At 38.9% G+C, this 136372-nt stretch overlaps 2 protein-coding genes and 1 long non-coding RNA gene across 19 annotated transcripts; 1 reads left to right on the top strand and 2 right to left on the bottom strand.

Moving 5' to 3' along the window:
• Window positions 1-9327: 9327 nt before the first annotated feature.
• ISCA1 (iron-sulfur cluster assembly 1) lies at window positions 9328-22522 on the bottom strand. 4 transcript variants are annotated; one of them, XM_082401296.1, is made up of 5 exons: window positions 22301-22522; window positions 16754-16828; window positions 15391-15444; window positions 12536-12641; window positions 9328-11077 (listed from the first exon to the last, which is right to left on the bottom strand). In XM_082401296.1, exons 1-5 carry the CDS (start codon window positions 22379-22381, stop codon window positions 10929-10931), a joined length of 465 nt encoding a protein of 154 aa, XP_082257422.1. In that variant the 5' UTR covers window positions 22382-22522; the 3' UTR covers window positions 9328-10928. The 4 variants fall into 4 exon arrangements, with proteins under 4 accessions (XP_082257422.1, XP_082257425.1, XP_082257423.1 ...); XM_082401299.1 differs by lacking the exon at window positions 16754-16828 and adding an exon at window positions 18676-18780 and having other exon boundaries at window positions 22301-22515; XM_082401297.1 differs by lacking the exon at window positions 16754-16828 and having other exon boundaries at window positions 22301-22518.
• A 4331-nt stretch (window positions 22523-26853) lies between these two features.
• Window positions 26854-87250, bottom strand: TUT7 (terminal uridylyl transferase 7). Of its 10 annotated transcripts, none has more exons than XM_082401113.1 (29): window positions 87120-87250; window positions 85510-86060; window positions 81159-81340; window positions 80680-80796; window positions 80010-80187; window positions 77880-77968; window positions 75709-75760; window positions 74674-74743; window positions 73825-73951; window positions 71629-71748; window positions 65300-65452; window positions 62229-62409; window positions 59706-60805; window positions 59142-59292; window positions 57976-58062; window positions 57265-57365; window positions 55517-55574; window positions 50714-50817; window positions 49953-50042; window positions 48997-49110; window positions 48745-48822; window positions 47948-48125; window positions 44534-44581; window positions 44361-44452; window positions 42908-43023; window positions 41381-41706; window positions 39134-39210; window positions 38705-38768; window positions 26854-27879 (listed from the first exon to the last, which is right to left on the bottom strand). In XM_082401113.1, the coding sequence occupies exons 2-29, from the start codon at window positions 86027-86029 to the stop codon at window positions 27812-27814; spliced, it is 4641 nt and encodes a 1546-aa protein (XP_082257239.1). In that variant the 5' UTR covers window positions 86030-86060; window positions 87120-87250; the 3' UTR covers window positions 26854-27811. The 10 variants fall into 10 exon arrangements, with proteins under 10 accessions (XP_082257239.1, XP_082257237.1, XP_082257240.1 ...); XM_082401111.1 differs by lacking the exon at window positions 87120-87250 and adding an exon at window positions 86462-87113; XM_082401114.1 differs by lacking the exon at window positions 87120-87250 and adding an exon at window positions 86462-87113 and having other exon boundaries at window positions 57976-58038.
• Window positions 87251-88158: 908 nt separating this feature from the next.
• Window positions 88159-106764, top strand: LOC309633028. 5 transcript variants are annotated; one of them, XR_014247250.1, is made up of 4 exons: window positions 88159-88294; window positions 88632-88697; window positions 98431-98598; window positions 106512-106764. It is a non-coding gene; the product is annotated as an uncharacterized lncRNA (long non-coding RNA). The 5 variants fall into 5 exon arrangements; XR_014247251.1 differs by lacking the exon at window positions 106512-106764 and adding an exon at window positions 99610-106503; XR_014247252.1 differs by lacking the exon at window positions 106512-106764 and adding an exon at window positions 103426-106503 and having other exon boundaries at window positions 98431-99672.
• Window positions 106765-136372: the final 29608 nt, after the last annotated feature.

Genomic DNA, 136372 nt, shown 5'->3' with positions numbered 1-136372 from the left:
AGAGTTGCTTGTAGTAATCTCTCATGATCCTCTGTATTTCTGCAGTGTCAGTTGTTACTTCTCCTTTTTCATTTCTAATTCTATTGATTTGAGTCTTCTCCCTTTACTTCTTGATGAGTCTGGCTAATGGTTTATCAATTTTGTTTATCTTCTTAAAGAACCAGCTTTTAGTTTTATTGCTCTTTGCTTTCGTTTCCTTCATTTCTTTTTCATTTAATTCTGATCTGATCTTTATGATTTCTTTCCTTCTGCTAACTTTGGGGTTTTTTTTGTTCTTCTTTCTCTAATTGCTTTAGGTGTAAGGTTAGGTTGTTTATTTGAGATGTTTCTTCTTTCTTAAAGTAGGATTGTATTGCTATAAACTTCCCTCTTAGAACTGCTTTTGCTACATCCCATAGGTTTTGGGTCGTCGTGTTTTCATTGTCATTTTTTTCTAGTTATTTTTTGATTTCCTCTTTGATTTCTTCAGTGATCTCTTGGTTATTTAGTAACGTATTGTTTAGCCTCCATGTGTTTGTTTTTTAGGGTTTTTTCCCTGTAATTCATTTCTAATCTCATAGCGTTGTGGTCAGAAAAGATGCTTGATATGATTTCAATTTTCTTAAATTTACTGAGGCTTGATTTGTGACCCAAGGTGTGATCTATCCTGGAGAGTGTTCCGTGCGCACTTGAGAAGAAAGTGTAATCTGCTGTTTTTGGATGGAATGTCCTATAAATATCAATTAAGTCCATCTTGTTTAATGTACCATTTAAAGCTTGTGTTTCCTTATTTATTTTCATTTAGGATGATTTGTCCATTGGTGAAAGTGGGGTGTTAAAGTCCCCTACTATGATTATGTTACTGTCGATTTCCCCTTTTATGGCTGTTAGTATTTGCATTATGTATTGAGGTGCTCCTATGTTGGGTGCATAAATATTTACAATTGTTATATCTTCTTCTTTGATCGATCCCTTGATCATTATGTAGTGTCCTTCGTTGTCTCTTGTAATACTGCTTGTTTTAAAGTCTATTTTGTCTGATATGAGAATGCTACTCCAGCTTTCTTTTGATTTCCATTTGCATGGAATATTTTTTCCATCCCCTCACTTTCAGTCTGTATGTGTCCCTAGGTCTGAAGTGGGTCTCTTGTAGACAGCATATATACAGGTCTTGTTTTTGTATCCATTCAGCCAGTTTATGTCTTTTGGTTGGAGCATTTAATCCATTTACATTTAAAATAATTATTGATATGTATGTTCCTATTACCATTTTCTTAATTGTTTTGGGTTTATTATTGTAGGTCTTTTCCTTCTCTTGTGTTTCCTGCCTAGAGGAGTTCCTTTAGCATTTGTTGTAAAGCTGGTTTTAGTGGTGCTGAATTCTCTCAGCTTTTGCTTGTCTGTTAAGCTTTTAATTTCTCCATCAAATCTGAATGATATCCTTGCTGGGTAGTCTAATCTTGGTTGTAGGTTTTTCTCCTTCATCACTTTAAATATGTCCTGCCACCCACTTCTGGCTTGCAGAGTTTCTGCTGAAAGATCAGCTGTTAACCTTATGGGGATTCCCTTATGTGTTATTTGTTGTTTTTCCCTTGCTGCTTTTAATATTTGTTCTTTGTATTTAATTTTTGATAGTTTGATTAATATGTGTCTTGGTGTGTTTTTCCTTGGATTTATCCTGTATGGGACTCTCTGTGCTTCCTGGACTTGATTGACTATTTCCTTTCCCATATTAGGGAAGTTTTCAACTATAACCTCTTCAAATATTTTCTCAGTCCCTTTCTTTTTCTCTTCTTCTTCTGGGACCCCTATAATTCAATGTTGGTGCGTTTAATATTGTCCCAGAGGTCTCTGAGACTGTCCTCAATTCTTTTCATTCTTTTTTCTGTATTCTGCTCTCCAGTAGTTATTTCCACTATTTTATCTTCCGGGTCCCTTATCCGTTCTTCTGCCTCAGTTATTCTGCTATTGATCCCTTCTAGAGAATTTTAAATTTCATTTATTGTGTTGTTCATCACTGTTTGTTTGCTCTTTAGTTCTTCTAGGTCCTTGTTAAACGTTTCTTGTATTTTCTCCATTCTATATCCAAGATTTTGGATCATCTTTACTATCCTTATTCTGAATTATTTTTCAGGTAAACTGCCTATTCATTCTTCATTTGTTAGGTCTGGTGCGTTTTTGCCTTGCTCCTTCATCTGCTCTGTGTTTCTCTGTCTTCTCATTTTGCCTAACTTATTGTGTTTGGGGTCTCCTTTTCGCAGCCTGCAGGTTCATAGTTCCCGTTGTTTTTGGTGTCTGTCACCAGTGGCTAAAGTTGGTTTAGTGGGTTGTGTAGGCTTCCTGGTGGAGGGGACTGGTGCCTGTGTTCTGGTGGATGAGTTTGGATCTTGTCTTTCTCATGGGCAGGTCCACGTGTGGTGGTGTGTTTTGGGGTGTCTGTGGCCTTATTATGATTTCAGGCAGCTTCCGTGCTAATGGATGGGGTTGTGTTCCTGTCTTGCTAGTTGTTTGGCATAGGGTGTCCAACACTGTAGCTTGCTGGTCATTGAGTGGAGCTGGGTCTTGGCATTGAGATGGAGATCTTGGGGAGATTTTCACCGTTTGATATTACGTGGAGCTGGGAGGTCTCTTGTGGACCAGTGTCCTGAACTTGGCTCTCCCACCTCAGAGGCACAGCCCTGACACCTGGCTGGAGCACCAAGAGCGTGTCCTCCACAAGGCTCATAATAAAAGGGAGGAAAAAAAGAAAGAAAGAAAGAAGAAGATAAAATAAAGTAAAATAAAATAATTAAAATAAAAAATAAAAAATAATTATTAAGAAAAAACAATTTTTTTATGTAATAAAAGAAAAGAAAAAAAAATGGACAGACAAAACCCTAGGACAAATGGTAAAAGTAAAGCTATACAGATAACATCACACACAGACGCATACACACACACACTCACCAAAAGAGAAAAAGGGAAAAAAAAATACATATCGTTGTTCCCAAAGTCCACCTCCTCAATTTGGGATGATTTGTTGTCTATTCAGGTATTCCACAGATGCAGGGTACATCAGGTTGATTGTGGAGCTTTAATCCACTGCTCCTGAAGCTGCTGGGAGAAATTTCCCTTTCTCTTTTTTGTTCGCACAGCTCCCGGAGTTCAGCTTTGCATTTGGACCTGCCTCTGCGTGTAGGTCACCTGAGGGCGTCTGTTCTTCGCTCAGACAGGACGGGGTTAAAGGAGCAGCTGCTTCGGGGGCTCTGGCTCACTCAGGCCAGGGAGAGTGAGGGGTACACATGCAGGGCGAGCCTGTGGCAGCAGAGGCCAGCGTCACGTTGCACCAGCCTGAGGCGCACCATGTGTTCTCCCTGGGAAGTTGTCCCTGGATCACGGGACCCTGGCACTGGCAGGCTGCACAGGCTCCCGGGAGGGGAGGTGTGGATAGTGACCTCTGTTTGCACACAGGCTTCTTGGTGGCTGCAGCAGCCTTAGCGTCTCACGCCCGTCTCTGGGGTCCGCGCTGATAGCCGCGGCTCGCGCCCGTCTCTGGAGCTCCTTGAAGCGGTGCTCTGAATCCCCTCTCCTCGTGCACCAAGAAACAAAGAGGCAAGAAAAAGTCTCTTGCCTCTTCGGCAGCTCCAGACCTTTTCCCGGACTCCCTCCCGGCTAGCTGTGGCGCACTTACCCCTTCAGGCTGTGTTCACGCCACCAACCCCAGTCCTCTCCCTGAGATCCGACCGAAGCCCGAGCCTCAGCTCCCAGCCCCGCCCGCCCTGGCGGGCGAGTAGACAAGCCTCTCGGGCTGGTGAGTGCTGGGCGGCACCTATCCTCTGTGCGGGAATCTCTCCGCACCCCTGTGGCTGCGCTCTCCTCCGTGGCTCCGAAGCTTCCCCTTCAGCCACCCACAGTCTCCGCTCGAGAAGGGGTTTCCTAGTGTGTGGAAACCTTTCCTCCTTCACAGCTCCCTCCCACTGGTGCAGGTCCCGTCCCTATTGTTTTGTCTCTGCTTTTTCTTTTTTCTTTTGCCCTACCCAGGTACGTGGGGAGTTTCTTGCCTTTTGGGAGGTCTGAGGTCTTCTGGCAGCGTTCAGTAGGTGTTCTGTAGGAGTTGTTCCACATGTAGATGTATTTCTGATGTATTTGTGGGGAGGAAGGTGATATCCACCTCTTACACTTCTGCCATCTTGAAGCTTCTCCCAGACTTTCCTTACTTTTTGAGGCAGAACAATATTCCACTGTTACCCAACTCAGGTGTGGTTGAGTTCTGGGTACTGTCAGGGCAAACCAGGCTACAGGCTCAGCTTTACCTGTGGCTATTCAGGGGTGGCGTATTCGTAGTGTTAATAATGACCATGAGTGACAGCAGACAAGGTGCGGTGAGACAGGCGTGGTCTCTACAGTGCCTCAGGTGGATTTTATGTGCCTAAGCTTATTGATTTTTTGTAATACAGACTTGATATTGTGTTTGCTGTCTTCCTCTGAGAAGAGGAAAAATATCTGAATTTTTGTAGTGTATATTATATAGAGAGAAGTTTGCTATGTTGAGAGTAAAACATAATTTCCTACAGTAATCTGGGTTTTCTCCCCTGTAGATTGGCTTAATGCCAAATTGCTTTGTTTTAAATAAGTGCTATCTTTCTCTACCCTGAGGTTTATCTTTTAACATGGAATTTCAGAAGTACAGACTCTCAAATTTGTAGGCAGGGAGAACTCTAATGCCACCCTTTCATCATGTATAAACCTCTTCTGAAATATTGGAGAAGCCCATCCATCTCCACTTGAGTACCTGGGGTTGCCCCTCCCCCTGTGGCAGCCCCCCCAGTTGTTACAGCCTTCTTTGCCTGCCTGCTAGAGGGCACATACCATGTTTTACTCGTTTTTCCACAACACGTTTTACTTACTTTTAGTAAACTGTATGTGTAAGATCTGGCGAACATATAGGTTTTGTCAACTCTGGAATTCCCAGGGCCTCAAAAAGTCCTAGTATAGTGTAGGTATGGAATACGTTTTTGGTGTTTGATAGAATGAACAAATAAATGGATTGAATATTGGAAAATAAGGAACAAGAAAAGATCTGTTGCAGCATCAAATTAGTCTACTTGACTTAATTTCCTCACAAGAGTGAAGGAAGTCCTACAAATTTAACTTATTTTGTTAAATTTGATACGGTTTCTGCCCCAGAGTCCTCATGAAGAGTTTCAACTAGGTCAGTGGACTGTATAATCTTTTGATGCTTTTCTTAAAATGTCCCTAATTGTTCATAAATAACCATCAATAGACACACCATCGAAAGACAATTTCACAGCTGAATAAGATTTTATCATCGTGGCTTAAAGGACAACAGTAATAACTGGTCAGTATATTTAGGCCACATCTAATGCTGACAAAGAAGATTAAAAAACATCACCAGGCACAAAAGGACAAATTGATTCCACTTATACGAGGCACTTAGTCAAATTCATGGAGAGGAGGGTTGAAAAGTTATTGTTTCATGGGTACACAGTTTCCGTTGGGATAATGAAAAAGTTCTGGAGATGGATAGTAGTGATAGTTGCACAACAATGTGAACGTACTAAATGTCACTGCACTTTACACTTAAAAATGGTTAAAGTGGTAAATTTTATGTTATGTATATCTTACCACAAAACAAATCTCCTAAGAAAGGCACGGCCCTGGGATTTCCCTGGTGGTCCAGTGGTTAAGAGTCCATGCTTCCAATGCAGGTGGCCTGGGCTCGATCCCTGGTCAGGGAACTAGATCTCGCACTCCGCAACTAAAGATCCCAAGTGCTGCAGCTAAGACCCGGTACAGCCAAATTAAAAAAAAAAAAAAAAAAAAAAAGGCAATGTCCTGTGCCACCTTATATGGCCAAAGAAGAGCCATACTTTTCCCTTCTTTTTAGTCTTCCTGAGATGTCATATTTGGTCTTTGTATTTGAGAAGGTTCTGGGTCACGTGCATTAGGATAAAAATGACTTGTGGACCCTCCAGGTCACCTAGTTCTGCTGGTTAGGCAGTGGTGGCCGAGCTGGGGATGCCAGCTACCAAGGAAGCTACTAAGAAGAAATGAGGCTGGGGTCTCTGAGATAGTTTTAGAGTTTCAGAATACCTTAAGGAAATCATAGTCAGCACTTATAGAGTTAAAAGTGCCAGGTGAACTGTCCTAGCCTTTGAGTTCTGTCACCTCACGGGTATTTCATGCTAATTGGAAACCCTGAGCACTACGGTGGGTGTTTAGTAAAAACAAACATGGGCATGAATTATCACTTAATACACCAGGTTCTTCCAGAGATAATTAATTTTAAAACTTGACACTCAAAGGTGGTCTGCAGAGCAACAGCATGGGCTCCACTTGGGCCTTGCTTCGCTGGATGTTCAGAACCCCAGACCTTTGGAATCAGGACTGCATTCTGACAAGATTCCCAGGTGACTTACATACAATCCTAAAGCTTGAGAAGAATTGCTTCAAGACTGGACTCCACAAAGAACAATAAAAAGGTACTCTACGGTGAACAGTTTGGGAATTACTTGTTCATGGAAGTAAAACCATGAAGTAACTCACTAAGCTATCAAAAAAAGGAGAGTTTTAAGCTGGGGGACTATTGCCGGACAAAGCCCTTGCCTTCGGGAAGGTTGAGTTCCATGCGATTACCAAAGATTCTGCGGGAGTGACGGAGGATGTTGACATCCCACATTCCACAGAGATTTAACCCCCTACATGGGTTCCGCATCTTGAAAGAGGCGGAGGGTAGGGTGGGGACCTCCAGACCTGCTCTCCCTCTGAAGGCTGGTGTGGCCTACCCGGGCCCAGGGGGTTCAGCTGCTACTCCTCGATTAAGGCAGGTTGCTCTCTACACAGGAATTCTCTTTATAGCTAATCAGCTACTAAGAGAATACAATTTCTCTGTATGATCGCATTTTTAGTTCTTTTCAAACAAGCTACTGTGGTCATTTGAAAGAAATACAGCAAACTTCCCGCAGATTTTAATACGGGACGTTAACTCCCTAATGGCGTGGAAACTCTCATTTCTGTGAACTCTTGCTTTGACTGATAATCCGTGGGTCAAAGGGGCTAGAACTATAACGTACCGAGTGTGCACTCTAAGCTGGATGCTGTTTATATGCGGTTAGCTCTTCAACTTTCCCCAATTCTGAGCTTGTTCTACAGAAGAGAAAACAGGCTCAGAGAAGTTACCTAATCTGTGCCAGGTCTCAAGGCTACAAAACGACAGAACCCGTGATTCAATACAGGTGCACCTCACCCCCCTCTCCCTTCGCACACCAGCCTCCCACGAACGCACTAATGTCGGCATCGCATTTGTATTTACTCCACACTGAAGCTGTCTCCCTGGCCCGGGGCACGTCTGCCCTGAGGCACAAATGGGACATTGGTAGTTAAAGAGCTTTGCAGGCTGTGAAGGTCCTTACAGATGGTTAGATGGCAGCGGAATTACCAGGCGGCTTACCACCACAGGCTTTTGCATTTCCCTGATCTCTCAGCCGCCAAAACAAGGTAAGAAAAGCTGATTTGTAAAAGTATTTCCTGCTGAATGAAATCTAGGAAGTACTGGAAACCTAAGGGACATCTGATCTTCCAGGGGTTTTTCCAATCCCATTCCACCCTTTCCCCTTTGAGAAAAGAAATCGTTCTTGTGGGTGCGGAGACAGAGGGCAGGGAGGCGCACTGCGGCCACGCAGCACGGCACCCCCATGCCCTCGGCTCCCGGAATTCTCCAAGGGGTGTTTCAGTCACAGTGGCCTGAGCAGCCCCAGCTAGCATCCTGCTGTGGAAGAGCCGGCTTCTAAATGTGATCTTCTAATACATCATCAACCATCGGCTCTGCCTCTGCGTGAAGCTCCCTCCACAGCAGCTGACGGCCTACACGTCACACAGGGGCACTGCGAAGTGACCTCACAGGACGCCCGAGGTATGGAGCGGAGCTTGGATTTATAGGATGCAGAACGGACAGAACACCAAATGGCTGTAGGGGTTATATTGCCAAAAATAATTACCGTGTGCCTGGTGCTAAGTGAATATGAGAGAAAATGATAGTGCTCTTGTCTTCAAGAACCTTTCAATATTGTGCAAAAAACCAAACCAAAACCCAAACACCAGTACAAGCATTGCTAGTGTGACCAGCCAAGAGCCACAAAATAATGGCCTGTCGCGGTTGCTGTGTTGAGTCCCGCCCATTTCACCTAAGCCTGCCTCACACCGGCCCCTCCCTCAGGTCCTAACTGGGGTTTTTCAGTAGCCTCCTCCTGTCCGCCCTCCTCACGCAGCCTTCTCCCTCTCCACAGGGCAGCCAGGGTGACACTTCTAAGTGCAGTCGTTTTGATGACCCCCTCGTGAAAACCTTCAGCGGCTCTCGGTACCCACAGAACCTAGAGCAAGCCCCACATCCCATCCCTGCCTTGCCTTCCATCCTGTCTCCTGCCCCTGCCGTGCCTCACAGTCTTCTGAGTGCTTAGCTTCCTAGCGTGTTTCTAACCCTCTTCAGTTTTGTTCATTCTCTTCCCCAAAACTCTTCTAAGACTCGGCTCAGGTGCCATAACCTCTTAGATACCTTTTTAGAAGGGCACCTGCAATCTCGGTTCTTATCGTGACGTGCAGAGCAGCCTAACTGCGAGGGGCATGGGGCTGGAGCCAGATGGTGTGGGTTGTCATCCTGACTTGGCCACTTACCACGTTGCCTTAGGTCAACTATTTTGTCCACGCCATATTTCAGTTTCTCATCTACGAAAAAGACAGTCATCAGACCCACTTCACTGGGTTGTAGTGAAGACTGTTAATTAGAACAGTTCCTGGCATGTAGCAAATATGGAATAAATGCTATTAGCAACACTTACCCTATTCTTTTCATTGGTGTCTGTCTCATTTGTCAACGCTAAGATCTTTCAGAGATGGTCTCTGGTTATCTGTGAAGCCTAAGGGATGGCGGAGAGCAGGTGCTCACAAATATGCCTGAAGGTAACTACCGCAGGGAGATGAACATAAAGCTCAGACGACAGAGCTGGAAAAAGCATTCTCTACCGGGAATAACAACGTGTGAGAAAGTAAGGATGAAATTTGCGTGGGAGGCTGTAGAAGCAGCTTGGATGAGGTGAATGACCCTTAGAGTGAAAAAGGGAGAAAGACAATACAGAAGGAGAAAGGGAATGAGGACTCTGGAGCCCAGAGCAATCTGAAATGGTCTGTCAACGGGCTGCAAGGGGACCCCAACAACTAAAAGAGTGGATGCAACAGAATCGGGTGGGGAAAATCCTGGCGGCAGGGAGACTGGTTAGGAAAACAGAACATTACTTATTAGTAGCAACAATGGCTGCTATTCACAAACCCTGCTCTCTTAAAAGAAAAGGCAACTTTATGATCACAAAGAGGCTACTTTTTTTTTTTTATTGGCAACTCAATCTACATATATACAGTATTGCACAAATTATAAGTGGGTTGACAGTTATATTAACAATACAAATTCATGAGCATTTACATAAAGCTACTGCTCTTGGTTTTGGTGCATTTTGTGCCTGGTACTTCAGTAAATATGACAAACATAAAGGAACTCAGCCACTTCAATTCATAAGAATCGGCTTTCAAAAAAAGCAAATATGTCATCTCACAGAACACTTAATATGTCAAACCCAGGAAAATTAATAACTAAATGACAAAAGGAATACTGTTAAAGAAAAGTTGGTGATAAAATGTCAGGTTAAAATATTAGGCTTAAAAATTTTAGCAATTGGACTTAGGACCCAGAGTGTACACATCATATTGGGAATTATAAGAAAAGATCCCCATGTTCTGCTTCACAATTACTACCTTCCAAAAGAACAGTTCTGGGTGGCTACAATGTCTTCTTCCCTGCTAGTATAAACGACTGTTCCACAGTCCTGGTGAAACAAGATGGTAATTCACATAAATGGGTTTTAAAATAAGATTCTTCTCACCCCAAATAAAATAAAACTAAATATGCTCTCCAAATTACAAAGAAATCTTATCCAAATGTTCACCAGATAAAGAAGCCAGATCACCCGTTTACCTTCACTGACTGCCTCGGAGCGCAGGGCTGGCGTGTCACCTTCAAGAGGGGGAGATGTGGGTGGTCCCGGCTCTGCCCCTACCCAGCCTGCAGTGTGAGGGGGGACAAAAGCCCTTCAGCTTCCCTGGGGTTTTGTTTCCCCGGGTATAGAACTGAGGGGATGGGCTAGGTGGCTTTTAAGAGACCTTCTGACGAAAAGGATCTAAGTCCGCTTGAGATCCCATATCCGAGCAGACGCTTAGGGTGGGCAAAAGAAATGGACTTAAAAACAGGTGGGTGAAGTATTTACCTTTTGATCCCATCACTCAGAACTATTCTGCACTACAGTTCAAGGAAATCTTTGTCCAGTACTCTAATGGCTGGGGATGCTGCAGGGTAAGCAAATGAGGCATCTGACAATGAAGTTTTAGATAAAAATGTAGAAACGCTGTGTCCAGTTTGGGTAGAAAAACAATGCAGCACCACACCACACCAGCAGTCAAGACTTCCTGCCTCTGAATGTTAAACGCCATCCATCTTGTTGGGAGATGTACGTTCAATCCTTTCAAAAGATCTACCAATCTACACCTATTAAGAACATGTTTTCTGAAATCCCCCCAGGAAGGCAACTTCCATGAAACTAGTTCTAACAGAAAGGATGCAGGAAGGAGAAGTTAATTGCAGGGTAAAACTTTTTTTCTTTACAGATCAGAAAGACGACACAAAGAGAGCAATAGATTCTCATTTTCTGTCCCCTATAAAGAACACAAGTATCAATTCTTCTGGAATCTAACACACTGGCTTCATTTTCAAATGCATCAGTTTATTTTCCTTGTAAGGCAGCCATACATTACAAACCTTAAGCATGTGACAGTCCTATGACTTCTTCAATAAGCCCTAGAGCTTCCACAGCTCTCCTGGGGCCTACAGCCCGAGTAGTCCTGAGGAGTCAAATATTAAAGCTTTCTCCACAGCCACACGTTCCTTTGATGTTTGGGTTATTGAACACAAACTCACTGGATAATTTGTCTTCAACATAGTCCATTTCTGTTCCTAAAAGTGTTAGCTGTGCTTTCTTCTCGATGAACACTCTGACTCCTGGGGGAGAAGAAAACATGAGTCATATAAAGCCTGCCATCCCATGGAACCTGCTGATTCAAAGCACAACTGAACTTTAAATAGTATCCACTAACAAACGTCAAACAAGAGGCTTTGAATCTGTCTCAGTATTTCCTTTAAGGGATGCAGTGCTCAGTTTTCTGTCTCCTTTCCTACACAATAATCTATGTCAAAAATAACTGTATTAGGCTAGACAGTTGTATACAGCAAATTCCATGACAATTCTGTGTAAAACTAGAATTTGCCTTTCTTCGCTATACTTCAATTTGCTACATGAAGAAAATGTGTATATTCTCAGTAAGAGTTCTGTAAAGATGAAGTCAATAAGATTAATGAAAATCCCGAAATGACATTTGTACACACAACACACTGCCAAGCCTAGAGAAACACAAAGGACTATGATATAATGGGCTAGTTTAATAAGACTAAATCATAAATCAGTACAAGCAGTTCTGTTTTTCTGCTTATGGACCGGAAAACTGATAATAACATAACTCCCTAGTTATCTCTACCTACCTAGTTGGTAGAGGTGGGCACCTTCATAAATACTAATGGATTAAGAAAGCTTTCTTCCTTATAAAAAACTGCATCATTACTTAAATATGAACTATCTTTATTAGATCTCTTCTTTAAGATGAAAAGTTTCAGGTTTAAGATACTTTTACGTATTGATTTTAAAAATAATATACTAACAAATGTCTTTATTGATCAGTAACTTAAGTGCAATAAAAAGAATACACATCAAGAACCCATGAAAACTGGCTAATGGCGCACACAAAGCCAGTGCTGCAGAACCCATGCACACTGAAACTCCCCTGAGGTTGTGGCAGTACTTATTTTGTTTTAAATAGATTTTATCAGATTATTGGGGAGGGGCAGGGACTGGGGTGGGGGAGGGGCAAAATATAATTAAAGCACTGCAATTTTTAATACAATTTGGAAATAGACTCTTCTAAAGCAGGAGATGACATTACTTATTTGACACAGATGCTTCACACCAAAGTGGCTGGTTCATTATGAAGTTTTATCATCTTAAAATCTTTCTGCACACAATGATAACCTTTCATAACTGAAACAAATAAACAAGTTCATCCAATAATCTATCACTTAGTTACTAAGAGCACAGCCTCTGGAGTGAACTTGATTGGGTTCAAATGTTCATAAGGCCACTTATTGGCTATGTGACCTTAGGCAAACATATTTAATCTCTCAGTGCCTCAGTTTCTTCATCTGCAAAATGGGGACAATACAGTACCATTCTCATTTAGTTGCTGTGTATAAATCAGTTAATATATGAAAGCCTGTCAAACCGTGCCTCCCTCACAGTGAGCACTATATACACCATTCCTACTATTATCATCATTACTCTCCATGCTACACAAGGCTAAACATTTTAGGGAGAACAAAGTGTCCAGAAAAAGTTTGCTTAAAACTCACCATCTTGAACAACTTCTTCATCAGAGTCTCCTTTTGTCTTTGTATATTCCAGAGTGTAGGAAAGGCCATTACAACCCCTGGTTCGGACACCAACTTTCACACCAACCTGAAAAGGCATTGTAAAAATAAACTTAGTTTTAAAGTAGCACAGATTAAACAGTTATATTAATAAAAGCCCTATTTGATAATATTCATTTCCTCAAAAGCTAAGCAATAGGGAAGTATAAGCAGAATGGAAAAGGAAGTATAAGCAGAATGGGAAACTAGCATTTAAAAAATTTAGGACGTATAAGCAGAATGGGAAACTAGCATTTTAAAAATTTAACTACTGTACAAATATCATTACAACATTGGCAGGGATCCAAAAAGAATAAAAACCAATTATATACAAAGAAAGCAATATAGAGGGAACACTGCCCCCCAAAACTACAGTCACCAGTACCCTAAAAATGAGCTTGTATGTTTTTTCCTATTTTCTTTCAGTCTTTGTCTCATATATAATCTAAACATGGGTTTTTTTATTTTGTTTTTTTGGCCGTGCCATGTGGCTTGTGGTATCTTAGTTCCCTGACCAGGGATTGAACCCATGCCCTTGGCCGCGAAAGCTCAGAGTCCTAACCACTGGACTGACAGGGAATTCCCTAAACATAGTTTTTATTAGAGCAGAAATAAAAAATTTATTCTCTGCTTTGTTTTTTTCCCACTTAAGACATCATTTTCCCATGTAATTAGCTTTTGTAATTATCATTTGCAACTAATGCCTACGTAATATTCCACTACACCTAAAGCATGTTTATTACTTAACCATTACTATTAACCATTTTGTCTGGGAATAACATTTTTAAGGGAAGAGTTTTAATTCCAAAAATGAATAATCACCTTTTTTTTTTAAAAAAAAAAAAAAAGGAAAAAAATATCTGATGGCAGAGACGACTACCTAAGAAAACTGGACTTTCTCAAAAATGTTTTTGCTCCACCTCACCATGTGAGATGTTCCCAGGATACTTCCCTATGGTTAGGTTCACCAAGGTTCATAGGTCATCACCTGGCAATTGTATTGCCTCTATGTGACATGGGGCCTTAATTCTGTAAACACTCTCAAGTACCAGAAAGCAAAAGACTGCAGTCAACACAGACGTTAAGAAGTTTAAAAAGTGACCAAACAGCACTTTTAAAATACCAATGTCTACCTCAATGTAGTTTTCTAACAATATCTACCCAATTTCTATCTATTCTTGAGTCCTATCTGCTTTTTCGTATGCGTATACAGCATTATCATAAGAAGTATCATTTTAGCAAGCAGATCCTGATTCCCTGAAAAGCAGTAACATGTGCTTGCTCCAGGAAAGCAAACATAACGTGGGAAGACATCTGATGAAGAGCGTGAGTTAGATGTTAAGCTGTTTGGTGGTTTTGATGAGTTGAAGCATTCAGAGTATTCTCTTCTGTCTTCAAACAAGGAGACAGAACTATAGCTTTATTCACCTTCAGAGCGACAGCTTAGAGAATGTGTGAGGGAATTTCACATATTCAACATGGTAAATAATAAACTGCCTGGCTGAAATTCTGGAGCACACGTCATAAATACTTGTTTAACTTAGTTTTTATCTTTGCAAATAGGAAGACTCAAACAAGCAGGAAGTCCAACTATTAGGAATAGAGAGACACTTAAAGAGTATGTGAAAATACAGCTTTAGGTAACTGGAGTTTGGAAAAGGGATTGCTTATGCCACAAATGACACCTGATGAAGTGTTTGCTCAAGCCTTTTCATGTCAATATGAACAAACATCTCTCAACTCTACAAAAGTGAAATTGTGTCACCTGGTCAATTTATACTCTAGTCATTAGTCTACCCAAATTGAGTTGGAATTGAGTTGGAACACTGATATACTTAGATTTAATAATTCTTAGGGGGAAGATGATCGAATTCCTGTTACACTGTAATACAGGTTGTACAATGGAACTTAGAAACTACTCTGTAGTATAATTATTGAATATTAATAGTCTTGGAAGTCATTTACAGTATCCCTTAGGCAATGAACAATGTGCTAAGATTAAGATGGTACGCACACCCTTTGCCCAACGATTCTACATCTAAGAATACAGCTTATGTAGATGAAATAAGCTATGCCTACAGGTCTAGAACAATGGGCCTGGCACACTACAGATGCTAAATATTTGTTGAATAATGTTTGTGGAAGCACTGAATGAGAACAACCCAAAAGACCTTTAATACGAGAGCCTGGCTAAATAAACTTGTTCAACGAAATATACTAGTATATGCAGCCATGAGGAGAATAAGGATCTTTATGTAAGGATATGGAAAGATCTTCAAGCTATATTATTAGTGGCAAAGCAAAGTGCAACCACAGTGTGTGTGGTATGTTCTCACCTAAGTAGGAAAAGAGACACACACGCAAATGTAACAAGCAAAGTCTAGGCCAGTGGTTCCCCTCAGGGAATTAGTTTTGGTTGTCACAACTCTGGCAGAGGCCAGAGATTCTGCTAAACATCCTGCAATCCACTCCCAACAAGGACTATCCAGTCCAAAACATCAACAGTGCTGAGGCTGAGAAACCTTGGTCTAGGTAATAAAATGCACAGATGATCTGTGCAAGGACACGAAGAGGCTGCCTCCTGGAAGGGAGAATGAATGAAGAATGTGGGGTGAGAGAGTGACTTCCTTTTCATCATACCCTGTTGTGTTACTTGCGTTTAAAAATCATGAGCATTTTTTACTTTTTAAATAAAAACCCCTAAATAATGAAAGCACACTGTTTATCACAAGATAAATTCATTGTGAAAATACAACTTCAATTTTTTACTAAATATTTGTCTGATTGGTTTTACTTACGTGTTCAGGCTTATCTTTAAGAAGCTGTTTTATCTTGTTTACTGCTGAAGGTGTCTGAAAAAAGGGAAGGTTATTAAGTTGTTAGTTACAGACTGCATTCTTCAGCCTTATATTTCCTAGTATTTAAGACTACTCAAGTCTACCTTTAGCAAATTCACATGGTGAATTTATGTTCCATTCTCACCAGAGTACCTTGTGGATTTCATACACAAGCATATGAACTCTACTCAATTAAAAGCATTTTTTAAAATATCTACTAGCAACATCCTCTTCATCCCCTGCCCCCACCCCCCCAGTCAAGGTCAGCTCCCTGTCATAATCTCTATGGTACTATCTACTCACATCACAAATGTAATTTTTCTAGTCAGCATCTATTTCGAATTCCTACTTTACGCCCAGCAACAAGCACATTGCCTGACACACAGAAGGCACTCGACAGTCAATGAATGATATCAAGTACCACATTGGGAAAGCCAACCTTCAGGAATTTTTCCTATTGATCATTATTAACTCTATTGCTCATTCTGTTTACCCCAAATCTATTTCAGATCCATCAAAATGCACACCTAGAGGAAAAAGTGTTACTAGCATCAAATAACCCAGTGTGTGCCTCTCGTGCCAGGCACACCAAATGTTCACAGAGACTGATTAATTGATTGACTGATTTCGGCCACGTGGCACATGGGATCTTAGTTCCCCAACCAGGGATGGAACCTGCACCCCTTGCATTGGAAGCACAAAGTCTTGACCACTGGACCTCCAGGGAAGTCCCTATTCACAGAGATTATTACATCAGCATCTGAGCATCAAGATGACCAGAACTAAGTTAGTCAATAATAGAAACAAGAACATGGAAGAGTTTTCAGGAGAAATGCTGTTTAACCAAGCCCAGTTGTCCTCAAAAATAATAAAACGTCTCAATGTACTTCATGCGTAGATCAGCATTACAAACCCCAACTTCCTGAGGAGGCTGTTAGGGAGAAAGCCTGTCCCAGGGCATTCCTGGTCCACTTCCTAGCTGTGTCCCAGCCCATTACCTGGCTTAAACAGGGATAAAAATCCCTCCTCCTGAGGATTCTTGTGAGGATTAAATGAACGAATTCATGAAAAGCATTTAGAATAGTGCCAGGAACAACTCAACATAAGCCAGCTATTATTATAACAATGAGAATATCTTATCATGAAGAGATCATGTCCTTCCTACTTTTTGTTTTACTAGCTCCTCCAGCTGGCAATGCTGAGCTGGTCCTCCAGTTTTCTCTACAGGCATTTTCCTGGTTTGTGAAATCTCAGAGTGGACATTAGGACCTACAACTAGGTAGTAATCGTAACCAGAACTCAAGCCTGTGCTGGGGGTACAGACCTGATGGATGGCCCGAGTGTGCTCTTTCACCTTGTCTGGTGGGGGCTTGGCCAGATGAAGATGCTGAAGCAGAGTCTGGACCCAATTTAGAAAAGTCATGAAACCAACGTAGAAGGTTGAGACTATCATTAAAAAAACAAAAACAAAAACAAAAACAGGGACTTCCCTGATGGCGCAATGGTTAAGAATCCACCTGCCAACGCAGGGGACATGGGTTCGATCCCTGGTCCGGGAAGATCTCACATGCCACGGAGCAACTAAGCCCGCGTGCCACAACTCCTGAAGCCCGTGTGCCACAACTCCTGAAGCCCGCGCGCATAGAGCCTGTGCTTCGCAAGAGAAGCCACCGCGATGAGAAGCCCGCGCACTGCAACGAAGAGTAGCCCCTGCTCGCCGCAACCAGAGAAAAGCCCGTGCGCAGCAACGAAGACCCAACGCAGCCAAAAAACAAAAACAAAAATCACAGAATAGTGCACTGCACTTGATAAACAGTGAAACTTTGATTCAGTTATTAACATACGGTGTGTATGTGTTTCTTATTGTGTGTTACTTTAAAAAAAAAGTTAAATAAATCACTACCAGTGGGTGGTTTATAAAGGCCGTTTCCCACAGTTCTATCAGAACACGAGCCAAGGAGATCAATGACAGGGAACAGGATGGGGGGGTGGGGGAAGGAGGAAATTCTGCAGAGAATTACGGTTTTTTTTTTTTTTTTTTTTAAGATCACAGTATGTTAACCTCAAATAGAGAGATATTAATGGAAAAAAATTTTTTTAAATGCTTAGTTACCCTTCTAAGTGATTGCCAGTAAAAACCAGCTTTCCTGATTTTCATGGTGATATTTCCCATGTGAGTCCTGAAGAAATTAATCTAATTACTGTCAAATTACAATCAAAAGATTTCCGGTAAATTAAAAAAAAAAAAAAAGGCACAGCCATGGGAAAATACTGACTGGAAGTCCAACCTGATGCGGAGCCTTGGTTTATTGCCAGCAGATGGGAGGTGTAAGCTCAGGGCACACGTACTATGCTGCCCCAAGTGTTTCTTCTCATCCTGACCAGGGACTGAACCTGGGCCACGGCAGTGAAAGCGCCGAATCCTATCCACTGGACCAGCAGGGAACTCCCGAGTCCCATGTGACTTTCTAAATTATCTAATTTGCTTTTTACAAAAGCAATATATTTCCTTCTTTTCTCAACTCTTAATAGAAAACACTTAAACAGCAAACAAAAGCAATTCATGGAGAGTGGTCCACTTACCACAAAGTGGTTGATGTTCAACATTTCACACTGAAAGGGGCTTAAGAGAAAAATTGCCTGCGTGCCTGGGGACTGTCATTACAGGAATCAAAACATGTCTTAATTTTCTAGTGTCAGGCAATAATCAAATATACCCCACTGGGAGGAGTGTTACTGATGCTGTATAACCCTGCTGAGAGTCCATTTCGGGGTAAAGATATGGTTATTAGAACTTTCCAAGCAATGGATCTGAATTTCAGAACAAGTCAGAATGACTAAACAGGGGAACATTTGGGACTTAAGATCATTCTGGGAAATAGTATAAAAACTTCAACTAAACAACATGCTGGAAGCCTAGCGGCCCTCCAATTTCAACATACTCCCCCAAACAACTAAGTTACCCACACCCACCCAAGAAAGTTATGTATAATCAATGAGTCTAAGTCACCTGGGATTTGGCCAGTGAAATAAAATTCAAGAGGCCCTTGAAACGCAATAAAATATAATGATTTCTCTCATATGTGTATCACAGAACAAGACATTCTTTCAAGTGAAAGAGTATCTTTGAGTGAGATTATTTTGGTCTTAAAAAAAAAAAAGATTTCTAGTCTGTTTTTGTGGTTGAAATTATGGGAGAAGGCACTGTAGATAAACGAATTTTTTGACTACTTCATAGCAACATACTTTTACTTTATTCAATGCCATAGCGTTTCTATTCCTTGTAGCAGAAACTTTCCATCCTCAATACTGCATTTCCTTAGTCATTCCCCAGGCAATTTTCATTTTTTGCTGTTTAAGGAAACAAGATTAAAACCCAAAGTTAACTCCACGACTATGTATACTAAACATGAGCCAACAACTACAACCTACTTTCGTTCCACTGTAAATCTGGCATTTTAAGGTTTAAAAGATGGTAGATAAAGGGCAGCCAATGAATAAATTTCAGTATACGTTGTTTGACTCATTCTGTAACAGCTATGGCATTATGATGCTGCTTGCCTTTTGTCTTTGCCTATTCCTGTACATGCAGGTAATCATAGTGTACACCCACAATTTTGTGGCCTACTTTTGAAAGTTTAACATGCTACTCATTTGATACATAGTAACATACATATATTCACTGTTGCTTGAGTACTTTCTAGGCGCTTAATGGCTTATATGCACCATCTTTTTATTCTTTCAGTTCTGTGATTTAGGGATTAAAGATTAAATAATTTGCACAGGGCTAGTAAGTCAAAGAATTAAGTTATGACTCCCAAACCTTTAAAAAAAAATCATTACTTACAATGACTACATATCTCACCAACAAGATTTACTCTTACTTATCTAACTGGCCTTTCACTGTTAGACATTCAGGCTACTTCCAATTGTTTCCTGTGTAATGCCCCTTAAATTGCCTCCATATACCAATCTTACACCTTGGTCACTGTTCCGAAGGACTTCTGGGGCTATTCCTTCAATGAATAAACACCTCCTTGAGCTCCCATGTATTTAACATCATATTGTTTCCATACCCTTCTCAACCAGGAGCTGCTAGAAATTAAGCCCTAAGGCACCCACTGTATGTAATGAATTATCTTCTCTCCTATGCATCGAGAATGATGCTGGCTATGTACCATTAATCTTCATATCTTTGGTTGAGTTTTAGGCCAGTTGTGGGTATATCCCTAACCCTAATTAGGGCTGCGATGATTCTGCTTTGTACAATGGAAATAAAGGCCTCTGCCTGCCATATAGTGTTAAATCTTCAAGTTCTTCAGTCATATTTCACTCTGGCTCCTATACATACAATTCCATTCGCAATTCCTGGGCCTGCAGGGAAGTAGGGAAGGGGGATGTCATCCTCCTTGGATGAAGGGTACTGACTTTGATGTGGTGGGTTGAAACCTTAAAGTATTCTATCAAGGACCCACCCCTGGTTGCATAAAAGTGCCTGTGACCAGTCTTTGAAGTCTTTCTCTCCGGCAAACCACTAATCCTCTCCTGGATTAACATCAGTTAACACAGGTAATTTGGCTCTGAAAACATGGAATCATGCTTTTATTTCATCAATACCTTTTCCTAACCTCTCACTGACTAGACTGCACAGGTACAGCACTTCTCAAAGGTTGCAACATGTCGAATTCCTGATGTCAAAATTTATATACTTAGCTAACATTCATCATCTCTTCTTACCCGTTTCATTGAACTGTCTCATTTCATTTGCTCTCATCTGTCTTCACTCATTAGTCCTTTGATGATTTCACTGCTTTTGCACTTAAATGAACATGGCACTAAACGTTTGCAAAAACACTTAAAAATTAAGCACAGATATCAATACATGCATGCCAGTGTGTTAAAACTAGGAACACATGCCAGGATTAAAATAACTGCAAGCCTGCTACCACAGACCTTTGGTGGAAAGAAACAGGGATGTGCTTTGGCACCAGCTAAGATCACAGGGAAAGGGACTAAAGTCTGCTAGACAGTTAAGTAGGAAAAATTCAGACAATGGACTCCTGCATGCTAATTGGAAATGTTGATCAAAGGCAACACAGAGCCCTTGTGAACTGAGAACTGACATGACAAAGCAGTGCTGGTAGCAGAATTGGCCTGGTAAGCCGGGACAGGTAATGAAGCATAAAGGAGCAAATGCGGATTGAGAGCCCAGGTCTGAGAAAGTGGGCTGGGTTATTGTTCCCAGTAATTTCTAGAGGTGCCAAAGGCCAGGCCCATGACTGTGTTCCAAGAGGGTGGGAAATGTAGGTCTTAAATGTCTGATGACTAAGTAGGAATGGAGAGAAAGGGTATGACTCAATTTTTGAAGAAAAGGTATTGATACCACGCCAAATGGTGGAGAAAGAAAAGGCAAAAAAGTGTCTCCACACTTTCTGACTCTTCCTGGCTCTATCAGTACCAGTGGCAGAGTTCTTTTGATTTGTGAATAATTTTTACTCAGATCGAAAGGAGACACAAAGTATGAGTAGTGCCTTCTAGTTCTTATGATTTCAAGATCTTGGAGAATTCTAAGATTTGACAGTGTATCTTTCAGACAGGAAAATGGGCTTGATGGTACAGAAAAAGGGAATGTAGAATACAGTATCACATAAAAACAGGATAACCTCCTTGTGCACCTAAAACAGTGACCCATTATAAAAATATATTCTCCCACCTGATCATGACTTTCTCCTGTTTTGCTGAAACGAATTTTCCGGCAACAGGCCTTCTTATGGCATTAAATTGAACGGAATCCATGATTCAATTTAATCTGTTTTCCCCAGTCTTCAGGAATTGAGTGTTTGCACAAAGGCTTCTTTACCAAGAGTGGGGTGTGTGTGAGAAGAATGCTGAACTGATCATAAGATTTCCTATGAAATCAATCTTTCAAAATTGCAAATAGTGACTGCTTAATGGACAGGGGGTTTTCTTTTGGGGCCAGGTGTTTTGGAGCTACATAGAAGTGACAGTTGCACAATACTGTGCATGTACTAAATGCCACCGAATCGAACGCTTAGAAGTGGTTAATTTTATGTTAATTTAAAACTCAAAACAAAACTGTGCAGTACGTCGGGGATCCAGCATGCGCAGTAAATTCTGTAAGTATCTGCAGCAAGTTTCCTTTGAGTGTGTTTGACCTTTCACCCAGAGAACACTGTAAACTCACTCAGGGTGGACATTTATCCTTCTTTGTCCTTTGTTAGAGCCACCACGGCCTAGGACGGCTGGAGGCACAGAGTGCGTTTCAAAGCCTCTTCCACACCAGACACCAGGAAGTAACCCTTTGTGCACTGCAACCCTGATCTCCGCAAGGGGGTGGGCTTTGTTGTCTCCGCGCTCTCACCGGCGCTCCCGCATCACACTGTGGTCCTCCGGCCAGGCTCGGCTAGGCTCGGCTCTCCCCAAGCGCCTCAAGGGTAGGAACCCTGGTTCATTCACCCAGCTACGCCCGGCACCTGGCACTTCGACCTCTAAGTAACCCGCGACCTCAAGCACTGCTGCGCCGGCAAGACCCTCCGCGGCCCCAAGCTCCGGAAAAGCCGTGCCTGACCCCCAGGGGCCGCGCTCGCGCCGCCCCTCCCCCCTCCGCACGCGGCGGCGCGCAGCCTGCTGGGAAACGTAGTTCCCGGGCGCTCGGCTCTCGAGGAGCAGCCCCGCCCGCGCTTGTTTATCTCCCCAGCAGAGGGGAGTTGGGGGTGGGGATGATGCGGCGGCTGCGGAGCAGGTCAGGGGTCCCGCCGCCCGGCCGTGCTGTGCCCTGCCACCGTGACCCCCTCGCGGGGGCGAAGGTGAACCAATATAACGGGCCCGGTCGCGCGCCCCAGCCACTCACCAAGGTGAGGGCGGCCCGGGTGGGCTGCAGCTTCCTCTTGCTCACAGCCCGGACAGTGGCCCGGACTAACGAAGCCGACATCCTCGCCGTCCCGGCGCCCCGATGCCTCGGGCCGGAGCTCGGCCACCTCAGCCTCTCTCCATGGACACGGCGGACGCATTGACGCCACAAGCTCCGGCGCACGGCGGCCTAGGCCCCGCCCCTCGTGGGCCCGCCCGCGCCGTCGCCATTGGGCGGGCCGTATGAGTGACGGGCGGGGGGCGGGCCGTATGAGTGACAGGCGGAGAGCGTGGCGTGGCGCCCGGGCCGTGGTCATGTGACGTGGGGCACAGGGGTCGAGGGCAAGGTCGTCGCTCTGCGGCAGATCTCCGCGCGCTGACTCAAGCCGGACTGGGGCACATGGAATGAGCTCGGACTTGTGGACTCTGGAGGCGCGCCGTTCCACGCCCTGCCTTCTGGGCAAGGTGCTGCCCCGCCGCTTAAGAACTCAGAGGAGTCTACCGGCCGGGGAGGTGCCGTTCTCAAGGGCAGAATGGATTCGAGGCCCGGACAGCTACATACGTTTCCGTCTTCCTTTTTGGTCCAGCTAGGCAGTTCTTAAGACCGTAGAATTACCGCAGATTCTCAATAAATATCCTCCTTCTCTCCCCCGCCTTTCCCCAAGCTGCTTGGGATGTTGAAATATGGTACTAACACAATGTTCGCTTTAGGTTGGAATCCAGCTTTACTGTAAGATGTGACTGGGCAGCTCTGGGAATACCTTTATAGCGAGTACCAGTCGATAGCTTGATGGAATACCTGTTGCTTGTCAGATCTTGTGGCTGCTGAGGGACTTCTGTCCTTTAATTCGGCAAACATTCCTGAGCCCCAGGCTTGTGCAGCCAGCATTATACACAGGCATACACAGGAAGCCTGGTAAACGGAAGGTCCAAGGAAGAATTGGAGATCCTAGTAGGAGAGAAGTGCAGCAGGGCCAGCAGATGGGAGGAGAACATGAAGAAAGGCGGCATTTCGAAGTGCTAAAGGGAAAAAGGAGGGAGGCGGTTCTGTGGAGTCTCGCTGGGGAGGATGGATTCTTGCTCAGTATTTTGACGTGGGAAGAACTAATCAGTGAAGTGTTTTTAATTTTTATTTTAAAATGCTGGGCTGGGCTGGGCGAGGGCTCCCCCTCACCCCCCGCCACGCGCACCACCACGGGGCGGAGTGTGAAGTGTTTATTAGAACCCAGTTTATCTTTCATCCCCTGGAGCCTACAGGATTCGATAGTTCAGAATTCGTTAAGTAATTTTCTCTCTGCTACTGAGATGCAATCGCACTGACAGTAAGAGAACAGTTGTTTTCCAAGCCCCGCTGTGCACAGAAGAAACTGGGATTAGGCAACGGTAGTGTGGAATTGTCTCTTGGTTTCATCTTTAGGTGGGTGATTTGACTAGGTGGTGATCTGTGACTAGGTGGGTGATCACGTTCCTTCTCATGCCTTGTCTCCTAAAGATACGGTGAAGATTAAATGAAAAGCTCTTGGAAGACTGCACAGCACACAGCAGCGCTCCATAAAGGGTGCTAATTGGTAATAGATATTCAAAGATGCCATAAATTGTGAAAATACTCCATATGATACAATGTCATTATACATTTGTCCAAAGCCACGGAATGTGCTACACCAAGAATGAATCTTAACGTAAACAATGGACTCCAGGTGACAATGATGTGCCCATGTATGTCCCACTCCGGTACAGGATGTGGACAGTGGTGGAGGTTGGTGTGCTGCAGGGGCCATAAGGGAACTCTCTACTTTCTGCTCAATTTTGCTGTGAACCTAAACCTGCTCTAAAAAATAAAGTTTATTAATAAAAATGTAAAAAAAAGATGCCATGTATCATTTTAATCAATTATTGAAAAAATGTTATACAGTTGTGTAGCACTGTTCAGGTTTCAGAAGAACCCTTGAGCACATTATCTCATTGGAGCCTCACTACTTTGAGCCACACAGAGCAGGAGCGCTGGCATGGCTATTTTATAAGTGATGCTTAAACTCAAGCCCTTTAGTAAAGTGCCTTAGACACTATTTAAAAAATCTAGTCCTAAATTTTCTGATTGAGGATCCTGTGTATGACTAATAGCTTTCTTTCCTCTATTTAATACACACTACTCAGTTGTTAACTTGTTGGCTGTTTTGCATGTATGTGCTCAGCCACGTAATCTACTCGTCAGTGGATCAGGCATACCTAATGTTACTTGAAACTGGTGCAGATCCCTGAAAGAAATTGGCATGTCAGAAGAAAGTGTCTTCATGACTATATAAAAAAATGTGTGCTCCTTTATCTCAGAGCAGCAGCTGTTGTGTGGTGTTGAAGTTAGGTGGGTATGGGGACTGTTGAAGTGGTCACAAGCTGTAACCACTTCTAGATTTCCACTAATAAGTTAAAAACTTACAATAGGGAAATGTTCAGCACTGCACTTCAGGATTTAATTTCAGGGTTCTAGACATTAAAAAAAAAACGTGTTTTCTTAGTAAGACCGCACTTGATCCTCACTACTGTGGAAGGGCAGGTATGATTTCCATTTTACAGGCAAGGAAAATGAACTGCTAAGAGGTCAGGGGGATTTGCCACACTCTCAGCTGGAAAAATGGCAGAGCCAGAACCTAATTAAGCCTAGAATTCCACTCAGTGGAAAGTGTGCTAAATTCTTGACTGCTGCTGTCCAAACAAGCCTGCTTTCAAAGAAAAAAAAGTACCAAGCACATCTTTGCAGTTTTAGGGAAGTTTGTTAAATTCTGTTTGCTTTTCAACATTTTTTTTTGCCATAATACTGAACCCTGTTGACTTATCTACCCAGGATTTTTTCCACTAGGGGAATATATATATATATATATTTGAATAAATAAACTGAAGTTATCTGAGAACATTTAATAACATCTCGAAGTGTGCACATTGCTGCTACTATACACACTGAGCAAGAGACTAAAAAGTGTAGATTGGGGGTATAAAAAATGGATTTCATATTTTTGTTCGTTCCTGAGAAAAAGAGGAAGGCAGAACCCTGGTAGTGGGGCATTTTTGGAGCTTGCAAAGAGACAGACCAGCTGCATCTGCAAGATAGCCACGCCCTGGAAACTGGACTCAGCATGGAGCAGATGTTCCTGTCCCCCAGCTGGGGTGCTGAGAAGGGGCTGTGACCAGCGTCCAAGTAAAGGGAGTGAAGAGAACCAAGGGCGATACATTATCCAGGTCTGCTGGCAAACACTGGTCACTGTCCCACTGATGCAGAGTGACGAACTGAAAATCAAAAAGCTATCAAATATATTGGGCAGAATCTACTTTAGAAATCAGAATAAAATGTAGGAAACTTTCAACATTCTTAAAAGGATATATGAAAATATGGTTTCTATGAAAAGGAAGATAATAAGAACAAACTAAAAGAATGAGAGGAAAAGGAAGGTGGTGGGTTAGGTATAAGTTCAAGAAAGTTAAAAGTGCAATAACAAACTTCATGTTAGAAACAGCAAACAGCAGAATGACACTAAAAATCAAGCCAGTCACGTGGAGGTTAAACTTGACAAGCTTTCCTAACCAGAAAGGAAAGAGATGATAGGGAGAGGCACTTGAGAATAGACAAAAGTATTTTTGAGAACTAAAATTATGAATTTAGATATTCTCTCAAATTAAAAAAAAAAAACCTTAGGTGGGGAGAGACATTGGATTCACTTTTGTTTCAGACAAAAGTCACTGATACAGAAGTTACAGGGAGAAATAAACACAGAAGCATCCAAGCAGAAAAATAAAACCTATAAGGGAACAAAAATCAGGTTGGCCCCAATCTCATTACTATGCCAGAAGACAACAGAATGCCATCAACAGTCTTTCCAAAGAAAGTGACAAGAATTACGTGTCCAGTCGACTTTCACGCGCGAAGGCAAGAGAAGAAAAGAGGAGCAGCGGAGGAAAGTCAGGTAGAGCAGTTTTAGCCCAGGGTGCTTAATTCACTTGTTAATTCATGAGGTTCTGTTCATTCAAAACTGAGTAAGGAATAATCCCTAATTCTTTCTACCACCACTTCCCTACTCTAAAGTTAATTTTTTTTTTCTTTTTTTGGCTGCCCCGCGTGGCTTGCAGTATCTCAGTTCCCTGGCCAGGGACTGAACCTGGGCTACAGCAGTGAAAGCCCCGAATCCTAACCACTAAGCCAAAGGGGACTCCCCTCTAAAGTTAATTTTGATACGATTCTTTTTTAGCTGGAAAATGTCTCCAAGTAATTTGTTTAAAAGAAGGGCACACAAGGTGTGCTACTTTCTGAACCCTCTTCTATCTGGGAATGTTTGCCCAGCAAGCACCCCCTGCAGCCCTTCCTATGCATTCATCCACCTAAATCTGTGCCTCTTACTTGCACATTCCCAGGACTTGGCAGGCATTGGGTGTCAATAAACACCAGATCGAATGAGCACATGTAAAGGGAACATGGGATAAAGAGGAGCAGATCTGTACTGCCCTTAATCCTTGACCTAGTTTCCTCAGGAAATTTAGGACTCTCAGTGGAAAGTAATGTGGATAGAGTTACAGGTTGAAAATCTGAGTTTATTTCAAAATGATAAATAAACCGAGGCATAGTTTAGACCATGTACGACTTCTGAAGGGCTTGTGAATTAGAGAAACAGTTCCAGGAGGGCTCCAGTCAGACCAAAATGATACCAATCAAACTCATGATTGGCAGAGATAGCCTCTTTAATAATCAGGGATTTTAAAAGTCCTCCACCCTAATTTCTGAATATCATAAAAAGTAAAAATTACTTCTGTCATTTTTCCTTTGAAAATGTTTTTAGCAGCAAACAGGACTCTTGTTTTCCTTACTTCATTTTTATGACCATAGTAGTTATATGTTAACTTACTTAAAATTAGAGAGGCAAAAAAACTAAAAGCCCCTCAGTGGCACTGCTCATCCACGGAAGGCTCACATAAATAGGTACTCATGTTCACGTTATCACTTCTTCTACAAATATCAATAAAGTAAGGTTTGTAAATCGTAAATACAGTAGTGGCAGTTCACACATATTTGACACGTTTTCACACAAGGATTCAGTCAACAACAATAAATATAATTTCCCCTCTTCAAAACAAACAAACAAAAAGGATTTATAAGGGAAAAAAAGGATTAATTTACTTGGAGTTTATCAGCACACCATTTTTAGTGTGCTTTGAAAGAATTAAAAAGCATGAAATTGTATTCCTGAATACTGGCCCATAGTTACATTTTTTTTTTAAACCTGTCTTCAATACATACATCATGGCTTTCTATTAAAATCCTTCAATCTACAGGGATTTGTAGTAGGTAAGACTATATTAAAAATTTTTTTCCTCATTAACAATTTCATTAAGTTAAAAAAAAAATCTGACATTTCCCTTAAATGTTAAGTTGAAGCCTGATCTATGCTGCTGTGTCCTGTGAAATGAACCTAATTTTCAAAGTGAATAGGAACGCCTGAGTGGCCATTTAGAGTGCGGCATTTTCCTTCCCTCATGATTCCTGCTGGGTCCTCTTCGCTGAGGCTTTTCCCTGAGTCATATATTTACTGGAAAGGCTACCTAGAGGAGGGGAAAAAACAAAACCCAACATAAATGAAACAAGCCTCACTTTATCGTAAACGCCATACAATTACTTCTTATTGTTAATTATTCACAGAAACTTTTCATACTGGTCACTTGTTTTGAATCAAGTAATTTGGCTAGATATATTGTAAAAAGGTATATATAGAACATTATCTATTAAACATAAGCCTCGTCACAGTCTTTCTAAATGCAGACGAGTTGCTAGAGTGACATCATTCTAATACATTTGCATGCTCACTATTTACATATTGGTACAGAAGGCCAGGTGAACTTTTAAAGGCTCTGCTCTGCATCTGCAACCAAACAGAACAGATTGCAAAGAATACTTTGGTCAAAAATAAATATCTTGCATCATTACTCTGAAGACACGAAGCTGTGAATGGTGATATTGTAGCCATAACTCATTGATTTAAAAGAAAAAAAGGAAATTTATTATATTTACAGGTGAAGGACAGAAATGAAGACTGCTAATTAAATGCATACCACAGAACAGTTAATAAATTCTGTTCTGGAGTCTAAACAAATAGATCAACAAAGCAAGAAAATTGAGAAATTCTTAAGTGATTACTTGTAAGAAAGTAGTATATAACAAAGGTTATACACATTGATTATATACATTTCAAACCAATGGGGGAAAGTATGGATTGTTCAATAACTGGTATTGTGTCAAATAAGTAATTTTGGAAGAAAAGGGTTAGATAAGTTTCCTTCCTCACATCATACTTTTCCTCCCCACCTAATTCCAAATGAATTATAGAATTAAATATAAGAGAGTCAAAGTATAAGAACTAGTGAATATTTATACAATCTTGGGGTGGGAAAAGAGTTTCCTAAGTACATCACTTTATGTTTTATTTATGAAAAAGGTTTTCTATGCTTAGTACTAAAGAAGTTACAAATCAATAGAGAAAAGATGAACACCAATAGATAGCTGGTGAAAGAAAAAGCAATATATGAAAGAGAAAAAAACAGCACATAAGTATATAAAAAATATTCAATATCAATGGGTAATCAAAGAAATGCAAACAAGATACCAATTCCTAACCACCAAATTGTTTGAAGGAAGATGAGAAGGACAGGGAAGTGGGTAGAAATTTTGTAAAAGAATATTCATCCAAACCTTACAATAATTTAAGTATGCAAACAACTCAAGTGTCCAGAACTTGTGATATGACTAAGTATATCATGAACACAATAGGATTATTAGGTATGCAGAGAAGGATAATTAATAACATGAAAAAAAGCAGGTTATAAAACCACATGAATAATATTTTCATTAAAACTAAAAATTAAAAAACAAAAAAGGAAAAACCCTACCAATCAGATATTTGGTGCCTCATTTTCCTTATCTGTAAAATAAGGGCAATAACACCTACCCCCTTGGAGTTATTGTGACGATTAAATTAATTAATACATGTAAAGCAACTGAATAGTACCTGGCACATAGAAAGTACTCAATAAATGCTAACTATTATCATTACACTGATGTAAAAAGATGGGAAGATTTTACCTCTAAAACCTAAATAATAGTTAATGCTCTAGAACAGGACAAGTATAAATGGCTTTTATTTTCATTTTGCTTAAACTATACTTTCTAAAATGTCCAAAGCCAAAATATTAAGTATGCACATATAAACTTATGCCCCCCAAAAGCAAACTTTTCAAAGCAGGACATCTAGATAGTCAACTCACAGTGAAAAATGAGTGCTGTCAGGAAGATTCAAAGCACTCTACTTGTGTATAAATACCATATTTATACCACAGAGTGTCTACTGGTCAAAAATACACATCTTTGATATTCTGAACTGCACAAAGTATTGAGGACAGGCTTTTCACTTGAGGGACAAAAATTTAGATCACTATACCTCATATTCTATACACAATTCAGATGGATTAAAGATCTAAATAGGAAAAATAAGGTTTTAAAGCTATTAGAAAAAAATACAGATGTATATCTTTATAACCTCAGGCTAGGGAAGAATTTCTGAAAGATAACCCTAAAATCATGAATCACATGTCCATGAAAACTAATCAGGGAAAACCAATCATCTGATTATCTCAAAATTAAAAACTGAAGTGGCAATAGATACAAGGTGAAAGATAAGATATACTGGAGGAAGATATTAAGGAAGTATATAATAATAAATTCTCAGTATTCAGAATGAAGAACCCTTGTAAATTATTAAGGAAATGATAATGCAACAGGAAAATGGGCAAATGATCTGAACAGACAACTCATAGAAGAGGAACTCCAACTGGCCAGTAAACATAGAAAAAGGTGCTTAGCATCACCAGAGTCAAAAAAATACCCATTAGAACAACACCAAAGTATTTTTCACTCATCAGATTTGTAAGAATAAACACTGCTGATGGGAGTGACAATTGTTTCAACCAATAAGAGGGTATAGGAAAGTATCTAACTAAACTGAAAAGGCACATATGCACATATGAAAATGTGCTATGAACCAACAATTTGACTTCTAGGTACTCAAACCCTATAGAATCTCTAAAACATGCTCAAGAAGACTCACACAAGAATGTTCCCTACAACACTGTTTATAATAGGAAAAAATCAGAGGTAATCTAAATGTTCACGTACTAGGTAATGGCTACATAAAATATTCTGTATTCGTATGATGCAATACTGTAAAGAAAGAGGCTAAATCTATATACAATAACATATATAAATTTAAAAATAATTTCGTTAAATAGATATAAAAAAGCAGGTTGTAGAACTTTCTTATTATACAGTGTGATATGTCATTTAAATTTAAATATTCACCAAGGATACATATGTTAAAGGATACATATGTAAGGGCTTAAAAAGAACGGCTACCTGAAGTCATAATAATGGATCCTCTGGGATGGAGGGGGACATGACAGACAGAATGGGCCTGGGGTAGTCACCATCTTAACCTTTCATTAACAAATGATTGAAAAGAAAATGTGAAAAAATAACGCCAATTCTCCAGTAGATGGGTAGTTGTTATATTATTTGTATCTTTAAAAAAATTTTTCCCCAAAATGTTAAGAAACCATTCTTTTCTAAGAATAGTACTTATAGTTTTATTACTGCATCACTTAAACATGTAATCCCATATATATATATATAAAATCTCATCATACCTGAAGAAACTTCATATAAAAAATTCACATGTAAAAAGATAAAACTATGGGACTTCCCTGGCAGTCCAGTGGTTAAGTCTCCACACTTCCAGTGCAGGGGGCACATATTCGATCCCTGGTTGGGAACTAAGAACCCGCATACCGCATGGTGCGGCCAGAAAAAAAGATAAAACTGCTAGAAATAAAATATGAATTTGTATGTAATCTGAGGGAAGCACATGAAATTCTTAAAATTGTGTAAGCATGACTTGAAACTACCCTAAAGTTGGCTAGATCAAACTACTAAAACAAACAAAACAAATGTATGTATGGCAAAATAAATCATAAATGAGGCTGAAAGAATAATAAACTGGTGGTGGTGGCGAAGGCTACTGTAACACATTTGACAAAGCATGAATGAATTTCTAAGTAGAAAGAACTAAAGACAAAAATGAATCCTCAACGAAAATACAAAGATACAACATGAAGAAATACAAATGAAAATGTGGGAAATGTTAGTGTTCAATGGTAACAGTAGAACTTCAAGCAGACTGGCAAAATAGACTACCCTAATGAAGTGAGGGTATGGAAAGGTTGTGAATGACTCTCTGAGATTGTCAACAATCACAACGTGGCATTAATTGTATCTCTGTCGAAACATGCATACTTTTTTTTTTTTTTTAAAGGGCCGATGAGCCTTTTTTTTTTTTAATTTTTATTTATTTATTTTTATTTATTTATGGCTGTGTCGGGTCTTCGTTTCTGTGCGAGGGCTTTTTCTAGTTGCGGCAAGTGGGGGCCCCTCTTCATCGCGGTGCGCGGGCCTCTCATTATCGCCGCCTCTCTTGTTGCGGAGCACGGGCTCCAGACGCGCAGGCTCAGTAGTTGTGGCTCACGGGCCTAGTTGCTCCGCGGCATGTGGGATCCTCCCAGACCAGGGCTCGAACCCGTGTCCCCTGCATTGGCAGGCAGATTCTCAATCACTGCGCCACCAGGGAAGCCCCGAAACATGCATACTTTTAAACCTATTATCCTCCTAAGCGGGTATTTATCCTGAGGAAATAACTAGACAAACATGCAAATATACATTATAATGTTTAAACAGTGGTCTTCAACCTTGGGTACTTGTATTCCTGAATAGCTTAACAGGACAAGTGCTTAATGTATTCGTTGGGCAATCAGAGAGTTGACCACAGTGCTTCAATTTCTGAGTTCTCCCTGAGAATGCCTTTGTGGCCCGGGCTTTGGGCTGGTTCTCAGGAATCACACCACTTTTTCTTTCCCCTTTCACAAGACAGAGAGGCATACCTTCTAACCATCCACCTCTTAATGTGGTACGTTGCCCCAGGGTGAAAAAGAAAGCCTTGGGAGGCAGGGAGGCACACAAAATGCTGGTATCTGTGACAAAATGTGAATGCCTCTAATAAAAGCCCAAATTTTTAGCTTTCATGAAATTATACTGATAGCTGATGACCATCAAAATAATTTCTGATGATGCATTACTATGTGATTTTTGGTCATTTAATTAAAAAGGAATGAAAATAACTGAGTGGCACTGTTGTAATACATCTTCCCTTCCCAGACTCCTAAAGGTATTTCTTATTTTAATTTGCTATCATGAAGACTAATGAGGTTTCTCAATGTTTACCAAGTATAAAAACAAAAAGATTAGGAATAGAAATGATTCACTGTTTCATTCCTGCAATAAGTAGTACTGATCCAAAGATAAATGAATGCATGGGGAAAAAAATTCCATCTAATTAAAGGACAGTCATTTTCAGTAAGTAAACATAAAAAGCAATTTTTAATCAAAATTTGTAACATTTGTTTTGGTTAATTATATTATTCTTATAACTATAAAAATAATTTAGAAGAAATTTTTACACTTTGAGATTTAATAAAAAGCTTAAAAATTCAATTTATATAAAAAAATCCAATTTATATAAACACTTCTGTTGCAGATAAGTATGATAGGCTGGTCAATAAAATGCTTGAAATATATATGATAAAAAGGTATCATCTTAAGATAAAATTCCATGGAAGTGAAACAAGAATTCAAGGCGAAAAAAAAAAGATGTAAAATTTCTGCAATAATATTTATATTTCATTTGATACATTTAAGGCTGATGTAAAAGTTTTGTTTTTAAAATGCCAATATTTACAAAAAACCACCAGAATTTACATGTTTTGCAATTATGATGAAAAACTGAGATATAATCTTAAACACAGGGGCTTCCCTGGTGGCACAGTGGTTGAGAATCTGCCTGCCAATGCAGGGACATGGGTTCGAGCCCCCGTCTGGGAAGATCCCACATGCCGCGGAGCAACTAGGCCTGTGAGCCACAACTACTGAGCCTGCGCATCTGGAGCTTGTGCTCCGCAACAAGAGAGGCCGCGATAGTGAGAGGCCTGTGCACCGCGATGAAGAGTGGCCTCCGCTTGCCGCAACTAGAGAAAGCCCTTGCACAGAAACGAAGACCCAACAGAGCCAAAAGTAAATAAATAAATAAATAAAAAATAAAAATAAAGGACTTCCTTAAAAAAAAAAAACAAAACTTAAAACACATACAAGGAGATATATTGGTGGGTCAACATTTTGGGGGAGAGTATGCGAGCAAAAAAGTTTTGAAGACACTGACATAACAAATGTTTGAAAAGAGCTAGTTCATTAATAAGGAATGCTTAAATAAATAATGTATATTCATATACTGGAATATCAAGAAGGGTATGAAAAAGAATGATCTATATTCACTGATACTAAGATTTCCCCATATGGTTTTTAAAAAGTGCTTCTATTATTTTAAATTTACTATCATAAAGAGAACTGTGTTTTTGTTTTTAATAAGTAGGCTTTAACATTCTGGTCAAGGAAAAAAGTATACATCAGCATGAAGGAGAAAAGATATCCACCAATCTCTTATAGTATCTCCAATTCTTAAGATTTCAAATCCTGGGATTAAAATGGAATAAATGAAGAGACAGAGGTAGTTTCTTTTGAAAAGTAATTTTCTTTGCAAAAACGGTAGAGGATTAAGAAATAGAAAAATGTTAGTTTTTTGAGATTCTCATACCGAACAGTTTATGACTATGGTTCTCCAATCTCCACATGCTCCTGTTTTGTTAAAATATTTCCATTATATATTTGTCCTAGAAGTTAGAGAGAATTACATCCTGGTTGGAGACTTTCTGTTAACCACAGTAATAAGAGTAGTAATAATTTATTGAGTGATGTGTGCCAGATGCTGTGTTAAGGGCTTTACATATATGAAATTAATCCTTACAATTGCCCTGTGAGATATTAGCCCCAATTTATCCACAAGGAAACTGAGGCACTGAGAGGTTCGATAACTCGACAGAGGTAATGCAGCTAGTAAATGACTGAGCTGGATTTCAAACTCAAGTTAAGTCTGATTTTAACGCTCGTATTCTTGATCATTCTTCCAAACTTACTGAACATCTAAGGCACTGTGCTGGCTGTGTGTATGTGGGGGAGGGAGGAAACAATGAAGATCAAGGAAATTCATGGAATTTTCTATCTACTACTATCACATTTGAGAGTTAAGAACTATACATAGCCTAGTGGAAAGGAATGGAGGGAGGTATCAGGAGAGGAAAAGAGAACTTGGTTGAGTGCTTACTACTGAATGGGTGCTTTAATCTTCTCAGCACCCGATGACACAGGTGGTGCTACTGCCAATTTTATAAATGTGACATCTGGAGCTCAGAGAAGCTAATCTCTTCTAAGGTCAATATAGCTGATGTGTGAGAGCAGAGGCTGTCCACACCAGCAGGCTCTTGTTAGGAAACTACCCGTGCATCACAGATAAATAAGCCTGTGAAAAGGAAGAGCTTTTCGGAAACTTAATACTACTTACAGTTGAGACATATTTCATTCACATCTATAACAACATAGATAACTTGTATAAATTTATCATGGGTAAATTTGACAGTATTAACAGTTGTCAATAAATTAAACTTGAAGTTTAATTTATTGGAAAGGATAAATTTTAACCACCTATGTTTTCTTTTCTGGTATAAAGTAAACCTATTTATTGTAATAAACTTACTACAGAAAAAAAAAGTTAAGTTTTACAGTCATTCAAATGATTTATAAATATGTAATTCTTTTACTCAGAAGACAATTTATTGAAATCCTAACTTACTGTCAATTGGTAATGCCATTTCTAGGCATATGTCTAATATCTGTATTTCTCCCCCACTTAAAAAATTATACAATTATAATATAAAGTTTTACTCTCAAGATGTGCAAAGCCTTTAGCAGAAGCAATGCCGACAGACGCCCTGCGGGAATATCAACCCCATCAGTACCCCCCGTCCCCCCACCAACCTCCGCCCTCGCTGCATGCAGCTACCATTCTAAGTGCTTTTACAAGGGTTTCTCAACAGCCGTACCAGGCAAGTGATAGTAGTGCTATTATCCCCTTGTAACAGATGAGGAAACTGAAGGAAGTGGAGGATAAGATCACAAGCTAGAAATCACACCATGCAATCTGATGGCAAAGCCGATATTCAGAAACACCTTATCCTTGGCAAAACAAATATCTCAACTAAGCAAGGATCAGTATTTTCTTACGTAAAATGTTCTGGAAATGCCTGTTCAAGGCTGAAGCTTGTAAAAACAACACTCTTCTGCCTTGTTTACATCTGGTAACTATGTGATCCTCAAACTCTCAAGAGGATCTATGGGAAACAATCCCACAAACTGCAGTGGAGTCTGTTCCCCAAACACTTTCATCTGTTGAAGTAGCTTTCAGAGGCAGCCTGTCAATCTCCTCATCCATCTTTCATGCTGCCATTGTCAATCAAATCCTCTCACGATTGGCCCCATTCTCTTTTCACACAATTTCATTTTGAGGGTTTTCCCAGTAGAACCTTTCTTATTTTTAAGTCCATGCGTTCCACTGACAGCAATTACAAGACCTTCCCAGGAAAGAGCTGCTCTCGCCTGTTCTTACAGAGTCTCCTATGTCTTTACCTTTCATGGACACCATATTCCCCTTTTGGGTAAGGGTGGCAATTCTCTGAAGATTTCTGTTTCTCTTTGAGTTGTTCTACCTCACTCTGCATACCAATCTCAATACTCAGGCCTTTTAAATTTTGATTGTAAAGAGATGTGATGCCATTTCAAATGTTTTTCCCAATCATTAAAAAAAAAAAACCCAACTGTAAAATTAGCATATCATAAAAATAAATGCCTACTTCTATGTAGATCATTTTATATACTGGAGATAATTCATCGTGGTACTGACAGAAACGGAAGTACTTAAATAATTTAATAAGTCAATTAATTTTTCTCTTGTTAACATTCAAAGTAGAAACAACCAAATACTCTTCGCCTGGAGCTCTCAGCTTTCTCAGGGTGAGATCACTGTGCCCTGGCTTATTTCAGCCTGGTTTGGTGAAAGCTGGGAAGAGCTCTCTCTATGGTGGGACTCTTTAGGCTGCTGAGGCTCTGAGAGCGCTCTCTCTCAGAAACCGACACCTGATGGTAGATACAGATTAGCCTCTTCACACTCTGTAACTAACACAGGCACCTCTCCAATCTAAAAGCAAACATTCTTTGCACATTAGCAATAAGACACAATATGTAAAAGCTGAGCATAAAATATGTGGCTTGTTTTACATTATATATAAAAATGTCAGGTTATATCAATGAAGTTTTAAAATTTCAAAAACTTAACTTTTCTCATCAACAATACAATCGAGTTAAAAAGAGTACACAGGCTCTATTTGCTTATATAATATTCCTCCTTTAACTCTACTTTATTGAAGATTAGAGAGAGAGAAAGAAAGGGAAAGAGAAGGCCTTCACAGCCTCCCATTTCCCCCTCCCTTTTAGCATCTTTCCTTAGGCCTGGGGCCTGGGTGGGGACGGGGCACTAACCCCACCTGGCACTAACCCACAGCTGAAGTTAGGTAGCCTACAGTTCTTCCAGCACTTCTCACCACAACTCTCTACAATCAGGTTTTTCTGTCCTCCACTCCAAAGAAATGGCTCTTTTCAAAGTCACAGTGAGTGACTTCTGTGTTGCCAAATAAAATGCTGAATTCTCAGTCTTCGGTGCACAGACCTATGAGCAGCAATTCGCACGAAGTCAATTCTCCCTCTTTGAGGCACTTTCTCCATTTGGACTCCAGGACCCAACTTGCTGCTTCTCCTCCCCCATGAACCATTTTTCCTGTGTCTCCTTGGTTTATTTTGCCTGATCCTCTATATGCTTTTTCTCTTTTCTAAGTGATCGCAGTCAGACCCAGGGCTTAACTACCATCTATTATACACTGAGCATCCTCAAATTCGTATCTGCAGCCTGGATTTTGCTCTAAATGCCAGGCTCCTATATCTACTTGGCTACTCAACATCTCTACCCAATATCTAGCAGGTCTCTTAAAACTTTTACATGTCTAAAACCGAACTCTACTTCTCCCCATGATCTGTTCTTCCTGACGGTTCCCCAGCACAGGAAATTCAAACTCCATTCTTCTAGCTGCTCAGAGCAAACATCACAGTGTCAGCTCTGATTCTCAAAATCTCATGATTTTCTGTCATGCTTTATCATCTAACCCATCAACAGATCATGTTGGCGCTACCTTTAAAGTCTCCAGAACATTAGCAGTCCTCACTTCCTCCACCCCTTCTACCCACATCTAAGCCGTCCTCTGCTCTCCCCTGAACTATAGCAGGAGCCTCCCTGTTGGTTTGAATTTTCACCCTTGCCTCCTCACGGCATAATGAACCTTTTAAAACAATTCAGATAATACCACTCCTTTGCTCAAAACCCTCCAACAGTTGCCCATCTCATGTAGAGAAAAAAAATCCCATCCCTACCACTGCTGAAGGAGCTGCATGACCCACAGTTGTATACCCTTGACCTCACCTCCAACCAACCCTCCTTACCCTCATCCCACTTAGTGTCACCCACCCAGGACAAAACTGTTCTCAGCTCTGTTGTAAGAGTCTAACTCCAATTTCCTCTTGACTTGCCTCTTTCTTTCACTTGATTCTCTGCTTAAATGTTACTTTATCAGAGAGGCCTCCTCCCTCCCAACATTCTCTTTCCCTTTTCCTGCTTTATATTTCTTAGCATCTGTCCCACATGAAACATTTCTCTCTCTTCTGACAAGAATGCAGAGTAAATGAGAGAAGGGGCTTTGCTGGTTCACTGCTGTATCTTCAGTGTTTAGAACCACACCCTGAACTTAGAGGGGGTGGGTGGGTGGGAGGTGTGGCTTAATAAATATTTGTTGAAGGAATGAATAAATGACGCAGCTGAGAGAGAGAGTGTTCAGGTCATGATTACTTTCTTTCCTTACTTTGGTGCATGGTAAATAATCTCCATGAGGAGAATACACTGCTGACAAGACAGTGGCAATTTCAAAGCAGAAACAAAAAGTTAGAAGAGGAACAAATAACTAGACTATGGTTCCTACTCAAGGATTGTATAAGAATCACCTAGAACATTTAAAAAATACACAGGCCTAAGCCTAGCCCCTGAAGCATCTGATTTAAGAAATGAAGGTGGGGGCAGGGCAGCTGTATTTTTAAAAGTTCCCCAAGTGATTCTGATGTCCAATCCCTGTTAAAACCACTTATTCAAAGGAAGTGCCTCAAAAGGCATGTGGTACACTATGCAGTAAATAAAATAACACACATTTTTTTTTTTTCAAACCCACATACCTGACTGGGGACTCAAAAATATAGATGTTTTTTGTTTCTTTTGGTCTTCATGTAAAAGCACTGCCTAAAAAATGAAATAGACTGGTTTACAAAGTCGAAAGGAACAGCATCCGAAACAGCCTGAAAACTGTAACCAAATCCAAGGAGAGCTGAAATTAGGCATGTGGGTGGCAGAACTTTGCAAGTTAATCAACAAGCAAGACACATCTATCTGCAGGACCCCTTAAAGCACACCTGGCGAGCTGGTGCACAGCAAGCTCACCGCACCCTGCGCCTCAGGCAGAGCAGAGGAGCCAAGAGGATGGAGACAGGGCCTGGGGCAGCCCAGCGCCTCTGAGCACCTGGCACAGAGCTGCTAGCACTCAGTACGTGTTTGCAGGAGAGACGGAGGATGGGAGGGCTTCCTGCTCAGGCCTGAGCTAGGTTTACCTGAACAAATGCGCCAGTTGGTCTCAAAGGGCTAGGTGAAGAAGGGGATCCAAATACACAATCAGATTTAGACAGACCTGAGAAAGAAATCAGCACTTTTTGTTCCTACTTTAAATTGAAAGTAGTAGCCCTGTTTCAAACTTTCACAGAAAGATTTTCTGTTGATATGACAGAAACTCTACTCAGTATACTGTGTGGACAAAACCATAACGTACTGGAAAAAATGAGTGGGAGCAACATAATTTTCAGACAGAAAGAAGCTGATTATTTTTAATTTTGCTCTTGGAGGAAATTCACCATACTCTAGCCCCATTCCTCCCCTTTTTATTTTACTTTTATATTATGACTACTTGATTTAATGTGAAAACACTGCAGTCTGAAGAAACCAAGATTCTAGTGCTTTCCGTAGCTTTGATAATACCCCATCCCTGCCCCAGGATATCCCATCTCTCTTTGATTTGCTACTGCCCTGTAGGCAGCCAGAATCACCACTCTAACTACTTTTTTTTAAAAAATTTTGGTCAGATCTTAGTTCCCTGACCACAGATTGGCCCATAGCAGTGAAAGCGCCCCGAGTCCCAACCACTGGACGGCCAGGGAATTCCCTGCTCTAACTATTTTGAGAGCTTCACTAGTAGGCAACTTAAAACTTGCTACTAGCTAGAAAGAAGAGATCCATCCAAGCTGCGGGAGGACAGGGGCATTCCTTCACCACTTTGTTGTACCAAAGAGGAACACAATGCTCCTGCTCTGAGTAAACACAAAACCTGAGTTTTCTGAAGGTTAGCCTACAAAAGGAATTTTGGTGAGACTGTATTACATCTTATCTATACTGTTTACAGTTTCCTCATCTGTAAACTGGAGACATCAATAATACCACATTTAATGGGGCTGTGGTGAAAATGAGATGAAATTACCCATCATAAGTGCTCAATGAATGTTAGCTATTGCTTTTAATTTCTCTTAAACATTTTACCTCTTATAATTATAAAAGAAGATCATTTTATTCTGCTATATGTCCCTTGTTAGGGCAAAAAAGTTTGAATTTGAATTCCTTAGAATTAGGACAAGCTGAAGCTGTAACTTTCATAAACATTTAAGTCCTATTTTAAAATCAATAATGAAAACAATTGAAAAATATACTTCTTTTCATATAAGCTCATTTAAAAAAAAATAAGGATAGCTGATCTAAAAATTTTCTACCTTAAAAAAAAGAGATACTATATTGCTGATATATCATACAATGGAAGAGAGGTATTAGTGTTGCAGGAACGACAAGGACTAGCGTGAGTACTTTAAGGAAGCTGTCAGTGCTGACATTTCTTTATGCTGCACATAAACATTTACAACTGAGGACAGGAAGAGGGTTACCACTTTAATCAAAAACATTATTTCTCAGGGTTTCATTTCCATGCTAATCAAATTTCATCCACTTTCACAGGGTTGTTCTGAGAAAAGAAAGTGAGAGTGTATAAACTGCTTTGTAAACCATAACTTATCCCCCCCACACAAAGAACCCTTACTCTTAATAGTCTGTTAAAAAGATGCCCATAACGGACACTTCACCCATTTAATAGAAAAAGTGGATTAAGATCTGACAACTCAAAGGGGCAAGATCTGTGGATGATTTTCAACTATGGACTGATTGATAGTATCCACATATTTTTCCTCGTCATAAGAATAATCATGCTCACTGCAGAAAATTATTAAAATGATGAAATGCAGACAATCCTCTGCAGGTAGAGGCACCATTAACTGCGTAACCCTTCTACTTCTAGTCCCCTTGCTAGGCCTGTGCGCCCATGTATTTAAACAACAATACAAGCGGCTCCTGCACGCACTGTGTGGTGTCCTGAGGTCACTCCCCCATGGCCCGGCACTGCTTCCATTTCAGAAGCACACACACTGAGTAGCAAGGCTCAAGTGGCAGCTTGTTTTCTGGTCGCTTAGGTTGCATTTTTTTAGGTACTGGGGATTACCAGGTCTTCAATTCACTGATAATCTTATCAGAAAAGTCAACCGAATGACTCTGATAAGCCTCTCAAAAAACCAGCAATAAGTGTTCAAGACATATAGAGGGTCAGAAGTAAAGGCAGGAGAGGTGGGTTCACCTTCTTAAAAACAAAATCTTTTCCAGTAAATAGATCTGTTAAAGAAATAAATATAAATAAAATAGTTAAGAACTCTAAAAAAGAGATTTCCCTTGAGATGTGAGTGCAAACATCAAGGTGTGATGGGTGTGCATACCTGAAGTGCCTTTAAACTGTGGGCATTCCTTTTTAATATGCCCTTCTCTTCCACAAATAAAACAACGTTTTTCTCTTAAGTCTTTGTCATCTTGTCTCTTCCATTTTTCCACTGGTGGCCTGAGAATCTTCTCTCTCCCCAGGTCAACAGCTGCCCTCACTGGCTTGGCTTTCTGAAGTGTGCACTGCATGGGCTTATCTTCTTTTGTTGATACCTCCCTCTCTGTGTACTTGTTTTGAATTTCTTTGTCTTCTTTGCTTCTTTTCTCTTTGTTCTCGGGGTATCTTTGGTTCAGGGTATCTTCCTGATCTCGCCGTCGCCTCACTCTGTAGAAGATATAATATTAGTAGGAAAAATCTGAACAAAAACCTAAATAAATTCCTAAGACCACTCCAGGTTTAGAAGACAACCAGATATAGAAGGCATCAGAGGGAAAAACAAGAATTTAACAATTTAAGTTCATCTTCTCTATTAAGAAGCAACCTCAGGGCTTAAGGGTGTAGTTTTTTTCATTTTCACAAGTACTCTAGTGCTGTAAAACCAGTTTTTGCAATTAGTGGAACTCCTTAATTTAATACCTACTCTGATACTGATGCAATGAAACTCAAATTATCCTTGGAGTGATTTCTTAAACCTTTCTGGCCCATGAGCATTCTTTACCAGCACTGGAAACTTGAGACATGAAACTTTAGGTTCACAAGGAAACAACGGTTATAAGGAGATTTATGTTCTTAAACTGTCAAAATTATTTCTTCCTTGCCCTACATGATCAGTGACTATTATCTGAATAAAAATAAAGTACTAAATAAGAGCCTTGAATTCCAGATGGTGACTTATTTTAAGTGGCATGTTTTTAAATGAGAATATTACCATCCAGTTAAAAACACCACCACCACTCCAAAACAAGAATATGTCCCAAACAAGCAACCAAAACCATGTCCCCCTCTGCCCTCCTGCAATCATTATCCTAAGAAAGCACGGTGACCAAACTGAGTAGGTCAACCATAGCAATTATTAGGAATTAAAATGCATACAAGTGAAGGGTACTACAGTACCCTAAAGTATTAATGAGTCTAAATTCCCACATAGTACACCCCAGTTATTGTACATAGAAGGGTAATTGAGATCCTAAAAAAAAAAAAACCCATTTTACTTTTCATTGACTGAAATGATTCTGAACTTCTCACTGCTGTAAAAGGGAAGGATTTCAGTTTCCTCTTTTGTTCTTACATCCCTGTTGGAGAGTGTGATAACCAAATGATCAAGTGATGATTAGGGCTGTGCCCAAAATTAGGAAAGGTGACCGGGCCTGGAAGACTGTCACCTGTACACCCTAGTTAATCCTAGTCATCTGCACTTAAAGCCATGTTTTAAATCACTTCATTTTCATGGTAAAAAAAAGCTCAAATTTATCTGAGAACTGCTGGATTTAATACAAGTTTATTTCATGTTACAAGAGAACCTCATTTAAAAACTGGTACAGTAAGAAAACAAAAACAAAACCACCCCTTTTGAATACTTGCTTACCTTCTCCTCATAGGACAGTCCTTCATGAAGTGTCCAATTTTCCCACATATTCGGCAACATCTATCATTTGGGGCCAGCTCACCTTCAGTTAGCACATCTGGATCAAAAAAGTACTCCTAGCAGAATATAAATACATAAAAATCTGAACTATTAATATGAGATCCAAACACAAAAACTAACCAATATCAATCAGGAATCTCACTGACACACCAACATCGACATATTAATTTTAATAGTTATTATTATATTGCTTAATTCCAAAATCTAAAACCATTAAGAGGTCTAATTCAGGATAGGCTTACCTAAATTCATTTTTGTTTATTACTATTCATCATGCAGAGCACTGTTTAACCATAAAGGTAGCTTGTTCCCTTGCACACTTCTAAACAAAAGCATTACACATCCCTGTGAGTCAGCTTCCTAGGACTTGGGGGAAGCTGAGGCCAGGTACAAAGACTTCATTTTCTCATAAAATGAAAAGGCTAAGACCTAAAAAGAAAGAAGCTATGTGCTGTTGCTTTGTTGTGGCTTCTGAAGGAAAATATCAGAGGAAAGGAATGACAATGGTCTGGACTCTAGCCTCTTTGCCACCAAAATTAAGGTGGGTACCAGCAGAAGTGGCATCACCTGGGAGCTTGTAGGACATACAGTCTTGGGCCCCACCCCAGACCTCCTGAATCAGAACTTGCATTTTGACAAAACCCCCAGGTGATTTGTTTGAACAAGTTTCAAAAGCACTGGTGTAGAAGACCACCACAGCAGTATCTAGCAAAAACTAGACGTAGAGATGTAATCAAATGCTGAACATGCTTATACACCCAATAATTTAAGGATCATTTAAAAAGTCTTTATTAAGAAAATTAATGAAGGAAAAAAACCCCTTTATTTTTAACATAAAACTCTCTAGTTCCTAACCCCTTCCCGTTTTCTCTCACTGAAATGAATTTTTATAATGCAATTTCGTTTTGTTTTTAATGAGTGTGGTTCCATAAAAACCTGATTATTAGGTTATATGAGAACAGACAGATCTTTAGTACAGGCAGCACTGACTCTCTCTTGTTCCATTAAGGGATTTATTACTCTTTGCAAGCAGACTGGAAAAATCTAGATGTCATATGAGGGGGTGGGGGATGTCCTTAGATATGTGCAAACTGGGTTTGCAGAGGCTGGTATGGAGCTGAATGCTTGGTGGGACAGCAGTGCCACCAATGTGTGTTACCGAGGAAAAGCAGCAGCAACAAAATTATTAATTTTCCCACCCAAACTCCACTTCTGGCTCTCTCTTCCTGTTCTCCTGATAAATGGCTTCAAAACAGGGATGTTTATTAAAAGGTTTTTATCTTGGCTAGACTCACCAAACTTCCAGAGTATTTAGATTATTACTGAAGTAATGTATACAAATTAGGTGCTTAAATGGCTTTTCGAATTGGTTTTTTGTATTTCCAACACTTACCATTTTTGAGGGGTAGTCCTTTGGAAATCCTTTGACTGGAATACCAAATACTCTTCTCCCATTTATAAATGCTTTCATTATAAAATTTGTCACTAAGAAGAAGAGTAAAGGCTCAATTAGAGGAATTAAAAGGAAAAGAGATGGCATTAATATTTATAAACAAAGTAACTTACTTTTCCTTGATAATCCAGCTCCAAGATTATGATTCAAATCAAATGGATCTAAGTAAAGAAAATTAATGAAAACAAAAAAAGATAATCAAATAGGAAATACCAGTATTCATATATTAAGTGAGGTCTATATAACAAGAAAGTGTTACATACTTTATCATTAATAAAAGTATTAAATGACTGCCTTTTTAATGAGTTTTAAGTCTATAATACAACTAAGTAATATATATATTCCTAAATATAAGGCAAGTTTTCCCCCAAAAGTATCCATCAGAAAAGAGGGTATTGCTTTACATTTGAATCCTTAAAGAGTCCTTCATATTATGAGAAGGTGCTTCATTTTGAACAACAAAATACTGTTTGGAGAAGACATATTAGTCTGATATTACCTAATCATGCTAGTTTTAGAGGCATATAGAGGTCACAAATATATTTAAAACATTTTAGTACTGAATGTTCCTGCTAATTAACAGCCTTTAAAAAATCATTTTAGAAAATAATTTATCATGAAGCTCATAAAACATAAGATAAATTAAAACATACACAGACACACACACCTGTCCCAGTAGCATACCAATGGCTATCTGGATCTCAATTTCCAGTAAAAGCTTTATATAAAGACTCCTGGGACTTCCCTGGTGGTGCAGTGGTTGGAATCTGCCTGCCAATGCAGGGGACACGGGTTTGATCCCTGGTCTGGGAAGATCCCACATGCTGAGGAGCAACTAAGCCCGTGTACCACAACTACTAAGCCTATGCTCTACAGCCCGCGAGCCACAACTACTGAAGCCCACGCGCCTATAGCCCGTGCTCCTCAACAAGAGAAGCCACCGCAATAAGAAGCCCGTGCACCTCAACGAAGAGTAGCCCCTGCTCGCCACAACTAGAGAAAGCCTGCACGCAGCAACGAAGACCCAATGCAGCCAAAAAAAAAAAAAAAAGACTCCCGTATGATCTTCTTTTTTTTAATCAAATGGTTTGTGTTAGAATTTTATTTATTTATTTATTTATTTATTTATTGGCTGCGTTGGGTCTTCGTTGCTGCGCGCAGACCTTCTCTAGTTGTGGCGAGCGGAGGCTACTCTTCGTTCCAGTGCACGGGCTTCTCATTGCGGTGGCTTCTTTTTGTTGCAGAGCACAGCCTCTAGGTGCATGGGCTTCAGTAGTTGTGGCACGTGGGCTCAGTAGTTGTGGTGCACGGGCTTAGTTGCTCCGCGGCATGTGGGATCTTCCCGTTCCAGGGCTCAAAACCATGTCCCCTGCGTTGGCAGGCGGATTCTTAACCACTGCGCCACCAGGGAAGTTCCTCCCATGTAATCTGAAATGTCTGCATCTCAAACGTCTTAGATAGGTATATATACATGATGTATCTGAAATATTATGTTAGATGATCCAAAAAGTGGTAGAAATGATGAAAAAAATGCTGATGTCAAAGATGTATGTGAGATCTGAATAAACTGGTTCATGAAATAAATTCAGGTAAAGCACTATTTCTAAGTCAAAATACTATATTTGATTTAAAATAAATATACATAGAATAATTCACAATTTAACCATTATGTGTAGATATTTAATTATTTCAAATAAATGTCTAAAAACATATTCAAGAAAGCAAAGGAAATAAAAAAACCCAAAACCTTTTTGGGGATCATCTCATTAAGAAAATGGAGGATGTATATGGTACATACAAAAGGAGTAAAGAAGTAAAAAGAGGCATTCCTTATGGCTGTCTGTTATGCTTCTAATGTATAATAACTGGGGTATACCATTTGGGATTTAGACCCACTAAGAGTTTACTGGCGTATAGGACCCTTCACTCAGTTTAACCCTATACTAATAACTGCTACGAGAAGGTTACCTTTCTAGTAGGTTTGGTCATGCTTTCTTCTGGTGATTTTTATGTGTGTGCTATGTGGAAGTATTTTTGTTTGTTTGCTTGGTGCAGCAGAGATACTACGATGTTAGCTATTGTACAAATACTACAAACTACCACCACTGAGATTTCTCAATTCTAGAATAACTAGTTAAAAGTCTTCCTTCTAATATAGCCTATTGCTAATGGCTCCTTTGTAAATAACGTAAAGTTAAAAGCAAAAGATAATGAGGCTTCAAAAAATTAAGAAAAAAATATTAATAATTGGCAGACCATAAGAACCCACTGTGATAATGGAAAGGTTTAAGACAGAGTTCTATGTTTTTGATATATCAGATACCAAAAAGTTAAAACTGTATGTATAACCCATTGTCATCTGAATTTAATTTTACAAATGTTCACAGTATTTTAATACTGTCAATAAGCAGAAGTAATGATAAAAGCATAACCTAAAGTAACACATTATTTAGGTGATATGATTATATTAAATAAAAAAAGACCAAAATCAACAAAATATTTAAGCCATTTCTCAATTCATTTTTAAGCATTTAAACTCCATTTTGTCTTTAAAACTAAAAATCCCACAAATTGATCATTTATATGTGGAATCTAAAAAATAAAACAAACGAATGTAACGAAACAGAAACAGACTCACAGATACAGAGAACAAACTAGTGGTTACCAGTAGGGAAAGGGAAATGAGGAGGAGCAAGATAGGGGTATGGGATTAAGAGACACAAACTATTATATATCAAATAGATAAGCAACAAGAATACACTGTACAGCACAGGGAATATAGCCAATATTTTATAATAACTTTAAATGAAGAATAATCTATAAAAATATTGAATCACTATTTTATACACAGGAAGCTAATATAATATTGTAAAACAAGTACACAACAATAAAAAAAAACCAGTACTGAGCAACCATTGAAAATAATTCGGTGAATATATAAATATATATATAGTTAATAAAAAATCTACAAAGATAGAAACAAAAATCTCCCAAAGTGGAAATAAACAATCAAATATCAATACAAACACAATGGCCCATGGATCTTATTAGCATTCAAGGAAGGCTTCAGCATGGGTGAAATAAATGTCAAATTTTATGTATAACTACTTATAGGTAAACTCCTCCATCGATAAACAGCAAATAAGGATCTTGAAAATTGACTTTCGGTGGCACTCTTCAAACCCCCACTTAGGAAGGTTTTAAAAGTCCCACTATTTTGAAGCTGGCTTACCTCTATAGCAACCTTATTCTCCAGTACCTGTTAAACATAGGTAAAGGACTTGTCATGGTGAACAAAGACTTTTGGATTTGTGAGAGACCCCACGGGAGGGCATCAGCCATTTAAAAATAAATCTTTAAGCTGGAAACAGACAAGTCTGCCTGCTGTGGACAGTAACGGGATGGCTGCAAGGTGCACCCCTATCAGTGGCTCATGGCTGCTCTGGAAGAGCTCTGCAAGGAGGAAGAACACCCTCACAGTTCCATCTCTATATTCTATTCAGTTTTAAGTCTGATTTTATTTGTACCTTCAATAACAATGTATTTTGATGTCCACTGTTTCTTAAAAGTTGTAAGCAGACTTTTTCTCCTGATGCTAATAACATGTTCTTTAAAATCAAATTCCTCTGTGTAGAAACGAAGAAGTCCCAACCATAGCTGCCCAACAGATTCTGTATTTTTTCCATATTCTGGCCAATAGGTGGGCTAGAAATAGAAGGAACAAGAGATATCATGCTCTATAGTAAAGTGTTAATATCAACAGTCATTTGTATCTTAGGGAGTAAATCTGGATTTATTTTAATTAGCTAGAGTTTAAATACATAAAAATACAATTATATAACTTTTCTATTTTAAAATATCATTTACATGAGTTTATTAATCTCTACCCTATGACTTGGAGACAGAAAGTCCTCAGGGTTTTAAATGCCAAACCTCAGAATGCATGTTTGTGGAAGAATCTGGAAATAAATTTTAAGAGCCTTGGTGACACCTGATTATTATATCTCTGTAACTAAGAGTCTTTCCAAACTCTCCGTAGGAAACCACAGAGCAAATATTTGTTCATTTGGAATAAAGTTACTTGCCCATTTGGAATTATTAGGCATTAAAGAAATCCTGGATATAGTCCCTAGAAACTCACCTGGCTTAAAAAAAAATGTTTTCAACTTCAAAGGAATCATCTGTATATGCTATTTGTTTTTTACTATCATAATATAAATAAATATTACAAGTGATAATATAGTTGTTGACCAACTACACTACAGAATAGTATAGGTAACTTTCAGTCAAGGATGTAAAAAGTCTTTACTATTAAAATACGTACCAGTTCATCTATTTGATCAAAAAAATAAATATTCCAGCCATCAACAAATATTTCAGGTTTCTTTTCACCTTTGTATATCTGAAATTAATTTTTAAACTATTAGTATGGATTACAAACTTAATGCATTGATACAAAAACTTGTAGGAAAATAGTAAAAATTTTAACTACAGAACCACAGAATTTTAGAGAAGGAAGAGGGCTCGAAGATCACCCAGCTCTACAGATGAGAAATACAATTTCTTTTACTAATACCTCTTGAAGGACAGGAATGACTGGTGGGTTCCTCTGCTGGAGAAAATATAGCACCATAAGCGTGTATGCATATGACGATAAGCTGCCTCTAGAAGCATCGCCAATATCGCACATCTGGGGGGAAGGAAAAGGAGGAACAAAGGAAAGACCACCAATGTCTTCTGCTACACTTGCATCTATTCTATTGTCACTAAGAGTAAGGTGCTTCTAGAGGGCACTAATATAAAAATTACATTTTCAAATGCTAAAATATGCCAACAAAACCAAATAAGACCAACCAAAAAAATAAATAAATAAATAAAAATCAAAGCAAAACAAACCCCAACAAAGCTGTGGAACTATCAGCCAGAAGCAATATTAGGTTACCATGTAAAATTTAAGCCACAAAATTTTAGCTTGCTGAGTAGGGCTTCTCAAATAGTTAAAAGAAGCATTTGACATGGCTATGGTTCTTTAAAAATACACACTTTTCTTTTTCTTTTTTTAATTGAAGTATAGTTGATTTACAATATTATATTAGTTTCAGGTGTACAACATAGTGATACAATATTTTTATAGACTATAGTCCGTTTAAAGTTATAACAAAATAGGGAATTCCTTGGAGGTCCAGTGGTTAGGACCCTGCACTCTCATTGACGAGGGCCCGGGTTCAATCCCTGGTCAGGGAACTAAAATCCCACAAGCCGTGTGGTGAGGCCAAAAAAAAAGTTTTTGCAAAATAATGGCTATATTCTCTGTGCTGTACAATATATCCTTGCTGCTTATTTACTTTATACATAGTACTTTGTGTCTCTTAATCCCATAATACCCCTATCGCTCCACGTCCCTCTTCCCACTGGTAACCACTAGTTTGTTTTCTATATCATTGAGTCTGTTTCTGTTACGGACTTATGTTTTCAACAAGGTTGAAGATGTAATGAAATTTCCTGATAAATCACAAGAGGAAGCATACTCACCTTTGTAAATACTTTCATGGTATAGCACAAATATTTCACTCTGGGATCAATGGCTGAATAAGCAGATAAGAGCCTTGTGTTATGAAGGGCCTGTTAAAAGGGAGATTACACTATAAGTCTACTAGTTAGAAGAAAAAGTTTTAAGATGGAATATTCTGAAAAGGTTTACACTGTAATTCATTCTAGGATGAAGACATTTAGACTGAAACTAATATTTTTTTGAAGTTTGAAGACAAACTTCATTAACTTACTAGATAAGAATTATAAGTGACATCTGATCTCAGGCCTCCTTAGTCTAAACATTCCTAGAAAATATGGGCTATTAAAATAATCAGTTCCATTTAAGTCAGTGTTAAGATCTGCACCCCCCCCCCATGCCCATTATTCAAATTAAATGTCCTTAGGGGCCAGAGAGGTCCCATAAAGCCCTGAAACAAACCAGGTATGAGACCAAAGACACACACACACACACACACACACACACACACACACACACACTCCAAAATTAAAACAAAGTTCAAGCCAAACAAAAAGCACTTGCCACTCTGACCTCATTTTAAATGAATAATAATATTAACTCAATTCTATGTTATATCCCCAGTCTCAGAACACTGCCAGGCACTTAGCAAGCACTCATAAATAACTACTGAAAGAATGAACTGGATGAAATGAATGGCTTAATTTTACTGAAAGACTGTGTAAATTAAGAGATACTTGTTCCCCTTAATCACCATAAAGAAAAAGTCTAAAGAAAATCTTACCAATGTGTTATACAAACTGATGTCCACTTCCAGACCACTTCTCAAATGGAAGAACTTTACAATTGGCACCTTTGCTGTTGTAATAGGCAAGATGTTTCTCAGCCCTAGGTTGGGAAATAAGATAGTGTCATTAAATACAGCAGCAGGGGATATAAGTTGCTCTTATGTTAATGTGGGTCACTAAGACTAGTCGAAGAATTCTCTGTTATTAACAAACATCTGGGAAGAGTCTTCTGGCAAAGTTTACATTTGTTAAACACATCAATATCTGAAGTAACAAGAATGAACAAGGCAGTCACTGCTCTTCAGGAACTCAATGGATCATGTGCATGTGCATAGGGCTGTCAGTCTGATACACACCACAACAGAGGAAACTACTACAGAATCTGGACTGTGTGGGCCCTGCCTATTCTCTCCATATGACTACACATACAATATGGAGAAAAGCCCATAGGGGTAATCATCAGAATCCTCAAAACAAAAATTACTCATCCTGGAGCTAGAAGCTATGTCAGTAAAAGAAAGGAATCAACTTCAACAGAGAAGTAAATTGCTTGAGCTAGGCTTTGAAAAAGAACAGGCAAAAAAAGAGAAGGCTGAGGGGATTTACCGGGCAAGGAAAACTGCACAGGGAAAGGGTAGATGCCTGAAATAGAACGGCATGTTCAGGGAACTTCCATGGAATTGTTCAGGCTACAGAGTGGACTTGAGGGAAAGAAATAATGAGTAATAGGAGATGTGGTAAAAACTGGGAAGAGTCCAAATAGGGAACATATACATCCTTAAAGGCAAAGAAATGCCAATGAACTGGTATAAGTTGGGGAGAATCACTGACCACATCTATTTAGACAAGGTCCCTGGCAATGGATAGACTGGAGGCACCCGGAAGAGAGACTAAGTGACCATTATAAAAACTGACCTGGCAGAGAAGCAGTAGGACATGTGTGAGAGCATCCATAACTGGATGGGTTGGGGAAGTAGAAGTAGGGGTGATAAGGGAGAAGGAGGGCTGTAACAGTAAGACCATTTCCTGAGTACCTAGATTCCTTTACAAACATTACTTCCTCAGACCATTCACCCTTACCCAAAAGATGAGGAAACAGAGACTCCGAGAAATGAACGTGCTTAGGAATGTGCAGTTGGTGAATTGTGGAGCTGGGATTCAAATCTAGGTATGACTGAATCTACTGAACCTAGTCTAGGACAGGCTAATTATCACTTCATTCATTTTGGTGATTCCAAGGAAGCCAATGTCAATAAGCAAGAAAGAGGATTCAGAAGGACGAGCAGATAGTGGTGGCTGTAGCAGAAGGGAGGCAGTAAAGAGAAAGATGAGCTCATCCTGAGATGTTGCGGTTTGAGCTCCTTCTGAGAGAGTTAAGTGGTGATAGCTAGAGGGCAGATACCTAGTGGTCTGGAATTTAGAAAAAAAGTACACAGATGAAAGAAATTTCAGCAAAAAAGGTCTGTGCTGGAGACAGAAGAAGTCTAACACACCGATAGGGAGGAGAGGCAAGGAAGCTCGTACTTACTGAACACTTAGCGTATGTCAGGCCCTGTAGTTTAATGTATTGCCTTTATTTTTATTTTTTTTTTAATTAATTAATTTATTTATTTATTTTTGGCTGTGTTGGGTCTTCGTTTCTGTGCGAGGGCTTTCTCTAGTTGTGGCAAGCGGGGGCCACTCTTCATCGCGGTGTGCGGGCCTCTCACTATCGCGGCCTCTCTTGTTGCGGAGCACAGGCTCCAGACGCGCAGGCTCAGTAGTTGTGGTTCACGGGCCTAGTTGATCCGCGGCATGTGGGATCTTCCCAGACCAGGGCCCATATCCCCTGCATTAGCAGGCAGACTCTCAACCACTGCGCCACCAGGGAAGCCCTGTATTGCCTTTCTTAATCTTAAATGCTATTACTGTTGTTCCTGCTTTATAGATGAGAAACTGAGTGCTCATAATGAAGTTGAGTGACTTTTGGGGATCACACAGCCAGAAAGCGGGGACCCAAGGTTTAAAACTAGAGAGTCTGATTCTAGAAGCCCCATTAACTACTTTGCTATACTGGCTCTAAATTAGATATCCTTTTTCTCAATCTCCTTCCCATTCTAGAATTTGACCCTGTTAACCAGTATGACACTTCTAAGCCTGTTCTCTAGGATTTATTCATAGCACAGCATCCTGGTTCCTATTTTACCATTCCAATAGCTCCTTTTTCAGTGTCCTTCCCTAATTTCTACACTCAAGAATTAAAACTTGGTCCTCAACTTCTCTCAAATGATCCCATGGAATTCTGTTTTATTCTTGGCTTCTGTCTCTCTTTCTTCCTTCAAGCATTTCAATACAAAACTGTTTCATTTTGTTCTTCAATCCTAACTGACAACTCCATATTTCTAACTACTTGCTGTACTGTTAACTCTTGGAGATTATAGCTTCATGGCACGCTCGTGTTCTCTGCAAACATTCCCACTTCTCAAGTACCCAGACATCAGCCTGAACCCTTATTTCCTACTTGTAGGTTCCAATTCTAGGAAATTTCCCTTTGGAATCTCTCATATTCTTTTCCTTTTAGGATCACTGGCATCTGGTTAAGGTCCTTCTGCCCTGTCACTTAGATTATATCTTCCCTAAGAGTATATCAGCTCCCTAAAAAAGTTTAAGTTTTGCTTTTATCGGGTTTCTCCCCTCTGAAGAAAGTTCAGTGGCTTCCAAATATCTACAGACTTTACCTTATCTCCTAATAGTTCCCACTTGAAATTCCTCTCAAAATGTACCAATCTTCTCACTGTCCTACAAAATATATTACAGTGATTCTCGCACTCACATCCATGCATCTTAGAAACGACTTCTCTTCCTATCCTTTTCAAATCATGTTCATCATCATCTGAGATCAGAAAAAGCCCATCTCTTCCATGAACCTCCCCTACCCAACTCTTTTCCCAGAATCTCTCTCTCCTGAGAAGTTATTTAATACTTGCTGTAGTTTCTACAACTCATTTTAATAAATGAATACTACCACACATTGTTACATAGCCTGTGAGATTATCTTACCTTTGAGATCTGAAAGCTGTCGAAGATCTGTATAGACTTATTCTTCTACCACCCCTAAGTGCCCAACACAGTGCTGAGCACATAACAGGTACCCAATAAAATACGTGGGGAGACTGCTTTCTTAATCATAGTCCTATAGCTATTACTCCATTTTTGTTCCATGCAATCTGCATTACATTGTAATCTGTATGTAACAGTCATTTCTAGTCTAAAAATGACCTATTTTTAACATGGTTCATTCTTAGGAAATACACACAGGTATTTAGGGGAAAGGGACGTGATGTTTGCAGCTTAATCTCATATGGTACAGAAAAAAATTGTGAGCAAGCAAGAGACAGAATGATCAATCAAATGTGGTAAAATGTTAACAACTGGTGGATCTGAATGAAGGATAGACAGAGTTCTTCATACAATTTTTGCTGCTTTCCTTTAACTTTGAAATTATTTCAAAATCAAAAGTCAAAACCTAGCTCAGTACTAAATAACTAATAGTCACGGAAGCTTAGCAATTTAGTTTCTTTGCATAATCTTCAAAAATAAAAATAAAAAAGCATATGATCTTTAGAGGTAAAATTCCCCAAATGCTTATTTCAATGACCAAAAAAATTATATCAAAGCATATTAAAAAAAATACTGATGTGCTAGGTTTTCATTAGGAATAAACCAAAATTAAGTTTTTTTCCCCTGTTATTTAAATAACACGCTATCCTCTTTAAACTCCTGGAAATAAAAAAATGCAACAGGGACTTCCCTGGTGGTGCAGTGGTTAAGAATCCGCCTGCCAATGCAGGGTACATGGGTTCAAGCCCTGGTGTGGGAAGATCCCAAATGCCACGGAGCAACTAAGCCCATGCGCCACAACTGCTGAAGCCCACGCACCTAGAGCCCGTGCTCTGCAACAAGAGAAGCCACCACAATGAGAAGCACGTGCACCGCAACAAAGAGTAGCCCCCACGTGCAGCTACGAAGACCCAATGCAGCCAAAAATAAATAAATAAAATATAAATAAATTTATTAAAAAAAAGAATGCAACAAAAAGGGGCATTCCAGGTGCATATTTATGTGTATGTATGTATGTATGTATGTGTGCATGCCCACGCTGTGAATTTAAGTCTACTCTTGACTAAGATATAAGAAAGCTTTTCATGGATGGCGCACGGATTTTAAGTTCCACAAAGGCAACGACAATATCTTGCTCACTTTCATTTTCAACTCTTAGCACAGAAGTTTGATGAACCACATTTTAAAAGAAGACTCTCACTGTTAACAGCATCCATAGCTGCCTCTGACAAAGAGAGGCAGGAGAATATGTTAATGGCATTTCAGCTCTGCGCACAATTTACAGAATCTATACATTTTACAGCTGTAAGTACTAGTTCAGGGTCACACACAGCTTAACAGCTGTAAGTACAATCCATCACCCTAGTCCATGGTGCTTTCCACTACACTTCCCATCACTGCTAGCAGCCCCTACACTTTGATGTACACAATGCTGATAAGGCAAAGTGATTCCCAAAATTTCTTGCGTGGTATATACTTTGTCTTGAAATAAAACTGACAGAGGCAAAAACATGCACACACATATTATAACCAATTCCTCAGTTTTTCATACTTAATCACATAAGACTTTTTTAAAGACACCAATACGATAAATGTTATATGAGCCACTACACTGTTCCATTGGCATTCATAAATTCTAAGTATGCAAAACACTAATAAAAAAGACAAAAATATTTTTTAGAAAAAGCTTATAGAGGTACCTGAATGTTTTTTGAGGACTCTTGCCAATTCTTCAATAGTTCTTACACAGTCCAAGCCCTGCAACAAAAATGGCACAAACAAACAAACAAAGAAAGGCACAAACTACTGAATCAAAAATGGAAGACAGGTTCCTAACCTGGTTATAGTTTCCATTTCCTCCAGAAATAACAAAATTAACTTCAAATTATTCTACATACATTTTTCCCTTTTAGGTGAGCGTTAATCCTCATTCACAGGAATATCCTAAGGATATGGAAACCCTCATTGGGTTGCTCTTGGAGGCACAAGAAAGGCTGAAATCAGTGTCTCCAGAAAAGTCTCTGAACCAGCGAGGATCTCCATTTTTCCCCCCTATGTAATTATGTCACTCAGAAGTACTCTCTACGTGACAGAATTAATAAGAGGGAGTTTCTGTGGCCTGTCTTATTCATTCCGGGTAGACCTTCATTATACTTTAATTAAGAGCTGAGGAAGTGCTGTGGAGAGTAATTAAGCTCAGATTATTTCTCCACAGGACTAGTAAAAAATATAATGCACAAAAAGAAAGTCATACAGGAAATATGAATAATATTTCAAACATTTAAAAACATTTGGGCTGAAACATTAAGTCCTTCTGATGGCTATATACTTCCCAGAATATATTTGGAATTTAATTTAGAAATGCCCTCAAGACTACTTTATTAATCACGTAAAAATCCAATCTTGATATGTATTGGATTGGCCAAAAAGTTCGTTTGGGTTTTTCCATAACATTACAGGAACACCCGAACGAACTTCTTGGCCACCCTGATATAATCAGGTCATTCCCTATATTGGACCCAATCTTGCTTACCCACCGTATTCACCACAGTCATGCTAGGTAACTTTCGACTATTTTCCCAAATCAGATACATCCTCAAAGGATAAGAACTTCAAACTCAAAACAGGCATGAAAAGATCCTGAGCGGCAGCAGCATCGCTCCTCTGGACACACAGCACTTGGACCGTTACAGATAACAAATTCCGTACTTCTCAGACTTCACACCTTTTCAAAAGTATTTTACATTTTATAAATGCCTTCATATCCATGAGGGCTGGCAAATCTTTTCTGCTTTGTGGACCATATGGCCTGTTGCAAGGACTCAACCCTGAAGTTACAGAGTGAAAGCAGATGTAGACAATACATAAATGAAGGGGTGTGGCTGTATGCCAATAAAAACTGATACTGACAACACAGGCAGCGAGCCACAGTTCCCTGACTCCTGACATACATGATCCAAGCTGATGAGCACAACAGTCTCCTGAGGCAAGAGGATCTCACTTCCATATTAGAGATGATCAACCAAAGACCACATGTTTAAGGACTGACGAACCAGGTCTGTCTTGAATTCAGTTTAGCACTCTCCTATCACTGTACCACATTGCCTGCCTACTAAAAAACTTCTCAGAAAACCTTACGTTGGTATATTTATGTACCTGAGTCAGCCTAGCGGCTACGCCGATGGGACACTAGACAGGCTGGTTTGGCTTTGTAGAATTCCCAGATGTTGCTTTCAAATCTAATTTGTACTACAAGTTGCAAGCAGAAGCCTTTCTACTCCTCACATTCACTTCTCAACTTCTAAGTTACTTGACCAGACAAACTGTGCCAAATGGCATACTCCGTATGATACACCTTGATAAATTTGGAAAATACCATGCTGTATTGTCAGTCAAGATTGTCAAATCACACTCCACAGCAAATGGAAGTTTTACGTGGTCACTGTACCTCAGCAGTTTCAAGTCCATTAATTGTCATACAGACGTCAAGGTCACTCTGTTTGAACCCAAATCCATTTTTGGAGGAGCCAAACAAGCTCAGTTTAGTTCCTGTTAGGGATATATGAAAAGTCATACCTAATTACCTGAGTACATTTAATTTTCTGATCGAAACAACTCTCTCATGAATCAAAAATACCCAGTCGTTAACTGTCCTATAACAATCTCATTATAATTATGTTCTTTTATTAACTAGTCATTTATTATAAATTACTTTCTCTCAAAATTTACTATAAATAAATAAATAAATACAAGCTATAGAAGACATGAAAGATTATCAAATGCCACTTTCTTCTTAAATGCAAGGACATTTCAAGGAAAATGTGGATCATCTCAGCACATTTAATAATGTAAGCTTACTACTTTCTAAATAAATTCACTTTTTACAGGTCTGAACTTTGACTCTAAACCTAATACTAAATGAAGTTCACTTGTGGTATCTGCTAAGCAAAATACTACACTGCATCTGTCTTTTCTATTGGCAAACTAGGCTTGGGAAGACCAAAAACCACCCTAGGTATATCACAAAACAACTGAAGCCCTGTCCCCACCATCACTGCAAGACTGCTTTCTTAGTCTCAAAATTAATGTTGTTGTAACACGTGTACTCATTCTGAAGGAAAGTCACACTTTCTTTTCCTAAAGGTAAAAAATTATTTACCTGGAAACTCTTGTCTTATGAAACTTTCTAGGTTTTGCCGAATATGTTCACGTGCTTGATCTTCTAAAATAGTTGGAGAAAAATCCTCTGTTTAAAATAAACAGATACATTCAGAAACAAAGATTGTTCACATTCTCTGAAAGACTATATTTTTAAATAAAACCTAACTGGCTTTAAAAAGAAAATAAAGAAAACTCTAAATTTTGTGTGTCTTCTCAGTAGACAGCATTAAGCAATGTAAAATAAAGATGCCTTTTGAAAGAGTCTATCACCAAGAACTGCTCCTGAGATGTAAACCAGTCTGAACAAGGGTTCTGCTCCTGGGTTCACAGAGACCCAGAGCCCTATGAAGGCAGCCTTCAGGGAACTCTCCCAGAGGGTGAACACAATAGTTTGTGAGCATGTGCATATCTATGTATTTTTTCTAAAGAGAACCAATAGTTTTCTTTCATCACGTACACTCTCTGAAGAGGTTTAAAAAAGAAATCCCTAATTAAGAATAAGTGTTTTCTGGCACAGACAGAAATCTCAAGGTGCAGCAATGTGATGTACCACATTCTTCCACTCTAAGCAGCTGCCATGCCTCTCCATCGAATGTTTTTTTCTTGTAGAACTTTATATCTCTGTATACCAACACTTCCCCAAACTGGTGTTCCTTAAAGGGCTGTTATAAAGGTTATTAATTAGCATTAATTGAAAAGTATTCTACGCTCAAATTTTGGAAAAGAGTTACATAAGACTAAAGAGTTAAATAAGTTCTTTACCATAGCATTTCTCAGAAGACTTTATTATGCTAATGTGCCCTGAAAACCTCTACGGGAGGGGGCAGGATATAGTTATTCCCTACTTGACCTATGGAATACTTCCTGTGACGAAATACGATTAATGGCAGGCACCTAGAAAAACATTTCAGGGAATACCAGTCAGGAAATGACAGTACTCCAGTCTTAAGACTTAAAAGATTCTCCCTCCGTGTCTTTCTTTAACAATTTTTTTATTGCATGTCCCAAATGGAACAGGATACACAGAGCACTGTGGACACGATGGAGAATGGAACAGACTTAGCCCCTATCTGTAATGAAGCTAACGGGTTAGTGGTTCAGGTAACTCTTGAGAAAATGCCAATTTACTATTCTGACAAATCAAAAGAAATGTTAATAACTTACTATAACACTGAATGCAAACTTGATCTAAGATATTTGAAAATTTGGGTGTTAATGGTGGCAAAGGTTCCAGCTGGATTCTTTTGAAGTCTTCAGGACAGTCCTTCTTTAGATGACCCTCTCGTTTGCATAAACTGCATACTACTGTGGGAGACTGCAGGAAGACAGCAAAGCAAATAATATAAGATTTAAGATAAAACTTTATTTACCAAATAAAGGGGTCTTGAATCTTTTTTTCCAAAGTACACATTCTACTTCTCACATTCCAAAGGAATGAAAATATAATGGTGTGGCCACTCCAAAGTATCTGAGATGGGGACACCCTTTTGGTACACTCAGGAGAAAAAGGCAGTTATTTTTACTACCAACAGCATTACTTTTCTCCTCTGCAAATTCCTAAGAGATTAAGGAGGGAAGTGGACCTAGTGGTTGCACTGGAGTGAAAGAGCAACTTGTTAACCACTACCAAGAGGGGAGAGCCCTGTTTTAGTACACAAAAATCGAAAGTACATGCATTAAAACTCTTTCAAGTCTCCTAGTGCCATGTCTAGGAGTGGCACTGATTACCTTGCCTTTGGTGAAGGTGAGTTTACTAAATTCATAGAAGAAATCAGAGTGATCCGCAGTTGAATTTTCCTCACATACATTTTCTTCTTTAAGACTGATTTTATTAAGTTCCATTAGTAGATTTCCATCCACCTGGTGTTTTCCACATTCTTTCAAGTCTTCACGCTTAGCAGATCCACCAAATTCCTCGTCCTCTTCAGACAGGGCATCCTCATCCCCTGATCCAGTGTAGGTGTTGTCTAACTCATCTTCATTAGCCACGTCACCCTCATCTTCCCTTCGGGAAATGGAGAGCCTGGGTTCTTCCTCCTCCTCCTCTTCCTCCTCCTCTTCTTCATCAGAGTGAATGACTCCTGATGTCTGGCCCTGTCTTGACGGGGTAAAGTGGCTTAGAGCATCTCCGAGTTCATCTGTACCTTCAATGCTTTCTTCATCAACATCAGCCTTGTCAGCTACAGTAGCAAATTCGTCAGACTCTTTAGCTGTAGGATTTTCGAAGCCTTTTAAATCCAAAGTGCCATCGGTCTCGTTATTTCCTGGGCGGCCGCAGACGACAAGCTCTCCACATCTGCTACTACTTAAAGCTTGATCACCAGCAGTCAAAGGATGCTTGCCCTCCAGTCCACATTTTTCTTTCTCATCTTTACTTCCTGTTTCTTGATGATGTACTTTAACATGCTCAGAGTCATCACAAGTGACCTCTGCCTTGATACAGTCTGAGTTTTTCAGGTGGACACTGACGTGTGTGTTTCCCATTTCCCCTGTTGATGGGCTTTCAAAGCTTTCAACGGTCTCTTTAAGAGTCAGTGACTGTACCTTGCAGGTGCTTGCAGTTAAACTGGCAGCACCAGGACCTTGAGCCAAAACTGAGGTTTTGAGTTTATCACCTTCTGCTTGTACATCTGGATCACGTTTTGCTACTTCTTTAGAATGTTTGGAAGTACAGGTATCAGTACTCAGAGGCTTTGGAAGGCTGGATTTTGTAATTTTGTGTGGAAGAGCAAAATATTTATACGTTGTCCTTAAACAATGAAGTATATATTCAAACACAGGTTGATTATTTAGGGTCCTTGCCACATTTCTTTTAACAGAGTAGGGATCTGTAATGAAAAAAAAAAATCTGCTACTTCATACACTTCATGTTTTAAAAATTAGCCTGCTATAGATAAAGACAACAAGTAAGCAACAGTAAAATTTATCATGTATCATATGCTTTTTAAAAAACTGGGGATGGGGAGTAAGAAGATACAGTTTAAAAACGAAAAGAAATGCTTTCTTAAACATCTTCTCTCTGAAGAGAACCCATTCTGTTCAGAACCAGTACCCCTTCCCTATTCTGTTCTGTGACTGCGGAGGTTAAAAAAAAAAAAAAAAAAAAAAAAAAGATGTCATCAGTGTGGCTCTTGTGCCCTCGGGAAGCGAGGTCTTCCCGCCAGGCTCTGCTGAGTGCTCAGCCTCCCCACTCAGCCAGGCCCTGCGGTTTGTAGAGCTTACCTCCACTCTTCTGCCCTGGGAAGCCCCATCACTGAACTGGCTGGACTGAATTCAGGGGCGAGAGGGAGGCACCAGGAGGAGACACCACTTCTCTCAATCTTTTCTCCTCCCCTAGAACTCCAGCAGGTTAGGCAATTGGCCAGAAGAGCTGAGCCAGAGAAACTGCAGGGGAGGGTTTAAAAATGTGAGATCCCCATGACTGCACACAGAATTTATGCAAAATGCAAAAAACCCTCTTATGCAATATAAGGCTTGAAAAAAATCAAGCAAAAATAAGAGAATTCCATTTAGGAGGTTCTTTAAATTATCTGAAGGAGGAGAATTAAGATTTCTAGTGGGGTTTCCACCTCCTGACTTTGTAAAGCTGAGAAGATCTCGTACATTTAATGAAATCTACAGGGCACATCAGTATGTCTTTTATACAATGGTTTCAGTTACATGAACCTTAACTCATTTAAGAGTTTAAGTGTTTTTTTTAAGAGAAAAGGTGTTTATATGAATAAGTTCTAAATGTTATTGCAGATATTCCAAAAATAACTATCCTTTTTCTCTATGGAGAGGAATCCAATGAAGAATGTTATTTTTCATGAGAAAAGGTTTTTTCCTCAACCTTTGTAAAACTAAGCAACATCAACAACAATCCATGAAAGGAGTGAATCTAAAAATCCAGAAATGAGAACAGCAAAGAGGAAAGCGGGATTTACACATCACTCGGAAAAGACTTTTTAAGCATTTAAAGTTGTTAAGCAATTTACAAAGAAAATAAGGACACAGCCAGCCATTCTTTTAGTTGCTTAAGTGATTAAGATGTTTTACTGCAGCACTTAAAAAACCCAGGATGAACAATTTGGTCCCTTGGAATGACTCACTGTAACACATGCAAGATTCTAGCTATCTATTTCACTTTTGGGGTCAGGCCTACCTTACATGTAGGAGCTGAAAAAAGACTGAAATAAAAAGCATGCTGTTAGACTGACACCTTAAAAAAAAGGTGGGGTGGGGAAATTAAAGATAAACATTTTGAGGTACCTTCAATGGCAATGCGCTTTTTGGGCCAATCCTTTGATTCACGAGATACCGATTCTTTGACACGGATGCTTATCACTAAATCAGCCAAATTAAATTCTAAAGCATAGAATCGAAGCAATTCCACCCAGAGCTGCCCAACTGGTACTGAAGGCTGGTGTTTTAAATCAAATATTAATGATACCTATTAACAGCAAAGAGAAAACATACAGGTTATTTCAGATGTCAGTACAATCTGAAAAATAAGAGATCATTCAAGCATCAAATTAAAAAAATCTGAAAAACCTTAGCAAAGATATGAATTTGACAGCCTATCTAGATAACCACATTCTAGGTTCTATTTTGATTGTGGGAAAGCAGCATTCCTTCACTGAACTCCCAGGATTAAAGTATGTTAAAACCTAGTCATTGTCATAGGAATAGACGGGCAGTTTTATGTAACCAGGCAGCACTCCTTATTTTGAAGTCTTAAGGGCAGGTGGAGAGAACTGTGCCCTGATGGCTACTACTCTGGGCACTGAGCTCTCCCTGTTCCTGCCTCTGGAGGGTGCCTTTACACAGTTACACACAGAAACGGGCTGCAGCTAGAGGCACAGAGCAAAAGGAAAAACACTCCTCTCACTTGCTCTGAGAAGCTACATTAAGTTCATTGAATCTGCCAGTAGCAACTGATTTTAAAGTCAAACAAATAACTCTTGATATCAGAAATTAATACTAAGTTTTCCACTCACAGACTCATGACAAGTTGGGACATACTGTGATGGAATATAGTGGAAAGTACAAAGGACTTGGAAAAGAAAAAAATGGGTCCAAATACAATTTTGCCACTTCACAGATCTTAACTGCTCTGTGACTTAGCTTCTTCTTTCTTGGATTGGCAGTATAGCACAGAGGCTAAGAGAACTGGCTTTGGAGGGGGACATGCTTAGCTTTCAAATCCAGCTCTGCCATTTACTGGCTGTGTCTGATCCTGGTGAAGGTATGTATATAAGCTGTCTAACTAAGCCTCAGTTTCCTCATCTGAACAATGGGGATCACAGTACCCACCTCATAGGGTTGTTGGGAGGACTGAGTGAGAGAGTGTCTGTTAAGAGCTTAGCACAGTGCCTGGCACACATGTTCAAAAAATGGTCGCTACCATTATCTGCAGAGTAGGGATGATACCACCTATAACACAGGATAGTTATGAGGATTAAATCAGAAACAAGGGAAAGCATCTGGCAGACTGGCTGCTCTCTGTATTTTTTCATTTAGGTATAGTCTTTTTAAATACAAGAAATCCATATACCATTGAAACAACGTCACAACTGTAAGATGCTCTTACGAGGTAATCTAGTTCAACTCCCATATGCTACAAGAGAAGGAACTGAAGTCCAAAGAGTGACTTGTCAAAGGTCCCAATGCTCGTCAGGAGCAAAATGAGGACAATGTCTCCAGATCCCAGTCCAGTGTTCTTTCACCACACCACGCAATTTCGACGCTGTCGAGGTCTCAATTTCAGAAGTGGCAGCATGATTTATCTCTCCAATTAGCATTCAAACGTAAAGATAAAGTATTTAATTGGACTTTCAGCAATAGCTTTTCCTTCTAGGGTATACAAATTTGTTTCCAATCGTACTTTATTATATCAAGCTTCAAAACAAGTGGTATGGTATTTTATTAATGCCACATACTTATTCACTAAATCTTAACCACAAAGGTTCTGTGGAATAAGATAAAGTTATTAGGTGGACTTACAAAGCAAAACTGATTAAAAATGGAAGTTGTCTAGGTCCCACACACTATAGTTGAGGACACAAAGAAACCCCCAGAAATGGAAAGCTTCATTAGATCTCACCTCTTTATCCATATATTCAGCATTACTACGGATTTTTAAGCATCTCACTGAAATGACTTGATAATATCATAACATGGAACTTAAGAGACCTTTGACATATCTAGACTAGTGGTACTTACACTTTTTGTTGTTGTTGTTATTGTTTCTGCTTTTTTAACGTAGAGAACACTTTCTTTCTCAAATAAAATAGGACTAGCAACTAGCATTTACTGAGTGCTCACCACATGCTCGGCACTGAGTGAAGCATTCTATAGATCAGTGACTCTATGAGAGGGTACCAATATCATCCCCATTCACAGGTGAGGAAACTGGGGCACAGAAAGATTAAGTCACCTGCCCAGAGACACACAGCTAGGAAGTGGGAGAGCTGCGTTTGTGTTTGTCAATTCAAATATCCCGGCTCCACAGCCTGTGCTTTCAGCCACTCCCGGAACCCAATAGAAAACTGGTGCCAGCAGCGCGTTCTGGCAGCAGCAGGGGTAGAGTGCCGCCCCCACTCTCTTCCCCTCAACTCTCAAGGGTTCCAGAAAACACACCTGGAGAACGTATGATTCACCGTTATCTCCTCATTTTAGGCATAAGTAAATAAGGACTAAAAGAGTGACGTGACCTGTTTGTGAAGAGCTAGGATTAGAATCCAGGTCTCAGAAGCATTTTGTGGGTATTACTGTCATTTTACCTCAAAGGGTTATGGGGAAGCTCATGGAGTCAAGGACCATTTACCAATTTGGGTCAGAATCCTATTGTTATTGCTAGTATAATTACATTGTTCAGATTTTTGTTTGAAATTCTAATGGCAATTCTTTCCTTGTGCATAAATTCTCCTGCCCACCCCTAATGGTATGGATATGGACAAGTACACTAGACCACAGACTTAGTCACTGTTATTTTAGTAATTTGAGGTTAGTTAACTTTTCAGATATTTAAACCTCATAATACTATCTAAGACCTAAGCTCTTAGAGGACCGATGGGAATTTACCTTTGAATTCCCAGCCTTTTTCATAGCTCCTTGCACACAGAAGAAACCACATAAATAACTGTGGATTCAATGATTTGAATTTTACCTTTTCTCATTACTTGTCTATTCAAAGGACTGAATAGACTAGGAAATGAAACAGCCACGAAATAGTTAAGATAGTTGAGGAAAGAAGAGAGGAAGACTGAGTAACTCATAAACTCCACAATTAACAACAAATGAAAAATAGACGGTAAAACTAGAAACAAGGGAGAACAGACCTGTCCCCTTTTAAAGGGCATTTCTTTTGGTGCCTCTTCTTTTGCTGAGGCTGCGTCCCCTGCAGCATTATCAGTGTACTCCCAGACCACAGAGTCTTTCTGAATTTCTTTAAGGTTGAAATTCCCCAGTTTGTTTAACGAGAATCCTTCAATCTGGGAAAAATCAGACACATACTATTATAAGGCAGAGACGATTTTATATCAATCAGAGCATATTAATCCTGGAAGAAATGAAAAGTAACATACTTGAGTTCACTGAAAATATAAAAGGTATTTTTTTATAAAAGGAGTATCTTTGAGACATCTGTAAATTTAAAGGAAAAATCACAGTTTTGATTTGCAAAAGAATTGGTGATTTTTGGAAATAATTCTTTAGTAAATAGTCTAAGAGAAGGCAATATGGCCTAGGCCTAAAGTCATGGTTCTGGAATAAAACCACCTGGGCCCAAATCTCACTCCCTCATGTACTAGCTGTGAGACCTTCAGTAAGGTCCTCATTTTCTTTAGGTTTCAGGCTCCTGTAAAAAGGGATAACACTAGAATCTCCTTCATGGGATAGTTATGGAATAAAATAATGGACACAAAGCATTCAGATACAGGGTATGGCATATAGTAAGTGTTTAATCAATATAAAGTGTCTCTTTTGACACTGTTAAGATGCTAAAGAAAAGTCTAGGCTCAAAAGGTCTAAGAAATGTGGAACAAATGTGAACAGATTTCTTTACTGTAGGTACAAAGGGATTTATCACAGCCTTTTAGACAGGTTAATGTACATAATGAATTGTGGGGTGGGGTGTGTCTGTGGTAGCCCCAGTTCCCCAATGTATTTCCACATCAAATGGACTACTTCTTTGGTTTAGCAGACAGAGCAGTCCTAAAACAGAAGACATCATGTCATTCCCCTGCTCATGACAGTTTCCTTCTTACTCAGGATGAAATTCAGTCTTTTCTAGGGCCTAGGGAATCTGGTCCTTTGCTACTTCTCTGACTCATCTTCTCGATCTGTCCTCCTGGCTTGGAGCTGACGCCTGCTATTCCCTCTGCCTGGAAGGCTCTTCTCCCTAAATCAGCTAACCCATGCAGTGAGGAACACATTCAGGCTCTGCTCAAATATCTTTGACTCTAAATAACTCCTCCTCTTTCACTCTCTGTCGTGCCTACCCTGGTTTATTTTTCCTCAGAGAATTACCGCCACTTGACATGTACTTATTTACCTTTCTCATCTTATGTAAGGTGTTTCTCCGGCTGCTTTTGAGTTTTGCTCTTTATTTTTGGTTTTCAGCAGTCTGACTATGATGTGCTAAGCATGCTTCTCTTTGAATTTATCTTACTTGAGGTTTACTTGGCTTATTGAGACTGTAAGTTTGTCTTTTTATCAAATTTGTGAAACTTTATTTTTTTCTATCCCCTTCTCTTGCTCCTCTCCTTCTGGGGCTCAAACTACCCCTAGGTTAGATTTTTCTGAAATTGTTCCACAAGTCCCTGAGGCTTATTTTTTTTTTTCAAACTTTTTTTTCTTCTTTAGTTTCTACTTATCTATTTTCATATCTACTGACTCTTTCCTATGTCACCTCCACTCTGCTATGATGCCCATCCAGTAAATTTTTTTAATTTAAAATAATGTATCTTTCACTTCTAAAATTTCCATTTGGTTCTCTTTACATTTCCTAATTCTCTGGCTGATATTCTCTATCTCTTCAAATTATTGCAAGTGTATTTCCTTTGTCTCATGGAGCAGTTATAATAACTGCTTTTAAAGTCTTTGGTATCTTATCTTGGGCTTGGCATCTGTTGATTTCTTTTCCCTTGAGCGTGTGTCCCATTTTCTTGGCTCTTTGTATTGTTGAGTATTTTTGGATTGTATTCTGGATATTGTGATACTATAATGTATTGTGAAAATTCTGGATTCTTTATGTTACTCCAATACGTGTAGCTACTTTTGTTTTATAGGTAATTAACTCGCTTAGACAAAATGCAGATTGTCACATCTCTGGTAGACAGCAGCTCCAACCTCAGCTCAGTTTAGTAAGCCTTGGCTCCTAACTGTTTCCAGTTTGCTTCACCTGTATGGTTTATAGGTCTGTCATTTATTTTAAAAATTCTCAGTCATTATTACTTCAACTGTTTCTTCTGTTTCTTTCTCTTTCTTCTTCTCCAGGTATTCCCATTATACATACATTACAACCCTTAGTAATTGTCCTACAGTTCTTAGCTATTCTGTTCCATTTCTTTTTCATTCTTTTGTTCCTCTTTGCTTTTCAGTTTGAGACGTTTCCATTGGATAAAGCTCACTGATTTCTTCCCCAGCTTTGTCCAGTTTCCTGATGAATCCATCAAAGGCATTCTTCATTTTTGTTAGTTTTGATTTTTAGTATTTCTGTTTGATTCTTTCCTCGAGTTTTCATCTCTCAGCTTATATTACCTATTTGTTTTTGCATGTTGACCATTTTTTCCTTTAGAGCCCTTAGCATATTCTTGTTTTTTAAATTCCTGGTCTGATAATTCCAATGTTTGCTCTGTTTCTTCAAACTATGTTTTTTGACTTTTAGTATGCCTTGTTATTTTTTTGTGGAAAGCTGGGTAAAAGATAGGCCTGTGGTGTGAGGTTTTCTTTTACCTGGCTAGGAGTCAGGCTATGTACTGTTTGTTGTAGCTGTAGATGTCAAGGGGCTATAACTTATGCTGGTATCCTTGTTTTTTGTCTCCTGTATTGCTCTTGGGTTTCCCAAGAGATTTCTTCTTATATGAGGTCTGTCTGTTGTAATCCCATTATTACACTGGAGGCCTAATGATGCTGTAGTAAGGTGTGAGGGGAGGGGAAGCAGTCTATAGTCCTATGTTCAGGTCTCAGTCTTGTAGTGAGACTGTGGTCCTGGGCTGTGACCTTCACAAAGTGCTTCTCAGTCCTGCCCACCTGAGGTGAGACCGGAACTACAGAGGGTTGGAGTTGGTATTTTTCCTTTCCCCAGGTCAGTTAGGCCCTGATAAAACTCAAGGTGGTTAGGCTCTGGTAAGACAGTTTCCCTTGAGGGCAGGCTTTTGTTTCTAACAGCAGAATGCTCCAGGCAATTTCAAAATGGCTAGCTTTTCCCTCAAAGGGGATTTTTCTTAGATCTTTACTCTGAGAACCTGGTGGGCATTTTTGGAGATAAAACTCATGAAATCAGCCCCCTAAGACTGGCCCCCCTATTGTTTTTCACTTTCAAGCTTATCCAAACTGAGCCTCCAGAATCAGAGTCCATGTTTTCCTATCCTGGTGGCCGTTCCATGGGCAGGATTCTGTTCCTGGGCTTCTGCTCTGACAAGTTATATATTTGCCTGTCTCTCCAATTTTGGGGGCAGTGGTTTTCCCCATGACCTCAATTCTCTGGTGGATCTAAAAAGAGCTGTTGATTTTCAGCATGTTCAGTTTTTTTCTTTTTGTGAGGGTAGAGTAATGACTTCCAATCTCCTTATATGGCACGCTGGACTGGTTCAGAAGTCAGTCAGTGATGTACTGAGTTCCCACACAGAATTAAGGGTTCCACTTCTCTATCTCTTCCCTTTCTGTTTTTTCTTCCCCTTATTATCTGGTGGCCTTAGTTCCTCTGGCCAGAAAGAGGGCTGGTTTTTCTACCAGGGTTGCCTTCAGGGGTAAAGCCACTGAAAAACAGAAACTCACTCTGTGTTGGTCACTTGCTACAGGTTTTGACTTCTTTCCAAAGTCTGTTTGCATTTGTTCAGTCTCCAGAGCCTTCACGTTGTTGTTTTATGTATTTTGTTGAGAATTTATAGCTGTTATTTCCAGAAGGATCACTTGTTTTAGGAGTTCACGCCTACATACCGTAAGTGGAACTTGCCTTTCTATTTAAGGGGAAAAGGACTACATCTGTTCTCCTACCTGTAGAGTTCCAGGAACTCTACATTCCTGATCTCATTTCAAAAATTTGCAGATGAGTCTTTCACCAAGGCTCAGAGATTAAATAACCTGTTCAAGGTCACAAGGATTTAACTGGCAAATCCTGGGTGAATCTCAGGGCTGCCAAACTTTAACACTACTCTTCTTTCTACTATATTATCTGGCATTTTTAAAGTGTAAATAACTGTTTCCTAAGGGTTACGTTTACATAATCTAAAATAAGGAAGATTCCAAATAATATCTACTAGGAGACTAGTAAAATATTGTTGTAGGGGATAAAAGATGCTAAGAACACAGGGTTAAGCCTATTCATCATTCACAACTCACATATCAATATCTAACGATAATAAATGGGAATTTTAATTGGGAGTAAAAGGTCAGAGAGATAATCTCCAACATGGAAGACATCTGAGTAGGTTGGGAGAGAATGGCTGAAAGATTTTTGAAAACACAGATCTGAGCACAGAGATACAATACTCTAAACTTCTTGACAGAGAATTTAGTCTTATTCATCTGTGTATTACCTTCAGGGCCTAGTACAATGACTAACATACAGAGTGCTTTAAAAATTTTGAAGGAGTTAACAGTTTAGATACTTTCATGCACAGAATTTTGAGGTTCTCAATAGATTTTCTGCAGAAATAGTGATATAAAATATCTGGCATGAACAAGGCACTGAATTTCTTTTCTCTCACTTGCTTCATATTTTTGACTTAAAGACCCTAGCAGAAGCCAGCACACTGATACTTGACTAGTTTAAAATGCTGAAAGCTACAGATCACTTTGGTTCAGGCAGCAGAGTTTGCCGTACTTGATACACAGAATTCAATCTAGTATTTGGCCACCACATACTTGTTCTGTTATTAAATCTTAAATAAATAAATGGTATAATCAAAACCAAATTCTGTGTCACCTTAGAGAACTTCCAGTACTACTGCCGAGGAAATAATACACTGGCCATAGGAAAGGGTATTCATGCTACTCTTAAGCAAATCCTGAGGAGAATCCCATCACCAGAATAGAAGCACTTTATTTATTTATTTTTACTGCATCCTCACATCAGTGACAGATGCATACTTTAGAGATGATGAGGGCACAAGAAAAGGCAGATTTTACTAAGACATTAGTGAGTATGGCAATGCATCCAACCTCTTCTAAGGCTTTTTGTTTGGCATAGGAGTCCAACTGGTTTGCTTCCATCTTAAACTCCTGTCTATCTTGGATCAAAGTGAAAAGAAAACTTCAAAGACTTTCACAGAATCCTATTTGGCTCTGATGAAAATGGTTATTTATCAACAAAGGGTTGACTTTGTTCTCTCACCCTTTTTTCTACCAGGAGAATAGACTAGCAAGGATACCCTCAATTTTTTCATTTCAGTATCACAAGCACAAAGAGAGCTCCCTTTAGGCAACTGGGTCGCAGCACAGCGGACTGCAATCCCTAATGCCAAGACAGAGTTTATATAGGACTTATTCTGCTTTAGTCTTTATTCTCAGGGCCTGGCAGACAAAGGTCCCTGCTTAATTCTCAACTTACTAAGTACAAAGAAAAAATTCCTTAAAATCTTATTTTTTTTTTAATAGACCCATAATTAAGGGCTACTGCTCTAGAACATCTTCTCCTTAAATGACGAGAATCCTGCGTACGCTAAGAAGACTAGTTAAAATACTGGATGTACCAAAGTAAGCTTTCACCCAGTGAGCCTTTTTATAAAGTAAGTGTACACATAAGATTTTTATCAAGATAAACACCCAGGGATTAACAGTGAGGTTTCCAAGAGAATGAGAATAACTTCATTTTGATTTTGAGATGGCTTCTTCTTAAATCTTACTATTTGAATAAATCAGCTCAACTTTAAGTTATCCAGAAAGAAAGAATGGTCACATTACTGAAGTCTAATTCATCTTAAAGATTATAGCAAAATATTATTCAAGAGGTGACTACTAAGTTCTGCATCTTGTGGTATAGGTAGCAATTTCAGCACTTATATTTTCTTTTGTTTCACAGGGAACAGGGTAAAAGACTAGAAATAGAAAGTAAGTGATAGAGAACCAAAAGCTTCCTACAGTCTGTCTGGAGGTGATATATAAATTCAAGTATCAAATTATAAAACTGTACCCAAAGAAAGTGTGTACCAAATGATAATATAGGTTCACATTCTCTTGTCTGAAAACCTCAAGATCATGTGTTCCATAAATCAAGAGTTTTTTCAGTTTAGAAAAGTAACAGTGTCCCTAAGCAGAGTACAGGGCAGCATCCTGAGTCAAATACATTAATATTTCAGCAGTGAAAGGTATGAATATTCACAATAGTAGGATAAATAAATTCATGTCAGTTCTGGTTAGGTTTTTAGACTCTGAAATTATACACAAGGGATTGTGGCCCTGTAATAAAATCAGTATCAGCTATATAAGCAAAAAAGTTTTATACCCATGATCCTAGATAAACAGGCAGAAGGGGTTCTTTCCTCTGTTGAAGAAAGAAAATGGCCATCAGGGCAAACACATAAGGTGGCAAACCTCCTTCTTCAGGGCGATCTATACTGCAAAGCTACAAATGAGAGAAAAGAGGATAAGCATTCTTTTGTACTTGTCTAAAAGTACATTCTTTTGTAAACTTGTCATTTACGCAATTTGGTCTAAAACCTGTTACTTCATTTCCGTGTGTCAAATGATTTACCCCTCCAAATAAAACTCCACAGTGACAAAGTACTTCCTTGTACTTTTGGGGTAACCACATACTGTGGTTTTGAGTGACAGTTTCAATTTCAAATTTTTCATTTTGTTAACTAAACTCATTTGTGAAGGGCCCTAAAAATAACATTTGCTGTTTTATTTTTTTGATATCCATGGTAAATCCATTCACTTGGTTCAAAAACTTGTTAATGAAGTCAAAATGATGGTTCAATTCCAACTGTAAGCCAACTGGCTTTGCTCAGTTTAACGGTCCCCTCACCCTTAGCTACTACCTTGAAAATGCATGCTTTGGTCAGAAAGGTGATTAGGGGAGAATGTAGGCAAACTCATTAGCGCTGGCAGAAATAACAACTTAGAAAGCATGGCCTACTTAGTGATGAAGTAGGAGGCTGCTTTCAAAGGATAGCACATTGTGATTATCAATTCACCCAGTTAAGAGTGGGACATCCTCTGTCCCTGCTGGGTCCTGGACCCAAGCAACAGGAACTACGTATTGTTATTGCCATGTCTTAATCGGTAAAGCTTTGGCTTTTCTCTACACAGAATCTCAATTTTATAATCATGATGGGACCTTACATTTTGGGTAAGTGTTAGATGCTCTCATGCTTATTTGAGCATTTCAATAGGATACCATATTTAAAACACTGTAGAAATGTAAAGCAAGATTAGATAGTGGCTTTCATTTTTTGGGAGTCTCTGGGTATATTACTGGAAATGGTATGAGAAGCTTTATCTCAAACTTTCCTGTGCCTGAGAAATCACTTCCGGGAACTAGTTAAAATGTAAACACTTGGTGGGTCACATGAGAGTAATGTACTTACTATTGATGAGATTCATCTTATGAAGCTGCAGCTTCATTTATAAATGCTTTTAGACATTGTTTTTTCCTCAGCAAAGACCTGGTTTATTTACAGTGTATTTGATTCATATGGTACAAAGGTAGGAATATTGTGATGAGTATATTTTCTTGATCTGCAGAAAATGATTTCTTAACCCACTTGTGGGAGTCCTGCGCTCTAAACTGACTTTTCACTGGTGGCCATAATTTCCCTTAATCCACACACGTTTTTATCAGGTTTTCCAGACAACCTACATCAAGAATCTTTAAGCAGCATAATTTTGTCTCTCTTAATTGAGCAGGACAATGTGAACAAGATCCAGCCCCAAACAGAGACTAAGGGATGGGGGGCTTTAGCTAGTGAAGTTGATCAAGCACAGACAACCTTATAAATTCATGCAATAAAGTGAACTTGCTTCCAAGGATGTCAGCTGAGAAATCCATAGAAATCCCTGCTACACAGTTAACATGGAAAGAATTATGGTTTGAGATAGACTTGTACAAAAAAATAAGATTCTGGGAGAGTTGCATTTTTCTGAGGGTAATAGGAGTGCCATTCTACCACTAGAAAGGGGGAAACGGGAGAGGGACTGACAGAATTCTCTTCTGCTGTTATTCAAACTATGTGTTTTTGAATTTGCCTCCAGCTGATGAGAGTAATGTTAGATTTAGGACACATCATTGAAATGCCAGCTGGTTGCTTCCACTAACAAATATATGGAAATAGCTTTCTAGGTATTTTTTAAACCATCAAAATTTTACTTTTGTTTGGTGAGGGATCAGAACTACAAAGAAAAGAAAAAAAAAAATGTAAACATTTGGGCCATAACTCTGGGATTTGACTTACAAAACTAATTTTTAATAAGCATCATAAAGCATTTTGATCTTTTGAGCAATATGTCATAGTGAAATAGAAACTGAGTTTTTCTTTCTGTACACATTAAAATTTCTGTTCTAATACTCAGATGCCAACTCCCTTGATGTCTATAAATATGCATCCAAACATTTAAGATTAAATGAACCATGTAAAAATCAAAGCATACTGCTTATGCACACATAGAATGTGCATTCATTTAAAGAACTCAAACCTACCTTTGCCCAGTACCTAAATGCAATCACCAAAGGAACCAGCTTTGATTCTAGTTTTCCAAGGGCAGTTAAATGATTTGTTGTCAGACAAGCATTTTCATTTCCTGCACTCACTTTACAAAGAAGACCACTGGTAGGGGTAGAGGGTGAGAATGGGAAGGAAAAAGAGAAAGTATTATACAGGTATCAGGTGTCTTTTACACCACCACCAACTAATTTACACTAATAATAAATACTTCTAACTTACTAAACCTTTATGGGTCATCTCAATATTGGATTAAAAAAGATAGGGCAGCTGTCTTCTGAGTAAACTTTATTTTTCAAGAACTAAAACTTCATGTTTTCATATAATAAAACTATTTTGGGGGAAAATGCAAGTAAGGAGAATACTGTAAAATGTTTCAAATGGGAGTATGAATTCATCTTTATAAGGGCAAGAGTGTTTTCCCTAGTTGGAGGAATCTGCCTAATGGCAAATCATTACAGCCTACAAACTACCCATTTACAGTGGTAATGGTAATGCTTCCAGCACTGTTTAAAATGCTTCTAAAAAGGATGGCAAATAAAGGTGATTAGAGCAAGTAACTATTTGACAGAGTTGTTTTTTACTGAAATGGGTCAAAATGCTTCCTTCCTACAGTTTTTCTTTTTAACTAATTTTACTCTTTTAAAAATAAAACACTTTTTTCCTCTTGCGTTAAACACCAACAGTAGAGGGAGAATGCTAACAGGAAGCTTGTGAAATTAACCACATAGGAGCTTACAATTCTAGAAACTGGACATTAAGATGGAGTAAAGTACAAGTGTTTTTGGCAAGTTGGTACTTAATAAACAGCTTAAAGAAGCAGAGACCTTTGCTTTTCTCTGCACACCACCACTGGCACCCTAGCGTGGAAATCTGCATCAACATCAATAAAAGAGTCTGGAAAAAGAAAAGAATATCAGATAGGTTAGTTAACTAAGCCTTTGTTTAAAAGCACAGCTAGATAAAGTACAAGTACCAGTTGTGAATTATCTGTTTAGCCTTTTGAAAGACCATTACAAAATAAGGTTCTCAAGAGATGATTACAAAATAAAAGTGACTTGAAAAGGAAAAAAGTATTATATTCAAGAATCAAGTAATCACATTAATTTAAAACCCTTATTTTGAAAAACTAATGTCTGATTAGAAAGGACTACATTATTGAATTAGAACATTTAAATGTTACATGGGTAACATAATTAGAAATATGAATAGGACGTTAAAAAAATTGCTTCAAAAGCTACTAAAATACGTGGGGTCAAAATGCATACTGACTGAAGTAAGAAGAAATGTTTAAATGTTTCATTCAATCAAAACATAAAGGATGGGAAAGACTAATTCAAGGGATGAGACAATTTAATGAGGCCTACGGAAAGCACAGAAGCCGTCAAGCCCCAGTTGGACATTACTCTGGACAACTGATAAACCTAACTGGGAACAACTATTTGTTGATTCATTCATCTGGGCTAGGCCACACTACTTATTATTTGTAAAGTATTAATTTAAACCATGGAATAAAAAAGATTATCTTTTAGTTTTTTACCCTCAAGAGTAAATTTTACATATTTTGATTCTTTTTAGTCTCAGCCTAGGGCAAATATAATCTTTATAAATTGTGACATTATCACCAAGCTAAAAGCTTTACTTACAAAATAATTATTCTGCATAGTAGGACAACTAACAAGACTCTAATTAACTTGCTAATAATTCATGGGCATTTGCTTTAGTTTTTTGTTTGGATATTACCCATGTAAGTAAATCAAAAAACATGACTTCCTATTTTCAAAGTTTGAGAAATAAGATATATTCAAATTATAGACAAAAGAAAAATTTAAGAGCAAAATGTGGAAAGAATTTGGCCTTACCACTGTTCTTTAAACATTCTTGGACAAGTAAGAGAACATCTGGCTGAGACATCTAGGAAATAAAATCAGTGAATATATCAAATAATCCATAAGTACTTTTGCTTCACTGAGATAATACACAGTCATCTGAAGTTACCCAAATTCCTTTCCAAATTAGAAAGCACCTTGCTATCAGAGTAAAGGAATTAATCATTGTGCTGTGTGCACACATCAGACACAGAGAGATGAGCAAAAAGAGGATGAGTGTGGGCAAAAAGAGACCTACTATGCAGTTAACTCCTGATTCACTAATTCCTGAGGTAATTAGCCTCTCAGCAAATCTCAAAGTTGTGGCTAGAGGTTGTCAAACTGTTAACAATATTACTTCTTACTCTGTGAGACTACTTCAACATATTGCTTACCGGGGTCTCCACTTTAGTCTTGCCTTTCTCTATTAATCCTTGCTCCACACAGGAGCCAAAACCACTTAAAATCATACATTAGATCTAGTTGTGACCCTCCTTAAAACTCTCAATCTGGCTTCTTAATGCCCTTAGGTCAAAATGAAATTCTGGCTTCCTGTATGTTGGGCCCTAGACTACCCCTCTATCCTAATCTTAAGCTATTCTTCCTCTAGGTCCCTTCACCACAGCCCTTACAATTTTCCCTTTAGCACCTTGAATAGGCCAAACTCATTGTTTGCAAATGATGTGCCCTTAGGCTGAAACACTCTTTTACCCTTTCACTGTCCCCACCCATTCTCATCTTTTAGAGTTCAGTTTAAATGTAATCCCTTCAAAGGGGCCTTCAGGGCAGCTATATCTACACTCTTTTATTTTCTCTCACAGAACCTTGTTTCCCTGCATAGCTCTCATTATAATTAATTATACAAACATAATTACTTATCTCCTTCCCTACGTATGAATTCCTGGAGGGAGGAATGATATCTGTTTTGTCCTCTAGAACCTAGTATGGTGCTTGACATATACTCAAACTCACTGAATATTTGCTAAATGAATGAATGACATGAAATCAAAATAACTGCTACGCTGGTAAATTATTAAGCAGAATTTAAGGTTAAAAGAACAGTAAAATCCATTGGTCAGCTGACCAGGTAGCTATAGCAGTCAGGGATGGCAAGGAATGAGAGGTTGTGAAACAGAACATCTGGGGGAGGAAACTAGGAATCATTTTTATTTTTAAGTAGCAACCCAAGTAAATGGGCATAAACCATTTGCAAACTGGCCTGCAGGAACCACCAGTAAGTAAATGGATAATCTACCAAAGTGCCTTCCAGTTTTAAACTTCTGACTCATCAACATCTTTTTGAACCATGTTTAAACCAGAAATCTAGGCTAGGTGTAGTTCTTTAAAAGCATAAGTATTGGGCTTCCCTGGTGGCGCAGTGGTTGAGAATCTGCCTGCTAATGCAGGGGACACGGGTTCGAGCCCTGGTCTGGGAAGATCCCACATGCCACGGAGCAACTAGGCCCGTGAGCCACAACTACTGAGCCTGCGCGTCTGGAGCCTGTGCTCCGCAACAAGAGAGGCCACGATAGTGAGAGGCCCGTGCACTGCGATGAAGAGTGGCCCCCGCTTGCCACAACTAGAGAAAGCCCTAGCACAGAAACGAAGACCCAACATAGTAATCAATCAATCAATAAATAAATCTTTAAAAAAAAAAAAAGCCTGTGCCTTTAAAAAAAAACCATATTAAGATGGTTTAAAAAAAAAGCATAATTATTTTTACAAGGTGGGTGTATATAAGAGGAGACTCAAGAACAAATTAAGCTTGCAGGTCATAAATGTTTATATAGATACACAATTTGAAATCTGAAATCCTTTCCTGCCATTGGAAAGTTGATTTGTCAAGATAATTTAATCCTTTCAAGTTAACAGACCTAAATAACCCCATCAGATTCACATGGTTAGAAGACCAGTGTCTGAAGAAAGTATGAAAGATCTGTAGAATAAAAAGAAATGCTCTAAAATTGAAGGCATGCAGGAAAACATAAAAACAGCAATTTTAGGGAAAAAAATTATACTTTTAAAAACAATGCAGTTTTAGAAAAAAAACATCACACTTAAACTGTCCTCAAATATCTAAAATATATCCATATATAGCTCACATTTGGGAAAAAAAAGAATTTCTGTACCACTGTGAAAATTCTAACATTTCACTTTGTACTTACAATGGCTGGAAATTGAATGTCAATGTTTATATCTGAATTTTTGAAACCCAATCTGCTACAGGATGACCCATATAATCTCAGAGAACAATCTAAAACAAAAAAAATTGAATAAATAAAAGTCATAAATAAAGTAAAATTTCTCAAAAGTTATTACAAGACACTGCTATTTCAGAAATGGAACCATCAATTAGAACTACACACAAAAGAAAAACACTGTTCAAGTCTGGCATAAGCAAAGGACAGGAATGGGTGACTCTGCTCTTGTCTTCATTTTATTTTATTTAAAAGGGAAGACTGGGCTTCCCTGGTGGCGCAGTGGTTGGGAGTCCGCCTGCCAATGCAGGGGACACGGGTTCGAGCCCTGGTCTGGGAGGATCCCACATGCCGCGGAGCAACTGGGCCCGTGAGCTACGGCTGCTGAGCCTGCGCGTCTGGAGCCTGTGCTCCGCAACAAGAGAGGCCGCGATAGTGAGAGGCCCGCGCACCGCGATGAAGAGTGGCCCCCGCCTGCCACAACTAGAGAAAGCCCTGGCACAGAAACGAAGACCCAACACAGCCATAAATAAATAAATAAATAAATAAATAAATAAAAAAAAAGGGAACACTGCATTGACTGCAGTTTAGTTTAATAGCCACTCTTTTCATATCAGTTGTAAAACACGTTAAAACTTACTTTACTATTTCGTGTTTTGTGCAGAAAATACTATTTGAAATGATTTTTAAAATGTGGAAGTTGAAAAGGGATGCCTAACTTTGTTATACGTTTGTAAACCTGATAGTATATACTGAAGAGGTAACGCAAACACTTCACCTTTTTGAAAGCGTACATAGGTATAATTTACTATAAAGATCATGTTTCAGTAAAACAATAATCACAAAAATCAGCATAAAGTTAGTTTTCAATATGAATACGCACTGTATTATGAACAAAAAGTTTAATTTAACATAATATAATGCCTTTAGGAAAAGTTTAGAAAATAATTATAATATCACTGATATAACTTAAAATGTTAGGCAGCAAGTGATTCACAGTTCAGAGGAAGACGTGTGTATGTGTACCACCTATATTTATTTTACGGCATTTTTCCCAATGTTTTACTATTGTTGTGCCAAAAAATTACCCCTTCTCATCAGGGGACTTTGTATTTTTTTCTTTCAAGTTTGTTAAGTCAAACAACTCCTTTGGGTTTTAACAGGTTTTCCATGACAAAGCACATTCAATTTTACAATGAAAATCTATAGCAAAAATCAAAATTACAAATGACTTCTCAGGAACTTGTCTACAGCATAAAGGATGAGACACCTATATAGGGGGGGGATGAACAGAATCTTGCCCTTTATTTTTTTTAACAGATATATATTAATATGAATCATATACTATATGAATGATCTTTCAGTAGAACAAACAGTTTTATGGGTGGTACGGCAATAAATTCAAATAGTGATTTCAACCCTGGCTGTGGATCAGAATCACTTGTGGAGCTTTTGAAAAAAATAGTTTTCCATGGCTCCACAGACATAACTTGGAAAAATCAATTCTGCACTGTACAAAATCTCTTACAAATTAGTTTTGAAAACTCATTTTAGATGGTGCAATTCTTTTAAGTGCGGTTAAACAGAAACTTTTATGGACACAGATAACCTGAAAATGACTCCAGGATACTTTTCTTTATTTTAACTCAAAATATTGTGTCAATGTAAATAGGTAGAAAGGTGTGGTGATCATTTTGTAATGATAAAAAATACTGTATCACTATGTTGTACACCTGAAACTAATATATTGTAAGTCAATTATACTTCAATTAAAAAAAAAGAAACTGAACTTAGAGATGGAAAGTAAATAAATAAATAGAAAGGTAAACAGATATACAAGAGTCCCATGGTGCTCTAATAATACGGGGCATGTAAATGGACAGACACAATGAAACTCACAATGAAGACAGGTTAATGACAACATATGTAAAAGTCTTTGTTACCTTAGGGTAAGCCAGGAGAAACAAAAATATACAATAAAATTGAGAGCTTCAGGACATGGCAAATCAATTTCTATTAGGCAAAAATTACTACTGGTAGGAAAAATGAATGGGGTACTTTTAGGTAGCTAAAAAGAAAAACAAATCTAGAAAATACCTGGTAACTTGTGTTGGAACACATTTTCCATGATACGTTTAACTTCTAGTCTCTGTTCCAAGTTCTCACTGTGTAAGCCAAACTCCTGTACCACTCTGTCAATGGCAATACCAATCGCATTTATCTGGGAGGGTGTAGGCGGGGGTAACGTGGTGAGCAACTCTTCCTCCTGCTTCTCCTTTTAAGATCAATGTTGAGATTAAAAATGACTTACACAGTTTTTACCTTCTACCATTCACAGAGACAACACCCTGTACAGTATTCTGGAATATTTTTCTTAGCCCTCCTTCTCACTTTAGCTGTTTTAGTCTTCATCTTATCAAACATGCACACACTTCTTTATGCACATACAGTAATAGAGGGAAGACAGGAATAAGGAAAAAGTGTAAAGAAAGAACATTAGAAACAGCAATGGCAAATTATTTACTTTATTATTACTGGCCTAAGAACATATATCTAGGTCCTACCATTGGCTTCATTCATCCTGATACTGTCCTAAGGAAATTCACAAGACTGCTCAGCGAACATATCTGACCAGTATAAAGTATTTTGGTCAAAATAAATTCAGCAATATAAGTAGCAAAATTACTAATACCATAATCTTAAGGAAAGTCATAAAGATGACAAGTAATAACTGACAAGTAAACATATTTGTTTGGGTTAAACTTACCTTAATGTTTTTCTTGTGCCTCTTCTCTTTGATATGCTTATGAGCAAATGCAATGGATTCAATTAAAACATCACAAAGTTTGCAGGTGTACTTTGCTGTAGGGTAGTTTCTCGGTCGCTACAATTTGAAGAGATGTATAGAGACATACACATAAGCACATATTTATAGAGACATAGAGAGAGAAAGATGTACAGAGACAAAATACAGGTAAACAAAAACTGGCCAGAAGATGATTTCTCATTCACTTTAAAAACTGTTAATATAGTACTATCCCTCTTTATCACTATGCTAATAATCATTTTTTAAAAGTAATTCCTAAAAAAAAAAAAGGAATTCCATTAAATCAAACAGTATCACTTTTGACTTGTAGTGCTTAAATGCCAAAGTAGGATATATAGTTCATCAAAGCACATGTTCCCAATGACTACTAACAGATTAAACCAAAACAAGGATTTTAACTAACAGATGAAGGCTGTTACCCTTTGCAGCCTGTCGACGCAGTCTCTTCTCAATCGCTCCTCAGCCTGCTGCAAGCCCAGCAGCTCCTTAGTTGAAAGCACAGACTCATCAATCACAGGGCCTTCCAAGTCTCCGTCCTGTTCATTTTCCTCATTTCTAGTCCTCCTTGGCTTCCTAGGTCTGGACCTCTGCTTCTTGTTTTCTTAAGTTAGGGGGAAAATATTATTGGCAATACTGAATAACACCACTCTGAGTAAAAAGCAGAACTTGCATATTTATTAATGAAATCATGTGATATCTGAATGACATCTGAACACAGAGCAAAAGGAAAGGTATACCTCTCCCGTGGATAAAATGCTTCAATGCTCTTAAGCTCCTCACATCTGGATACACCAATCCACAGAAACCATCTTTTTGGAAAACTTAAAAGAATTCTACTTCAACCATAAAATTTGATTTTATCATCTCTTCCTGGTATACTGCTGAGCATACTCAAGCAAGAGTAAAAATTATCCTTTGAAGGAAAGTACACCTGTAATTCTAATGTAATTAATATATCATAATATATGATGTACATGTATCTAACGCTCCCTCGTATACCTGTAAGTATACCTGGTATTCTAACGAAAACTATCCACATCTGTTTTCATTTTTTATCGGTGAACAGTCTCAATGGAGCAAAGATGGACAGTCTATCTCCAAAGAACTCAGAAATGAACTCCACTCTTATCTGGAGTGAAAATCCATCACTAAATTGTAAATTTAGCATTCACATAATTGGGCCCTCCCCCACATTAATATCAAGAAGTCCAAGCCAAAACTGTATTTACCGAGGATAACTATTACCCATTTTATCTTTACTTTCATTTTAGCTTCTTTGAACAGCCTGCACACTGAGCACATTTCAAAGGAAAAAAACAATTAGCAGTTGAAATAAAAGTTTTCTACAAGTACAGACTAATTCATTTGTTTATAAACCCTGCTGTTAGTTCTATAGTCCTTATAACTAATAAATGAATCTATTCCTTTTTTAAACTTATAGCTTTTCAACTTCAGTAAAACTGAAGATGCTTGTGGGACTGATCTACAAAAAATTGTTTTTAATAGCTTTGGTAATTTCTATCAAGTTCTGAAAATGAAGCTACTAGTACCACATAAGAGTAAAATGAAATTCATTTCCTCAATTAAAATTGTGATAAATGGATTGAATAGTTTTTAAATGGCTTACCAAAAATTACTCTCTGAAAATATAAACCTACTGAAATGCTCTGCATGAGGCAACTGCCATGTCAAGTTTTCAGTGGAACTCATTACTTGTATAGCAAGTATGATTGAAAAGAAATTATGTCAGGAAAGGGACGTATAGGACCTCTAAGTTTAAAAATAGCTATCGCCAACAGCTCTAAAGGAAAAGCAGTAAGCCCTGTACTCAAACTACCCTGAGATGAATATAATGAAATTCTGCAAATACAGCAGCAATTAAAAAAAATTAAACAAGTATTAGGACAAATACAGTTGTTTTTTTTTTTAAAGCAATCAAAATGGGACAAATAGAATACTAAAAGGTAAGTAGTCAAAAACGGTCTATTGCTTTTTAACACTCCCCCTATGCCCAATTAAATTATCACAATCTTTTAAGGACAGTACTCCTGGTCCGAATAAACCTTTGAGATAAACAATTCTTTTAACTCAGAGGTGTGTCTATTCTCATTTAATTTGCTTATCATTACAAACTCTAAATAACTGCATCTGACTTCAGTTTTCAGGGCAAAGTTTCTTAGGCAAACACTCATTAAAGGTTTACACTAACATGTGCAACACCATCAGAGAAGTCCATTGTTAGTTCACAAAACAAAAACTGATATGAAACCAAATTCCTTTTTTCATCTCCTCTCTCTTGATCACAAAGGCTTCTCACTATATTTGCTATCATTTTTCTAGAAAGAGTGACTTTAATTTCCCTCCAAAGAGCACAGTTAACTCATTTTGTACACAGAAGTGGATGGCTGCACAAATTCTGTCTGATGCTGACAATAACTGCAGCTACCAATACTGAGTATTTTATCATGTGACAGAGGCAATGTAAGCACTTTCTGTGCACTGCCTCAGATTAATCCCATGATCCTGTCATGGATGCTAATATTATCCCCATTATACAGATAGGGAACATGCTGGTCCAAGAAAATAAGTAACTGGTCCAGGGACACATGACTAAATCAAATAAAGGGATTTAAAACAGAGATTAGAGCATGGATGGAATTCTGAAAGTCATCTTTCTATCTAACAGTATAAGAAAAATCTCTTCTTGCAGCAAACCCATTCACACCTAAAATAGACCAGAACTCCCCACCCCTTACTTTGTTAAAAAAAAAAAAAAAAAAGGCAGGAACTGACAAGGCAATACAAACTTCTGAACTGAGTTTCATAGGCCTGCATGGTAAAAACAGTTAAAATCTCATTGGAGGGAATCTAGAAAGGCAAAGCTGGGTATTGCTAAAAAAATTCCCATAATTACTTAGAGGAAGACTACCTGGCTCATCCCAGGCTTTCTGTAGTAATATGAATTCTCTATATACAGTATTCCGTTTCTCATATTTTATTTGCATATGGTCCATTACTCCATTCACAAAGGACACGTGCATTTGAGTGGATATTTTCCAGCTAAGATCATTAATGGCATTGTCCCAAATATATTAAATTGGCAATCTAGGATATATGAGGAGTGAAGTAGGGGCAGTAAAGTAGAACTGAAAAATAGAAAGTTAGTATTAAAAAACAAAGCAACTCTAAGATAATTTTCATTACATCTTCTTGCATCATTTAATAAGACCCTTCCTTATTAAGATATGTTTGATTTAAGGAAAATTTCAGTCCCTTTAGTGAGATCCTTTTTAGGATCCTCTGAGCATAGTGTAAAGTTTATACTTTAAACTGCATTTCTCGCTACAGTAAGCAATGTTATGCCAAAGCTTGATATTTTCTTTATGAAGATTTTTCAAGGGATAGAAACTGAACAGTCCTTCATTTGGAAACTGAAAGCACACACATGTAATTTCATACAGAGCAAACACAGGAGTTTTGGATTGACTTCAACAAAAAGATAGTAAAAATGCAGGTCCTATTCAAAATCACTTAAGCTTTGCTTTTAAGACTAGGCAGGAATATAGAATAAGAGGTTTTTGGTCTGTAAAGTCTCTTTTAATATCTATCTGGTTGCAAACTTTTGACCTATAAATCTTTCTTTTGGTAATGCTGCTTAAGATCAACTTTTTCTTTTCTGAAAGACCAACAATTGGTAACTAAATTAGAATGTCCATGTCTCACCTGGACACAGTAATAAAGAACTACTTAAATATACACAAACTTTTAGAATCGAAAGGCCAGAAATTATGAATACGTGTTCAGTTCCCTCTGTCAGATTCCAGGCCGAGTTCATGGCCAGAGCAGCACAGTACATGATTTCAGTTCCACTTCCTCATCTACCACTCTGCATAAACAAGTCTGGATAAATTTAACCTCTCCAGAGACACAGCTACCTGCTTTGTATTGAATAAAATTGTGATTCTACCTTTGATACACCATGACAGAGCACTGCAATTCCTTCAAGTTCTTTTTAGCTTAAAGATTTACGAGGCTGGTTGATTCTTCTGTTCTTCTGCTACATGGACAAAATCTATTCACCTTTTAGAAAAAGGTATAAATAATAACTCTGGGGCAATTATTATCAAGCACATAGGGTGCTTAGAAGGCTTTTGGTTTTACTTAAACTAAAAGGACAAGCTTTTATCTTATCTGAATTTCTGACTTTCTAAACAATGTTTTTCAACCTGTTTACCATGTTCACTTTTGAGAAAAAAAAATCTTGCACTATCCTTCTCTAGAGATTGATGCTCCACACAAAAGACACATTATCGCTCTGTAGCAGGAGATATGTGCAGTCTATATCGTGTTTTTACATAGAATAAGTTTTTTTTAAGCTTTATATTCTGTCATTTATATCACAGATATATTCATTATTCAAGTATAAAATTATAATACATAATTTAGAAAAACACATACATACCCCTCAGAAATTACGATATATCCCCAGGGGGATATCATCACCCTCTTCTGTAAAAAGTACCAATGGGAAATATAGTTTTACTAAAGTAAAATAAGCCTTGTGGCAAAGTAAACTTTTAAAGGGAAATACATGCAACATATTGAAGTTGCCCAAATAACATGATTACAATCCTTAAAATAATCACATTAAATAAGCAGAAACTATGAAAAACTGGAACTGCATTGCTGAAAATAATAAAACTCATTTGAATGAAAAATAAAAGACATTGCTGACATCAGAGTTGTAACTTGACAAGTTGGAAACATTACCAGGGCTTCCTGCTTCCATTTCTGACATAGTTTCGAGGCTTGTCAGGTCTTTATGAAATAGTCGTCTTACAGTTCTGCACCCTCTTCCATCTTGCCACCTATACCCATCTTCACTTTCTTGAAAAGAGTCTTTTCTTGGTCTGTTTGTAACAGGAATTCTAGGTCCAGGTTTGAATTCTCTCCAACTGTCTGAATTACCAGCAAGTTCATCAGATAGCCATCTTTTACTCTGATCTTTGTGGTTGTCATTTATCCAAGCGGGTTGACTGTAAATAGGGTTCTTAAATGCATATGGATTGCTAGAAACAGCATATGGTCCTTTTCTGGGAGTATTCCCATAGTTCCCTGGTGTTCCTCTTTTTTTTGGAAGGCCTTTTTCCATTTTACTGCTATGGCCTTTAGCATAATCATCCATTATTAAATAATCTTGTTGGGGGTGACCCCTTCTGAAATCCTCATCCTCTGTAGTCCCTCGCTCTTTAGCACGCCTCACAAAATAAGGTTTTGCGGCATCTCCCATGGTCTTTGACTTCAATTTTCTTACTCTTCACCTGGAAGAAGACATTTTGGAGACAAACTATAACAAGGTATCATACTAAGTTGACAAAGTACCACACATTTATTGCACAGATGCTCAAAAGCTTGTAAGAAACCCTTCTTTTCCTAATTTCCATCACGTTCCAATAATTAGTGCATTATGCTATAAGTTCGGAGGCTTAATTCTATAATATTCTTCATAGATATTATATAGATATAACAAAAGCTCTTTTCTTCAGAACCCCCCCAAAAAAACCCCCAAAACCAAATACCTCACCCCAAGCCTATACTTTAGAGAACTCCCCAGTCTTTTAAAAACAAGCTGGCAATTACTTTTAAGTGTTACTACAAAGTAACCGAAACTTTGTGAACGCAGTACATCTCTCAACTCCACTTTTCAGACCCTTCTACGTACCCCGGCACCTCGGCTCCGCTTGTGACTATTCAGAACGACAGGCTTCGATCTCTTGGGCTACGGAGGGCTCCCGACCAAGGCTCCGCTCTGTTCAGTGGGGCTGGCTTTCTGACTAAGGGACAACTCAAGCTAACGCCCCCAGTCCTCATCCTCCCACCCCAAACAAGTTTGGTTTTGTCACGAACAGCAGTTCTCCCTCTTCGATCCCCATGGGACCGCCCCACCCCCGATCTGCCTCGGTTTCCACCCTTTGGGTCGGAGGCGAAGAAACAGGAGGCGTCTCCGCAGTCCTGGCCGAGAAGCCACCGTAGGGCCAGGAAGCAGGAAGTGACCTGTCTCCTCGATAGGGTTCCGGGGTCTCCCCGGCCGGACAGGGGGCTGGGGCCGAGTGCCACCACCCAGATCCCTTCTTCTCCAGTCCCCGCAGGGTCTGACACAAAGTGAAGACTAGGACTCGAGCCCGAGAGCTCAGGTCCCACCGGCTCGGGGGTTCCCTGGACCTCGCAACTGGGGAGAGGAGGCCGGCGGAGGATGGAGCCAACGTATCTCCCGGGCCGGGCCTACCCTCGACTCTGCAGACCGGAGAACCCACCCAAGACCCTCCCCGGACGCGAGTCTGACAGGGACACGAGGGGAAACGGTGCCCGTGAGCACTCACCACCTCCGCCGCGGCCCCCCGCCTCTTCCTGTCCCGGCCGGGCTCCCTCTCCGTGTTTTCCTCCAGCCCCACTTCCGGCGCTCAGCGCTGTCTCATTGTGCGCTATTGGGAGCCGGCCGTGCCCCCGTCCGAGCGCTCCGCCGCGCACGCCGGAAACTCCCGCCACGCGCCGCTCCCGTTTCCGCCGCCGCCGCCGCGCGGGCGCGTTTTCCGGGAGTGGGGCGTCGGGTCTGGGTCGGGCTCCGGGCTCTTCGCTCTTGTTCGCTCGGAGCTGTCCTCGCCTGGGCTCCTCTCTCTCCTGGGCTTTAAAAGCACCGGGGAGGTGTGCCGAGGAAGCCTCTGGTTCTCCGCGAGAGAAGCGAAGCCGGCGGTCGGGGCGTAGCCGCGTGCCCGGGTCCGCTCGGAGGCTCGCTTTGCCCCTGGATGCTCCTGGTTACCTCCAGGGCAAGTTCAGCCTGGGTCTGAGGCCTCGTGGCGCTCGTGCTGTTTTTCTGATAATTCGAGTGATTGAACGTCTCAGTGAGGTCTTAATGGACGACCCTAGCTTTTAAGCCTCCGCTGTTCATCCAGATCACAGTATGGCTCAGAGAAAGAAATGCTGTGCTTTTTTCTTAGATTGTGTACGGATTTGTTTCTCTTAAAAACAAAATCTGGTTTCGCAGAAAATGTGTAAACGCAAAGGATGACCAAGGAGGGCATTCATACTCGAATTTTCAAACGGAGAATGTTTTAATGCAACTAGCAAACAACTGGGTTCCTTTCTTCTCGCTCTCTTTTCCATTGACTTTACCTTCCTTGCTATCTGCCGTGTTCTAAATGCTTGGAAAGCCTCGAGCAACTAATAAAATTAGGGAGCTTTGAGAAAATGCAACAGTTTTGATTTCTCTTCTCTTTAAGGGTATTTAAATTTAAGTCCGTGAGATTCTGTGGGGATAATGGTCTTAAAATGAGCACATTAGTACTGGCTGTTGCCAGGCACTGTTCTGAGGGCTTTACAAATAATTACTCATTTAATCCTCACAACAGTCCCACTAGGAGAATAGTATTATCCCCCTTTTAAAGACGGCGGGCGAAATAGCGTTTATGGTGAAGTAAATGCAACCGCTGGAATCCAGACCCTAATGAGGCAGAGTCTGTTCTTAACCACTGTCTGTACTAAAGGTGATTTAAAACAGGTAGGTACAACTTTTGTACAATGCTTTATCTAGATACTTTGGTTCTGAAAATACATGACAAGCCAGTAATCTGACAGGCAGACAATGGCCTTTTATAGAGTCCAAAGGGAGTGTGATGATACATTATTACATTTATTATATGGAAGAGAAGCATCACCACACCCAGCCGAGTAACTCTGTATGGAACAACCGGTTTAGGAGAAGTCAGTCTTGACTGTCTAGAGTTCTTGAGGAGCAGTAGAGGACACATCTTTTTAAGGGTTTAAAATATTTTTTATTTGCATTTTCTTCAATGTGTTTCCCAAAGCCTAACTTGTATTCAAAATGTGCTTTTAAGATTCATCTTGAGGATAAATGAGGCTCTCTAAAACAAGATGCAATACTAATCAAAAGATATTGACAGGTAAGATACCTCTTTCTGTCAGTATTGTACTGTAATGGGAATTTAAATTGGTCATGGAGTTCATAAAATCCAGTTGAAAAGTTTGGTTTGATTCTTTTTTGGATGTCACTGGAGGGAATACTGATTTTCTCAGAATCTTTGCGGTGATTGCGTCATGGTCCAGACATATTTCCAACAATTTGGAGCAGAAATATGGGGGCTGTCTGCCTTAGAGGTCATTAACAAATTACAGAGGGCTAACAGAATTTCCCGTTTCTGCCTGCCGCAAAGTCTCTTAGTTTCAATTATTTCAGGACCTTATATTTATGACCTAAGAAGTTGTGTAAAGTAAAAGAATTTTATTTCCAGTGCTTGTTTTCAAACCTTAGGAAAATCAGTGAGCTAGTATATGCTATGAATTAAAACCTAGACTGTGCTGTTCCAGAGTCAGCCATTTATTTAGGGTCATTCATCCGTTTCATTTTTTTCAACAAATGTTGAATTCCTGATATGTGCCTGATATATGAGAGAAATAGTCACAGTGCCTGTTTTCAAAGTGTTGAAAAATATGGTAAAGGTAAAAAATGTCCTGAAATTGAAAATTTAAGACTTTGCTTAGATGAATGTACTTTTTTTCCTCCTAAATTTGAGCCAGTGTTACTCTGGGGCTCTACTTCCCTCTGGGAACTATGGGAAAAAAAATTTAACTTGCCAGTTAACATATCTCAAGTCTTTGCTAATTTAAATCATATCTTTGATGGTTTGGTCTCTTTTGGATATACGCCCTATTGTTCAGATTTCCTTCTCCACTTCCTTTGCATGCTATCTAGAGATGTGATGATCTGGAGTCATATGATTGGAAAGAAGTGTCCCTAGATACACATCCACAGGCTCTTTGAGGGAGTCCTCTTGCTTCTTTGGTCTTTCTAGGCTCTGTTCTTTGCCTTGTTGCTGGATATCGGATGCTGAGGTCTGAGACTCATGGACTCGTGGTTAGTTCTGTCAGCTTAGTCCATCTCCAGTGGTTCGCTGTTGCCAGCTTGGACCCATCCTACACATGATGGCATCATGCATCCCTCTTGGGATCTAGCTGCAACTCCCAGGAGATTTTCATTGTGGGTGGTCCACTACTTCCCCCCAGTTGGCAATCTCCTGGCTACTTTGCTGTCTGTCTTCCTTGGCATCAAGAAGAATCCAGAAACATCTGGATTCTTTTCAAGAACACAGGGAATCTCAGGTATGCCTGAAAGTGCCAATTTCAGCTCTCCTTTGCTTGACTGTGTCCTGCTGTTATTTTCACACTCCTGAAATCATCCCATGTTTCTCTTCGGTAGTCTACTACCGAAGAGAACATGGGCTACATATTTCAAACTTTTCCCTCAACTAATCTCACTCTCTGAGTGATGGAAAGTTCTGCTCCCCTCCCTCTTGCCATGGAGACTAGCAGTCCCATCTTTCCTTCCTCTCCCTACTTCCAAGTTTCAGCCGCCCCTTTTCCCACAGAAACTGAATACCCAACTCCCAGCTATTTCTTAGGTCCTGTTGCCTGCTTCTCATCTCCACAATCATCAAATGCTGCACTCTAGACATTTTTAGGTTCCCCACAGCCCTGCCCCCCATGGCTTTCCTGGGGTCGAACTTCCCAAGAGGCCTTTGAGTATTCACTGGATCAGGAACCTGAGAATATCCCTGGGCTCATGTGCTACCCACTAAAACCTGCAGCCCTCCCATTGCAACTGAAAGCTGAGGGTTACCTGAGGCTTTTAGAAGTCATCTCTAGGCCATCTTCATCTTTACAGACCCAACCCCCAAAAGACACCAGGAAGCTGCTGCATCTCTCCTTGCCAACCAGCCCAGCACAGATGAAGTCCTTTCTCCCAGCACTGGACACAGGGCAGTGATGGAGAGAAATCAGGTCTGGATTATTCAGAAGAAAAAAAATCTGTATCTCCTTCAAAAGGAGATACAGCTAGTGGTGGGTAGGTCTGTGGCAGTGTTGGTGATACAAAGATGGGAGAGGAAGGAAGGAAACTTCTACTGATTGTGTAACCACTGGGCTGAGCACTCAGTACTTGTGTCTGATTGTCTTCTCGCAGTTCTACAATTTGTGAGTTAGAAAACTGAGGTTCAAAGAGTAGTCATAGGCTTATGGTAACATGGCTTTACCGGCCTATTCATTCACAACGTGACCACAGCCTTTTAGACTTCAGTGTTTATATTCTTTTTACTCTACCATGCACCAAACTCCTGGCCCCTGACTGAGCCCTCACACCATCAGGAGCTAGTGTTCCTTTCTGAATTCTCTATTTTTGAGACCACTCTCTGAAACTGCGATTCATTAGTCTCAGGCTATAGATCCAGCTCTGCCTCTACTTTGTTTTGATCTTCAGCAAATTCGCTTCCCTCCTGATCTTCAGTTTCTAACTGTATGCCCAAGACAAGGAACGTGATGCCAAACATCCAGTCACTATTCCTGACGGATCCTGAAAAGCTCAATTCTTCTCATGAGTAATTTATTTTGGGGTGTGCATGTTAATCATTTGTTTATATATTAATAATTTGTTTTATTGATTATTTTAAATCTAAGTTAAAAATTACATTTTATATATTTTGAGGTTTTATTTTTACATTTATCTTCCATTTATGATATTAAATTCCTCTTTATAGTTGCGGTATAAAATCTTTTAAAATATATAAATTAGTATAGCACAGGGAACTCTACTTAATGCACTGTAGTGTCCTAAATGGAGGGGATATATGTATATGTATGGCTGATTCATTTTGCTGTGCAGTAGAAGCTAACACAACATTGTAAAGCAACTGTACTCTAATAAAAATTAATTTAAAAAAATATAAATTTAAACATATCCATTTAAAGAAAACTAGTAATAATTATCGAGAGATGTCAAAAATCATGAAGACAATATACATATTATTGAACTTTGGGAAGCACTGGACCCAAGGGAGAGAAGAGAAAATGCCCAGAATTAAACACTGAGGCTGTCCAACATTTAGACATTAAGAAAAATAAGAGAAGCTGATAAAGAAGACCAAAAAAGGAGGAGCTTCAGTGATAAGAGGGAATTTTTTTTTTTAACATCTTTATTGGAGTATAATTGCTTTACAATGTTGTGTTAGTTTCATTGTGAATCAGCTATATGTGTATACATATATCCCCATATCCCCTCCCTCTTGCGCCTCCCTCCCACCCTCCCTATCCCACCCCTCTAGGTGGTCACAAAGCACCGAGCTGATCTCCCTGTGCGATGCACTAGCTTCCCACTAGCTATCTGTTTTACATTTGGTAGTGTATATATGTCAGTGCTACTCTCTCACTTCGTCGCAGTTTACCCTTCCCTGTCCCTGTGTCCTCAAGTCCATTCTCTATGTCTGCATCTTTATTCCTGTCCTGCCCCTAGGTTTATCAGAACCATTTTTTTAAGATTCCATATGTATGTGTTAGCATACGGTATTTGATTTTCTCTTTCTGACTTACTTCACTCTGTATGACAGTCTCTAGGTCCATCCACCTCACTACAAATAACTCAATTTCGTTTCTTTTTATGACTGAGTAATATTCCATTGTATATATGTGCCACATCTTCTTTATCCATTCATCTGTCATTGGACATTTAGGTTGTTTCTATGTCCTGGCTATTGTAAATAGAGCTGCAGTGAACACTGTGGTACATGACTCTTTTTGAATTATGGTTTTCTTAGGGTATATGCCCAGTAGTGGGATTGCTAGGTCATATGGTAGTTCTATTTTTAGTTTTTTAAGGAACCTCCATACTGTTCTCCATAGTGGCTGTACGAATTTACATTCCCACCAACAGTGCAAGAGGGTTCCCTTTTCTCCACACCCTCTCCAGCATTTGTTCGTTGATTTTTTGATGATGGCCATTCTGACCAGTGTGAGGTGATACCTCAATGCGGTTTTGATTTGCATTTCTGATAAGAGGGAATTTCAAAGATTGTAATATATAAAACTTTTGTCTGAGCTGCTCTGGCCTGATGGATGCCAAATGTACCAAAAATGCTATGTCAAGACGTCCAGGGGTTCCGTTGGGAGGGGAGGATCCCCAACCAGCCTAGGTCAAGGCATTTAACTAATGACATTGGGTGGGGTTAACACAGTGACTCAAATTTCCAGAAGCAATCCCAGCTAAGTATCATCTATTGCTTTGAAACTATTCTCTCCTGAGCCAAACAGGTAGAAATTGAGAAGGGGGAAAGGTAGTGAAGAGGATGGGAAAGTAGTATTTAGAAGTCAGAGGTGGTGGAAGTGGGGGAAAGCTTCACAATGCAGAGAGAGAAAATGAAGCCTAAATTAGGGCTGTACCAACCATATGTAAGGAGAAAATATAGGTTGAAGAGTAGTCTTCATTACAGAAAATGGAGTAGAGTTTGATTAAATAAAAATAGTAAATAAAAAATATTAATGGCTCTAATCTTGAACTATTCTAGTATTCTTGAACTGTTGTACTTTATCCCCTGGGCATGGAACAGACCACAGTGCTTCTCTGAGTGGGGCTGCCAGATAAAATGCTTGGGACATACTTATACTAAAAAAAAAAATTGCTCATTTATCTGAAATTCAGATTTAACTGGGTGTCCTGTATTAACTAATTAATTTTGTTGTTGGTAACTTTGGCTGTCTCCAATATCTTCTGGAGGCTTTCTGCTAGAGCTTGAACTCTTGGCAATGATTCACCCAACTGAATAATACTTAACTGGTTCTCAGTTTATCTAAGTATATCAACTATGCTGTCTTCTTGCAGTGACCATATAAAAAGCTCCCTTTCTCCCCCAACCACGTTGTATTTTGAAAAATAGCAAAACTATAGAAAATTTGCAAGAAATGTACAATGGATATCTATATACCATTTACGTAATTCAAGAATTTTAACATTTTGTCACATTTTCTTCCTTTCCCTCCCTCCCTCTTTTCCTCCCTTTGTGCATATGTGTATTGTTTAGCTGAACCATTTGAGAGTTAGTTGCAGATATCTAGACACCTAGGCCCCCAAACTCTCAGCATGTATCTTTTAAAAATGAGGATATTTTCCTCTGTAACCACAGTGCAATTATCACACTCAGGACATTTAATATTGACATAATACTACTTTCTAATATGCAGTCCATATTTAAGTTTCTGCAATTGTCCAAGTAATGTCCTTTAACATTTTTTTTTTTTTTTTGGTATTCTAGATTTGAGCAAGGATCATGCATCGTATTGTATTTATTTTCATGTCTCTGTTCTTTAATGTAGCACAGGTTGACGGTCTTTTTTTTGTTTGTTTGTTTTTCATTCATAATATTGACATTTTTGAAGAGTCCAAGCACATTCTTTTGCACATGTCTGATTGTTTCCTCATGGTTAGACTTAGGTTAAACATTTTTGGCAGGAATACTAATAGGTGATATATCACACATCTGAGTTGTCACAACAGAGGATATATGATGTGAATATGTCCTTTTAATGATGATCAGTTGGATTATTTGATTAAGGTGTTATCTACTGTATTTCTCCATTATAAAGATTCATTTTTTCCCTTTTTAGTTAATAAGTGACTTGTGATGGGATATTTTGGACTGTGTGAAGATCCTGTTTCCCCATATTTCTCCCAATGGTTTTAGTATACACTGATGATTCTCTCCTGAAATCAAATATTAATACGGTAGTTGTGAAATAGTGACTTTCTATTTCTATCATCTCTTTTATGTTTATCAGTTAACATTCTTCTGTAAAGGAAGGCTTTCCTTTCTCCTCCTAATCACTTTAAAATTAAAAAAAAAATCAGTGTAGACTCATGGATTCTATTTTATTCAGTGTGTTATAATCCATTCCTGTCATTATTCACTTTGATGCTCATATTGTCCCAAATTTGGCAAGTGGCAGCCCCTTAAACAGGTTCTTATATCTCTTTGACATATCTTCCTCAGTATTGAGTACTTCCTTAATTTCTGGCACTAGAAAATGTTCCAGGCTCACCTTGAAATTATGCATTTTCCCAAAGGGTTTGGGGAATGGTGTTTAGAAAACAAGCCCTGGGTGCCATGTGTGCTCATGGCTCTGGGGTGAAATTGCTTTTAGGTCCTCTCAATGGACAGTACTAGAAACACTTTCTAAAATCCATGAGTTCATAATGATACTCTAATTGATATCCAATCCAGTAGTATAGAATTCTACCTCCATTCCATATTTGTCTCTTTGTTCTCCCACAGTGAACTCCCTGCTTCCTCAAAACATCAATATATTTACTCATTTGCTCATTTCTACAACATACACAAAACAGTTTCAGAATTACTTCACCAACATTATCCAAAACAAGCTTACCAAGTAAAGTTTGAGATTTTTTTTGTCTTTAGAATATATCCCACTGAAAGTGTATAGTCAGAATAATTTGTTATTATGTTCAGATGTTTTTTGGATTAATTCTTTTTTCTTTGTAATTGTATTATTAACTTGGTTATAATCAAGTTAATTCATTTCTTTCACTTTCAGAGCCTCCTACCCACCCATTCTTGTTGATTTAATTTATTTTTTTTAATATGTAAAATGCTAACATGGTTCAAAATACGAAACTATATAAAAGTTATATTCAGACAGATCCTGTCCCCTTTCCATCTCTTCCATTTCATTCCCCCAACCCCCATAGATAAGCAAATTTATTTGCTTCTTGTTTATCTTTTTTTTTTTTTTTTGTAAATATAAATGATACATGCAGCACTATTTACAATAGGCAAACATGGAAGCAACCTAAATGTCCACCGACAGATGAATGGATAAAGAATATGTGGTACATTGGGACTTCCCTGGTGGCGCAGTAGTTAAGAATCTGCCTGCCAACGCAGGGGACACAGGTTTGTAGCCCTGGTCTGGCAAGATCTCACATGCCACGGAGCAACTAAGCCCATGCGCCAAAACTACTGAGCCTATGCGCCACAACTACTGAGCCTATGCGCCACAACTACTGAAGCCTGCACGCCTAGAGCCCATGCTCCTCAACAAGAGAAGCCACTGCAGTGAGAAGCCCGTGCACCACAACAAAGAGCAGCCCCCGCTTGCTGCAACTAGAGAAAGCCCACACACAGCAACAAAGACCCAATGCAGCCAAAAAAAAAAAGAATATGTGGTATATATATATATATATATATATATATATATATATATATATATATATATATATAAAACGGAATATTACTCAGCTGAAGAAAAGAATGAAATAATGCCATTTACAGTAATGTGGATGGACCTAGAGATCATCATACTAATTAATCAGAAATAGACTCACAGGGACTTCCCTGGTGGCACAGTGGTTAAGAATCCGCCTGCCAGTGCAAGGGACACGGGTTCGAGCCCTGGTCTGGGAAGATCCCACATGCCACAGAGCAACTAAGCCCGTGCGCCAGATCTACTGAAGCCCGCGCGCCTAGAGCCCGTGCTCTGGAAGAAGAGAAGCCACTGCAACAAGAAGCCCGTGCACCTCAACGAAGAGTAGCCCCCCCTCACTGCAACTATAGAAAGCCCGCGCGCAGCAACAAAGACCTAATGCAGCCAAAAATAAATAAATTTATAAAAAAGAGAAATAGACTCACAGACATGGAAAACAAACTTATGGTTACCAAAGGGGAAACGGAGGAGGGATAAATCAAGAGTTTGGGATTAACATATACACACTACTATATATAAAATAAATAACCAACAAGGACCTACTATATAGCATTGGGAACTATACTCAATATTTTGTAATAACCTATAAGGGAAAAACTTTTCAAAGAATTTTGGTGGTTTTATGTACACAAGTAGTTTTGTAATGTATTAGAGGGCAATGACCTTCAAGATAAAGCAGCATTTTGTAACAATATTGCAAAACAGTTTGATATGTGAGGTTAAAAAAAAACGTTATCTGATTGGATAAGTCGTGTATTTGCCTTTGCAATTTGGAGAAAGGTTAATAATAATCTATTTGGTGTTACAAAATGCTCTCACTTTAACCTGTGAGGTACGTTGGGCAAGGGTTATTACCCTATTTTATAGATGAGGAAAGTTGAGACTGAGAGAGGTTTGGGGACTAACCCAAAGCCGTGTGACTAATAAGTGCCAGAGTCAGAATTAAAACTCAGGCTGTTTGATTCCTAATTCAGTATTCTTTAAGTAACGGAAGACTAAATACTGAATTACGAATTTACATACTGGGCATTTGTGTTTTGACGGTGGTTCAGAACTGGGAGTTTTTCTTGTATGTTGATGGAAAATTCATTTTAAAATACTAATTATTTAAATGAAATCACTAGATTAACAAAGTTAATTAAATGTTTACTTTTCTGATTTTGGGTATGCTATTACACAAGCTGTCATTGATTGGTAGTCAGTAGAGATGCTGAGGAAAGTGGAAATAAAGTGTAAACAGGGGTCTCATTTGCCCTTTTCAGACTTTCTTGGGGGTTCCTGTCAATTTCCCTATGATGACTTCCTACTGCCCTTAAGATAAAGACTGACGCCATCCCATGGTCCGCAGTCCCTGAGGGGCCTGTTGCTTCCCCTCCTTCCAGTGTCATGCTGCCCATTCTCCCCGGGGTCTCTTTTCCCCAGCCACACTTTGCCTTCTCTCAGTCTTCAAACCTGCCACCCCAGGGCCTGTACACATATTCTTCTTCTTAGGCTGCTTTCCCCCGCTTTCTTCACCCAGTTAACATCTCATCACTCAATGCTCAGATCAGTAAGATCAATAAGATCACTTATTCAGGGAAGCTTCTCTGATCTCTCTGGCTGGGCCAATCTCTCTGTTATAGTCTCTCGTAGTATCATGTGCTCCTTCTGTATAGCACTCCTCACAATCACAATTTTACCAATGTTTGTGCAATTTTTTTTTTAAAAGCTTGTTATGAGGATTCTTTTTAACAAATATTTATTTATTTATTTTGGCTGTGTTGGGTCTTAGTTGCGGCACGCAGGATCTTTGTTGTGGCATGTGGGCTTCTCTCTAGCTGTGGCACGTGCGTGGCGCACAGTCTTCTTTCTAGTTGTGGCATGCAGGCTCCAGAGTGCGTGGGTTCTGTAGTTGCGACATGCAGAATCTCTAGTCGTGGTGCCTGGGCTCAGTAGTTGTGGCATGCGGACTTAGTTGCCCTGTGGCATGTGGCGTCTTAGTTCCCTGACCAGGGATTGAACCTGCATCCCCTGCATTGGAAGGTGGATTCTTAACCACTGGACCACCAGGGAAGTCCCTTGTGCAATTACTTGATCAATGTCTGCCTCTCCCACTAGTGTGCAAACACCAGGAGAACAAGAACTCTGGTTTTGTCACCATGGTGTTCCACAGCCTAGTGCGGTGCCCGGCACACAATAGGAGTTCAACCAATACTGATGCATGAGTGATGGTGTGCGTGGTTGCAGGTATGCATGAACCCAGGCAGTTCCCTCGGCTTGGCATGCCACTTTCATACATTCTCATTTTCTCTAGGTCTTTCTGACCTTTCCATGTCTGCTCATGACATTTTGAGCCTTTAGTAGATGCATGTATGTTTAATCACATTGCCTCTCTAGCTCCTGATTCTGCATGTGTATCCTGTTTTGTAACCTCTGAACTCAGTAAGCTTTCATGGGTTTAGTGGCATTCGTGAGAATTTGAGGAGCTGTCTCCTCCATTACTACCCAGCCTCCCTTCATTTCACTGACTCTTCTTTCTTCTCTCTCTCTCTTCCAATTTCCTCTTCTCTCCTGACTCTTCTTCCTCTTCCACTCCAGGAGTGTCACAGGCATCTTACCCCATGCAGGATAATTTTGCAGAAGCCATGGTACCAGCCAACATCTGTGACCCCGTAGGTATTCCCCTTCTCTGAGTGGACTGACCCAGGCCTTTTCCCAACAAAGATAGACCTCGTGGAAGATGAAGTCTAGTACTAGCTACTAAAAGTAAGTAATAACAAAATAATACATTATTATGTTACTTTGGAATGGTATCATTTCTGGTCAAGTTTGAAGACTGTCCAGTGCTCTAGCCTATGGCCTTGGGGGAGAGATGGGTGAAAGGGAGGATGAGAGGAAACAAGGGTAATGAATAACTTTCTCATACTTCCTAAGGCGTGTTCTTCCTACTGCTGTCCTATCTCAGGTCCTTCCTACAATTACTTCCAGCCACCATCTGTCTCCCCATTTCTTCCATCAGATAGAAAAGATTACATTCTCAAGTGTTCCTCTGAGGACATTTGGGCAAAATCAGATTGAGGACAGACCATTTTAATATCTGGAATCACCAGGTAGTGCCCGTGGCCAATTCAGGGAGTCCGTATCGTAATGTGCCATCTTCCTCTTGCAATCACTTGAGCCTGTCAGAGTTTTCAAAGTAGGTATTTCTGCCATCCTCAGTTCTTCTTTCAGGTTTTGTTTCATTTCCTTACCCAGAGCTATTTTGTACAAGCATGTCTCGTGATGTTGTCACTTTAGGGTCTGAGGTTTTGGTGCCTACCCATGTAAGTGTGGAAACTGGGACTTAGAGGGGGTAGTAAGTTTGTCCTAAGACACACAGCTATGAATAGCAGAGCCAGGATTTGAACCTCTGACTCACACCAAAGCCCATGAGCCTAAATGTCAAGCTGTTTACCATGGCTGGGGGAGGAAGGTGTGAGGAATGAAAACCAATGTTTTGTTAGGTCAACAAATTTGTTTATACTCTCTGTATAAACAGTGAAATTTCCCCATAGGAGTCACATCAGAAGAGACAGTAATGCCTAAAAACACATTGGTGAACTTGACTCTGCCTTAACTGCTGTTAGTTCTTGTTTTCACTCATCAGTGTCTTACTTTTCTTTTGCCATCATCTTTTTGTTATTCATTAATCAAAAAGCCTTAACCAGCTCTCTTTTGGAATAACTGTTTTTATAGTTTTCTAGAAAAAAATCTGCTTCCCTTTTCACTTTTTCCTAGGATCTCTTTCCACAAAAGGCCGTATCCCTGAATTTGTATCATTCCAGGCATTAGAGAATCAAGGTCAGAAACCTGTGTAGGTTTTTAAGATTATTTACTTCCTTCTCCTCCCCAAACACACACAGACACACACATGTTGCTTTGCATACTCATTATTAAAAATACAGACTTAAAAACTCTCAGAGGCAGGTGGTCAATTAATTAAGATGACTTCAAAATATGTTGAGTTTGTGTGTGTGTGTCGGGGGTTGGGAGCTCAGTTGCGGTCTCTAGATCTAGATCTAGCACACCGTGAACCAGCTCTGGAGCCCACTTACAGACCACAGAGGTTCATGCAGCGGGAGGGCTAACGACATCCTCCCTTCTAGAAAAATGGAGTGACTCAGAATACAGATGTTTCGCCTACCCTTGCATTTGCAATTAGGAGCTGGCTCGGCAGTTCCCAGGGAGTCTTTGAATCATCTGTTCTTGTATTTTCTCATGCCGCTGTTCTTTTTAGAACAATCTAGGACATGTCAGCTGAAAAGAAAATCACTTGCAAAGAGAGAATGGCTTTTCATGTGGGGGTGGGGACAGAGAGTTCTCTTTCTCCCTCTCTACATGGGAACATGGTGGAGAGAATGAGCTAAAAATTGTCAGAGAAATAGATGAGTTCTTACGTACCCAGATACCTGGAGAACTTCATGGAATGAAGGCAGTTTAATGTAACTTTTAGCTTTACTCCTGGTGTGTATAAAATGACAAAGACATGATCATTTCACTTTAATAAATAAATACTAACACAAAGGAGATGAACCAGAGAAACCTGAATTTTCGGGCAGCCTCATGAAGTAAAAATAAACTGAGTACCTATTTTGAAATCATTTTTGATGCAGTGTGCCCCAGGGCTGTGTCACTGCTGGTATTTTTTTTTTCCATCTACATAAGAGTGTCCCCCAAGCAGACCCTGGATTTAGGTAAACAGATGGTTTGTTTAGATGAGGTCCTGTATTGCCCTGGCACAGGAGAAAAGACCTTATTTTTTTTATCTGTCAAATATTTATCTGCATAAAGCATTTTGTAAGGCATTAAAACCTGGTTTCCACACTCATAATTTATTACCCCTTCATTTTCTGGGATTCTGGGAGGCGTGGTGGAAGCAGAGACAACAGTATTAGTATCACAGAATTTTAGAGCAAAATGTACTCAGAGGAATACTCCTCAAGTGTTCCTCAAATGTATGTTCATGGACTGATGATAATTAGGAAACTTTCAGCATTTGAACAGAATGAAAAACAAAGAAACAAGAAAGTGATTTTTGCATAAAGCAAAATATAGTCAATTTAAAATGAGATTTTAAAAAAGAATATCTGTTCTACTTTTCTGATTTGGGGGGGAATGAAACCTTCATTCTCTACCTTTTCTTTGCTGCCCCCTTTTTTGTGAAGGAAACCAGAATATGTCACCCCAAAATATGTCTCTTTGACAGAAAAAGTTGTTTTGAGCTGAAAGCAATTAAGAAGCAGCAAATGTAGGAAAAGCTCCCTGCTTTCTGCCTAAAGGCAGGGTATAAATTCTTTTTTTTTAATTTTCAAAGTTTTTTACTTTTTTAGCACAGCTTGCAGGATCTTAGTTCCCTGACCAAGGATTGAACTTGGGCCACAGCAGTAAAAGCCCAGAATCCTAACCACTAGGCCACCAGGGAACTCCCTATAAATTCTCCTTTTACTGGAGATAGACTCTTATCAGCCCAGAGACACCAGAAGAATCTGCAAACAAATCTTACTCCACTAGTGTCCTCCCATATAGTTACCTCCCCACAGTTTGCTACTCTTGGAAGTCTAAAACTGCTTTCCTTTGTCCTATAATTTCTCTAGAGATTTATTGTTCTTGGTTGAAGATGCTATATAAGCTAGGGTTCTAAGCCACCCCTTTGAGTTATTCTTCATTTAGATTTGTCCTGACTGATGTGAGCTGCATGCTTTGTTTTTCTCCTGTTAATTTTCTTTTGTTGTTGTTAAGAGCCCCAGCTGAAAGCCTAAGATAGGTAAAGGTAAAGTTTTGCTTCTCTTGCACCTGTCGGAGGAGAAGAGGCTCAAGAAACTGAGACCCAGATGGGGATCAAACTATCACTTTGGTCCTGGGCTGGGCAAGGGCTCAGCAACACTCTAAATCCAGTCCGGAGGGCAGTCTTCTCCATCCCTTGCAACCAAATTCAACCGGGTCCACTCCACAAGGCTGATCTGACTCACACCCAGTCAGAGGCAGAGAAGGTGGAGCAGAGATAGAATTATGGTTTGCTAGAGTGGGCTGGGCTTAGCCTGCTTAACTGCACAAAGAGACATACAGGTGCAGTGAACCCTCACCCAGACCTTGCCCACCAGTGAACTACACCCTGTGCATGTCAGCTCATCGATCAGATTAGGTGCTTCTCTTCCTTTTGGATGGCAAGAGCATGGAGTGGAAGCTCTCTTCCCAGCATAGGCCTAGACATGGAAATGTTGGAGGAAGAGCCTTCCTCTATGAACCAAAATGGAGAGTTCAGAAGGGCTGGGTTGGCTATAGAATTTACCAGAAGAGCCTCGGTGCTTTGACGGTCTCATTGTTTCTGGCATCACTGCATAGCTAAGGGCTGGAGAGAATCGTGGAAGAGAATAGTACAACGGTGTTTGTAGTTCCACAAGCAGGCTAAGAGATTTTTTATGATTAAAAGTTTTAAAATTGTAGTAAAATACATATAAAATTTGCAATCTTAACCATTTTTAAGTGTACAGTTCAGTGATATTAAGTACATTCACATTGCTGGGTTACCATGACCACCATTCATCTCCAGAACTTTTTCATCTTCTCAAATTGAAACTGTGTACCTATGAAACAATAACTCCCTCCTCCCTCCAGATCCTGACAACCGCCATTCTATTTCCTGTCTCTATGCATTTGACTATTCTAAGTACCACATATAAGAGGAATCATACTTATCCTTTAGTGACTAGCTTCTTTCACTTTTAGCATAATGTCTTTAAGGCTGATTCATGTTGTATCATGTGTCAGAATTTCCTTCTTTTTTAAGCTTGGCTAATAATTCCACTGTATGTATATAACTGATTGTTCTCTATGGGAACTTGAGCCAGACCCTCAACGTGGCAGCTGGTATCTGTTGTACCAATAGTTCTGGGAATGGCCTAAAAATGCACAGAGTGTCCTAGCATCTTCATGAGTGTAGAGCTGGGGAATGGAAGAAGATGTGGTATACATTCTTCACCTCAGCTGAGAAGCACAGATAGGGCAATCAAGGAGATACAGGAGTCCCACAATTTCCATGGCTCCTCTCTCAGGATCCATCCCATTGGAAGCTTGCATGTGGATGGTACCTCTAACCTCTGGCTTGCTCCTAAAAGTGCCTTTTGTGCCACTGGGATCCATGATCTTCTGTCTGTAACACTCATGAAAGAGACAATTCTGCTGTCAGGATTGTGTTCTTGAGAAGATTCGTACCATACAGCAATCTGAGTGAGAGAAAATGTTGAACCTTAATGTCTTCAGACTTTAATTGACCCAGGTAAAAGGATTTCATGTTTGTTTGGAATTCAGCCTCTTTGGAAATGTAATCGTTGATGTAAGTTTAGGTTAAAATTTGGGCATTTATGTGTTGTTGGCTTTGTGTTATTTAGAGTATTTTAGACTTTTGTCTGGTGTTCATTGCAAGATCTCTGGTGAGTGATGTTGAGTATTGAATGGAATATCATTTGGAATGGAAAACAGAAAAAGCAATGAATTTTGGCCTATAATGTATATGGCGTTAAAGTTATCTTAACATTCTGTTTTGACCTGCTTCAGAGTCTTCTGGGGCAGGAGCTGAGCTGCCCCCAGAAGCAGCCACCAGGACAGGTGTGGGGAGCACGGGCCCAGCTCGTCTAGGCAGAGGAGTCACCTTCCCTGACAGGCTGCGCTGCATCTGACTGGCGTCAGGCGTGGTTGCTAAACCCAGCTCCTCCAGAGATGCCAGCTAGCATCTCCTTATTCAGCTTTATGAGGCACCCTATTACTCTGTGGAGCATTTGGCACTTGACCAGCCCCGTAATAAAGTTGTTTTGGTTGTTTTGGGTCCTCATTTGGATCTCTGTGTCCATTCTTCACTGATTGTAGTGAGGGTGAGAGGAGGGGTGGGGTGAGTAGATGGTTGTAGTTGTCGACATCTTGAATTTATTTTGCACATAAAGGGTTGGCAAGCCTATGTTAATCCTTAAAATTAAAAAAATTTTTTTTTTCAAACTGACCCATGGACTCATTGTCTGGAATCCACTACCTTAAAGACCACACAGAACTACATGGTCACTTTATAAATGAGGAATCCAAAGTCCGAAGAGTTTACTTAACTTGCCCATGGTCACAGACGGTGACCAAGCTGTGCCAGCTCTTTCCTCCAAACTATTTAGAAGTCCCATTTGAGTTGTAGAACCCCTTGTGCATTCACCCACTAGGATGCGCAGCACCATGATATTTGCTCCAGGACACACAGTGGTCTGGTGGAAGGTGGGAGAGACCTCTGGTCCTGGGCTGCCATGACTATCATGTCCATGACATGGAAGGCTGAGATGGGAAAATAGGGTAAATCCAGCTTCTCTCCTTTAAAGCCACAAAATGGTGCAGTTGAAGATAATACCTGGTCCCATTTATACCACAGACATATTGGGAGGACCAAATTAGATAACGTATGTGTGAATGCTTGGAAGATTTTGATGTGCGATCTGAAAGCAATGTTAGTGTCTGGCTGGCAAGACCTATTTGTGTGAGCACTTGTAGAATCAGCATCATTTTACAAGCATGCTTCAAGCACCAGATTTTCAAATCAGCCTTTGTATCTCCATCTAGTGAAGACCCATCCACGAGATACTTGAAAACATTCTTTTTCATTGATTTTTGGGTACTGAATTCAGCTGCCACTAATGTTTCCAAATAGTGTAGTGAAGTGTGCCAGTGTCACACCGACATTTTTCAAATTTCACATAGAAAAACATCTTCCTTAAGCTTTCCCTTTCTATAGCCCTTCTTAAAGATTTTGCTGTCTTTTCATGTCATCTTCTAACTCCTAAGCAATTTTTTAAATGAGCTTTTCAGAGTCTTTTATTATACTGATAAGGTTCAGTAATTCAGTTATCACTTTGTCTGTTTGAGCCTGGTATTGGAAAGATAAGACATCTAGTATAATTTACAAGGAGGAAAATGTAGGAAAAGGAGAAATTTTAAACATATTAAATAGCAAGAAACAAAACAACCTTTTATAACTTGCTTTTCTTGCTCTAGAACATTCTTTCTAAGATTTAGCCTGAAGTGAGGACCTATCTCTTCTCTAGTTTGCTTTGTCGTTTCTAAAACGGTGATTTGATTCTATTACGTGTTTCCTATCGGTATCTCTGTTTCTGATGTCAGAATTTGACTTTCAGAACCACTGTTGAGTTGAGTGCCAGTAATTTCTAAGAAGTGCTTGTCTCCTCGGAAGGGAAGTGTCCTAGTCCATTCAGACTGCTGTAATGAAATACTGCATGGCTTATGAAAAATAGAAGTTTATTTCTCACTGTTCTGGAGCTGGAAGTCCAAGATCAGGGTGCCAGTGTGTTTGGGCGAGGGCTCTCTTCTGGGTCGCAGACTTCTCCCTGTGTCCTCATATGGTAGGAGGCCCGAGGGAGCTCTGTGGGGTCTCTTATATGGGCACTAATCCCATTCATGAGGCCTCTACCCTCATGACCTAAACACCTCCCAAAGGCCCCACCTCCTAATACCATCCATCACATTGGGCGTTAGGTTTCAATATATAAATTTGAGGGGGACACAAACATTCAGTCTGTAGCAGGATGTGTTGAAAACCAGCTGGTAACCTGCGAATGAAAATGTGATCTGCCCAGGAGAAAAGGTATCACTGTCATAAAGCAAAACAAACGTTACAAATACATCTTCTTGTCCATTTCTAGAGTGCCCCCCATGCCTTCGTTTATTCAATAAATGTTTATTAAATGCATGTCATAATGTACCAGTCATTGCTCTCAACACTTGGGATACATCAGAAAACATAACAGGAAGAAAAAAAAGGCCAAGATCTCTGCCCTCCTTGAGCTTACATTCCAGTGCTGGTGGACAGCTTGTGCAACAGATAACCCAGTTGTCCTGTGGGAAAGGAGGCGGTGGGCATCAGGGAAAGGACGAAGCAGGGCCGGGGAGCAGAAGTGTGTGTGCAATGGGGTGAGATGTGGGGTCAGGGGGTACTGAGATCTCTAAACTTCCCAAGGTGTGTGGGCCTGGCCTGGTGGTCCCTCCCATGGCTGATCAATGAACGACCACCTGACCCTGGCACCCTTCACCTTCCCCTTTTCTTTTCTTTCCTCTTTCTGCCTTGGTTCCTTGCATCTTCCCCTATATTTCCCTGTCTTTCTAGGCTCCTGTGTCTCTTATTCTAACATTGCACTGCTTTCCCTCTCCATTTTCTTTCTTGTATCTATATCCTGTCTTTAGTCTTTTTAGTGTCTTTATTATTATTTTTCCCATCATCTATGACCCTCTCTCATTCTCCTCCTCTTTTCCTTTGAATTTCTCCTTCTTTCCCTCTTTTCTCCACCCTCTTTCCAACCTATCACACTGGAAAGAAGGAAAATACCACCTAACGACCTGAGTATGTGATTGGCGTGAAAGAGCCACATGGGCCACAGGGACATTGGGAAAACCAAGCCTTATCTCCTACCTTGTTTCACAATAACGTGAAATATAGTCTAATTTTTGAAGTATGATTGTTTTTCGTAGAATTGTTGCTTAATGCAAAGCAAGAAGACCATGGTGGGTGTAGTTCCCAAGAGTTTATTCTGCAATAAAACAGGCTTTGAATCCAGATAAGTAAGCAAATATTGATAGTACACATTCAATTTTTTTTACAGAGCCCAGAATTCTTTTTTCTCCACACTAGGTGGCAGTGGAGTCAAAGAAAAACATTCAAAGCAGCTTTGGTGAGTTTTCCCACAAAGCTGGACGAGGATGGAGACAGAGCAAAAATCTGTATAAAGAGAAAATTAAATTACAACAGAGGTGTAATATGACACTAACACATCACATTCTCGTTTTGGAAAAATGTGTTTGGGGCTGTGTCTCTTTACAGAGTAAGTAAAGCATTAGAGATCTAACTCCTAATAATACATGATGTAACTTTTTGTTGGCAAAGTGAACATTTTAATTTGAGTTTGTCCTTAAAAATAGCTACTAGGTTTGTTAATATATATGTACATTTCTGAGTCTTTTTTCTGCCACTCAAGATCAGTTAGGTCTCAGAGGACATTTACTGTGAAAACTGGAAACCCTGAGGAAATCAGCTTTTCAGTGGTCTTCAAATATTTTAGTAAGAAATTTAAGAGTAATATAATCAAGATTCTCAAAATAACAATAAAAATAATAAATATACAGAGGGGAGATAAAACAAATGTGTTAAACTGTTAGCAATTGGTGAACCTAGGTGGAAGGTGTATGGTGTTCATGGTATTGCTCTTGTAACTTTTCCAGAGCTTTAAAAGTTTTCAAAGTAAAAAATAGAAAATGGAAGAAAAGCTAAAAAATTCTTATTTTTGTGGGTGAAGAACTGGAAACACATTGAATGTTCAATGATTAGGAAGTAGTTAAGACATCTTAAAACATTTGTTCAGTGGAATATATATGTCCATTATATGATGATGACATGTGAAAATGCTTATGAATAAATGGTGAATGAAAATGGCAGGCTATAAAACTTTATACGGAGTAGGATCTCATTATAGGAAAAAACACACCTTCCAAGAACTAAAAATAAAATCTACTTTACCAGATGTTAATCTCTATCTAGGTACTTGTATTGCGGATGATATTTACTTTCATTGTGTTTTTATATATTTGTATTTTCCCCAACTTTTTATTATGAAGTTCTTCAAACATTCAGAAAATTTGAAAGACTAATACAATGAACATCCACGTGCCCTGTACTTAGACTCAGTTGTTAGTTTTCTCATATTTACCCTGTCTATCTATATGTATCTATGTATCTGTCTATCTACATTTAGAGTTGGCAAACTAAGGCCAAGGCCAAATCTTGCTTGTCACCTGTCTTTGTACAACACTGATAAATTAAAGAAGGGTTTTTACATTTTTAAGCAGCAACATCATAACTAGTTATACAGTTATCTACAAAATATCCTTGATTTTGTCTTTTGGTCTATAAAGCCTAAAACTGTTACTGTCTGGCCCTTTACAGAAATATTTTGCCAACCCTGGATCTACATACACACACACATACACATACAGTTTTTGCTGAATCATTTGAAAAGCAAGTTGCAGACATTATAACATTTCTCCTTCAATTACTTCATTAATGCATCTCCTAAAAATAATACTCTTACTTAAACATAATACTGTTATCTCACCAAAAAAAATGAACAGTTATTTCATAATACCATAAAATACCCACCCATATGCAAATTTGTGTGACTGTGTTTGCAAACTTTACAAAATAAAAATGCATAACTTTATAACAATAAAAATATTTTAAAAAATCAGATGTTATAGTCAACGTGAATTTTTAGCATCAATTTTATTATACAAGGGATTTAGGAAAATTGCTCTATGCAGCTACTCCCCTGGGCATTTCAGGGTCAAAATTTAATGTGTTTGCAGGTAAAACACCTCATATTCTGTAACGCATTCAGTGTTGGTGGTCATATTATTGTTTCTGTAGTTGTAGGCAGGAAAAGGTATGATGCTGTGTAATTTTTTCTTTGCATTTAAAAATATCTCTAATATCTCTAATAATTTCTGAAGCTCTGTGATTGGTGTATGGGAGTTTGCTGTACTATTTCTTCTACCATTTTGTGTATGGTTAAAAATTTCCATAATAAAAATATATATGTATATACAAATCACTACAGTAATAGTCTTGACTTGTGACCTGTATCTGCTAAGGCAAAGTTGCTTTTAAAATATGTCAGAATGCTAAAACTTAGATGTGAAAATTGTGTGTGTGTTTGTATGAACCTTTTATTTTAGAAGAGGAGACCTGGTAGTTATGGCAAGCAAAACAGAGAAAGATTGGCTTAAAATTTTGAATGGATTTTGAGAAAAGGCTACTTCATCCTTTGGGAGCCTTGTTTTTGTAAACATTTCATTTTTTGTGGGATGTGAATCATGTGTTGGAATCACCTGATTTAGCTGTGGTATAACTAAGTCTGGAGGGTTTGGGGGACACTGTTTTTAAACTTCCCCACCGCCAATCATGATTATGGTTACATGAGATTCGTGTCTTGAAAAAAGAGATCTGTGTTCCAAAGCTCTGGAATTATTTAAACCATGTACTTTGTAAGCTCATCTTTGTTCTGTTTGAGCCATAATGTTATGTCTACTTTTACCACAATCATGTGGATAAGGAACTGTCAGGTCAGGTCCTCTCCCATCATGCAACAGTGTAGAATGTGCTTTACAAAGTCAATTGAAAGCTCTCTTCTTCTTGCTTTATGAAGAGGTCAAAGATAAATATTCTAGTGCATTTTTTTAAAATGGAGATAATCACATTGTGTTCTTTAGTAAGGAAAAAGTATTAATAAAATTTTGGAAAAGAGTTACAGTGGGCCCTTGAAAACCCTTGTGGTTAAAAAATGTGGTGCTATTATATTTTTGCAAATGTAAAACATACAGATTTTTAATGTGCTCAGTGAGATACAGAAAGTTATTAATTATGGAGTGTTAAATTCACGGCAGCCAGATGTACTTGAATTTGCATAATAAATATTCATTCTTTTGGAAAGAAATTGTCACAGAACATTTTCTTCCCATTGAGTAGGAAATGTACATGTATTACCCCTTCCCCTTTGCATGTTCTCCTTATTATAGGATAATCTACTTTCTGGCACTTCTTTATCATATTAATATAAAATCTATTTATGTATATTTGGCTTCATGTGGGTTCACGAAGCAACTTTTCATCTGTTAATGTCATTTTTCCAACAGATGGCTTCTTTCCTTCATCTTTTCATCATATATTTATTTGTCACCTACTACAGTTGATTCTTATTACTCACAGTATTATTATTTTCTACAGTCACCAGGAACACTGAATTACCGACACTAAAGCATTACTCTTAGGGAAAATACAGAATTAGGGTCCTAACAGTCTCTGGTCACAACATTTCTGTAAATTGGTCAATACATAAACTTGTTTTATGTATGTTTTTGTTTAAGGAGACTTTATTTAATATATAGTTGACTTATTAACATTGAACTCACAGCCAACAGCACTAAAACTCATGCCTGAAGGAAGCTTATCTGATACACATACCTTCTCAGTAAGGCACATCACAGCCTTCTTGCACTTAGGAATACTGGACAGCACTTCAGCACTACGCTTGGAGGTCATTTTAAACAGTGAAATCATCAATAAAAAGCACAAAGTTGTGAAAAATGTGGCACTAAATAGACCACGGAAAGGACATAGTTTGTATTAGGAGAGCTGAAATGAGAAGGCAGAGCCTTCTTGAACTGCTGTGAGGAAAGCATGTAATACTGTGCTTGGCAAGTAGTAGGTTCTCAGTTAGGTACTTAGGGTTGGTGCAGGGATGGGTAGCTTTATGGAGAAGGTGACTTTTGAGCTGAGCCTTGAAGCGTGAGAGAGGTGTCCACGGTGAACTGCTGGTGGGGTGTGTGTGTGTATATTGGGCTTCTAAGCCCTTTGTGGTTTTGTACTTTATATGCCCCCTTCTAGTCAAGCCTGGTGCTGGGAACATAATAGTTACTCAGTTAATAAACGTCGACAGGTTAGTTGGGTGGGTGAGTAAAAGGTGAAGGGTCCCTTTATGATCTCTTTGGTATCTGCTTCTTTGCTAAGCCACCTATCTTCATAACAGCACATATCTTTGGCACGTTATACACCAATCTTTGGAGATTTAGTCTGTAGTAATTGAACAAGAGATGGTACATACTTCAGCTAAGAGTTGTATACTTCCAAATTGATTTTGAGTAAGAATGTGGCTGGAAAATTGAAGACAGGAAGAGAGAAGATAAGCAAATGTGTGTGTATGTGTGTGTGTGTGTGTAGGTTGGTGTGTGTGTCTGTGGGTGGGTGTGGGAGAGAAAGAGAGAGAAAAGTGACATGCATCAATGTGGGTGAGTCTTAACAGTGTGATATTAAGTGAAATAGTAATTTTCCAAAAAATATATGCAAATATATCATCTAGAGAAACAGGGTAGCACCATAATCAAGGGATCAAAGCTAAAGTCACTAATGAGGGGCCTCTGGATGTGATTTACTGAGAACATAGCACATAGCATCACTTCTGTGGTATTCCTGCCAAAAAAGTGTATCCTGAATGCAATAGAAAGGAAACATCAGGAGAACCCAAATTGAGTGATGTTAACAAGATACCAGACAAATATTAAATGTCATGAAGAGTAAAGAATGGTGGAGGAAATGTTTGAGATTAAAGAAGACTAGAGACACACAACTGAATGCCATGTGCAAATCTGAAACAGATTTTTGTACTTGAAAAAATTGCTGTAAATGCTGTTATAGTAAGTCCCCTACATATGATCGAGTTCCGTTCTGAGAGTGTGTTTGCAAGTCCAATTTGCTCATAAATCCAATAAAGTTAGCCTAGGTACCCAACTTTTACAGATAATGCCAGACGCTTGAACTAAGTTACATGATTGGACATGAAAATGCACATTCACATCTTTGAAAGTTCGCAACTTGAAGGTTCATATGTGGGGGACTTACTGTATTGGGATAGTTAAAAATGGACTGTTGCTAAAATATAAGCACAGTATCAATGTTAAATTTCCTCATTTGTGGTTATGTAAGAGATTTTCCTTATTCTTAGGAAATACACACTGATGTGTTAGGGCAGCGATCCCCAACCTTTTTGGCACCAGAGACCGGAAGACAATTTTTCCATGGATCAGGAAGGGGTGTGTGGGGGAAGATGGTTTCAGGATGATTCAAGCACATTACATTTATTGTGCACTTTATTTCTATTATTATTACATTGTAATATATAATGAAATAATTATACAACTCACCATAATGCAGAATCAGTGGGAGCCCTGAGCTTCTTTTCACTTGCCACTCACTGATAGTGTTTTAATATGTCTGCAAGCAATTGATTTATTATGGTCTCTGTGCAGTCACACCTCTCTGCTAATGATAATCTGTATTTGCAGCCACTCCCCAGTGCTAGCATCACTACCTCAGCTCCACCTCAGATCATCAGGCATTAGATTCTCATAAGGAGCGCAACCTAGATCCCTCGCATGCACGGTGCACAGTAGGGTTTGCGCTCCTATGAGAATCTAGTGCCGCTGCTGATCTGACAGGAGGCGGAGCTCAGGCGGTAATGCGAGTAATGGGGAGCGGCTGTAAATACAGATGAAGCTTCGTTCACTTGCCTGCCACTCACCTCCTGCTGTGCAACCCGGCTCCTAACAGGCCACAGACTGGTATTGGTCCATGGTCCAGGGGTTGGGGACCCCTGTGTTAGGGGCTAAAGAAGCAAGACATATGCAACTTATTTTCAAATGAGTTGGAGAATAATAACTCTCTCTCTACAAACAAACAAATACATAAATAAAATATAAATAATATATATCAGTAAGGCTCTATGGGGGTTTATGTACTATCCTTGAAACTTTTGTGTAACTTTGAACTTATTTCAAAATAAAAAGTAAAAAAGAAATCTATAAAGTAAGGCTAAAACAAAGAAAGAAGTAGATAACAGCACCATACCTTTCATAAACTTAAAAAACTAGAGTAAGACATTTTTTAGAACTACATGTAGAAACAATAAAACTGTATTAAAATAAAGGAAGGAATGATAGCCAGGATTTGGCATTGTGGATACCCTGGGTGGGGGAGCCAGGGCTTAGGCTAGAAGGCTACCAAATGTTTTGCTGTAGGATATCGTGAGATCCCCCTTTTTGTTTCAATAGTTGTTAGATTCATTGGTGCTTGTTACATTATTAAAAACAAGAAATTAGAAAAAACATGAACCAAATAAAAGAGGGCCATGCATGGAACCTGCTGAAAGTGTTATGAAATATACAATGTGAGTAATCTGTTGTTTTCATCTGAGGTCAGTTTAGAAAAAAATAGAAAGACAGGAAGTGAGAGAAGGAGGGAGGAGGGCAGAGGGAAAGAGAGAGAAATGGAGAAATCAAGGAGCAGGAAAAGAAAGGGACATCAGGTCTTTTGAAGGAAAAGAAAAAAATAAAACAAGTCTGAAGAAAATAAACTGAAAAAATGAGTGAGGAAAGACTGAGCATATTTCTGAGAGAAGCGAAGAACAGATTGGAAGAAGTCGAAAGAATGAGAAATGGGAATGCTGAGGCAGAAGAAAAGCCTACATGGTATTTCTGAACCACAAAAGGGACACTCTGTCTCCACAGAGGAGTGTCAGCCAAAGGGCCAGATTCCAGGAAAGGGTGATGTGGTTAAACAACACACCAAGGTTTGGTCTAACGGAAAGCTGACACTCAGCCAGCTGGGCTTTTCCAAAAACTTGGAGAGTTGTGGTCACTTCTGGCTTCTTCAATACTCCAAGCTATTAATTAGGAGGAACTGCTGGATTAACCTGTGGCCATAATCACCTATGATGGGGGCTTATGCCCAGATGCTTGTTGTGGGTAATTGAAGGCACTCCTCTGGGAGCTGCCATCTTGTTTCAACCTCTGGTGCCCAATGTGGGAGTAGTGCATGCTGGGAGCATGCAAGGGAAACTGGGAATTGTGCAAAGTACAGATGCATTTATCAAGGAAAATTGTCACTCCTGATAATTGTCCTGCAGCCTCTGGGTGCTCAGTGATGATCAGCCAACGAATGACTGGCTTTGTCAGCATTGACATTACCAGAACACTCTGGAAATACTCAAGCTGTCTCAAAGGTTCAGTCTTTCCTCTGTTTTTCTCTATGACCTTTGGAAAGAAAACCAACCAAAGAAAATGACTCTGCTGGAGTGGGGGAGGGGTGATTCCCGCTTGCCAGGAAATACAGTCTGCCCTAGTGAGGGGGAAAACAATGACTTCTACGATCTGGCTCCTGCTTCCCTAGCCTTTTCTGTGACTGCTCTCACCTTGGATCTGTTCTTGTGTTGAGTTAATCACAGCCCCCTGAATAAATGATGATTTCCTTTTACCACTCCATCCATTTGGAATGTCCTATTTCCCTGTTTCTCTCAACCTGGGGAATGAATACTTTTTTTAAAGTTAAATAAATGCTCTGTTCGAGTGGTACTTCTTCCATAAAACTTTTCTTGATACCCTGTGCCTCTGACCATCCACATACACACAGAGTCTCTCACCCCTTGGGAATCAGTCTTGTGTTCTTTGGATGTCTTTCCAAGCGAGAGCCCTTCACTGCATTGATTTGTCTTCTCCTACTTCTGTCTTCTGAGGGCAGAGTATTAAAATCAGTGCCCAGTGAATGTCGAGCAACTCTATGAATGAATAATAAGGCCATATTGGTGCTTTAGACCCCTTGCCTCATTTAAGCCTCACACAGCCCTGGAAGGTGGTTACTATCAATATTATCATTAATCCTGTCCTTACAGATGAGGAAAATAAGGCTCACAGAGGTTAAGTTATTCATCCAAGATCATACCATTATTAAGTCATAGAAGTTGGATTTAAACCTAGATAGTCTGACTTCAGAGTCCTCCAATGACAGCATGGCCTCCTGAACAATCATGAGTTACAGGTGGATTAAGATGCTGAGCATTTTTACCCACTGTAACTATTTCCAGGCTAAGTGTAATCATTCAAGGTCTAATAGTGGTGAATGTTCATGAAATTTAAGACATGGGCTTTGCTTCAAGGAGTTTGAATCACTTGAGAAACTCCAACTAATATTTGGAGCATTTTGTGAACAATGCAAAATAATATGCATTCATACATGTATGTATTTTTGGCACTTCTATGTACAAGGCATCTTGCTATAAATTGTGAGGGCTAGAAAGAAAAATGAATATAATAACTATGCCATCCCAGTTTTCTAGGATGGACTGGATTTTTTTAAATGACGGCTTTATTGAAATGTACCATACATCCATATACCATAAAATTAACTCTTTTAAAGTCTGCAATTCAGTTGTTTTAAGCAGATTTACGGAGTTCTGCAACCGTTACCAGTAGCTAATTTTAGAACATTTTCATCACCCCAAAAGGAAATCCTGCACCCATTAGTGGTCATTTTCTCTTCCCCCTGACAACTCATTGAGCCCCTGACAACCACTAATCTACTTTCTATCTCTATAGATTTGCCTATTTGCAAAATAGATTTCATTTCTATGAAATCTATTCTATTTGTGGAAATGGCTGAGCTGATGATCCTAAGAGTCATGGAAATGCAAGGGACCCAGGACAGCCAAAATATCTTTAAAAAGAACAATATATGATCTTTCATGTCTGGTTTCTTTCACTTAGCATAATGTTTTCATCCATGTTGTAGTACATATCAATACTACATTCCTTTTAATGACTGAAAAATATTCCATTGTATGAATAGTGTACACATTTTGTTGATTCATTTATCTGTTGAGGACAACTGGATTGCTTCTACTTTTTGGTTACTATGAATATGCTGCTATGAACATCTGTGTACAAGTTTTAGTGTGGAAATATATTTTGATTTCTCTTAAGTTTATACCTAGGAGTGGAAATCCTGGGTCATATGGCAACCCTGTGTTTTATTTTTGAGGAACTGCCAAATTGTTTTTCAAAATGGCTACACCATGTTATATTCCCTCCAGCAATGTATGACAGTTCAAATTTCTCCACATCCTTGCCAACACTTCTTATCATCTATCTTTTTGATTATAGTGATCCTAGTGCATGTGAAGTGGTATCTCTTTGTGCTTTCAGTTTGCATTTCCCTGATGCCTAATGATGTTGACATTTTCTTATGTGCCTTTTGGCCATATGGCTTCTTTAGGAATCTGTTTATTCAAGTCCTTTGCCCATTTATAATTAGGTTGTTTGTTGTTTTACTGTTGAGTTGTAGGAGTTCATTTATTCCACATACTAAACCTTTATCTGATGTGTATATATATACTTTTTTCTCCCATTCTACAGGTTGTCTTTTACTTTCTTAATAATGTCCTTTATGCACAAATGCTTTTAATTTTGATGAAGTCCAACTTATCTACTTTTTCTTTTGTTGCTCATGCTTTTGGTGTCATATCTGAGAATGCATTGTCAAATCTGAGGTCATGAAGGGTCCCCCTCTTGGAAGATTTTCTTCTAAGAGATTTATGGTTTTAGCTCTTTAGGACATTGATCTGCTTTTAGTTGATTTCTGTGTATTTTGTGTGGTAGGGGTCCAACTTTATTCTTTTGCCCATGGATATCTGGTGGTCCAGGATCATTGTTGAAGGGACTATTCTTTCCCTAATGAATGGCCTTGGCATTCTTGTCGAAAATCAAATGGCTATAGATATATGGATTTATTTCTGGTATATAAACCAGGCCGTAGATGTATGGGTCTTTTATCCCATTGATCTATATGTTTAGCTTTTTTTTTTTTTTTTTTAAGATTGATTGATTGATTGATTGATTGCTATGTTGGGTCTTTGTTTCTGTGCGAGGGCTTTCTCCAGTTGTGGCGAGCGGGGGCCACTCTTCATCGTGGTGCGCGGGCCTCTCACTATCGCGTCCTCTCTTGTTGCGGAGCACAAGCTCCAGACGCGCAGGCTCAGTAGTTGTGGCTCATGGGCTTAGTTGCTCCGCAGCATGTGGAATCCTCCCAGACCAGGGCTCGAACCTGTGTCCCCTGCGTTAGCAGGCAGATTCTCAACCACTGCACCACCAGGGAAGCCCTATATGTTTAGCTTTATGCCAATCTCACATTGTTGGTTTTCTTTTTAATTAATTAATTAATTAATTTTTGGCTGTGTTGGGTCTTCATTGCTGTGCACGGGCTTTTCTCTAGTTGTGGCGAGCAGGGGCTACTCTTCTTTGTGGTGTGTGGGCTTCTCATTGCAGTGGCTTCTCTTGTTGCGGAACATGGGATCTAGGCACATGGGCTTCAGTAGTTGTGGCTCGCGGGTTCTAGAGTGCAGGCTCAGTAGTTGTGGCACACGGACTTAGTTGCTCCAGGGCATGTGGGATCTTCCCGGACCAGGGCTCGAACCCATGTTCCCTGCATTGGCAGGCGGGTTCTCAGCCACTGAGCCACCATGGAAGCCCTCACATTGTTTTGATTACTGTATCTTTGTAGTAAGTTTTTTTTTTTTTTTTTGGCCTTGCTGCATGGCTTGCAGGATCTTAGTTCCCCAACCATGGATCGAACCATGCCCCCTGCAGTGGAAACGCAGAGTCCTAACCACTGGACCACCAGGAAATTCCCTGTAGTAAGTTTTGAAATTGGAAAACATGAGTTCTCTAATTTTTTCTTTTTCAATGTTATTTTGGCTGTTCTGGGTCCTTTGCATTTCTGTTTGAGTCTTAGGATCATCAGCTTATCAATTTCTGCAAAACAAGGTAGCTAGGATTATGAAAGGGATTATGTTGAACCTGTAGATCAGTTTGGGGAGTATTGGCATCTTATGATATTAAGTCTTCTGATTCATGAGTGCAGGATGTGTTTCAATTAATGTAGGTGTTCTTTAAATTTTTTAAATGATGCTTTGTAGTTTTCAGGGTATATTCTTACACTTCTTTTACTAAGTTCATTCTTGAGTATTTTTATTATCTTTTATGCTATTATAAATTGAATTGTTCTTTAAATTTCATTTTTGTATTGTTCATTGATAGTGTATAGAAATACAATTGATTTTTGTATATTAATCTTCTATTCTGCAACATTGCTGATTCAGTTATTAGTTCCAATATTTTTTTTGTTTGGATTCTTTAGGATTTTCTATATACAAGATCATGTCACCTGTGAATAGAGATAATTTCACTTCCTTTCCAATCTGGATGCTTTTATTTCTTTTCCTTGCTTAATTGCTCTTGTTAGAGCCTCTAGTACAATGATGACCAGAGGTGATGAGAGCAGACATTCTTGTCTTGTTCCTGATCTTGGTGGGAAAGTATTTAGCCTTTCTTCACTAAGTATGATGTTAGCTGTGGGATTTTAGTAGAGGACCTTCATCAGATTGATGACACTTTCTTGTATTAGTTTTCTGAGTGTTTTTATCATAAAAGATGTTCAATCTTGTCAATCTCTTTCAAGATGATCATGTAGTTTTTGCTCTTCATTCTGTTAATGTGATGTACTACACTGGTTGATTTTCATATGTTGAACCAATCTTGCATCCCTAAGGTAAATCACTCTTAGTGGTGGTGTATAATTCTTTTTATAAATGTCTGGGTTTGGTTTATTAGTATCAGGTGAGGGGTTTTGTGCCTATATTCATGAAGTATATTGGTCTGTAGTTTTCTTCTCATGATGTCTTTGGTTTTGGTATCAGGGTAATACTTGCCTTATAGAATAATTTAAAAGTGTTTCATATTTTCTATTTTTTGGGGGGGAAAGAATTTGAGAAGCATTGTTAATTCCTCTTTAACTCTTTGGTAGAATTTACTAGTAAGGCCATTTGGGTCTTGTCTTTTCTTTGTAGGAAGTGTTTCAATTACTAATTTTATAGCAGAATCTGTATTCAGATTTTGTATTTCTTTTTGAGTCAGTATTGATAGTTTCTGTCTTTCTAGGAACTTTTCCATTTCATCTAGGTTATCTAATTTGTTGGCATATAATTGTTCATAGTATTTTCTTATGATCCTTTTTATTTCTATAAGGCTGATAGTGATGTCCCCTCTTTCATTCCTGGTTTTAGTAATTTGAGTCTTCTCTCTTTTTTTTATTGAACAGTCTAGCTAAAGACATGTCAATTTTGTATTTCTTTTGTTATTTTTCTAGTTTCTATTTCATCTATTTCCACTCTAATCTTTATTGTTTCCTTTCTTATTTTTGTTTTGGTTTTAGTTTGCTCTTCTTTTTTCTAGCCTAAGGTGGAAGATTTGGTTATTGAGTTTAGATCTTCCTTTTAAATGTAGACATTTAAAGCTTTAAATTTTCCTCTAAGCACTGCTTTGTCTGCATTCCATAAATTTGGCATGTTGTGTCTTAATTTTCATTCATCTCAAACTTTCTTCTAATTTTCTTTGTGATTTCTTCTTTGATACACTGGTTATTAAAAGTGTGTTGTTTAATTTTCTCATGTTTGTGAAAATCCCAAATTTACTTCTATTATTGATTTCTAATTTCATTCCATTATGGCCAAGGAACATACTTTGTATGATTTCAATAATTTTAAACTTATTAAGGCTTCCTTTTTTCCCCTAACAGACAGTCTATTCTGGAGAATGTTCCATGAATGCTTAAAAAGAATGTGTATTGTGCTGTAGCTGGGTGGAGTGTTCTATCAATATTTGTTAGGTCTAGTTGGTTTATAATATTTTTTAAGTCTTCTGTTTCCTTTTTGAACTTCTGCCTAATTGTTCTACCCATTATTGCACGTGGATTACTGAAAACTCCAAATATTATTGCTGAATTGTCTATTTCTCCTTCATTTATATAAATTTTTGCTTCATGTATTTTGTGACTCTGTTATTAGATTCATATATGTTATAATTGTTATGTCTTCTTGATGTTTTGACTCTTTTATCATCATAAAATCTTCTTCCTAAAGTCTGTTTTACCTGATATTAATATAGGACTCCAACTCTCTTTTGGTTAGTGGTTGCATTCTATATCATTTTTCCATTTTTAAACTTTTCATCTATTTGTGTCTTTGAATCAAAACAATGTCTCTTATAGACACCATATAGTTGGATCATTAAAAAAATCTAATCTGCCAATATCTGCCTTTTGATTAGAATGTTTAGTCCATTTACATTTAATATAATTACTGATAAGCTAGGATTTTGCCTGTCATTTGTTTTCTATATATCTTATATCCTTTTTGTTCCTCTAATTTCTTTATTGCCTTTTTTCTTGTGTTAAATAGATATATTCTAGTATGACATTTAAATTCTCTTGCTGTTGTTTCTTTCACTATGTTTTATGAATTATTTTCTTAGAAATTGCCCTGAGAATTACAATTAACATCTTTTTAAAATTTTTATTTATTTTTTGGCTGCATCGGGTCTTAGTTGCAGCACGTGGGTTCTTTGTTGCGGCATGCAGGATCTTTCATTGCAGCATGCGGGCTATTCGTTGTGGCACGTGGGCTTCTCTCTAGTTGTGGCGTGTGGATTTTCTCTCTCTAGTTGTGGCATGTGGGCTCCAGAGTGCATGGGCTCTGTAGTTTGCGGCACGCAGTCTCTCTAGTTGAGGCATGCAGGCTCAGTAGTTGTGGTGCACAGGCTTAGTTGCCTCGTGGCATGTGGGATCATAGTTCCCCAACCAGGGATTGAACCCGTGTCCCCTGCATTGAAGTCGGATTCTTTACCACTGGACCACAGGGAAGCCCCTAAAATTAACATCTTAACATGAAAAAAATCTAATTTTTATGAATAACCAGATTAATTTTTACAGTATGTAAAACTTTGCTGATGGACTGTATTTAATGTAATATTATTCTTTTCAAAACAGATGGGTTGTTAATATGATTTTATTTTTATACCCTTTTTAAGATTTCTTATATAATTCTATGTCAGGTCATGTGTTTCTTGCTTCAAAGAACTTTTAATTTAGTTGAGGAAAAACCACAGATATATGTGAAAAGTCAGATGGCAATGAAATCTTTAAATAATAATTCAAGGCAATAACAGACATGAATAACATCTAATTTGTTGGCATACAGCTGTACACCAACACATGTCTATATAGGAAATGTATAGTGGCTTAATAACAGGACATTTCAGAAAAGTCAGAGTTGGTGTGAGACTCATGGCCCAGGCTGGTCAAAGAAGACTTCACAGAGTTAGAATTTGACCAAGTATATGTGGAGGTGTACAAACTCATTGAAAGGTAAGGAGAACAAATGGGAACTCACTGAGCTGGCTTCTGTCTTTTCAATGAGAAACAGGGGATGAGGTCACTTGTTCACTCTTAAGTCCGCAGCACCTAGAACATTGCCTAACAAATTATAGATGCTCAGTAAATATTTACCAGATGACCAAATAAGTGAATTTGGTTGAATACATCAGTTAGGGGTGTAACTGCAACCTTGGAAGAGAGACGATACATTCTGAAACATCAACTTTGGACTACTTGCTACGTAATCGATAAGAGGGAAATAGCCATTAAGCCATCCTCTAAGGGGACTTCAATTGCTGGCATCTTTAGACCATTGCCATTATGCCTATTAGTTTTCAATTACCAGGGACACTGCAAGATTTTCACTTTTACTTCAAAAAATCTGTACATCTAAACTCTTTTCTGGGAATTCAGAAAAAATTGAAGGTGGACACTGTATATGTTTGTACGTTTCAGTGATGGAAGAATGGGTTGGCAAAAGTTTTGCAAGTATTGAGAAGAGAGATAATAGGAAATATGCAGGAACATTGCTTTGAAACATCTGAAATGGCTGTATTATTACTTTCTTTTCTTAAATTCGTTTTCTAGTCTTTGACTCTCCAGGGTCATCAACATCAGAAAATTTCAATAGTTCCAGCAAATATCAGCAAAAATAACTGAATAGAATTTATTTTTAAGGGTTTGAACATTTTTTTTTAAACATCTTTATTAGAGTATACATGTTTATATTAACTTGTTAATGTGATGTTTGGTAAAGGTTCTGTAAATCTTTGGTTGAGGTTGACTTTAAGCAACCTAAGTGTCCATCGACAGATGAATGGATAAAGAAGGTGTGGCACATATATACAATGGAATATTACTCAGCCATAAAAAGAAACGAAACTGAGTTATTTCTAGTGAGGAGGATGGACCTAGAGTCTGTCATACAGAGTGAAGTAAATCACAAAGAGAAAAACAAATACTGTATGCTAACACATATATATGGAATCTAAAAAAAAACACAAAAGGTTCTGAAGAACCTAGGGGCAGGACAGGAATAAAGACGCAGACATAGGGAATGAACTTGAGGACACGGGGAGTGGGAACGGTAAGCTGGTATGAAGTGAGAGAGTGGCATGGACTTATATATACTACCAAATGTAAAATAGATAGCTAGTGGGAAGCAGCCACATAGCACAGGGGGATCAGCTCGGTGCTTTGTGACCACCTAGAGGGGTGGGATAGGGAGGGTGGGAGGGAGACACAAGAGGGAGGAGATATGGGGATATATGCATATGTATAGCTGATTCACTTTGTTATAAAGCAGAAACTAACACACCATTGTAAAGCAATTATACTCCAATAAAAATGTTAAAAAAAAAAAAAAGAAACTTGCATCATCCCTCTATTTCTTGGTCACTGGAGAAAGGAATCTTGCTAAAAGACTGAGAGTTCTGAGGTTAAATTCATCTTTAACTGCACTTGCAAAGCCAGTAGAGGGAGCAGTGTACCTATCCTTTGATTTCTGGGATTGAAAATAAGTGCATAGGCTGGTTATCTAGGCTCAAAAAGAGAGAGGAAGGAGTCTGAGACTATGATTTGGTCTTTGGCGATCATGATTTTATGTTAAAGAATTAGCAGAGTTATAGAGTTGCTTTATTACCATTGTAGAATGTTGATGAGGGTGGTGTATGAAGATTGTTTTTTTCTGTTTTGCTTCCCTGGTGAAAAGTCATTTGAGCATTTTTGTACCAAGTCCACAAAAAACTGGCCTGAATAAACTCATCAACCAGATTAGATTCTGGGTATCCAGGATTGCTTGCGTAATGGGTTGGGCATTTTCGCTGATCCTTGAAATCTTTGATGTGGCTGCAGAGTGGGAGCTGGGATGCATTCTTCTTCCCTGTCTCATCAGCTCCCATTCCGCAGGTCTCCAATGTCTGCGCTACATTATCTCCACAGCTGACTTAGCAGAGATAGGGCGCCTCCTGTTCTCTTCTGTCTTGCCTGACTCACTCCCACAGTGTTACTCTCCCCTAGCAACAGGGAGGTGGGCTGAGCAAATGAGGCAGCAACCCCTCCTCGCCAGCTCTCACCCCATTCTGCAACTGTCTGTTTATGCAACATTTTGCTCATTCTTTTTCTATCAGATTCTCCCTGTGTTCCCAGGTACTTATTCAGAGAGGCTTATGTGGGGCTCTTTTCTTTGCCTTTGCTTATCTTTCAGCATGGAAATGAATGCTATAGTAATATTATCAGCCCATCTTTTTTAGCATTTCTTTGGGATACAATTCTTTTGACATTCACTTTTGGTCTTGTGATATCTCTTGTACTTCTTGAGCAGGTGTTTAAATCTCTCCTTTTAGTTTAGTTTTTTTTCTTGTTTATACCTTCTCTTTCCAGCTAGAAGGTGAATTAATATTGATACTTATGACTGAAAAGAAGCTCTTTTCACCTAGATCCTGGTCTTCTACATGAGTCAAGGCCTTTCTCATTTGGCTAAAAGTGTTTTAGAGAAAAAAAAATATTGAAATTCAATACTAATCAGTAATTCTGCCCTCCACCTTTTAGGAAAAAGAAAAAGGGATTTGTACTTTATGGGATCAACTTATTTTCTCCTTTCCTCTTGACAGGTTTTGGTAACTGTCCAATTCCAATAATATGTTAACATTTTCAGTGTCAATCCAGGTTAAAAAGTAAGTAAACTCTGTTTTGTTCTTGTTCTCTTTGGCCCTTTCTTGTTGTCACCTTTAGCCACTGCCCCCTCCCTCACTTTTTCCCTAACAAGTCACAATCTGCCCTATGCTTGTTTCAGGTCAGTATGCTTGGAAGGAGAATTCCAGTCTATTGCTTGGTTACTCACTAATCACTCTCATGTGACATGCTTTGTGAGACAGACTAACTGTTGGCCATTGTCAAAGTATAGCTATGGTGACAAAATCATTACAAATGTCTTTGGCCACTGTATTCAGAAAAGATCTTAAATATAAGAATTTGGGAAAGGCAGCTTTATCTTTTAAAGATGAAACATCTCATCTGTTTTACCCAATTTTGCAATTGGTTCAGAGGTCAAGAAGGGATCTGGATCTCTCTAATCCTCAACACCAGGATTGAGATGGAAAAATCGAGTTGTAGTTGTTGTTGTTTTGGCCTCACTGTGTGGCTTGCAGGATCTTAGTTCCCTGACCAGGGATTGAACCTAGGCCCTGGCAGTGAAAGCTGAGTCCTAACAAATGGACTGCCAGGGAATTGCTGGACAGGTTGAGTTTTGAGGGTTGGGGGAAGTGGTATAAGTTTGGAGAAAGGCAGAAAGCCAGAGGGTAAGGCTATTATAATAGAGGTGGAAGAACTGGGACAGAGAACTCAGAATGAGGGACCAGATTTTGTGAGGATTCCAGGTATGTCTTATGTCAAAGGGAAATGAAGGTAGAGGGTTATAGAGACTGAGGATAAAAAGCAAAGTTACCATGTCTGAAGAATCATTACTGTTGACTTGGGAGTTTCAAAGTTTGGTGAAGGAAGTTCAATTCATCATTCTACTGTGAGAAATAGAGATCTTACTGCCTTAGTGACTATTTTGTCTGATGTTAATATAGCTACTTTAGCTTTTGATTGTTGTATGTGTACTTACTATATGTATTTCCCATGTTTATCAACCATTATATGTCCTTTGATTTTAGGCGTATCGCTTACAAACTGCATAACCTGCCTTCTGAATTTTTTTAAAAAACTCAGTTTGTTTTCATTTAGTCCATTTAGCTTTATTATGGACTTTACTTTTATCTCACTTTTTTCTAGTCCTCCCTCCTTTCCTTTTTTTTAAAAAAAATTCTTCTTTCTTGACATCCTTTGAATTTATTTATTTTATTTTAATTTTTTAATTTTAGTTTTTTTAATTGAAATATAGTTGATTTACAATGTTGTGTTAGTTTCAGGTATACAGCAAAGTGTTTCAGTTATACATATATATATAGATTCTTTTTCAGATTCTTTTCCTTTATAGGTTATTACAAAATATTGAGTATAGTTCTCTGTGCTATACAGTAGGTCCTTGTTGGGTATCTATTTTACATATAGTAGTGTGTATACATTAATCCCAAACTCCTAATTTATCCCTCCCCCTGTCCCTTTCCCCTTTAGTAACCATAAGTTTGTTTTCTATGTCTGTGGGTCTATTTCTGTTTTGTGTATAAGTTTATTAGTATCATTTTTTTTAGATTCCACATATAAGCGTTATCATATGATATTTGTCTTTGTCTGGCTTGCTTCACTTAGTATGATAATCTCTAGGTCCAAAAAACAAACAACCCAATCAAAAAATGGGCAGAAGATCTAAATAGACATTTCTCCAAAGAAGACATACAGATGGCCAAAAGGCACATGAAAATATGCTAGACATCACTAATTACTAGAAAAATGCAAATCAAAACTACAATGAGGTATCATCTCACACTGTTCAAAATGGCCATCATCAAAAGGTCTAGAAATGATAAATGCTGGAGAGGGTGTGGAGAAAAAGGAACTCTCCTGCACTGTTGGTGGGAAAGTAAATTGATACAGCCACTATGGAGAACAGTATGGAGGTTCCTTAAAAGACTAAAAATAGAGCTACCATATGATCCAGCAATCCCACTCCTAGGCATATATCTGGAGAAAACCATAATTTGAAAGATACATGCAGGGACTTCCCTGGTGGCACAGTGGTTAAGAATCTGTCTGCCAATTCAGGTGACATGGGTTTGAGCCCTGGTCTGGGAAGATCCCACATGCCACAGAGCAACTAAGCCCGTGAGCCACAACTACTGAGCCTACACTCTAGAGCCACAACTACTGAGCCTGTGTGCCACAACTACTGAAGCCCACGTGCGTAGAGCCCATGCTCTGCAACAAGAGAAGCCACTGCAATGAGAAGCCTGCATGCCACAACGAAGAGTAGTCCCTGCTTGCCGCAACTAGAGAAAGCCCATGCGTAGCAATGAAGACCCAATGCAGCCAAAAATAAATAAACAACTAAATTTATTAAAAAAAAAAGAAAGATACATGCACCCCAATGTTCATAGCAGCACTATTTACAATATCCAAGACATGGATGCATCTTAAATGTCCATAAACATATAAATGGATAAAGAACATCTGGTACATAACTACAATGGAATATTACTCAGCTATAAAAAAGAAGGAAATAATTCCATTTGCAGCAACATGTATGTTTGTTTTTAAAATTTTTCTAATTCTGTTTTTTGGAATTTATGTCCTCTCTATCTTTAAGTTACTATGAAAGCTAATTTAAGGTATATGCTTATCAAAGTTTAAGTTAATCAGTATTCTTATTGTTCTCTGATAAAATAGACCTCAGAAAGCTTAAACTCTATTCACTCTCCTTCCCCCTTATACACTATTGCAGTTGTATTTTATCTCTAGAATATTTTCTGCCACAAACCAGAGTATTATGATTGTTTTAGACAGAGACTTTTAAAGATTTACTTGTCTATTTACTACTATAGTATCTCTGCTCACCATTTTTTTTTACATCAAATCCTTTTGATCTTTGACAATACTCTTGCCTAAAGTACAGTCATTACAATGTTTCAGTTTATCTGAAAATGTCCTTATTGCACCTCATACTTGAAAAGTATTTTTCCAATATTTTATTATGAAGATTTTCAAACATATAGCAAAGTTGAAAGAATGTTATAGTGAATACCCATATACTCACCACCTGGATTCTACCATTATTATTTGAAAAGAATATTTGCTGGAACTAGAGCTCCAGATTGCTTGTTATTTTCTTTCTTTCAATGTGTTATCTTCTGGCTTCTGGTGGATGTATATCAAGAAGTCAGCCATTGGTCTTTTTGCCATTTCTCTGTAATCTATCTTCTCTCTCTGGCTGTTTTTAAAAATTCTTTTCATCTCTGACATTCTTCAGTTTCACTGTGGTACATCTAGCGTAGGTTTGCTTGGGTTTCATTGAGTGCCATGATCTGAAGACTGGTATCTTTCAGCAATTCTGAAAAATCTCATCCATTATCCCTTTAAATATAATTTCTTCTTTATTCTCCTTAATAATTCCGTCTGCAGCTACTTTAAGCTGACTTCTCCACTTAAGATTCTTTGGGTTATCTAAGCACTCAGAATTGGTACCAAAACCCTAGTGAGGGCCACAGAATGAGTACTAACCCCCAGGAGAGATTTCCCCTTCTCTCCTTTCCTTTTAGCTTCAAGGATAGGGTAAGCAAGTTTCCATGCAGTCCTCTTCCTGTGTGGTGGAGTTTAGTTCTTTTTCACTCTCACTGGGCAGGTGTTACCCTGTGGGGTCTCACCTTTATGCTGGGATAGTCTGTCACATTCTCACTGCCTGTCTCTCCCTGCACCGCCCTCCTCCTTGAAGACATGAAAGTGGAAACTCATTGACCCTAGGAATGCACAAAAACTTCAGCTTAATTTCCCTCTTCCTCAGAGTTGGTGCAAGTTAGGTAACACACACGTAGAGATTCTGGGTAGACCTGGCTGGATAAAATGGGCAAAAGCACCATGAGTCATTTCAATGCATGGTTATCAGAAAATTAAATCCAAGGAAAGCTTCTTCCAATCAAATGCTGGACCATCTGGGGACATAGATTCCCGGATAAAACTCTCAGTTACCTGACCCTGTCCATTTATGGGGAAAACATAACTTTTAGAAGTTATCACTAATCCAGAGATGACAAATCATCCATACAGCAAAATGGGGCTCCATAAATATAAGGTTAATTTGAAACTTTTGTTTTCATTCTAGGTAAGCTTTCTAAGCATTTAGAAACTTTTTTTTTTTTTCTTTTGGTATCAAGTTGACTTTTTTGGGGGACCAGATGTAATCTCAGGACTTTTTTTTTTCATTCTAATTGTTAGAATTGTGTTTATACTGGCTAAAACTATGCATGATATTTATAGCAGAAATTATTTGTAAGTACGGTCTTATCATTCATCATCAATGCTTGATAGTTTCTGTAAATATTTCAGGCTGTAAATTAAATATCACTTGCTACTTGACTACATTTCTTTTGGTAGTTTGTGCCAACTGTGTTTTGACCATATCTAAAAAAGTTACGTTGTAATTTGTTCTTTTGGCATATATTATGTGTACTTTGGCAGTTAATGAAAAGAGATGCACTTCATGAAGATTTAAGTATTTACATCATTATATCATCTTAATATATGATTCAGTGGAAATACATACATATGTTCAAAGAAGAACTGTAAGTGAATCTATGCTTTTTACATTAGGAGAGTAAAGCAAATGATGAAAGAGTGTCCTAAAGTGCTGTGTTGTTATTTATACTTCCTAAATCACGGAACTGTGGTGGAGTTTTAGCTATATTTCTCATGTAACAAGCCAATAATTACAAAATCATTATTTTTATAACCATTATTAGTTGGCCACAGGCACACTTGGCAGTAACCTCTTATTCTTTTGATGCTTTGTATATTTAACATTAGATCATTCTTATTGTCTTTCATTATTTCATCTTGTGGGGTGTCAACTTTGTAATCATGTTCAATAAAAGTGAGAAACAAATATATATGTGAACAAACATATGAAACCCATTGAACAAAGTGGAGCTCTTAAAACAGTAGCACATCTCTTAATAATATGTAATTTATTATCAGAGAACCATTTAGACGTTGGGCAATATAACTGAATCATATAAATGCTGCATATTATTTTAGATATTAGTATTATTTCTCACATATGAGCCATGTGTTTTCAAATTTTATTTTGAAATAAATGTATCTGCCCACTGGAATATAAGTTCCATGAGGACAGGGACTTTGCTTTATTTACCATTAATTTCTAGTTTAAGACATAAATGTCACCAAAATCTTTTTTTTAAATTAATTTATTTATTTATCTATTTTTGGCTGTGTTGGGTCTTCGTTTCTGTGCGAGGGCTTTCTCTAGTTGTGGCAAGCGGGGGCCACTCTTCATCGCGGTGCGCGGGCCTCTCACTGTCGCGGCCTCTCTTGTTGCGGAGCACAGGCTCCAGACGCGCAGGCTCAGTAGTTGTGGCTCACGGGCCCAGATGCTCCGCGGCATGTGGGATCTTCCCAGACCAGGGCTCGAACCCGTGTTCCCTGCATTGGCAGGCAGATTCTCAATCGCTGCGCCACCAGGGAAGCCCTCACCAAAATCTTTTACAATGAACAAGTTAATGTTTAATTAGGAACTAATTAATAGTGGACAATATTTTAGTAAACAGAAGAAATCAAATGTAGTCTTAATTTCCGTCAATATTTCTTCAAAATTATTTATTTAATGCGTTTTGTGGCTACCAGGTTAGGTGCATACAGATTTAAAGCAAGTATATTTTCCTGGTATATTGTTCTTTTTATTATTAAATAATGACCCTCTTAATTTGAAATAGTGTTTTTTTTTTTTGGTCTTAAGATCTCTTGGTCTAATATTGCTATACTGGTTTCTTCCTACCCTCTTTCACTCTCTCCTTTCTTCCCCTTCATCCTCGTCCTCCTTCCTTCTCCCCTCCTCCTCCTCTTCCTCCTCCTCCTCCTCCTCTTCTTTCTTAGTATTTGCCTGGTATATTCTCTTTCATCCTTTCATTAGTTTACATTTGACCTCTTTGAGCCATTGTAGATATGTTTATAGAAAGCACATAGCTGGATTTTTGTTTTTTAAAATCTTGTCTGAGAATCTTTGCTGTAACATTTGTTTCATTTACAGTCACTTTGATTACTAGCATATTGGACTTATTTTAGTCATCTTATTTTGTGTTTCTATTTCACGTGCCTTTTTTTTTTTTCCTTTTTTTGCTTTTGCTTTCTGCCTTCCTAACTTGTCTTGGAAAGACTGAGTTTCTTTATTCCTATCCTCCATTCCAACCACCAATTTGGAAGTTCTGTATTTTATTTCTAATCTTTTAATAGTCAATCTTAAAATTTTAACATCAACACATGACTTAATACAATTTAATATTAATTAGTAGCTTTATGCTCATACCCTCAGATACGTATTAGCTTTCTCCTCCCATTCCAAATTCCACTGATTATTTTATCATTCTTAAAATAATATTCTTATATTGACTAATGTCAATAGTTTGACTAATGTCAAACTAATATATGACTAATATTGTTTAGTCAATGCTTATTTAGATTTACAAATAACTGCTCATCATTGCTTCACTTTTCTTCTTCCTGAAGGACATATGTCTTTTAATTTTAGTTTGAATCATACAAAATTGTCTTTTTTTTTTTTTTTTTGGCTGTGCCACACAGCTTGTGGGATCTTAGTTCCCCGACCAGGGATTGAACCTGGGCCTTTGGCAGTGAAAGCCTGGAGTCCTAACCACTGGACTGCCAGGGTATTCCCTGAAATTGTCATTTTTGTGCGTCAAAAATGGCCAAATATCAGACATTTCATGTGGTTCAATCTAATAGTCATTTCAGGGAGGAATTGTGGGTAGTAAACTCTTTCAATCTAAAAATCTAAAAATGGTTTTATTTCACCATCACTTCTATATAATTTAGCTATGTTTACCCTCTTCCTGGGTTATTTTCCCTCATTGCTTAAAGATATTTCACTGCCCTCTGGAATCATCATTGCTGATGAGAAGTCTGTTGTCAGTCTAATTGCCATTTATTTATAGATAATTTGTCTTTCTCATTCCTTTGTTGCTGAAATTTTGAAAGTTTTCTATAACATATCTGGGTGTGGATATTCTTATTTGTTTTTAACTTAAATGATGTTTGCCCTTCATTTCTAGAAGTTCCAGAAATGGCTATTTTTTCAAGTTGGCCCATTCATTTTCTGTTTCTAATATTTTCCTTATGGTTTTTGTTCCTTCATTATCTCTTTATTAATTTTAAATAAACTTGTTTGTAGTCTCACACTATATATAATTTATATTTTAGGAGTGCTAATTTTCCTATTGATTGCATTTTCTGAATCTCCTCCATTGTGTCTTGACTTCTCATTGGGTTTATAAAATGATTTTCAGCTATGGTAACTCCCCCACCCCCACCTCCACCCTCCTGGGATTTTCTTAAATCCTTATTTTTAAAGTATTTCCAAAGAGTGGTTTCACATTTTCCAGGGTGCTAAGAGTGCTTTTTATATCAACAATTTTTATGTCAGTATCAACTGCATGGTTTGTTGTAGCAGCTACATGATTTAAACCCTACACCTGTGTATAATGGGTACCTGGGGTTTTGATTTCTCACAGTTGATTTGTTTTTCACCCAAGTCCTTGGAGAGATGGAAAGCTTTTGAACTGCTTTTACAGTTAGGTGGGAGGAGTGACTTTAGTCTTTTCATGGAGGAGGTAGTTCTTCAAGGCTCCATGCTTTACATGGGATGTCCAACTACAGGTCTTCCCTCTGTGTAGACATTTTATCTCCTGTCCTCATAGAAGCATTAATCCTGAGCCTCTATGGTCTGTGATTGAGATTGAAGCTGCTGTTGGGTCCTCGCTTTCCTCTGGCCTTGATTTCTCTGTTTATTTGGCACAATGGGGATTTTCTATTTTTTTCTAACATGGGTATGTGTTAATTTTTTTGTTTTTGTTTTTTCTACATTTTATTCATTTAGTTATGGCCTGTTTCTTGGTTTATGTTTATGTTTCTTTGTTGTCTTTTAATTCTATTTTGACCTTCTTTGTTTCTTCCAGTTGAAGTGCTAACATTCTTTGTGTGTTATATTTTAAAATAAGCTGTATTATCTTAAAAAGTTGATATAAATTTAATCCATAATACATGTGCAACAACTCCTCTCTTATCCAGATGCCTTTTGCTTGGTATTTACATTAAATGCATGTATTCTTACAGTTGTGAAAATCCAGTTTATTGAAAGTTACCCACCTCAAGATGGAGGACTTTCCCTAAGAAAGTAGGCACAAACTTTTCAATGGTAAGTTTTCTTCTCTCATCCTTATTAATTTAGAATGCTGAAATTAAGGATTTTGAGGTTATCAGTGTCCAAAGGCTAATGTAGGATTTTTAAAGCAAGACATTCTAGAATAATCAACCAGTTTTCATTCCTCTTTACTTTTTATTCTTTTCCTCTTACATATTTCAAACAACAAAAAGTAACCAACCACTCACTTTGCAGGATCATTAGGTCTTAAAGATGTTATCTTCTTGGATAAATACTTGTTATTTAATTATATATTGTTTTTCAGTGGAGATTGCTGATTTTTAAAAGAAATGATAATTTGGGGTTAGTAAATCCTACTGTTTGTGCTAAGGATATTTTATTTATTGAGTCTTTTGAGAATTGACAGATATCTGTTCTATTTTTATGGGCTTTTGAAAATAAATTAGAAAAAACAGGTAACTAGAATAACTTTTACAACATAGCAGAACATTTACTGTACCTGCACATGGGCACGCACACACACACACACACACACACACACACACACACACACACACAGCCATGCCATGCCATCAACGTCATTTTCATTTACTTTTTGTTTTTTCTGGCAACAGTAGAACATGCCCTGACAACCCGCCTTCCATTATAAATATTTTAAAAACTAGGCAGGAGAGAGTCATCCCTTAACCACAGTCATAATGTAATGAAGGATACACACAGCTGCAGCAACACTCTGTAATTACTTAATTTGTTTTTGACAGCTCCCATTTGCAGAGGAGAGGAAAGTATGAACCACACATGAGTAAGGATTTTATATACGCCTGAATTTGTTTGTCGGTTGTGAATATTCACACATTTTTTTGGAAAACGACAAAAATTATGGGGCAGGAAATCAAAGCCAACATCACCCTTTTCCCAGCAGAGAAAAGCTCAAGATGTTTGCTGTCTATGGAAAGTTGAAGCAAAAACTCAAGCCAGCGTCTCCTCACCAAAGGGAAAAAGTACTAAATTAGCAATCACATTCCAGTTTGTGGCATTAGAGTGGGATAGTGAGTTAAGAGTGTAGGCCTTGCTCATCAGATGGAAGAGCTTATTTTAATGAGTAAATGGAGCCTAGGACAGGCCACCATTTATCCCAAACCACCTTTCATAATAGTTATGTGTTGAGTGGTGTGATAACTATTTCTATGTTTTCTATAACCCAGCTATGGGGGTTCAGGGTGCTCCTCATCATGCACTTCTTAGGTAACTAGTGTTGACCTACATAGAACAGAGGTTGATGGGGCTGTGGGATGTTTCCTGGATCTCCTGAGACATGTCCTGAGTTGTCTGGGACTGAACACTTTAAAGGGACTGGTCTTGAAGTGGTATTAGGGCAAGATGAAACCCAACGATCAGAGATGTGTGATTGTGATTTGGTCTCTTTTGGGGAGTATGAGAAGTCTCCTTCTACCCCAACTGGGAGTTGGAATGGGGTTAACAAATCCATACAGTTCTGTAAGGGGATGATGGAAACCTTACAAAGTGGGGAACACAGAGCAATGGAACAATTTGTGTTATCTCAGAGTTATCATCAGTAGTCAAAACTGCGCTTTTGGACACAGCAATTGGGCCTGATTAAGAGGCTGTCTGTCACCTTAGGAAGATGGGTTGGGGTAAATTATATCTTACATAAATCAGAGTAAGGAACTATAATAAAGGGTATATCATTATTCTATTAATATTGTATTGAGAAACTAGGCAGAGCTCTGGAATTATTTACCTGGTAGAAATCTGACCAAGTAGAGTTAAAGATCTGTCTGTGCTTTCTCTGTCCCCGATTGTCTTGATTCTTTTTGGCAACAGGATTCTAATGCATAAAACCATATGCAAATGTCATAAGCAGTAATTAAAGGCAGAGTCACATGTGATTTAGTTAGCTTACCTTGAAGAAAGTTCTTGGGAGGAGTTTGGGAAGATTTGTTCCTTGCAGAAGGAGGTCATGAAGGGCGGGTATTTGAGTTATAAAAAGAGCCAACTTGAGGCTGTAGGCTCAAGAGAGCTCCTGGGGATGCTGATCTGTCACTGCTCCTGCTCCTTTGATCAAGTCCTGTAGTTGTGGTCAAATCATGTAGTTATATATTCACATTGTCGTGCATGTTCTCCTCAGTAGGAAGGAATTTAGGCCTGGGAAGATGCAGACATTTCCTCTCAGGTGTCCTGAGTACTTTCGCTGAAGGTCATTGTCATCAGACAACCTGTGACTAAGATTGTTTTCCCTGCCCTTCCCAGCACCCCCCAGCCTCGGGCTTCCGGAGCAGACATGGTGTCAGAATTATGCTTGATCCTGCCTAAAGACAACGGGGGTGTATAAACGGTAGTGTGCTGAAGGTTGTGGGGCATCTTTATCCTCTCTTATGTCATCTCATTCCAGTATTCAAGGTCAGTCTCCCAAAGAGCACTCTTTTAAGCTATGGTACTTAAGGCAGTAGTCATCTTTCTCTACAGTCCTATCAGAATGTTATTTGATATTTCACTAGTGGACACATTTATATATACTTACTTGAAACTTGGAGAGTGATTTTACTTGATAAATCTCAGCAGCTTAATATATGCCTATAAAGTTGGTCTGAAGGCATTGGCAAATTATAGATGAACTTATTCAAATCAAAGGCCTATGGTCCCTTATTGATTTTTCAAGTTTTTTCTTTCACATTAGAAACATTTAAACTTTGATTGCTTACAACTTAGTTCTTCCTTTTTACACAGCATTGTTTAATGCTAGATTATTCCTGAATATGTATAAATCCTATTTATAAAATTGGTAACTGCTAGTTAAATTAGATAAATCTAATTTATCAAAAATAATCCTGACGGTGGAGTTAAGATGGTGGAGGAGTAGGAAGATGTAGAGCTCACCTCTCTCCACAGATGCATCAGGAATACATCTATAGATGCAACAATTCTCGTAGAACACTGGCTGAATACTAGCCAGAAGACCTTGGACACTGGAAGGGACTATAAAGATCCTTGCATAACTGGGTAGGACAAAAAAAATAAAGAAGCGAGAAGGAGGAGGAGAGGAAGCAGGATGGGACCTGCATCCTGGGGTGGGGGAGCTGAAGCAGAGGAGAGATTCCTGAATTCAGAGAAACCCCCTCTCTGACGGGGAAATCAACTGGGACAGAGGGGAAGCATTTGAGGTTGTCAGAAGAGGGTGAAGCAGCCGATCTGTGGCAGACGGGACAAAGTGAGAAATACACAGATGGTCTGTACGGCAGCCCTGTGTGCCCTGGACTGGGACGTGTGTTCACAGGTGTGCAAGGGGCTGGAAGCTGGAGTGTGGGGATTAGAGAACTGGCCTGGGGTAAGAACTGCTGTTGGCTGTGGGGAGACAGACTGAGGGGACGGGAGGGAGGAAATCCACAGCAGGGAATGCTTATGGAGGAAGACTGGACTGCCATGGAAGCAGGTGCTACTGCTGAGTGACACGCAGTGGGAGGAGCCACTGTTGTAGCCTCTCTCTCCCCACATGCCGGCACCTGCCAACGAACAATAAAAGAAGCCCTCTCAAGGCTGGCCCTCACACACTGGCTGCCAGGCACCAGAAAAAGCCCAGCCAGGGCTGGCCCTCACTAGGGCCATATCTCTTGTGCCCATGGCCACCAGTTTCCCTGCACATTTTGCGCTGCCAGGGCTCCCATGATCCAAGCAGTCATACTACCTCTGTGCCCTGTCCTCACTGGGGCAGACCCAAGAGCTCCAAGGCAGCCTCAGGAACAGACTCCTATGGGTGGACCACACGCAGAGGTGGGGACAAAACCAAAGCTGAACCCCAGGGATGGGGCGAATAAGGAAGAGTATTGAAAATCTTCCCATCAGCTGCACAAGCTGCAGATTATATCCCCACAATCACCTAGGTAGACCCTGCATCTATGGAATATCTGAGTAGACAATGAGTGTTCCCACAAACGAAAACGGTCTAGCTCTGACAGCTATAGATTTTGGGGGCAGCACATGCAGGAATTGGGGCAGATCAGAGTCTGAGTGGTCCCCACAGGGCCCATGACAGGTCCAGAGACCAGCCCAGAGGCAGAGGAGGGTCTCTTGGGGAGGCGGAGATAGGCTGTGGCTCACAGCGTGTGCAAGGACACTGACAGCTAAGACCCCAGGGAAACATAATTATTACTATTAATTGTATTATGTTTTTTTTTGTTTTTGTTTTTTACTTGAAATAAGAGCTTTTATTTGTATATTGGCTTATAATTTTTCAAGCACTTCTACCCTTATTAACTCATTTGATTATCATGTTTTATTTCCAAACATATATTTTACACCTATTTATAATTGTTCATCCATCATGAAAATGGAAAAATTCCATTTCTTATAAATGCAGTGGATTTGTCTGCTGGCCCTTTATTTGCTTCAGTCTTCTCTTTCTAATATATTTTATCCATATAGCAACAGTTTTCTTGACTTTCTTTTTTTTTTTTTTTTTTTCCATCAAGAGGTGCACTTTATTTGAAGTTGTACTCTATGTGAGGAACAAAATATTTTCAGCTCTGACATTGCTGAATCATAAATACTGTGTCACAAACACACGTTAACTGAAATGGCGGAATAAAGGCCATAAGTTAGTTCAACTAGTCTATACAAAGTCGATTTCAAAAACCCCTACTCCATAAAAATTGTAGAGGCTTTTTGATTCTAACCCCATATCACTGGTAAGACTTCAGATGAAACTGTTGACAAAAAATATATATATATTTATATATATATATTATATATATATATATACACACACACACACACATTTTTTGTTTGTTTGTTTTTAGATTCAGGGAACCATACTACAAAGGCAGAGTTCTAAATTTAATTTTTTTTTTTTTTTTCTGGTTTTGACACTTTATTCAGCATGGCCCTTTGTATTATGTTTTGATTCATTCTGTTGTTGGTCCTGGATTTCTTTTAGTGTTTTTTTGTTTGTCTGTTTGTTG

The sequence above is a fragment of the Balaenoptera borealis genome (assembly GCF_965194805.1).
Source record: "Balaenoptera borealis genome assembly, chromosome: 8".
Lineage (NCBI taxonomy): Eukaryota > Metazoa > Chordata > Mammalia > Artiodactyla > Balaenopteridae > Balaenoptera > Balaenoptera borealis.
Note: the sequence above shows the minus strand (reverse complement) of the source record. Positions and strands in the feature narration are given on the sequence as shown.

Bases quoted from the DNA above. Each gene is read 5' to 3' on its own strand.
- TUT7 (XM_082401113.1), bottom strand. From the start codon at position 86,029: ATGGGAGATGCCGCAAAACCTTATTTTGTGAGGCGTGCTAAAGAGCGA. The intron at 80,188-80,679 runs GTAAGTTTAACC...TGATCTTAAAAG, and splicing joins GGCACAAGAAAAACATTAAG to GAGAAGCAGGAGGAAGAGTT. The intron at 55,575-57,264 runs GTACAGTGACCA...TTTTTGTTGCAG, and splicing joins ATGGACTTGAAACTGCTGAG to GGCTTGGACTGTGTAAGAAC.
- ISCA1 (XM_082401296.1), bottom strand. From the start codon at position 22,381: ATGTCGGCTTCGTTAGTCCGGGCCACTGTCCGGGCTGTGAGCAAGAGG. The intron at 15,445-16,753 runs GTCTGTACCCCC...CCCTTTTTTCAG, and splicing joins ACACTCGGGCCATCCATCAG to ACACCTTCAGCAGTAAACAA. The intron at 12,642-15,390 runs GTAAGTAAAACC...ATGCCTTTTCAG, and splicing joins TTAAAGATAAGCCTGAACAC to GTTGGTGTGAAAGTTGGTGT.